The 140,810-nt window shown below is 34.9% G+C and overlaps 15 protein-coding genes, 1 long non-coding RNA gene and 1 pseudogene across 26 annotated transcripts in view; 7 read left to right on the forward strand and 10 right to left on the reverse strand.

Annotated features, from left to right (window-relative positions):
• Nucleotides 1–10,607: 10,607 nt before the first annotated feature.
• Nucleotides 10,608–19,576, forward strand: CIPK1 (CBL-interacting protein kinase 1). 2 transcript variants are annotated; one of them, XM_086428838.1, is made up of 13 exons: nucleotides 10,609–10,942; nucleotides 11,075–11,137; nucleotides 16,915–16,986; nucleotides 17,117–17,224; nucleotides 17,376–17,456; nucleotides 17,551–17,604; nucleotides 17,712–17,837; nucleotides 17,936–18,148; nucleotides 18,227–18,331; nucleotides 18,470–18,586; nucleotides 18,789–18,851; nucleotides 18,995–19,069; nucleotides 19,325–19,576. In XM_086428838.1, the coding sequence occupies exons 1-13, from the start codon at nucleotides 10,766–10,768 to the stop codon at nucleotides 19,391–19,393; spliced, it is 1,323 nt and encodes a 440-aa protein (XP_086284964.1). In that variant the 5' UTR covers nucleotides 10,609–10,765; the 3' UTR covers nucleotides 19,394–19,576. The 2 variants fall into 2 exon arrangements, with proteins under 2 accessions (XP_086284965.1, XP_086284964.1); XM_086428839.1 differs by lacking the exon at nucleotides 17,376–17,456 and having other exon boundaries at nucleotides 10,608–10,942.
• A 12,624-nt stretch (nucleotides 19,577–32,200) lies between these two features.
• Nucleotides 32,201–33,158, reverse strand: LOC147383606 (uncharacterized). The gene is made up of 2 exons (XR_015173787.1): nucleotides 32,537–33,158; nucleotides 32,201–32,448 (listed from the first exon to the last, which is right to left on the reverse strand). It is a non-coding gene; the product is annotated as an uncharacterized LOC147383606 (long non-coding RNA).
• Nucleotides 33,159–34,190: 1,032 nt separating this feature from the next.
• LOC147383607 (protein RADIALIS-like 4) lies at nucleotides 34,191–37,815 on the reverse strand. 2 transcript variants are annotated; one of them, XM_086428011.1, is made up of 4 exons: nucleotides 37,429–37,815; nucleotides 37,289–37,333; nucleotides 36,633–36,948; nucleotides 34,191–34,446 (listed from the first exon to the last, which is right to left on the reverse strand). In XM_086428011.1, the coding sequence occupies exons 3-4, from the start codon at nucleotides 36,914–36,916 to the stop codon at nucleotides 34,419–34,421; spliced, it is 312 nt and encodes a 103-aa protein (XP_086284137.1). In that variant the 5' UTR covers nucleotides 36,917–36,948; nucleotides 37,289–37,333; nucleotides 37,429–37,815; the 3' UTR covers nucleotides 34,191–34,418. The 2 variants fall into 2 exon arrangements, with proteins under 2 accessions (XP_086284137.1, XP_086284136.1); XM_086428010.1 differs by lacking the exon at nucleotides 37,289–37,333 and having other exon boundaries at nucleotides 37,429–37,811.
• Nucleotides 37,816–39,635: 1,820 nt separating this feature from the next.
• Nucleotides 39,636–45,347, reverse strand: CRSH (Ca2+-activated RelA/spot-like protein). The gene is made up of 4 exons (XM_086428009.1): nucleotides 44,905–45,347; nucleotides 41,984–42,916; nucleotides 40,410–40,694; nucleotides 39,636–40,012 (listed from the first exon to the last, which is right to left on the reverse strand). Exons 1-4 carry the CDS (start codon nucleotides 45,304–45,306, stop codon nucleotides 39,875–39,877), a joined length of 1,758 nt encoding a protein of 585 aa, XP_086284135.1. The 5' UTR covers nucleotides 45,307–45,347; the 3' UTR covers nucleotides 39,636–39,874.
• A 4,546-nt stretch (nucleotides 45,348–49,893) lies between these two features.
• RPL3P (ribosomal protein L3 plastid) lies at nucleotides 49,894–55,966 on the forward strand. The gene is made up of 5 exons (XM_086429403.1): nucleotides 49,894–50,389; nucleotides 50,718–50,927; nucleotides 52,158–52,262; nucleotides 54,152–54,265; nucleotides 55,434–55,966. The coding sequence occupies exons 1-5, from the start codon at nucleotides 50,051–50,053 to the stop codon at nucleotides 55,605–55,607; spliced, it is 942 nt and encodes a 313-aa protein (XP_086285529.1). The 5' UTR covers nucleotides 49,894–50,050; the 3' UTR covers nucleotides 55,608–55,966.
• Nucleotides 55,967–57,440: 1,474 nt separating this feature from the next.
• On the forward strand, nucleotides 57,441–60,981 carry LOC147383610 (uncharacterized). The gene is made up of 3 exons (XM_086429402.1): nucleotides 57,441–58,707; nucleotides 58,826–58,895; nucleotides 60,449–60,981. Exons 1-2 carry the CDS (start codon nucleotides 57,711–57,713, stop codon nucleotides 58,888–58,890), a joined length of 1,062 nt encoding a protein of 353 aa, XP_086285528.1. The 5' UTR covers nucleotides 57,441–57,710; the 3' UTR covers nucleotides 58,891–58,895; nucleotides 60,449–60,981.
• A 271-nt stretch (nucleotides 60,982–61,252) lies between these two features.
• LOC147383611 (Peptide chain release factor 1) lies at nucleotides 61,253–66,195 on the reverse strand. Of its 2 annotated transcripts, none has more exons than XM_086429400.1 (11): nucleotides 65,839–66,195; nucleotides 64,360–64,460; nucleotides 64,089–64,187; nucleotides 63,652–63,835; nucleotides 63,526–63,574; nucleotides 63,357–63,435; nucleotides 63,151–63,225; nucleotides 62,996–63,073; nucleotides 62,601–62,759; nucleotides 61,837–61,932; nucleotides 61,253–61,755 (listed from the first exon to the last, which is right to left on the reverse strand). In XM_086429400.1, the coding sequence occupies exons 1-11, from the start codon at nucleotides 65,999–66,001 to the stop codon at nucleotides 61,564–61,566; spliced, it is 1,275 nt and encodes a 424-aa protein (XP_086285526.1). In that variant the 5' UTR covers nucleotides 66,002–66,195; the 3' UTR covers nucleotides 61,253–61,563. The 2 variants fall into 2 exon arrangements, with proteins under 2 accessions (XP_086285526.1, XP_086285527.1); XM_086429401.1 differs by having other exon boundaries at nucleotides 64,089–64,191; nucleotides 65,839–65,879.
• A 769-nt stretch (nucleotides 66,196–66,964) lies between these two features.
• LOC147383612 (putative pectinesterase/pectinesterase inhibitor 13) lies at nucleotides 66,965–69,233 on the reverse strand. The gene is made up of 2 exons (XM_086429399.1): nucleotides 68,020–69,233; nucleotides 66,965–67,897 (listed from the first exon to the last, which is right to left on the reverse strand). Exons 1-2 carry the CDS (start codon nucleotides 69,011–69,013, stop codon nucleotides 67,203–67,205), a joined length of 1,689 nt encoding a protein of 562 aa, XP_086285525.1. The 5' UTR covers nucleotides 69,014–69,233; the 3' UTR covers nucleotides 66,965–67,202.
• A 5,211-nt stretch (nucleotides 69,234–74,444) lies between these two features.
• LOC147383613 (uncharacterized) lies at nucleotides 74,445–78,876 on the reverse strand. Its single transcript, XM_086427312.1, has 3 exons — nucleotides 78,859–78,876; nucleotides 77,050–77,185; nucleotides 74,445–76,858 (listed from the first exon to the last, which is right to left on the reverse strand). The coding sequence occupies exons 1-3, from the start codon at nucleotides 78,874–78,876 to the stop codon at nucleotides 74,793–74,795; spliced, it is 2,220 nt and encodes a 739-aa protein (XP_086283438.1). The 3' UTR covers nucleotides 74,445–74,792.
• Nucleotides 78,877–79,180: 304 nt separating this feature from the next.
• On the forward strand, nucleotides 79,181–81,992 carry LOC147383614 (pentatricopeptide repeat-containing protein At5g66520 pseudogene; annotated as a pseudogene).
• Nucleotides 81,993–83,061: 1,069 nt separating this feature from the next.
• On the forward strand, nucleotides 83,062–91,651 carry LOC147383615 (hAT dimerization domain-containing protein). 5 transcript variants are annotated; one of them, XM_086428105.1, is made up of 8 exons: nucleotides 83,062–83,344; nucleotides 85,710–85,857; nucleotides 87,874–89,291; nucleotides 89,390–90,076; nucleotides 90,167–90,250; nucleotides 90,460–90,535; nucleotides 90,661–90,977; nucleotides 91,222–91,651. In XM_086428105.1, the coding sequence occupies exons 3-8, from the start codon at nucleotides 87,924–87,926 to the stop codon at nucleotides 91,429–91,431; spliced, it is 2,742 nt and encodes a 913-aa protein (XP_086284231.1). In that variant the 5' UTR covers nucleotides 83,062–83,344; nucleotides 85,710–85,857; nucleotides 87,874–87,923; the 3' UTR covers nucleotides 91,432–91,651. The 5 variants fall into 5 exon arrangements, with proteins under 5 accessions (XP_086284231.1, XP_086284232.1, XP_086284234.1 ...); XM_086428106.1 differs by having other exon boundaries at nucleotides 85,716–85,857; XM_086428108.1 differs by lacking the exon at nucleotides 85,710–85,857.
• Nucleotides 91,652–93,204: 1,553 nt separating this feature from the next.
• On the reverse strand, nucleotides 93,205–97,354 carry LOC147383616 (Putative endonuclease or glycosyl hydrolase). Its single transcript, XM_086428110.1, has 3 exons — nucleotides 96,936–97,354; nucleotides 94,694–96,059; nucleotides 93,205–94,588 (listed from the first exon to the last, which is right to left on the reverse strand). Exons 1-3 carry the CDS (start codon nucleotides 97,213–97,215, stop codon nucleotides 94,402–94,404), a joined length of 1,833 nt encoding a protein of 610 aa, XP_086284236.1. The 5' UTR covers nucleotides 97,216–97,354; the 3' UTR covers nucleotides 93,205–94,401.
• Nucleotides 97,355–101,549: 4,195 nt separating this feature from the next.
• Nucleotides 101,550–106,154, reverse strand: LOC147383617 (pyruvate dehydrogenase (acetyl-transferring) kinase, mitochondrial-like). Its single transcript, XM_086429016.1, has 6 exons — nucleotides 105,804–106,154; nucleotides 104,321–104,579; nucleotides 103,983–104,163; nucleotides 103,574–103,721; nucleotides 103,249–103,462; nucleotides 101,550–101,810 (listed from the first exon to the last, which is right to left on the reverse strand). The coding sequence occupies exons 1-6, from the start codon at nucleotides 106,050–106,052 to the stop codon at nucleotides 101,752–101,754; spliced, it is 1,110 nt and encodes a 369-aa protein (XP_086285142.1). The 5' UTR covers nucleotides 106,053–106,154; the 3' UTR covers nucleotides 101,550–101,751.
• Nucleotides 106,155–111,908: 5,754 nt separating this feature from the next.
• Nucleotides 111,909–116,005, forward strand: LOC147383618 (nuclear envelope-associated protein 2-like). 2 transcript variants are annotated; one of them, XM_086428078.1, is made up of 5 exons: nucleotides 111,909–112,464; nucleotides 112,919–113,201; nucleotides 113,288–113,395; nucleotides 114,572–115,246; nucleotides 115,661–116,005. In XM_086428078.1, the coding sequence occupies exons 2-5, from the start codon at nucleotides 113,019–113,021 to the stop codon at nucleotides 115,835–115,837; spliced, it is 1,143 nt and encodes a 380-aa protein (XP_086284204.1). In that variant the 5' UTR covers nucleotides 111,909–112,464; nucleotides 112,919–113,018; the 3' UTR covers nucleotides 115,838–116,005. The 2 variants fall into 2 exon arrangements, with proteins under 2 accessions (XP_086284204.1, XP_086284205.1); XM_086428079.1 differs by lacking the exon at nucleotides 111,909–112,464 and having other exon boundaries at nucleotides 112,736–113,201; nucleotides 114,572–115,033; nucleotides 115,145–115,246.
• A 758-nt stretch (nucleotides 116,006–116,763) lies between these two features.
• Nucleotides 116,764–122,510, reverse strand: HASPIN (Protein kinase superfamily protein). Its single transcript, XM_086428077.1, has 15 exons — nucleotides 122,358–122,510; nucleotides 122,152–122,272; nucleotides 121,965–122,042; nucleotides 121,251–121,347; nucleotides 120,487–121,073; nucleotides 120,069–120,192; nucleotides 119,504–119,613; nucleotides 119,060–119,171; nucleotides 118,466–118,558; nucleotides 118,314–118,375; nucleotides 118,101–118,231; nucleotides 117,952–118,022; nucleotides 117,818–117,870; nucleotides 117,276–117,342; nucleotides 116,764–117,131 (listed from the first exon to the last, which is right to left on the reverse strand). Exons 1-15 carry the CDS (start codon nucleotides 122,371–122,373, stop codon nucleotides 117,006–117,008), a joined length of 1,848 nt encoding a protein of 615 aa, XP_086284203.1. The 5' UTR covers nucleotides 122,374–122,510; the 3' UTR covers nucleotides 116,764–117,005.
• Nucleotides 122,511–129,525: 7,015 nt separating this feature from the next.
• On the forward strand, nucleotides 129,526–134,798 carry LOC147383620 (putative receptor-like protein kinase At2g42960). Its single transcript, XM_086429150.1, has 8 exons — nucleotides 129,526–130,001; nucleotides 130,480–131,167; nucleotides 131,266–131,370; nucleotides 132,151–132,273; nucleotides 132,362–132,532; nucleotides 132,684–132,813; nucleotides 133,965–134,177; nucleotides 134,479–134,798. Exons 2-8 carry the CDS (start codon nucleotides 130,500–130,502, stop codon nucleotides 134,602–134,604), a joined length of 1,536 nt encoding a protein of 511 aa, XP_086285276.1. The 5' UTR covers nucleotides 129,526–130,001; nucleotides 130,480–130,499; the 3' UTR covers nucleotides 134,605–134,798.
• A 1,483-nt stretch (nucleotides 134,799–136,281) lies between these two features.
• Nucleotides 136,282–140,810, reverse strand: part of LOC147383621 (pto-interacting protein 1) — a 7,982-nt gene continuing 3,453 nt past the window's right edge. For all 3 annotated transcript variants that reach the window (XM_086429153.1, XM_086429151.1, XM_086429152.1), the window contains exons 3-8: nucleotides 140,042–140,292; nucleotides 139,823–139,949; nucleotides 139,109–139,382; nucleotides 137,875–138,007; nucleotides 137,566–137,652; nucleotides 136,282–136,679 (exon numbers count right to left, since the gene is read on the reverse strand). In XM_086429153.1, coding sequence (XP_086285279.1) covers nucleotides 136,539–136,679; nucleotides 137,566–137,652; nucleotides 137,875–138,007; nucleotides 139,109–139,382; nucleotides 139,823–139,949; nucleotides 140,042–140,292 — 1,013 coding nt within the window. In that variant the 3' untranslated portion in view covers nucleotides 136,282–136,538. The remainder of the gene's footprint in view (nucleotides 136,680–137,565; nucleotides 137,653–137,874; nucleotides 138,008–139,108; nucleotides 139,383–139,822; nucleotides 139,950–140,041; nucleotides 140,293–140,810) is intronic.

The following is a 140,810-nucleotide window of genomic DNA, read 5'->3' on the forward strand; positions in this document are numbered from 1 at the left end:
TGATGGTGGTTCAGTTACCCATCATTTGTCATGTTCATAAATTTTTGCTCATCTGTATACAATTTTTTTAGTGCTGAATTTATTGTGAATGTTAATAAAACATGTTTCACGATGAATGACAATAAGGGAAAGGAGGAATAGAAAAACTTGTTTTGGCCATTAGCGGAAGAATATTGTGTCTAGTGGTGGACTGCTATCATCCTCAAGGTTCAATTACATATGATTTTGTTTAGCAATATGATCCGTCACATTGTTTTCCATGGTTATTGTGATTTTTTGGCTAAGAAATCTCCTTGGTGGGGATTAATGTGATATGGGGTCTAACCACTTGTATGTTGGCTGTCCTAGCGAGGATGGTAGACTAATTGTCTTATTATAAGAAATGGCCAGTAAGCACAAAATCAAGACGTAAAGCACTAGCTGGAGATCAGGATACATCGATGAAATTGTTGCCCATCTGAGAGATTCCTTTGGTCAAAATCATTATAATATTATTATTACTTCGTCAATCATCAGCTCGTCTTCTTGGTAGATCCAGAAAACTTAATGGTAGATTAAAGCAAGTCCACATATGAGATGGTTGTGGTCATAACCAAATTTTCTGACAATTGGTATCCATGCTACGTGATTCTGTGGGTGTTCTTTAGCATGATTATAACAAATGGTATTAGACCCCAGGCTTCAAGCTTGGGGAGATTAGAGTCAAGATGATGACAATACCAGGTTGATAGTGAAACTTCAGAATTTTAGAGAAAACAAAGTTGTAGAATTGTCACAAGATTCAAAATGTTTAGGATGGCAGTGAAGGCTACAATACGGGAAGTTTGAGGTGGGGGACACTGATGAAGTTAACTATAGAAGAATGTAGGTACGGCAAATGATGATCAAGAGAAAAAGAATCGAGTATCTTTTCAAAAAATGGTTCTAATATATTGCTTGTTAGGACGTTGTGGTACCATCTCTGCTAATTATCACCTTGCGAGCAGTGGGATCCCACAGGCGGTACCCCTTAGCTCCATCAGCATACCCTAAGAAAATGTATTTTCTGGATTTTAGATCCAGCTTTGATGTTTCTTGGGCATTATACAAATTCGTAGTTATCTTTTCTGCTTTCATCACCACAAGTGCGTCTTTGACTATTTTCATGATCCCATTTTGAACATGGGTTTTGCACCCACTATTATCTAATAAAAGACACGAAGTATCTTGCACCTCCTAGGAATAGAACTGGTGCTTGCCAAACATCGGAATGGATCAGTTTTAGATAACTTACGGTGTCACATCATCTTTTAATTCTTCTGTTGAACTTGTCGATGCAGAAGATGCTTCTCCTTTTTGTTGTGTTTCTCTGCCACTCTTGACAATACTTCATCGGCTAGTGCTAAGTGCAGATTAGCAATAACATTGCCATCTATCTCATTCCACTTGCCGTCGTCAGTGATTTCCTCATACTTGTGTGTTTTGATACCGTAAGTAAAAAAAAAAATGAAAAAATGATGAACACCAAATTTTAACGTGGAAAAATTTCCAAAAATTGGAGTAAAAATCATGGGCAAACTGTAAAAGAATTTCATTATAACAAAAAAATTACAATTCTTTCTCTATATAAATAAGGAGAGCTCAATTGACAATACCCTCTCTTTTATAATATGAGAAAATATACTCTCTCTAATAAAGATGAGATTATAACACAAGGATATGATGATCTTTGAAGAAGAGAAGGCATGTATATATGGAGGGATAAATGCGGTTCTAATTCTTATCAAGTCGTCATATTTGACTTTTCCAATGTTTACCAAGTCGTCATATTTGACTTTTCTTTTCCGACTTCAGCAAACAAAAGTGATTTTATTATCTGACAATTTGAAATTCTGAAAATCCATACAAAGGACAATCTAGCTGATATGTTAACAAAGCCGATCAACAATGATAAGTTTAGTTGGTGTCGATCTTCTATTGGCCTAGTAGAAATGTAAGTAGTATGGAAATGACAAGTAGAAAGGATAGAAAAATTGCAAAAGTGACTTTAGGGGAGAGATTGTTAGATAATAAAGTCACTTTTGTTGACTGAAGTTGGTTAAGAAAAGTCAAATATGACGACTTTATAAGCATTGGAAAAGTCAAATATAACGATTTGATAAGCATTGAAAAAAGTCAAATATGACAATTTGATAAGAATTATAACCGTCTTCCTCCCTCTATATACACATGCCTCATCTTCTTCAAAGATCATCCCATCCTTATATTATAATCTCATATTTGTTAGAGAGAGTATATTTTCTCATATTATAAGAGAGGGTATTGTCAATTGAGCTATTCTTATTTATATAAAGAAAGAGTTGTAATTTTTTTTGTTATAGTGAAATCCTTTTACAGTTTGCCCGTATTTTTACTCCAATTTTTGGAGATTTTTTCACGTTAAATTTTGGTGCTCATCATTTTTCCATTTATTTTTTACTTCAGTTGTAATTGTGTGTCCCGTACCACAACGTCCTAACATTACTAACTGCCAAGACCTAGGGTTGACTGTCATTTAAGTGCGATTTGTCTTCTATCTCATTTGGACATTTTAGTTTTGATAGTCAGCTATGATCAAGATGAGGGTGTACTTGATGGCTATGTGGCATATATTCTCACATAGGTCATAGTCCAACAGTTGTGAAGGATGTGATGGTGGTAGGATGTCATTAGATGATGACTCCTAAGGGTTATGAAGTAGATTTGTTTACGTTCATACGAGCATATTCGACAGGTCTATTCAAACACTCGAGGATCATTGGCATTGACCGAGGTTGAAGAGGAATTTTAGTTTTCTTAGTTTCATGGTCAACGGGCTAGTTTGAGTTATAAAAATTGCTTTAGTGATCATGTGATGGAGTTACGATTATGAGCTTATTTTAAGCTAATTTGGGAACTAAAGCTTCAAGGACTTTTTGAGAAGAAAGGATGTAGAGGTGGGACTCCAAATGGAGTTTCAAAAGACATTCGAGGGAAGCTTAGACTTCGATGTTTTGCTTACACAGATAATTGGATACCCTGACGGGTGTAAGGTGATGATGACACTTCTAGCTTATTGTTCCCCTCATGATGGTTCGAACAGTATCTGATTCCCGGACAAAAAGCCTGAATTGTGGTCCGAGTTGTGGGTCCAACTTGATGTATAACACTTGTCTATGACATTTTTTGTTTTTGTTTTTGTTTTTATTTTTGGAGGGTAGGGGTGCTCATAGATTTGATCTAAGGTGGAGATTGTTGGAATTTATCTCAAATTCTTAGAAAGTTTGGACTTACTAAGTGGGTTCTGTGTTCAATAAGTTTGGTAGGAATTGTACCCACTGTGTCGCAAGGCGATGTATAGGCTTCCAGAGGTAATTCTGTGGGGGGGTCTCGGGTATTCCGATCTATTGGTATGGGATCTTCGATATAATTTATTGTAAAAGTTTTCAATTTTCAGACCTCTGTGGATTGGCCATAGTAGTAAACCACATGAATTTCTTTGTTCTTTCCCACTTCTCTTTGTATTACCATCTTTCTTTCTGGTTTCTATGTAGATTTCTGTTATCGGGGTTGAATCCAATATTGTTTTGGTAGCCAAAATGTCAACGATTTGCATGATTATCATCCTGGACCTTAGTCTCATCGTATAGACTATAGAAAAATGACCTAAATGACTAAAATGCCATTATTTTTTCTTCTTAAAACCTGTCATCTTACACTCTTACTTGACAATGATGATAATGATAATCAGATTACTTTTTTTTTATATAGGTGAGTCGATGTTAGGTGTAAAATATTTAAACCCCTTCAAATATATATTAAATTTATTAAAATATTTAGAACCTAATTTTAAAATTCGACCCAAATCTCCATCGAATTGAATCAACTCAAAAGCTTACTAATCGACTTAAATGAGTCAAAGAGAATTATATTAATTTATGAATATCTAAAACATAGTTTTTAGTAATTTATAATAAATAAAAATTATTTTTGGTCATGACAAACAATATTATATAGAATCATTTAACTCGGTCAAGTTTCTAATTGACTTTGGTGTATTTTCAAGTTGATACAAAATGTTGGTTCGCTCGAGTTTGGGACTAAGTCACTACAAAATCCAATCAAGTTGATAGCAAAGTATAGAACTTGGTTGGTCATGGTTGGTCAAGTCGAAAATTATGTTTTAAATATTTTAATAAATTACATATATGTAATATTTAAAGGTGTCTAAATATTTTAGCCCTTACATTAGTGTACCCATACCCATACATTAAAGTAAGTGGAATGATGAACCTCATCATCTTTATGCATTGTCGTCATCATGAACTATTTTGTGAAGAAAAAAATTGAATGTTTCTTTTTCAGATATATTATTTTTCATTAATCTAGAAGACTAAGGACAAGGGACTTGTCATCAATTTTAAAATTTAGGGGTATCTCAAATATTCACTAAAAGGTGGAAGGGTTGTAAACAAATGGTTTCCTAAACTAGTTCAAGACTTCAGGCAAGTGTGTTTTTGGAGAATACTTTTTAGTAGGGGTGTAACTTGGTCCGGTTCAAACTGAGAATTGAATCAAATCAATAGCTTTGGGGTGATTTGGAATAAATTACAATTCGGTTCTGGATTATGAAATGGAGAACCGATCAATTTGGTTTGGTTATTTGATTAAGTTTATATAGAACCAAACTAAATTGAGAACCGAACTCCTATGTAATAAATAAATATATATGTATATAATAATTATTATGAGTTATTTTAGGAGTTAGGACAATTAAAAGTGATTTTGCTGGATAAATTAATGATTTTTTATCGTTAAATTAGTGATTATTGTATAAAATTTTATATTTATTATTATATTTATTTTTTTCATTAAAAAATATTACTTACAATTTATAGAATATTGGAAATTCATAGTATCAAACTGGCTTTAGTATGGTTTGGGTTGGTTTGATTCCAATGGAATTTAGTTCGGTTCTAGTTCTTATTTAGTGGAACCGGCCTATGTCGGGTTGTTTCTTATTTGACCTCAAATCGAATCAAGTTGCACCCTTACTTTTTAGTATAAATTTTCAAAGTCAGACTCCAAACAAGGATGCCACACCAAATTTTATTTATAATACATCAATTAATGAAATTAAATGTGGCACACCAATAATGGTAGGCAAACTAAATAATGAATGACAAACACACCAACCAAGTATCTTTCCATCAATCTTCTTCAAAAGAAAATCCTAGAAATAGACTTTAAAAAAGAAATAAAGAAGGTGGGTTTGGTTCATAGTCCCAATAATGATTGATACCTTATAATCACTAAATAAAATTAATTTAAATTTTAAATCACTCTCTAAGCTTCAACAAATTAGAAGTGGGGACCTTGCGCTTGCAGGGTAGTGGAGTTTTTTTTGTTTTTTATTTTTACATGTGATAAACGTGGGAATCTTTTTTTTATGAGTTGTGATAATCAGAGCCCCCTCCCCCCTTTGACATACATAGAATTGTAGATCATTTGCATTGGGATACGTAGAATCATAAATTTTTTCTTACGTATCTCGAGGCAAATGATTTACGATTTTGTGATGAGGGCATATGTCAGAGAGAAGGAGGGGAGGGGAGGGGGGGAATTCTCTTCCATCACAACTATAACTATAATTTAAAGAAAGGGGTCAGGATTCCTCTACTCCAAAGAATGACTCATGAAAAAATACATCATCCCAATTCTTTAAAAGCAAAATCCAATGGTTGAGATTTACCCTTTAGATAAGTATTCTCGAGATTTATGTTATCAAGATACTCATAAATCTCAACCAGTGAATTTTGTGTTTAAAAGATTGGGATCATGTGTGTTTTTCATGAGAAGTACTTAAGAATCTAACAGATTCCAGCCCTTTAAAAAGTATCAATTATGATTATGATATGGTAGATTACGGATGCAATATCTGAAGATTTTGTTGTTATATATGGTTGAATAATTGTTAGGATATTTTTGACGCGGTCCATCCATCGATGCCCCTATTCAAAGATTTAGACAAAACTTGTGAGACAACCAAATTTTAACTTGTCGATATTGGCAACTTGATCAAATATAAAGTTAGGACAGGTGGCCAAATATCTTATTTATTGTTTGTTTGACTATACTACCCTTATCTTTATTATTAAATAAGAATAAAATAAATTACACTTCAATGGCTAGACCTATATGATTAGGCTTTTTTCCATGTAAAATTTTGTTTATATGAAACCTTACGCGTGAGGATGATGATGTAATGTATTCATGTAGCCCTCTGTAGCATCATGTGTGGTACATTAGTTTTGACTCAAAAATCTCTTATTAATAATTTTCGTAGGTGGAGTATATATTTGAATAGAGATTCTACTGGTACACCAAATTTTACTTATAAGTAAAAGTTAGTGTGCCAATAGAAACTCTATTTTTATTAGTGTTTGTAGGTGTCATCGCCTATGCTACCTAATTCATGGGTTTGTTCAGTTCGAATTCAAGTTTGTGGTTCACCATTCAAAAATGAACTTGATTCGTTGGGGTAGATGAAGTTGAAGACGATTGAAAGTTGAAGTGATGAGTATGGTACAAAAGAGATTGGAGATGGCGTATTTTGAAAGAAAAAATTCAAGTTTTCTTATTTATTAGTTGGAGATGAAGGTATTTGATCATTTTTCATCAGTTTAATGGGAAAGACCATAGTCAAAGGGGCATGCTATTGATTTGAAGGTTTAGGAAGACATCTCTAATATTATAAAATATTTGAAGGGGTTGTAAAAAAAAAAAAAAAAGATAAAGCAGTTCCTTTTTAATTCGTTGTATTCGATGAACCACGCAAGAATCGTACAGTGAATTGGTTCGATTCAAACCGATTCATAATTCAATTCTCGACCAATGAGTTAGGTAACCCTGGCCATAGTCCTCTTTGGGACTTAAGAGTTAAAAAAGTAAAGACAATAAAATTGAAGAGATTATATTGCCACACTAAAATTTACTAAGAGCACCTCAATTCATAATTAAGACACATTTTGGAGTGCTTTTTGTAAAAGTTGATGTGATAATAGCAACTCTGTAAAATTGAAGGGGTATTATTGAAAAAAAAAAAGGAAAAGATGAAAGGTCATAAAAAGTTTTAAGGGAGTGTTCTTAGAAAAGAAGAAAAAAATAGAGACAATAAAGATAAGATTATTCTTGAAAAGGGATGAAGAGAAAAGGTAATAAAATTATCTTTTAACAATCTTCTTTATTTATGAAAGAATAAAGATTGATATACATTATATCTCATCACATATCTTAAATTTGATTTAAAATTAACTAAATAGGGTAGATTAAATTTTTCTTGATTAGTTTTTGATATTGATGATGGACTCGATCAACATCATCAAGTTTTATGCTAAAGGTTTAGGTTTGCCAAACAAATCATGTTCCACTCCATCGAGAGAATAAGCAGTCTTTAAAAGCAATGGAACTCAAACGAACTTCATGGAGCTCTAATCTTCCATTTTCCTCTCATCAAAAACCTTAATTTAAGAGCATATTTGAGTTCGGAGAATCATATCTTTTGTTCGCTCTTTAGAACCATCAACTTGAGTATTGTTTATATATAGTTGGGATTATCATCAAATAAAATAATGTTGAAGTGACCTCAAGATTGGACCTCACATCGCACACCTTGACGTGAAAGTGTATGGCAACCATAGATGTTCCATGAGATACACATGGAAAAACATTATGGTTCCTATCCACTTTCACGTCAAGATGTGGGATATATGGTCCAATCTTGAGGTCACTCCTGGACCACTCAATCAAATATGATCAAATCATTTCAGTCAATTTTCTCTTAATTTATTGCATATTACTCTTAGATATATTTTCCATTTTTCACCTTTTATTTCTAATTATATTTTTCCTAATCTTTCTACTCATTCATCTCAACAAATAAATTCAAATTCAAAAGAAATTAAATATATATTAAACTTGATCTAATCTAATAGAGTCCGGATAATATGACTCCTCAGGTGGCATACTCAAATGACTCTATGACGTGGACAATTCCGAAACTGTAGATCTATCACAATGTGAAAAAAGTCAAAAGTTGACGGCCTTCGGCCGTCAAATTTCATAAAATTCGACGGACCAAGAGGTCGAATTGGCGTCAAATTTTTCATTATCAATTTTTTTTTTTTTTACTGGTCGAAACTGTCAAATTAATTAAGGATGAGAGAAATTTGACATCTCTAAGCCATCAAATCTGGGAACATCAAGAATTTCGACTGTCCTAAATCGTCAAAATTCTATTTCTAAAATTCGTAAGGCTTGGCCCGACAATTTTTTATGTCATATTTTTCAGTTTTCACGTAGTGTATATGGCTCAGGATGCACTTTTTATGGGTAAGTGCAATTATGTATTCTGAGGCGTTCATATCTACGGTACCCGATCTTGTCCACGTCATGGAGTCATTTGAGTATGCCACCTGATGAGTCAAATTATCACAACTCAATCTAAATAATGATAATCCAAACCTTTAACTTGTATTACAATCATAGAGTGTATTCAATACAAATTTTTTTATAATCAAGTATTCCAGTAGACAATAATAAATCGGGCCTGTATTTGGGTTTTACCAAATCCATAGACCATGGTCTTGTCCAATGACTAGTCTTAGGGCACATGTAATGCCTGCACATCACACACACACCCCCCAGATAAGTGAGAGTATACCCTCGTGGGTGTCCGCAGAAGAGTTAATGCTCATATCGGGTATCATTTGGAATGTATGTATATGCATATATTTCTAATGGCTTAATTTTGTTATATTATATATGTACCAAAAATCAATATCTATCGTACAATCATGTGAAAATGAATCTTAGAGAGAGGAAATCTAGTAGTTAGCCAACTTTAGATAGTACAGGATCCGCTATTAGGTTAGGATATCCTATATCGTGTCACCAATGATTATGGATTTTTCTACCCTCAAAACGTCAGCATTTGCATGCAATCACGTTGGAGGGTAGAAATCCTCTAACCACACCTCAAACGTTAGCAACTATGACTCTCATCGACAAGTCATTAAATTAGGAAGATTTTTCTTCTTTTACAAATCCTCAAAATTAGTTTTATTTACGAAGTCTATCCTTCCCACTCTTCTAACTTTAGCCCTTGTGTTCAAAATCAAACCCTATCTCGCATTTTCTCTCCTTATCCTAAGAGATCTCAAAATTAATATTATTTACAAATATTACGCCTCCTCTTAATCTTATGGATGCGGTACGAGTGTCAATGGGTCAATTTCAATTCGATTCCTAAGGAGCTTTGAACCATAATCATTATATTTAGTTCGATTTCGATTCTGAGTTCAATTCTAAAATAAATGAAATTGAAATCACCAAAAATCATAAATACCTATCGAGTTCAAATCTTTTTTATTTATTCTCAGTCCAATTCTAAAATAAATGGAATCGAAATCACATAAAATCACAAATACCTGTCGATTTCGATTCTCAAGAATCAAATGAGAAAAAAAATATTTCAAATCATTATAAAAAATTCCTTTAAAAAAAAATATTATCAACAAAATTATTAACTTACTTATAATTTGTTATACTAAAGATACAAATTAATAATTTTTTTCAAAAAGAAAAATTTATCTTAATTAAAAGTAATAAATTTTTAGAAGAGTAACTCATTTTAAGCCCCAATCAATAATTTATAAAAAAAGTTGAAGAATTTTATATAACATCTATTTATTTTGAAATAAAAATATATCTTAACTCATCTATAATTTGAAAAGAAATGAATAGAATAAATCGATTTCGGATACTCGTGGATAGCTATTGGATAGAACTTAATGACTTTAATTTCTATAGGTTCGATTTCATTTTAGATCCAATTCTAATCGGTTTCAATAAAAAAGGAGTCGGAATCGATTTCAGTAAATGGGTGCCCATTAATACTTCTAACTATAAGATTTGGTCATGTTTGTAGATAATGATAATTTTGAGGTCAATTATGATAGAAGAGAAAATAAGAATTTTTGTTTTTTTTGTATGAGAGAGAGTGAGAAGGGTAGACTTTGTAAATAAAACTAATTTTGATGATTTTTACAAGGAGAGAAATCTCTGTGATTTAATGGTGACTTGTAAAAAGTCCTAGCTGGCATCGGTTGTGGAATTGGAGGTGGAAAAAAGAACATGAGTAATGCTAGAGTGACGCCTCACGCCACTTCGTTAGACAAGAGGCGTGCACTCCACCATAGATACTACGCTCAACAAGATGCTGACGTGGCAGGATATCTATAATGAGATTTTTTTATACCTGCCACGTCAGTGACGTGAGCAATCGGTTCAGAAATTTACTCTTAAAAGACAATTTACACACGTTTTAAAATAAATAAAAAAGAAATATATTCCATCTCAACTATACACGCATATGTTAAACGTGGTTTGAGACTTTGATTTATAAATAAATATTGTATTTTTGTGCCACGTATATTTAAAAAACCTGGTAACCTAGCCAGCCGGTTACTCTTTAGGAAAATTATGAGGCCACACGTCACAATCTCATTATTGATGGATAATAAAACATAAAAAGGCAACCTAACTACGTTGTATGCTAGAGAGCACTCGAGGGACAGCGAAGAAAACGAAGACGAAGATCAAACCTCACTTCTTCACCCAACTCACCCAACTCTTCTCTTCTCTTCTCTTTTTCACCATTTTAATTCCAGAGAGAGAGAGAGAGAGAGAGAGAGATATTTAAATTTTAATGGTGAGAGAGGTAGAGAAGAAAGGAGTGCGAGTCGATAAGTACGAATTCCAAAGGACTCTTGGCGAGGGTAATTTCGGAAAGGTAAAATTAGCTAAGAATATAGAATCAGGTCAAGCGTTTGCAGTTAAGATATTGGACAAGAAAAGAATTCTAGATCTCAAAATCACTGATCAGGTCTCTCTCTCTTTCTTTCTTTCTCTTTTCAATCTTATGTATATAATCCTTTTAGTTTCTCGTAATTTTTATACGACTTTTAATGGATGGATTTGTTGATGTTTATGTTAATTTTAATGGACATGGAAGCAGATAAAGAGAGAAATCAGGATTTTGAAGCTCTTAAAGCATCCTAATGTGGTCAGATTACATGAAGTAAGTAAAGTCTCAGAATTACAAACTTTTTTTTTCTTCTATAATTTAAAGATCTTTATTAGTTTTTTTTTCCTAATTACGAACTTTTCTATTATTATTAATTGTAGATTAAGTAAAGTATAATTCTTTATCTTTTCTATTTTAATTTGGTTGATCTTCTGTAACTTTAAAACAGTTAGGGTTTTCAGACTAGTGTGTTTCGCGAGCCTGATATGTTTAATAATGGTTCTTTTGGAAAGATTCTATTGGCACACCAATTTTTTTTACTTGTAAGACACCAATTGGTGTGCTATAAGTAAAAAAATTAGGTGTGTTAATAGAAGCTCTCTCCTTTTATATCTATCTCCCTTGTTAATTGGAAAAACTTCACTTACGTCCCTGAAAGAAGTCGTGTCTAAAAAAATAAAAAATAAAAAATCATTTAGTAGAAATATCAAAGGTTTTTAAAAAAGATCGAAAAAAAATGAATTGAGATGAGTTCGAATAAGTTAGAAGTAAGTTTTATCCCCAGATTCCCTCATTTTCATGGGTTTTTGGTAGAGATTGAAAATGAGGATATTTTGGCCATTTTTTTAATAATTTTCTAAATTATACAAAGGTTGAGGGACCTCTCAAATATTCTCGAAAACATGGGGACGTATGCTAAGACACACAACAAAATGTTAATAACCAACATAGAAATCTAATACTTGTAAATTTAGGGAGACAGATTTTTTTTTTTTTTTTTTTCAATTAAGAAGGATGGTATTTCATAAAAGAAAGAGAAATTTTTCAAAACGTGATCAACTTTTGACGAAATTCCGATTCCAGCTCACTGTTCATTTTAATTCCAAATCATGAAATGCAAGATTGCAAGTTTTTCGAGTGAGGATCTCACATGTCAGGTTCGCTATTTTTGAGTGACATTGTCACTTTAGGAAAAAATTATCAACAAGATTGTCACTTTAAACCTTTTTAGATCATCACTTGAAAAACTTGCGAGCACTTCATGTATTGAGAATTAAAATGGTTATTTACCTTAGAAGAAAAAAAAATACACACACATCATTAGGTTAACATACCATAATTTCCACCTACAAACACCTCCTAATCTCTCTCTCTCTTAAAAAAAATCAGCTCAATCCGAAACTTCTAACCCATATTGAAATAATGATGATTTTTACTTATGCAAAAAAAAAAAAAAAAAATATATATATATATATATATATATATATTATATATATAGGGTCCCGTTCAGCAACAAACATTTTGACAAACACTTTGGCAAAACATTTTTCAAAACTTGGGTTAGAGGTTTTAGAATGGGCTGATTTTTGGTGAGGATGATCTCTACGGCGAGGAGATCATCCTCACCAAAAACCAGCTCATTCCAAAACTTCTAACTCCATCAAAAATGGTTTACAAAAAATGGACGGTCCACGATTTTTCAACTTGTAAACTGGGGCTAGAAGTTTTGAAATGGGCAGATTTTTGGTGATGATGATCTCCTCGCCGTAGAGATCATCCTCACCAAAAATCAGCCCATTCCAAGACCTCTAACCCATGTTTTGAAAAATGTTTTGCCAAAATGTTTGTCAAAATGTTTGTTGTTGAACATTTCCCATATATATATATATAATATATATATATATATATATATATATATATATAGAACAGCATTCCTAAGACTCATATTGGGACTTACATTGCGACACACCGTTTTGTCTTATATGGGAAAAAATATTTGGAGTGGGCTGATTTTTTGTGAGGATGATCTCTATGGTGAGGAGATCATCCTTGCCAAAAATCAGCTCATTATGAAACTTCTAGACCGTCCAATTTTTGTTGAAAAATTATAGACCGTCCAATTTTTGTAAATCAATTTTGATGGGGTTAGAAGTTTTGGAATGGGATGATTTTTTGCCAGGATGATCCCCTCATCACAGAGATCATCCTCACAAAAAATCAGCTCATTCCAAACATTTTTGCCCATATAAGACAAAACGGTGTGTCGCAATGTGAGTCTCAATATGAGTCTTAGGAACGTGACCCATATATATATATATATATATATATATATATATGGGTCCCGTTCGCCACCCTTAGTTTTACCACACACTTTAACAACGCGTTTTGTCTTACATGGGTTAGAAGTTTCGGAATGAGCTGATTTTTGGTGAGGATGATCTCTATGGTGAGGAGATCATCCTCACCAAAAATCAGCTCATTCCAAAACTTCTAACCCCATCAAAATTGATTTACAAAAAATGGACGGTCCATGATTTTTCAACGTGTAAACATGGGGCTAAACATTTCGGAATGAGCTGATTTTTGGGGAGGATGATCTTCTAATCATAGAGATCATCCTCACCAAAAATCAGCTCATTCCAAAACTTCTAACCCATGTAGGACAAAAAACGTTTGTTAAAGTGTGTGGTAAAACTTAGGGTGCTGAACATTTCCCTATATATATATATATATATATATATATATATATATGGCATGGGGACTAGGCTAATTTCTTAGTAACTTAAGGGGTGTTTGACTTATAAAGTTATGAAAATTGTAGGATTACAATCTAAACCTCCTTTAGTTTTGTTTGGACCAATTTGCATTTATTAAAGATAAATGTGTGCCACTTATTTTCTTAAAGTAATAAGATCCACAAAAGCCAGAGCTCGCTAATAAGACATTGGATGAGACCATGTATGAACAACATCAACGGCCAAGATGGCCGGGGAGTATCGTATAGCTCTAGAAAACCTTCATTAGTGCATGATAAATAATTCTGTTCTTATCATTGTAGGGGCCCACAATGTCAACAAAAAATTAAAGTAAACAAACCAATCACTTGTTTTTTGGTTTTGCTTTAAAGGCAAGAAGGGCCCACTTGATGGATGTCAAACTAAACTTACCCAATCACATGAAAGCAAATTTTCCACAATATCTGTGTATAAGAATTATTGTCCTCAATCCTATAATTGATCCTAGTTTTCAGATTTTTTTTTATTAATTATCTTTGAAATTTCACTCCAATCAGTAAAAACATTGACAATAAATAAATAAAAAAATCGTTACTTTTGTTCATTATATTTATATAGTTTTCTGAAAAATCATGATTGTATCAATTTTTTTTTTATCTGAATCAAATTTTGATATTGTAAATCTTTCGAAGATCTTGCATACACTTTTATTCATAGTGGCTACATGTTGATTATGATCTGTTATAGTGTCACAGTTCACCCAACCATAATTTCGCATGTTAATTAGAATGTACATCACTACTGTTCCAAGCAATGGACCCAAAGTATCAATTAACAGGATAATTTCGTAAAGATTACGGCTAATATGTATTGGACTTTGGAGACAAGGATTTACTTTTAGGATCCTAAAGTCGAGGATTTCGATTTCTTAGAAAGTGGCTATCCTCCTCAGATGATAATTTTCATGTACCCACAATATGATTAGTGAAATATATTTGGGAGTGTTGCACAATAATTGTGATCATCTGATATAAATTGATGTGGGTGGTCACTGTCTCTGATAAGGATTAGCTGTTTTATTAGTGGGAATTGTTGCAATTGATTTATAATACTTCAAAATAATGTATCTGGTTGATTGATTTCCCACATTGTTGGTTGTAGACCTATAATTAGATGAAACACTTGGATCCCACACCATTATATTCCTACTTAAGATTGATGGTATATGATAGGATCAACTTTACTAGAGGATGATATTCACTTTATTAATTAGGATTTGATGGATTGATAATCAAGAGCATTGAAAACGTCAACTAGCTTAATCGGTAAACGCTTGATGTACAACAAGTTGTAGAAGAATTCAATTCATGAAATGTTTGAATTTTCCAAAGTTCAAACGGAACGCCTAGGCCCACGGATCCAGATGAACGACGGATTTACAATATCCATTGATGTGTTAAAACTTAAATCAGTTTAATACTACTTTACCTTTTTGTTCTTTTAATCAATCAACAACAATAAATTGAAGAAGTTAGGAAATATTTAACTTCCCATAATTGAAGAGAAAAAATATAAAATGATTAAGATAAAAAAACATGACTTTTAGTAATCTCTTCTCAGATCTGAAACTAATGAAAGCGGAAGAAATATGCAAGAGCTAAAGTGAAAAAGACTTAAGATTTCTCCTCTGCGATTTAAATCTATTAAAAAAATCTCCCCAAACAAGATAAAGAAAAGCTCAAAATAGTCATAAAAAAAATTCCCAGATATAAATAACCCAAGAGTAGAACAAACTCAAGAAAGAAGGAAAAAAGTAGTCCATCGGAAAAATCACTCAAGAATATAAGAAGAAAAAACTAAAATGCGAGAAATAAACATTTTTTTTTGTTCCTTGAGATTGGTGTAACAAACACATACACATACTTGTTTATATATATATATATATATATATATATATATATATATATATATATGGGGGGCGTTCAATGGCCAACTTTTTAGCAAACTTTTTGGCAAAACATTTTTCAAAACATGAGTTAGAGGTTTTGGAATGGGCTGATTTTTGGTGAGGATGATCTCTACGGTGAGGAGATCATCATCACCAAAAATCAGCCCATTCCAAAACTTCTAACCCCATCAAAAACAGTTTACAAAAAATGGACGGTCCACAATTTTTCAGCTGGTAAACATGGGTTAGAAGTTTTGGAATGGGCTGATTTTTGGTGAGGATGATCTACTCACCGTAGAGATCATCCTCACCAAAAATCAGCCCATTCCAAAACCTCTAACCCATGTTTTGAAAAATGTTTTGCCAAAAAGTTTGCTAAAAAGTTTGCCCTTGAACGCTACCCTATATATATATATATATGGGTCCCGTTCGGCACCCAATATTTTTTCCAACAATTTGCCTAACATGTTTTGTCCTACATGGGTTAGAAGTTTTGATTCCAAAACTTCTAACCCCATGTTTACAAGTTGAAAAATTATGGACTGTCCATTTTTAGTAAATCATTTGTGATGGGGTTAGAAGTTTTGGAATGAACTGATTTTTGGTGAGGATAATCTCCTCATTATAGAGATTATTCTCACAAAAAATCAGCCCATTCCAAAACTTCTAACCCATGTACGACAAAAATGATTGGGCAAATAGTTGGGTAAATGGTTGGGTGCTGAACATTTCATATATATATATATATATATATATATATATATATATATAATATATATATATATATATATATATATCGAGAGAGAGAGAGAGAGAGAGAGGAGAGAGAGAGAGAGAGAGAGAGAGAGAGAGAGCATTATTAAAAATGGGTTGCAATAGGTATGGATTTTAAAACGTATAAAAAAAAAGGTATTTTTTAAAGGTTGTGGAGTGTTGGTTCAAATCTCATTGAACCCACCTTCACGCTGATTACTATCCACCCTTCTTGCCTAGTCAAAAATGGAAAAAATAAATAAAAATTAAAAAACCACTCCATTATGAACATACAAACTGGAAAAGAGCGCGAGAGATCATAAAAAATGACTTAGATTGAGGTAGTGAGAGAAATAATAAAAGACAGTGTTTGGAGAAAAAAAAAATGAATGGTTGAACATTATTTGTTCAGCTGGCCACAAATTCTGTGGACAAGGCTGTGATGCTTACTTGAAAAAAAAAATGCAAAGAGTTGAATGTGTACTTGCATGATTCGATGTCTTCTTTCTTTCCTTCCTTTTTCTTTCAATTCCTAGATTTGATGTTTTGCTACTATGTTAATATGTGCCAATAAATCACCCTTACATTGCTTTGGTTGGCTACTGAATTTACAGATCTTAGCCAGCAAAACCAAGATTTACATGGTCCTTGAATATGTTCCCGGTGGCGAATTATTCAACAGAATTGTAAGCAGCGCCATCTCTATTTCCTTACATTTTTAATCATGTTTTATTGGTATAATATGTAATTAGACTGTTATTGTTTCAATTTTTGTATCTAATTAATAACCAAGAAATATGGAAATATCATGTATAGACGTCAATGGGGAGGTTTTCAGAAGCTAAAGGCCGGAAGCTCTTCCAACAGTTGATCGATGCTGTGAGCTACTGCCACGACAAAGGTGTATATCACAGAGATCTGAAGGTAATTTGAGTGGCATTTTTAGTTATACAACATATAATGTAGTTGAATTAAGAAATTGTTGGAAACAACAGCTTCACTTGGAAAAAGATACAGAAAAAGGAATACAACCATGTTGATTAATCCTTATCATCCTTCCACATACATACGGCAGCTAGAGAACATTCTCGTAGACACGACTGGAAAAATTAAGATATCAGATTTTGGCCTCAGTGCTTCACCTCAACATTTTCGGGTAAAGCAGATCAAAGCATCCCTTAATCTCATAAATATGGCTTTAACTTGTATACGAAATCCAATATATTGTTTATTTGTTTCCGAAATTTCAGGATGATGGGTTACTGCATACAACCTGTGGAAGTCCAAGCTATGTTGCCCCAGAGGTTGCCATGAACTTAATTTTCAATAACTCTAATGTTTCTTTTTTTTTTTTTAATTATCAAATATGTGTGATTTTGGCTGATTTGTGATCCTGTGACCATCTTTGTAGGTTATTTCAAATAGAGGGTATGACGGCTCAACATCCGATCTCTGGTCATGTGGCGTAATCTTGTATGTTGTTCTTGTTGGACATCTCCCTTTCGATGATCGAAACCTCGCTGTTCTCTATCATAAAGTATGAAAATTGATCCCTGTGTTGTCTACACTGATGGCCTTATATACCAAACATTATTTGCCCCAATTGCTATTTTTTCTTACTCTATGATGATTTAGATATTAAAGGGAGATCTTCATATACCCAAATGGCTTTCCCCCGGTACTCAAAATATGATAAGGAGGATTCTTGATCCCAATCTCAGTACCAGAATAACAATGGCCGAGATCAAAGAAGATGAATGGTTCAAGCAAGATTATATTCCTGCGAATCCCGAAGATGAAGAAGAAGACATTTTCATGGATGACGGTGCCTTCTCGATACAACCTAAGGTATGACTTGGTTACCCTTCTTGGGCACGCTTCTATGGTTCTCTATGAAACTAGAAGTAATCCATTTCTGTGTCATAGCCAGCCGAATCCGAGAAACATACAGATTCACCCAAACTAATCAATGCCTTTGAGTTAATTGGAATGTCATCGTTCCTTGATCTTTCGGGATTCTTTGAAAAAGAGGTGAGAGCTTCAACACCTAGTCTTGCTTTGTTCTTTTATATCCTTCTCTCCATTTGAGTTCCTTTTCATTGGTGATAGCTCATGTATATGGTTATGATGGTATCTCATGAAGCTTTTCAAAAATATGAGTAATTACAGGATGCTTCCGAGAGGAAGATTAGATTCACATCCAATCATTCACCAGAAGAACTAATCGAGAAGATTGAGAATATTGTCACAGAGATGGGATTCGAAGTCCATAAAAGAAATGGAAAGGTTGGTTTATAGTAAGCACAAAATGAGACATCCCAATGTTGTGTAAATGTCTTGTGTTTTGTGCGATTTTTGTCCTCTGTTGTTTCGTTTTTTTCACACCAAACAGAGTCACACGGCTCATTTCTTGCACAAAACACTTTATATGTGCGCAAAGTAGTGCATTTATAGCTAAATTTCGATTTTTTGTGTGTCGATTATGCAGTTGAAGGTGATGCAACAACACAAGGGTCAGAAAGGACTTGGTAGCCTTTCGGTCACTGCAAAGGTAAGTAATTTGAAATTTGGAAAATCATGTTTTTGGGGAAGTACATGCGGTTTCACGACCTTTTTACAGCACTCACACTTTAATAACATCAGAATAACTGATGTTGACAATACTAAGATTATTATCTTTTGAAATTCTCACAGATGTTCGTGATAAGTCCATCTCTGTATGTTGTGGAATTAAGAAAATCAAATGGAGATTCTTCATTATATAGACAGGTGTTTCTCCTGAATGTTTTTTCTTTAATAGGAATTGGCAATACTTCTAGTAAAATTAATCTCAAGTGGGCAGGTGACCTTGCTGTGTTTAGTCCGACACTGGACACTCATTGCCTCGTCTCTCTCCTTATAAACTGTTGGGCCTCTCCACTCATTGTCATTTGGTTTTGAGTTGGACCTCAAAATTTATCATTATATAAGTACATCTATGGCTTTGGCTCAATCCTAACTTGTAAAACTATATGGTGGATGCAGTTGTGTACAAAGCTATCAAATGATCTTGGGATCTGCCAAAGCCAACAGCTTTTGATCTCACATGTTTGAAATCCGGAGTTTGTTTGTATAAATGCCTTACTCAAAAAATGGGATGGGCAACAAGAATCTTATTTCACCATTCAATAACTATATTTAGAGCAATATATTATGTCAAGGAACGTGTGTTAATGTATTTCTTACTACCTTCAAGATGCGAGGACGAACTTATCAATGGATCTATTATCTTTCCCATGAACTTGTATTGGTTTCGGCATCCCCGCCCATTTACAAAATATGGGTTTTGAGCCCAAACAATTAACAGGAAAAGAATGCCCAACTTCACCTAAATTGTTAGGTAACCAAATATTAGTAATAGTTGTCTAGAACCTTTTTAGCAAGTCGGAATACGACAAAAATTCAAGTTTTATTCGATTTTGGATTGGAAAAATCCGTTCTAAAATTTTACCAAAAATTTGATAAATGAAAAATATATGACATATGCTAGCGCGCACATATGTTTTTCAACTGGTTAAGAGCAATCTTTATCAGTCGAGTAAAGACCGAGTGAAAATTTTCGAGTCAGAAAATCATTAGTGTATATCGAAACCTAATCAATCTACTCATGATAAATACCCCACCAATTGGACATTATGAAAACATCTCTAAGGGCCCTACCACTATTAGTTAGTTATCGTCACGAAAAGGAATTCCTCAATGGTTGAGAGTAGTACTAGTAGTACATGAACATGTAGTACATATATTATTTTGACCTTTTTAATTGACGATATATGATCTCTGTAGATATGTAATGTTCAACATCACGAAGTACAGTATCTGAATCAGACACGTGGTTGACGTCTAGCTTGCTAGGGTGGGGTAGGTAGGGTGGGCCCCATATTACCAGGAAATTAGTGAATGTTTTTAAAAGTACAGAGATTTGCCTGGCAGACCTAACTCTTTCCTTTTTATTTAAAAAAAGCTCCCTTCTCTAACGGAATCTTACTTTATGAAGTTTTTATACACCAAACCTGACTTTATCAAGTTTGTTACCAATTAAACCTTGAAGTGAGATCCACGTCATATAATTCATATTTATACGACTAATTTATTATTTAACATACGTTAGATTGGATTCTATACGTATCAATTTGTGGCATTTTAAAAATATGATCTGATGCCACATAGTTATTACTTATAAAAGACAAAATTCTAATAACTTAAAAAAAAAAAATTAATTTTCACTATTTTATTTTAATTTTTAATTTGAGAGTTCAGTAGTCATCTAGTTTCAACACCTACAATCAAGGTTAAAAAGCTTTTTTTTTTTTTTTTTTTTGAATTCAAATTTTTCCATGAAATCTAAAAGTCAATTGTGGATTGATAATTTGATAATCCATGTGGGTCAAATGACCCTTAGTAATATTTGAAATCAAGTTAGGTTTGTTCAAGTAAGAAACTTGACAAAATAAGAAAGTTTTTGAAATAAATTACAGCAAATAGGAGTGCCTAGTAAATATTTCTTAAAACTTATAGAAATATGATCTGATGTCACATAGTTATAATTATAACTTATAAAAGATAAAATTCTAAGAACTTAAAGAAAAAAAAATTTCACTGTTTTATTTTTATTTTTTATTTGAAAGTTCACTAGCCATCTAGTTTCAACACCTACGATCAAGGTCAAAAGGTTTTTTTTTTTCTTTCGAATTCAAGTTTTTTCATGAAATCTAGAAGTTTGTGTTGTTGGATTGATAATTTGATAATCCATATGGGTCCAATGACCCTCAGTAATATTTGAAATCAAGTTAGGTTTGTTCAAGTAAGAAATTTGACAAAGTAAGGGAGTTTTTGTAATAAAATTGAAACAGATAGGAGTGACTGGTAAATATCTCTTAAAACTTAAAAGTAATTTAAATAGATATTAATTAAGAGGTCAAAGGAGGGAGTAGGGTCAGTACAACGTACACTAAGATGGGTAGTACAGAGTTAAAAAAGAATCTAATTGTTATCTAATAGTAGTACTTGCACGTGTGTACTACACACACTTCTCTTCTCTCCAAGAATTTATCCACCAAACCACACCAGCACATCCCTTCTCTCCAAGACTCTCTATCCACCAAACCACACCAGCACACATGTATATATATATATACGTAATCCAGGCAACATGAACAAAACATCTTGTAATTGGTGTGGAAGCTGTGACCGATACAGAAACCGACACGAGCCGGATAAAATTAAAGATTTCATGCGAAACGAAACGAAACGAAACGGTAAGATATGGGGAGTGGTGAAATAGCCCAGACAGGGATAAGGTAGAGCATGGAATGATCCAACCAACACTAACTCGCTGTTGTTGCTCTTCCCCTGCACTGCCTCTTCCCTGGCTCTCTCTCTCTCTCTCTCTCTCTCTCTCTCTCTCTCTCTCAACCGTTGATTATTTGATTATTTATTTTGAGATCTATATATCTAATCTCTAATGTGGGTCCATCAAATGGTGGTGGGCCATGGTCCATTAACAAATGCTTTTGGTTTTGTTAAAGTGTAGCAGGTGTACAGAGGCTCACTAACAACCCACATTGTTATTCTGATATTGTTGATTGTTGATGGTTGAAGAGAATGATTAGTCAGAGAATCCTTGGATCTCTGGATCAATCTTCGGTGGTGATTGGTGTAGCAAGAAATGGGTCGTGTAGGTTCAGGTCCGGGTAGGATATTGGTTTAGATATGACTGTTTGTAACTGTTCTCCTCATATCCGATTGGGATCCATATTGTAACAACCGAATCTGACCCATACTTCATCTTGTATGATCCATATTCCATGGCAAATTAAGGTGCCTTTTGACCCCAGTAATTTGATGCAGTTACTTAATTAAACCCATCTTGATCCAACTCGGTTCACATTCTCTTGCTCCATATTTAAACCATTTTATGTAAAGATCCATTTTAAGGATCCAAACCAACAATACATGAATCTGGATGGGATAAAAAGTTGAAAAATCTGTCCATCTTTTGGTCCATTAATTTGTTTTGAAATACAACCTTAACATTGAAATCTTCAAATAAAATTCAATTCAAATTGATAAATAGGATGAAAATGACTTTAGGCAATATTTATGTATTATTATTTATTTATTTTGATAATCGGGTATCCCTGTATACACGGGAGCAGTCCTGTATCTGGGCTTTGCCCAATCCATAGACCATAGTCTTGTTGTCCTCATTGTTGCAAAAGTCAAGAAGAAAATAAGCACACAATGCAAAATAAAGAAGAAAACACGATTTACGAAATTCACTCTTTTCTGGGCTATGTCCTCGGAGGAGATCAATCTTCTTCACTATTTATATCAAGTAAAGGTTACAAAGGAAAATCCCTTCTCCACCTCTTCTCACTCAAATATATCTCCTTTCTCAACAAGAAAACCCTAGGTCAAAGTTATTGGACGAAAGCGACAGGGTTTGTGTTTCCTCTGTGGTGGTGCTTGTAATTAATCATTCACAAAAGATGATCGATCGATCTCACAAATTTGAGAAAAAAATTGAGTGAAAGAGGTTGAAATGAGAAGTCAAGTACCAAACTAGGGCTTGGAGAAGTTGAGGTTTCTGTGGCTAATGATATTAGAAGAAACGATGATGAGTTAGGGTTTTTGGAGGAGACAAAGTGATTAAAGTAAATCTTGTAGAGAGAAAATGGTAGAAAGAGAGAATCACGCAAAAATTTTGACACCAAAAATTTAGCTCGTTTAGATTTGGATTGTCTGACATTTTTCCAAACAAATGCCCTTGTTGATTTGTTTTATGCAACGATTTTCAAACAACACCCCTGTTGTTTTAGAATTTGGGGCGTTTTTAAAATGATTATTTCTTGTAGTGGGTGTAGCAAGTCCTCAATATTCCATTTCTAAGGCATTCCGATCCCAACCGATCGACCATCGCCTAGAGAAAACTCATTTGCAAGGAATCCATACTATATGAATCATTAAGTGGGGTTAAAGAATTGGAATTGAATCCCATGACTTTAAAACATGACTCAAAGGTACCTATGGATTGATCAAGATGCTTGTCGATTGTTTCTTTCTTTATGTAATTTTTTCATCGTTAATTTGAACTTCTCAAAGCTATGAGATTGATATTAGTATATATGGGGCTTGGGCCAATACTCGACTACTTTTTTTTTTTTTAGAGTATTCGGGGATTTAGGCAGACCCCCTGACTAGAATATATAGATAAGGGAAAAAAATTACACTCTCACATAGGGTGTCCTAGAGGTATCATCCCTTTCAATGGAATTCATCTCAAACGGAAGATCAAAAGCGAAAATGTTTCTAGTGTCGTGAGTAGTTAACAATGAAGAAGTTTGTCCGCAAGCCTATTTGCTTCTTTAAAAGTAAATTTGAAGTGAATGTTACCATACGTAGAGCATAGGGCCCAAATTTGGTTAGTTAAGGGCTCGACTACTTTCATTGTCTTTGATCACATTAATTTTTGCTCACCAAGATTGTGAGCACATTAAACTTATTAAATTTTTTGGCATGGAAGTATTTTCAACATGATGAATTATGGAAATTTAGAAAATTAATCATTTTTCTTTTCCAGAAATTTCTATTATTTGAAAATTCCCAAACAATAGAAAATTCTTGTATAAAAATTTATAAGCTTCCACTTTTAAATCCTTATGGAAAAAAATCATTGTTAACTATCATGATTGATTTGATTTTGGAATTTAACTTATTCTACTTGATAGGTTTATTTCAAATTAAATAAAAACGATAAATCTATAAGATGACAATAAGATCCACGATAACTTGTGAAGTTGAATATTGGACAATTAACACTACATGAAAACTGGAAAAATCGACAAAAAAATTTGACAGGCCAAGGCCCATGAATATTAGAAACTGAATTTTAACGGTCTAGGACCGTCAAAATTCTTGATGTTCCTAGATTTGACGGCTCAGAGCTGTTGAATTTCTCTCATCCTTCATTAATTTGATAGTTTCGCCCGTAAAAAGAAAATTGACAATGAAAAATTCAACGTCAATTTGACCTATTGGTCCGTCAAATTTTATGAAATTTGACGGCCTAAGACCTTCAAATTTGGGCCTTTTTCACATTGTGTAAGAAATGCCAAGAATGGGGATGTTAGCAATATATATGTAGGGGCAACTTTTGGACTAAGTAGCAATCTAGACAAATTTTGTAGATAGAAGACATCCTGTAGGCACTAATTGGCACTATCATTTCAAGCAACCCCAATTTTGGGGGGATAGGGTTTCTTGATGACGAATTTATTCAGGCTTTTATTTGTAGGCTAGGGAGTATACCCATCTTTGGTAAGACAAATCTCCTTGGATTAAGCCGTGCGCACCATCCCATCCTGTCACATGTTATGATACTTAAGTAGTCACATTTCTATGGAGAAGCATATAGAGACTCGAAATCATAACCTGGGGAGCACATCTAATCACTTCTTACCATTTCACCTAAACCCCAATGGGTAATTTATTCAGGCTTTTATTTCATTAGAAGCTAAAATCATTAATTACTCAATCCAACCTCTTGACAAATTTATAAGTAAACTAGAAAGTGGTGCCATTTTATCACTCTTCTAGTTTAAGTTTATTAAATTACAGAAAGGGTTAGAGAAATATATGAATTCATATGTAATATTTGATTATTTGCAATATTTATTTCATACACACCTATGAGATTGTTTCGGAACAATTATCTTTGATTTAGGATGTGATCGTCGTGGGATAGCACATCATTAATTCTAGCCCCCGTCACAGAACTGTAGAACATTTGCCTTAAGATATGCAGAACCATAAATCTTTTTTTGTGTATCTCGAGGCAAATGATCTACAATTGTGTGTGTGGGGGGGGGGGGGGTTGTCAGAGTATCACGATTCTTAATTCTAATATATTTATTTTGTTCTTCTCAACATATCACCATCAAAACCTAATCACAAACATTTGGGGTTAGTTAAACAAATCATGCTTCTTCATTCTATTATCTTCAGAGTCATGTCTTATGTTATTGAAAGTATGTTCGTATCTATTTTCATTATCCATTGTTGTTCTATTGTTGAATTGAGAAAAAAATGATAAAGGTTATTTTAATTTTTATTTTTTAAAAAAATCATATATAGATGACAAGATCAATATAAAATGGTGGTGATGGATGCATTCCATCAAATTGATAAATATTATCATCATCACATTGTTATTCTATTATTTTCTTTCTTCTTAAAAGGTATAATCTTCATTCAAATAAATAAATAAATAGTCGATCCCAAAAATTAAAATTGAAAGATAATTACAAAATTCGCCTCTCTTCACTACAAAGGTTTTATAGAGTGTACTGATCCCAATACGACCATGTAGTACAACGCCTCATCTATAAAATGTGTAGTACAATGATCTACCGCGTGCTACGACAATATAATGAGGCATATTTTTGCCGAACTTGACCATGATCTTTTAAGAGAGACTAATTAAAACTGACCAAAATATCCTTCAATCATTTGTCAAAAATCTTTAAAAAGGAAAATTACTTGTCCTGGTGGAGGGATTTCTTTCCAATTAGTCCCTAAGTTTTAAAACTTCTCTTAATAGTCCATTTAGTCAAACTTTTCTTTCTAATCAGTTCTTGAACCCACTCCTCACATTTCGTCCTAAAAATTTGGAATTTTAACATTTCAATCAAATTTTTGAGACATCATTCCGATGGAAAGGATATGAGAAGGAAGAAGAAGTCAATTTCGAAGATTTTTTCAAATATTTTGAAGATCTGTAAAAACTTAGGAGTTTTTTCAAATTCTTTACTTCGTTTTTAGATGAAAACTGATCAAGATGGTTCTTTTAGTTTGCAATTTCATCCATACAAGTTCTTAAGACCTTTTCATGTATTTTAGTCTTAAAAAAAACTTGAAAAACAAAAACGCGTGAGTTTTACCAACATTGAACTCTCCACTTTTATTGTCGAGTTCAACATTTTTTTTTAAATTATCGAATTCAACAATATAAAAAAATGTCGACCTTGACGATAAAAAGTCGTGAGCTTGACAATAAATAAGAAGTGGCGAATTCCAATAAATAAAATGTGGTGAGGTCGACAATAAATTTGAAATCTTAACATTGTTATTTAGTTTTGTTATGAATCATCGCAATAAATTAAAAAAATTAAATATAAATGTTCCAAATTAGAAATGTATCATTTTCATTCATCATTCATGATTTTAAAAAATCGATAAAATTGATTGCAAACGTCGTTGAAAAACCTAAGCATGTGGAGAAGATGAGAAAATGAGCTAATTTGGGTATTTCAAGAACATTATAACAAATGTTTTAAAAATCAGATTGATAATCAAAACAAAATTTTACTTAATTAGTCAAAACCCAATCTAATTGAGGTTCAATTTGATTGGATGGAAAAAAAAATGATGTTGGAGGGTGTTATTAAATTTTTTTGAGGTTAAAAGGGTAAAAGATGAAAAATAATAAAGTGGGTTAAAAAAATATAGTAAAGTTGGAGGGGGTGAAGGGCATCCTCTTTTGATTTAAGGGCTAAAAGTGAAAAAATTAAAATTGGAGAGATATTATTGAAAAAATATAAGATTTATGGATAAAAGATGAAAACCAATCAACTGGGTTAAAAAAAGATAATATAGTAAAATAAGAGGAAATGAAGAATAAATAAAATAAAGTAGGTCCCATAAAATTGCAGCTTGGTAAAATGTTTGTCTCATATAAAATTGTAGCAGATGAGACGCTTATCCCTACAAAACTATAGTAAAGTGGGTCATACAGTTGTGTTTTATTATATAGATATACTAGAGAATGTTTGTGTCGTAGAGTTCGACTGTGTTTACAGCACAAACATCCTATTTGGGTGTTAAGGGGTGAAAGTCAAAAAAAAAAAAAAATTAGAGGTATATTATTAAAAAAAAATTAAGGTTAAGAGGTGAAAAATGAAAAATAATAATGTTAAAGAGAGTGAAGAGAAAAGATAAAAAAAAAAAAGTGTAGTATAGATAGATGAGACATTTGTCAAACCACAAAACTATAATAACTCAGGTGCGTTTTATAATATGGGTTTTGTTAACATGTGCCATAAGACACACATTAAAGTGCAATAAATACATCAGAGGAATTGAATTTTGTATTGAAAATATCCCTTTTTTTTATTATTATATCAAAATACCTCGAGATACATATTCCCAAGGTGTATTTATTGCACAAGAATGAATACTATGATTCGCATTTCGAACAGGCATAAATACAGCATCTATAGGATAACTTCCATTTTGAGTGTTATTTGGTGTTTTCATACGATATCCACGATTCCTCTCGATTTGTAATCCAATACACAAATCAATTGGTTCTGTCAGGCTAGCTATCTGTTGGGTAGTATCAACGATTTCCACAGAAGACGGTGAGATGATGTCTTGCGCAGTTACGTATCCAGGACCCCTGACGCAAATATATGCGTCGCGAGTTCCATACAGATTACTTCTCAATACAATTTCTTTCAAATTCATTAAAATTTCATGTACTGATTCTTCAATACCTACTATGGTAGAATATTCATGTGGTATTTTTTCAGATTTTGCACGTGTGATACATGTTCCTTCTATTTCGCCAAGTAAAGCCCGTCGCATCGCGATGCCTATCGCTTATTGTCTGCTCTTGATTCAACATCTGCCCTTGGGCACACGTTAACAAACCCCATTTTAGGTCACTCTAGACGGAAATATGACTTTTTCAAGATTTCTCAAATTCAAAACTTGAGAAGAAGTTTGCTTTAGAAAAAAAAAGAACCACGGACTGTTAAATTACAAAAACCGGTTTAATGAACCTGGTCAAAATTTCTAAAAATCCGGTTGGACCGTGGGTCAGGTTTTTAAAACAGTGGTCAGTACAACGTACGCTAAGATGGGCAGTACAAAGTTAAAAAAGAATCCGACGGTTATCCATTAGTAGTACTTGCACGTGTGTACTACACACCCACCCTTGACCACCGCACCACACATGTATATATACGTAACCAGGCTACATGCACAAAATATCTTGTAATTGGTGCGGAAGGTGTGACCGATACAGAAACCGACACGAGCCGGATAAAATTGAAGATTTCATCCGAAACGAAACGAAACGGTAAGATATGGGGAGTGGTGAAATGGCCTAGACAGGGATAAGGTAGAGCATGGAATGGTCCAACCAACACTAACTCACTGTTGTTGCTCTTCCCATGCACTGCCTCTTCCCTGGCTCTCTCTCTCAACCGTTGATTATTTGATTATTTGTTTTGAGATCTATATATCTAATCTCTTATGTGGGCCCATCAAATGGTGGTGGGCCATGGTCCATTAACATATTCTCTTGGTTTTGTTAAAGTGTAACAGGTGTATAGTACAGAGGTCACTCACCTCACCCACATTTTTATTCTAACATTGCTGATTGTTGAAGAGAAGGGTTAGTCAGGCAATCCAATGATCCAGATTGATGAACGTGTCAAGGATCTCTAGATTAATATTCGGTGCTCAGTAGTCATTACAGCAAGAAATGGTTCGGGTCAGATCTGACTGTTTGTATATCCGCTTTTGATCCATATTGTAACAGCCGAATCTGACCCATGCTTCATGGAAAGTTGCCTGTTAAGTATATGGTTTGGATCGTATCCAATGCATAAATACCGACCCAAGTAATTTGATGCAGTGATCCAATTAACTATCCAAACCATTTTATGTATAGAAACATTATTTTAAGGATCCAAAACTAGAGCATATAAATCTGTCCATCTTTTGACCCATTAATTTGTTTTGGAATACAATCTCCATATTGAAATCTTCAAATAAAATTCAAGTCAAATTGATAAGTAGGAATGAAAATGACTTTAGATGCAATATTTATGTATAATGAGGCACCATCATGGTTTTAAAACTCGGTTTCACTTCTCATCTCGTCCATACCCGATACCGAGTTGTCTTGGACGAGTCATCTCATCTGGTTCGATAACGAGACAATGATTTTAGACCATTTAAAAAATCTTGAAAAATCTGATTTGATTTCGTCTTGATTTAGAGGAGAAAGATGAAGTTTTTTTTTTACCACACCCCTTTGTTCTCTAGTTAACTTGGTTGAGAAGGAGAAAAAATCGATTTGTGGGTGAAAATGATAGAGTTTGGAGATGAAAACTGATATAGAGATTTTCGATATCTTGTCCGAGACATATAGTTCATCTCGTGAGATTTCAAAAAACATGTCCGTCCGTCTTGTTTTTGGTCGATACCGAGACGACTTGGGCAATACATCTAAGTCTCGGATGAGTTTTGAAACCATATGCACCATGTGGCATTGGTTTGGTCATACATTTATCATGGCATGTTGCCAAGTAGTAAGCACGCCTAGGCATTTAAGACTTGGACACAAGTTGGGCCACTACAATTGATCACTCCCAGTTTTTGTTGTTGATTATAATATCGTCATACCCGATGAACTTCATATCTCAAATGAATGTCATCGTCCTCTCATGTCATTTGTTTTATCAATGCCACGTTCATTTGAATGCCAATGTTTCGCTCCGGTGTCCATTGAAAAAATAAAAAATGAGAGCAAGATCATCTCAGCTTTACTCGTTGTGAGGTGCAACAACTCGTCAAGATTTATTTCTAAGTGACCGATCGACCATCACCTAGAGCAAATTAACTCATTTGCAAGGAACCCATACCAAATGAATCCTCAAGTGGGGTGAAACATTCAGATTTGAATCCTATATATAATTCTAAAATGCGACTAGCTCAGTCTACTTTTTAGTTCTTTATGCAAATTTTTCTTCCTTTGTATTTCTCAAAGCTATGTGATTGATCCAGTACCATCCAATTCATATTAGAATATATGGGGCTTGAGCCAGATTTGGACTACTTTCATCGTCTTTGATTGTATTTTTGCTCACCTTGATTTTGAGTACATTAAACTCATTAACACTAAATTTTGGCATGGAAGAATTTTCAACATGATACATTATGGAAATTTAGAAAATTGATCATTTTCTTTTTCTAGAAATTTCTATTATTTTGGAAATTCCCAACCAATAGAAAATTCTTGTATGGAAAATTTTATAAGCTTCAACTTTTAAATCTTTATGAAGAAAAATAAAATGATCACTGTTAACTATCATCTTGATTACTTGATAGGTTTATATGTCCCAATTAAATAAAGTTGATAAATCTATAAGATGACAATAAGATGGATGATAACTTACGAAGTTGAATATTGGACAATCAAGAAATGACAAGAAAGAGGATGTTAGCAGTATATATGTAGGGGCAGGTTCTGGACTAAGTAGCAATCTCTACAAACATTGTAGATAGAAGCCATCTTGTTGGCACCATCTCTTGCAATATAGAATGGGTACAAGGACAATGTGCACTTATTCTCAAAATACAATCATAGAATATGTGGATCCCATATAGGCCTATTCATTTGTTACGCAAGAAAGAAGATCGTCGACTACACATCAACTCCATTGTTTTCTTGTACCATTCCTAAGAAACAAACTTTCGTGTTGATTTCATTTTACGGTACATTGTAAATAAATTTTCAAACGCATTATTGCTTTTGTTGTAAAAAAAATGACAAATCGTGTACCTTCATTTGCATGTAAAGATAAGATTAAAAACATTGAGCTTAATGAAAGATAAACTTGGAAAAATTAAATTAAAAATGAACGCATTTGTAAAGATGTTCATAAGAAATAAACTAAGAAAAAGTCAATTGAGATGGTCTGAACATATAAAATGAAGAGTGTTAAAGTGATAACAACTCAGGTCTAAAAGAAAGTGCAACCTAAATATTCAAATAAATGTAAGAAAGAAAAAAATTGACATTTATTGAGATAATAAAAAACAAATCTAAAGATTTTATGATCAATAAAATAAATTATTTTAAATTTAATTGAGTGGAAGAACAAAATTGGCTATGCCAAACCCCATTTTTTGGGATTAGGGTTTCATGATGATGAATTTATTCAAACTTATATGTCATTGGAAACCAAAATCTTTAATTAATTGATCCAACTTCTTGACAAACTTATAAGTAAATTAGAATGTGGTGGGTATTCTATTACTCTTCAATTCTATGTTAATTAGAATTAGGGAAAGGGCTAGAGAAATGTATAAATTATTAAATTCATATGTAATATTTGAATCTTTACGGTATTTATTTCATACACCTCCCTATCGGGTTGATTTGGGAGCGGATCCTCTGTAGCACTCTTTGACGGTTAAGAAAGTGCCACGTCACCCACAAATTTACATTTCACCGTTGAAAAATGTTAGATTTTTTTTTTTGTCAAATTATTTACATTCGTCCTTAAATTGGGGAAAAAGATAGAAGTGTCGAATTGTCTAAACTGTTCCAAGGGTTTTTCTAATATCCAACCACATTGGTTGACATCTAGATGAGAAAAAAATAAGGGTGTAACAAAATAATCAAAATGGAATATAATATATGTTTTTGGTAATTTAGTATTCTAATTTACTTACGTCTTTTTCTTTGGGATCCACAAGTAAAAAAGATCTATGGTTATATACACCATCACATCAACCATGTAAGTTTTACCACATCATTTTATCATTAGTCTAAACATTATCATCATCACATTGTTATTCTATTACTTTCTTCTGTCGTGATCAATGCACGTGTAAAATCATACACGGTTGACATGGCAGGGTATAGAATCATAGATCTTTTTCTTCGAGATACAAAAGGAAAAAAGATTTGGGATTCTGTGCCCTTGCCACATCAGCCAAGTATAGATTGCATATGATTTACCGTGTATATTCATCATTGTTTCTTCTTAAAATGTATCATCCTTGTTCCAAAAAAAAATTCAATAAATAAAAATAAAAATGAAAGATAAATTACAAAATTCTCTTATAAAGGTTTTATTCCCAAATATTCAAACATAATGGAAATCTATAGTACAATCATGATTCTCTACAAAGGTTTTATACCCAAATAATTTTTTGAAAATTTTAAATCATCCCAATCTCTCAAACTCCTCCTTGTCTTCCTCTGTCTGGGGCAACGTAATATGGTGAAGCTGAAGCACTGTATCATACTAATTAACAAAAACCAAGGCCAGTAACGGTTACATAACATCAATTTTGCTGATAGAGATAGAGAGAGAGAGAGAGAGTTTTTCTTACCTTACTACCTCTCCAATGTTTGTAGCCAACAAACCCAGAGAAAGGCTAGACTTTGGCGTTGGTGTTGGACACAAGACTCTTTTATCTTCCCATATTAAGAGTGGTCCCCACTTCTGAATTTCAATACAGACCGTCCACTTGTCCAACTACGTGGACCATGGTAAAAGTGGGGCCATGATGATTCATCCCATAGATGGTCCACCTATTGAACGGCTTGGATGGAAAGATTCAAAAGTATTGTGTCCGTCACCGACGCAAAAGACTTTCCCCTTACTACCTTACCTATTGAACCCTATTTGATCTCTTATATTTGTAATTTGATATTTATAGATGATATAGAAGATCAAGAGGGGGTGTACTGTCCCCAATACAACCATGTAGTACAACCCCTCATCTATAAAATGTGTAGTACAACAACAACAACCTACTACCATGTACTGCAACAATATAATACGGCATATCTTATTATCTTTACCTCCCTTGACCATGATCTTTTAAGAGAGACTAATAAAAACTGACCAAAATATCCTTACTTCAATCACTTGTTAAAAACCTTGAACCTTGGACTTTCATCACAATTTCAATGATTTAGGGTGTCAACCAAGGACACCTCTTTCACTTAATATCCCCTTCATAGTTTCAAGTATCTTGATATCGTTCTCAAACGATGCAAATAATTAATAATATATGTGAGCCATCTCGAATGTTGTCTCGTTAAACAACATAGATGACTCAAACAATAATTTAAAATTCTCGTTTAAGTCAACAAAATTCAATTGAGTCAACTGGGATTTTGTATTTTTTTTATTAAAATAATTATTTTTTTTATAAGTAAATATTTATTATCTAAATAAAAATATGATATTACGACTAATCATCTTCTAGTATACCTTATTCTATATATATAAAAAATCATAAATATTTATATATAAATATAAATTAATAAATAATTATAAACTGAGTTAAGTGGTTTATCTCATCCAAACGAAACGACTCATAATAATAATAATAATAATTAGTTAAATATTAAAATATCTAACCCTCTTTAGGTAATTTTTCCTAAATCAAATCAAATTAGCTTCCAGTCCAAATCACGTTGTCAGTTTGGCCCCAATGCAAAAGACACTACTTTAGCCATAAGAGAACCCTTAATGAAGTAGTTAGATCTCAATCAATTATGTTGTACTACACATATATCATCTGTCGATGTCACAGCTTCTAAAATAATACCACGTTTAATGCATGCACCGGTAGATTGTTATTTTTATTTTTGATTTTATTTTTTTAATGTGCGTCGTGGGTCCCCTTCGGATGAGACTAATCCCAAAGTCACATGCAACACCCCCTTCGGAAAGTCCGACATGCAACTAGTTGAGTCGAGGGTCAAATGGACCCAGGAGGATTGCGCTAAGTACTTCATTGCCTCGTGGGGTTTCGAATACTTGACCTACTCTTCGTGGTAGATGTATGTACTGTCACCATCTGATCACGAAATGTGCAGTAATGGAGTAGCTAATATACAGAAGTTAGATTGCTACCCTTGGATCATAAATTAGTCTCCTCGATCAATCAGTCGGATGAAGCTGTAGTTTCGTGAAGGCTATGTTTGATCATTTGATACAAACCATCTGATTTATGAGGCCTACCAATCAAATTGGTTAACTTTAATATGATCACTAGGACTTGTAAAGTTCAAAATGCAGAAGCTCCAAACCCTTTGAAGCTGCTTTACATCCATGAAAATCATCTATAAATGTTTATAGTGAAGAAAACGTATCGATTTTCTCGATAATGTACTAAATAAATAAATAAATAAAACCTGTACATTATTCTTATTTATGATCAGCATTGCAGACACAAGCACTTTTTCCCCTAACGACGATCAATTTATGTTGAGCTGAACAAGCATCCTGCATGCATGAAGAGTTCAAAGAATAGATCAAAATTACAAAATAACGGAAGAATTTCAATCAGTTATCGCTTTCTGAAAGCAACTTAATAGATTGTTTCATCATTTTATGAGGATTTGGTTTTACATTTTGAAGGGTAATGTTGCTTGTCCTACTAAGTCACTAATATCTACATTACTTGTATCTATTGAGGCTCATCTCGACATATTCGTGGTTAATCTTATGGTGGGGACTTCTTCATTTCGAAAGTACTTCAGTCTTTGTTGGTTTGAGCACTTTGTTTAGAGCCAAGGGTGAAAATGTTTCATAGTGGTTACATGGATTCAAATGTGAAGTAATGTTAACCAACCAACTACTCCAAAAGACCGATTTGATGGGGAAGCCGCAACTATGAATATAAGAGGGTGACAGGTCAAACTGGGGTGCAATATGTGAGCACATGACACCCGGGAGTGGAGGTGGATAATACAAAACTCAACATATCTGTCACACTCAAAGGATGGTAGCCTAATAATATCAAGTTATCATTTAGTAAACTTCAGTCACAATAAAATATTTGAGACTACTTGTAAGTTTTAACCACCAATTCAAGTGTTGCCTTAATTTCTGCTATCCCATCTCATCAAAACATGGAAGCTGATGCACACAAAAAATAAGCTATTTAGCCTTTATTATACAGAGGTCGAGCCAATGGAATGTCTCCTTTGGGCTGAGACTTGGTTAACAAGAGCAGTGTGCCTGAAGAACACCAGTGTCGAGTAAGTACCTCTTACCGTAGATTTTTTTTCTTCTTCAAATAAAATTGCTAAATCTGAAATAAACTTATTCTCCTATATCCTTCATTTTTTGTTTAGGGTTTTTTGTCGAGTTGCAAGTGTTTATGAGTTGTTTTCTATATCTGAGTAAAGGGTTCTATTTGGGGATAAACCATATCTTTTCCATACAAAAAGGAATCCATTTTGATAACAACGAATTAATTGTACTGTTCACTTTGGAGACATTTGATCAATTGGAATACGGAATATAGTCATGAAATATTGAAGTAAAACCTGTTAATACGTTTAATTTATTTTCTAAGAGCTCTTATGGCAACAGAAACATGTACCACAAACGAGCTTGAGACCCAAGGAACAATAAAATGGGGAGGAATTTGTCTGGCATATACTCATATTAAGAAAATAAAGGTGCACAGAATCACCAAACCTAAGAGAATTACAGAATATAGAGAGCGAGAAATATAGAGAAATTCAATTGAGATGGGTTTGTTCATGTGAAACGTTACAGCCCCAATTAGAAGAAAATTGCAAGCTGAAAGTTCTAAAAAAAATAGAAAAAGACCAAGAAGAATGTGGATAGAGGTAGTGAGTGTTGAGTGTGGTGTTATCCGCCTCCGCTCATGAGTGTCATGTGCTCATGTATCGTGCCCCAGTTCGACCCATTACCCTCTTATATTCATAGTTACGCCTTCCCCATCAGATCAGTCTTTTGGGGTAAATGGTTTGTCAACATGGTATCAGAACACTAGATTCGTATAGGTCACGGGTTCGAGTGGGTGAAGGGGAGTGTTGTGTTATCCGCCTCTGCTTTCGGGTGTCACGTACTCACGTATCGTGCCCCAATTCAACCCATGACCCTCTTATATTCATATTTGCGCATTCCCAATCAGATTGGTCTTTTGGGGTAAATGGTTTGTCAACAGTAAGAACAAATATGAACACAGTTGAATTAACATAAGACGGGCTTTAGAAAGAATAGAACGGAGGGAACAGGATTTGTTCAGCCAACCCTACTTTTCTAGGAAAAGGCTTTGATGATGATCATGATATAGGAAGATAAATAGAAAACCAAGTAGGAAGAAAATTACATTAGAGACAAAACAGAGTAATACAAATAAATGTACAAAGGAGAGGATAAATATTAATGGAAAATAATTCCACCATCACAGATATTGAACCAAAATCAATTGAACTTCATTGGCACTTTTGACAATAAAATCATCAGGACTAGAGTAGAATACCAATTGAGACAATAAATTAAAAACATATGATGGCCTAATTGCATCAAAATCCAATAAGAAAATTGACTAAATCCACAATCACAAAGAGAACTAAACAAATTAACAAAATAAACACATAGAACATCATTGAAAATCAAATTATTTGCAAGATTTATGGAAAGTGACGTACTTCTGATCTTCGTCGGTCCAAAACACTGACTGGGTGCAATCAACCGGTAGACACCGCTGAGCTTCTCCAATTCTATGATCAAGTTTACCCGATTCGATAGATTGCAAATCCTCCAAAAGTACCCCATAGTGTTTCTTCACCTCCTCTGCACTTTTTCCACCAACCATGGATGCAACCACTTCCCACCGATCTGGGTTGTCTTCATCGACAACAGCCAATGCTAATTCAAACAACTTGTTCTCTTCCCAACTCCAACCGGAAAACAAGTTCGAAAATTCATCCATTTCGCTGCTCCGGTCTCGATTCCCTAATTCTCCTAGTATATAAAAAATTAAAAAAAGACCCAATACTCACATTCTAGTATTCATCGACGAAGAATTATTTCAGAATCTTCTTAGAGACCTTATTAATTTTCTATACCGAATTAGGCTTGTGTGCTTGGTCAGATTTCAGTAACAAATAAATAATAAATTCTTTCTAGAAAAACTTTTTTTTTTTAAATTTCCTTTTCACTAACTACCACCCCTCACTCCTTACTATAAGTCTACACAATAAGAAAACAAGATGAAAGATACCATGAAATAAAAAAATCAGATAAGAATTCACCCTTTAGGCCATAAGAAAAATAAATAACAAAAAACAAACATACCCAATACCTCATTCATCATTACTTCCAAGACCCAGAATCTCATTTTCCATTTCTTGCAAAGATTCCAAATTTCTTAGATCCAAAACTACAACATGACAAAAAAAAATGCAAGACAAGCATGATTTACAGAATAATGGAAGAACTCACCTGAAAATTTCCTCAAACCCACCAAACTTTCATTCTGTCTTGCAAAGAGGGAAAGAGAGAGAGAGAGAGAGTTGGGCGGTTCTACCAGCTTTTTTAATGGTTTCAAGAAATAAAAAATGGGTCGTTTTCAAAGACTTTTAAATTAAATGGGTAGAAAGACTTTGCTGTAAAAGAATGGCATGTTGTGAGACAGAGAGTAAGAGAGAGAGAAGATTGGGGAAAAAATGTTCTCTTTCTCAATTTTCCATAATTGGATTTGTCATGAAGTGAAAGAAGTTATCTTTCCACCAGTTTTTTTCTAAGATCCTACAGGTCAGGTAGCTTTGTTAGATAGGTTTATCTGTCCCCTTCAATCCGGACAGTTTTGGTCCCAGTGGATTTGCACCAGATCCTTGGGCTTTGCTTATAGCCTTATATATTGTGTGAAGAAATATATATGTATAAATTTTTGAAAAAAAAAAAAAAAAAACAAGAGAGAGAGCTGCTATTGCCACACCAACTTCTACTAATGCCATGCCAATTCTTATGCGAATCACCAAAGAATTGCAAACAGTAAGTGTGGCAATAGTAACTCTTAAATCTAAAACAGCTAAGAATTGAACACAGTTGGTGTAGCGTTAGTAAAAGTTGGTGTGACAATAGTAGCTAAAAAAACAATGAGTGAAATAACAGTTGTTATGAAATGAAAGTAATAGATTACCTTATTTTTATGACTGATATACCCCTTAACATTTTTTCTAATTGCCTTGATTATTGGGGTAGAACTCTTGAAAGAGTCAAAAGATGCAACCTTTTTCTACAACACATATCAGGTCCTCAACAAAATACTAGTCTAGTCACCTCCCTAGTAGGATTGGCTGAAATTAGGGCCTTTCCTTTCTTTAAGGATTTTATTGTTTATCTTATTAGGATTTAAGATACCCTTAGTTATGATTGCTGTTCTCTATGTTTATTACTTGTGGGGCTCTAAGATAAGGGATTTCTCCCTTATCTCAAAGAGTGGGAGTCCACAAACCTAATAGGATATTAAAGGAAGCAAGTTTCAAAAACTAAGAGTGATTCAAATTTTTTTTTTTTTTTTATTTGGGGGAAGGTAGTAGTAGTAGTAGTAGTTGAAGTGATAACTTCTAGAACTACCATGTAGACTTGTAGGGAAGGATTTCAAAAACTAAGAGTGATTCAAATTAATTTTTATTTTTATTTGGGGGAGGTAGTTGGAGTGATGACTTCAAGGACTACCATGTAGACTTGTAGAAGGGAGATAAGTTGTCTATCTTTTCTTTTGGGTCCATTAAGGCCTAAGCATTTTTATTTTTCTTCTAAATTTTATAGCCAAGTTTAAGCTTCAATCTTCAATATACATTTTTTTTTTACAGTCATGCTAGAGTGACTTCAAGATTATACCTCATATCGTACATCTTGACGTGAAAGTGGATAGGAATCATATATGCTTTTTCACTCGTATCTCGATGAAAGCATCTATGATTCTCATAAACTTTCACATCAGGATGTGCAATGTGAGGTACAAACTTGAGGTCACTTCAGCATTATTCATTTTTTTTTTATAATGACAGTTAATTTTGGGAGTTGCTCAACTTCTTATATTGTCTTTTTAGTGCAATTGGGCAATAATATAGTCAGGAGCTTCGGGGGAGAATATCCCATGAAGCAACTTGTCCATATTCAACCCTATAACCAATTTAAAAGGATTTTAGATTGGCAAGTTGGAAGAATCTCTTATTTTTTATTTCTATAAATTGATACCAAGCTATTGTTGATTCAATAAGTTTAAGAGTACTGTTGAATTTCATCACATAGATTAGAACATTTTTTGTAATTAAAATAATGTGGTATCTTAGATCAACCGGCGATACCAAGGTGACATCCATTGCCCACACATATTAGGTGACATTTTAGTTTTGGCTTCACCTTCGATACATCCCAGTAAAATGTGACGACAAAGGGGCATCAGCATCCTTCATGACTTGGAGACGATTTCTTTGTAAAGTACAGTTCTAATGAATTACATCCCGATTCCACCTGATGAATTTATCTTCTTGAGCTAATTGGATCCCTCAGGAGCCGAAATGGTAGAGTGGAAATCCTTTATGCTTGTAAGAGTCATACCATGTCTTTTTTCTTTATGGTAAGTAAATTAGTATCGAACCTGATCCAAAACCTTGACCATAAGACTGGCTCAGCCAAAAAATCAGAACAAACACATACACATACGATATATTGTTGAACTGTACAACTTACATGACTTATGTGTCATCGTCTGATGACAAACAAATTTTTGCTAAGTCCCTCAACTCAGCTCGAGATTTATCATACGGGAGATTTAACTAGATTCTGTACAAAAAGTAATTTACATGGCAACAAGGGTAATCTTGTATATCCATTTAAAGTGCGTACATACCGCTATTACCTTTAATCAGACACCAAACTATCTTAGAGCAAGCCTGTCACCGAGCTCTTTATGGTATACTTGGATCAATCCACTGCTGTCGGTCATTTGAAGTTTCTCACCCAACATTGTCCTGTATTCATTGTCCCTGTCCTCCAAATTACGCATTAATTCAACCTATAGAAATACAAAGAAACGTCATATTCCGAGTTTTTAATGATAGATAATGCAGTAGCCCCAGGGTTGCTATAGTATGTCAAGTCAAGGTTTGCTACCTTACAAGTGGTGTGGATGCACACTCAAGGCCACATATAATTGGTGGAACACCTCTTGTACTGAGTGACCCGACATGGGCCACAATATACATTTGAGGTTATGTACATTGTTTTTATCCAATGTATGACTAGAATGATGGGATTTCTACATCAGCCAAAAGACAAACTTGCGGAACGAGTCTGACCCCATTACACTGAATAATGGAACTATCCCAATTAGTTGGCAAGGTAAGATGGGGAATTATTTTCATTGTAAAGTTCCAAGATTATTTTCGTGGTAAAAAAATACTGAACGTTACCTGTTTTTGAAATAAATCAAATTCATCAGAGCTCAAAGAACCATCGCTGTTTGCATCGAGGAGCTGCATCATCTCCTGGGCATCCTCTCCTTCGGCTCCAAGCTCTTCCATCACTTCCATAAGCTCCTCGACGCTAATCCTTCCATCACCGTTCTTATCAAGAAGGCGGAATACTCGATCTCTCTGATCAATCTCGAGACCTTTATGACACGTAGAAGGGAGATCTCGAAGACGCAATGCTACGAATTCAGCTGCAGCCATCATAATCGCCTTGAGCCGTTTTGCCTGAGAATCAACAGATAATGAGAATCTATAGACATTTCCTTAAACTAGCATCTAAATCAAGAAGTGTTACAAAAGAAAAAGTGGACTACTGACTACGAGTTACGCGGCCTGCTTATTGGAGCAGTGACAGATTAACAAGGAAAAGTGGGGCACATGATCATCGAATAAGCATCCCCTTAAAATAAGAGAGCTGCTATTGGTACCCCAACTTTTACTTATTGCACCCAATTTCTTAAATTATTTATCAAATCGCAATTAAGGATTAAAACATACCATTCAAACATTACAAAGGTTTAGCTCAAATTAATGTCTCAACATAACAAAACATTATAACACTTGTTCAAACAATTTCAGTAGTTGTTGACAATTATAAATACGCTCATAAAATCTTAAACCCAAAAAATAAAAATCTAGAAAAAAGATATATATATATATATATATATGGGGACGGTTCAGCAGCCCTAAAGTTTGCCAAGTTTGGTGCCAACATTTTTCAAAATATGGGTTAGAAGCTTTGGAATGAGCTGATTTTTTTTGAGGATGATCTCTATGATGAGGAGATCATCCTCACCAAAATCAGCCTATTCCAAAATTTTTAACCCCATCAAAAGTGATTTACAAAAATTGGACGGTCCACGATTCGTCACTTGTAAACTAGGGTTAGAAGTTTCAAAATGAGCTGATTATTTGTGAGGATGATCTCTTCACCATAGAGATCATCCTCACAAAAAATCAGCCTATTCCAAAACTTCTAACCCCATCAAAAGTGTTACAAAAAATGTTTGGCACAAAACTTGGCAAACTTTAGGGCTGCCGAACCGCTCCCTATATATATATATATATATATATATATATATATAGAGAGAGAGAGAGAGAGAGAGAGAGAGAGAGAGATTCTATTGGCACCCAACTTTTATTTATTTTTAATTGGAGTGTAATAAGTAAAAGTTGGGGTGCCAATAGAAGCTCTCTAAAATAATTACCCAACTGAGAACTAAAAGGAAAAGATTAATCTGAAAGCCTTGAAAGAAGTGATAGGACCATTCATGGTTAAACCGAAAGGGGGTTTTCCACTTGCCCCCAAAACTCAATTGCCAAGGTTTCATTAAGTCGTAAATTATACGAGACTTGAGCAAACATATCAACCTTTACCAACAGAATTTCAAAATATTATTTGGCCAGGCCATATTATCTCTAGGCATTAAAAAAGATGACACCAGCGGTACATGGCAAGTCACACGAAAAGTAACAAAAACAAGATTCAACCGCATAATGGAGTGAGAACTCACCTCCTCCGGATCTGTAAGGCCCCCCTTATAGAAAGAATGGGATGCAGTTCCACCAGAGGCCAGCATGTCCATTTCGGTGGTACGTATTTGTATTTCCATTAGTGGTCTAGCCCTGTCATTATTGCTAACATCAACTGCCATATGTAGGCTCTTGTATCCATTCGCTTTGGGTCTGGCAATATAGTCTTTTGTCCGGTGCGGTATTTCTCTCCATAATGATTGGATCACTTCATGCGTCCTGTAACATGCTTTCTCACCAATCTCCAACACATTATCTCCGGATATAGGATTCAAGACGACCCGCAAAGCTAAGACATCATTTACTTCTTCCAGTTTGCGGCCATCCTTCAAAAGTTTCTTCATGGTGCTGAAACGACTTTTATAACGACCTTTTACTGAGATGTTATCTACCATGTCCCCTAATTCAGGATCTGTTTTCAAGGATTGAAGCAATTCCTCCTTGTAGATATCTATTAGAGGCTTACTTCCTGTTTCATGGCTTCTCAACCAAGTATCTACATAAAGGTAGGAATACGGAAACAAGTATCGGAAAGAGAGGTCCTCCAACTCCAGCGATAAGGTGCCAGAGCCAACAGCACGAGCCAGGGGAGCATATATCTTCATAACCTCAAGTGACAGCATTTGTTGTTGGTATCTGGGAAGGTAATCAAGATGTCTCATTGTATCAAGTTTAAGAGCAAGTTCTAGTGTTAGAGCTCTAATGTCGTAGTAAGTCAGGCAGTACTTTCTTAAAGCAGCAGCACCATCATCATCCAAAAGTTCTGCTTTTGAAGGAATTTCCTTAACCCGGAAACTTTCATGCAATAGATGAACAGTACCAGGGCCAATCTGATTTTTTATTTCATGAATGGAAATTGCACCAGCCTCCAGAACTTCTCTCAGCATGCCAGCTGAAATAACTTCTGCATCCATCTGTGAAGAACATTGCGGTAAGTCAATACCATCATCAAAGTCTTATGGTAAATGGTTTAAAAAAATGATCACATTTTGGTTTGCAGTTTCTCACTCATTGGAGCACTTTATTTTCTTCCTAAAAAATATTTTGGGGCAATTAGTAAGACAAATGTCCTTAAGCTGTTAAATGCTTTTTAGGGACTTTTAAAGAAAATCCAAGGTACTAAGAATTTGCTAACATCCAGGTCTTGGATGCTCGGTTGCCCCTCCACAAACTGCAAAAATTTTGCCAACTGTTTAGTCTCACCAAATCAACAGAAAATCATTGCAATTTTTTTCCTTTCCCCACCAATTCCCTCAATGAATGTGCAAAAAAAATTCCCGTTAAAAAAATCACTAAAAAAACACACGAAACTGGTAAAATTTTCCCCAATTTGCAAGCATACCACGCAGTGCAAGAGCATAGTTTAACTTTTGTCATTAAAAAAACTATTTCAAATCTTAAAAAGCAACAAAAACAAAAAACTGGAATAGATAAATAGAGAGGGAGCATCTACAAAGATTGCTTGCCCTATTAAACTTTTCTAGAGACAACTTGTTATTATATGAACTGAAGTCCCACACAAAAGCATTCCTGCTATGGAGGAAGAGATTCAAGCCCTCAAAAAGAATATAACTTGGTTACAATTTCATTACGTAAGAGTTAAGACTAAACAGACCAAACAGAAGCCTTGCCCACTCTTATCTGGGACAAAAATAATATAAAAAAATCACAGGGATAAGCTGGACTGTTAAATGAGTAGCAAGAGGGAGGGGAGATGAATTGGTCACATCGCTTGCTGCACCAACAGTAGGGATCAAACTGAAGAGTCCTGATCCAAGTACGGTCCTTGCATTTAGAAGTGAAAAAGTATGTAGTGTACTAACTCCAGCAGTCAGTGTTACAATTTTATGTATGACAAGATCAAGACCCATGACATCAGATGTCGACTATATGGTAAAACCAAAACAAGATGTAGGAAAAGTCTAGAGACAGCAAACTAACACCATTAAAGTTTTTATAAAGAGATTCATGGTCGAACCTGAAACTACTACTACAAGAATTAGCAATTCAGGGTATGCAAACCCAAATCGATGGTACAAGAAAGTTCCATAATTTGGTTTTTCATTTAAAAAATCATGCAAATATTTTAAAAAAAATCCATATTTAAAAGAATTTTTTAACATTTTGTGAATAGTATCTGTATAATGCACATATTCTAAACATATAGGAGTTAGGTTCCGTTGACTCAAGAAATTACACAAGATCTTGATCATGTGAACACAAAATCTAACAGTTGAAAGTTATCCTCGAGATAAATATCATTGTATCAGGATATGTATTGTTGAGATACACACAAAATCCAACAGTTAGATTTTGTGTTCACACGGTCAAGATCTTGTGTCATTTCTTAAGTCAACGGAACCCAACCCAATATATAATACATCATGTCCAAAAGTAAATGAGTTTTACCAAAACTTTCAAAGGTTTCGGGTGCTTAATACGATTTATAAAAATTAAGGAAAAAATGTGTATAATTCATGAACTTACTAACTGGACTGCCAAACAATAACACCTCAACAATATGCAATCCTATATCTATAGATATTCAAGAAGTTCAAGTTAAGGCCAGCATGAAAGCTGAAACTTTTTCAATTTGTAATCCTCTTTGATAAGGTTGAAAATACTCAGATGTATTATATATTTAGTATATGTGCACTATACAGATATGATTCACAAACTGTTCAAAAATTATATTTTTAAATATAGAAAAACAATTTATTTTTAAAACTTGCAGGATATTTTAAATTTGTAAACTTGTTTTTCATAAATCAAATTTAACAACTTTGTGGATAAAATCAGATCAAGTGTTAGGTCATTGTGAATCGATTTATTGGCCTCTGAATCCATTAACCTGATTCTACTAAACAAAGAAGAGAAATTAAACTAAATTGCAACCAAATACCTGAAGATCAGCGAGAACTAGAGCGATTGATAACGCCTTGGAGAGTGGAGAACGTCCATCGGGAGAGAAAGGCAAGGCCTGCAAGATTGGGATGGAGAGCTTCAGACACTTAAAGAGAAGACGAGACGAACTGGTCGAGAGAACATTCATCCTCTCCGTTAACTCGTTAAATGCCCCCACCAATTCAACCACCATTTTCCCTCCTGGTTGTTCAAGCTTCGTTGGAGTTTTCGCAGTCACACCAAGTCTTGAAATAGACAATCTGACTCCACTAATTGGCTTCCAGCGGAGATTTATCCGGAAAATTAGATTTGAAGGGAAATTTGGTTGTAGATTATGAGCTCTCGAAACCCTAGTTTTGGAAATCGGTTGCAGTAGGAAGCCATGGCCGTAGAGCTCCATACGAGTGTGTATGTGTGTCTGTGTGTGTGTGTGTGTGTGTGTGTTTTCTACTACAGACGAGTGTGTTCCGTTGGTTACTAAAATTCCACGTAAGCAACCTCAATATGAACGTGGTTTTCTAACTTGCGCCGGGGGTGTAACTGCGCCCGACACACAGCCAGGCCCACGCATAGTCACAAAGTCGGATTGCGGGTTTAAATGCGTTTTTTTTTTTTTTTAAATGAAAAAAAATTGAAGAATAAAATCGTGTTTTTTGTCGCAAATGAAAAGGTCGCATTTTTTAATCGTTTTAATCTTCAAAGATGCAACACGCATTTTTTTTTTTTCCTTCAAAAAAATCATCATTTTGTGTTACTATGGGCTCACACATCAAAACATTAACAAGCGTTATAGTTCAAATTATAGAACCCCATTCTCCATTCGGCTTATGCATTATCAAAATTAGATAAAGAAAATTGATTTTCAAAATCTAAAATCTCTTGTTTTTAAAAATTGATTTGAAAAAAAAATCACTCAATTACATATCTAAAAATTGAAAATGAGAGTAAAAATATTTGTCCTAGAGATTCAAGACAATATATCTTTTAGAAATAAAATCAAAGATCTCTTCTTCTTTTTTTTTTGAAGAAATTAAAAAAAATAAAAAGATATTTGAATCATTTTCTATTAGTTTTCCAGTGATTTTAGTTTAAGGGGCATGTTAGACTTATAATTCAAAAGATGTGGTCTAACAACTGTTTTTTATTCTCCATATTTTTCATTTTTTTATTATGAAAAAATCAGGTTGATAATCTGAATCAAACTGTACATCAGATTCTAGATTTCAGACATGAGCGTTCGACATTTTTAGTCCTTTAAAACGTTATTGGGGATCGAATTATTATTTTGTAACTCGCCTAATAATTACTTGCCACCCAACTAAAAATTATAAAATGATAGAGATAAAAAAATATATATATAAAATAAAATAAAAAAGAAATTGATTGAATTCCAAATCATCTTCCCACTTTTAGCATTTAGGGAAAATTTTAAATGAAAGAACATTTTTATGATATTAAAACAAAGATCAAAATTCATACATAACTAGCATTTGTTCGTGCCTATGGTGTAAGCATTATCTCTAGGGTTAAGGGGGGAGGGGGGGTAAAAAAAAAAGTTAAAGGGAGATTATTAAAAAATCTTTGGGTTAATAGGGTAAAAAGTTGGGGAGAGATTATTAAAAACGAGAGTGAAGGAGTATGAGCATCCTCTTTGGGGTTAGAAAGGTAAAAGAGAAAAGATAATAAAGTTAAAGAAGTATTATTGAAAATGGGGGGAAAGAGATAGTAAACTTGGAGGGGGGGGGAGATAATATTATTGAAAATAAGAGGGGGGGAAGAGAGAAAAATAATAAAATTTGAAGGGTGTAGATGAAAGGATCAATATAGTTCAATGGGCATTTATCCCCCATAAGAGAGTTCTACCGTTGTGTTTTATTATATAGATTACCAATATATACAAAGAAGTTGTTTTCTAAAAACGCTTCCAAACACTCATCGATTCAATTCCATAAAAGTTCTTCCACCGGAATTGGAAGAGTGACCAATAACAGCATTTCCAGAGAATGCATTACATCTCAAACGAGTTCAACGACAAACAAGTTTCCAATTCACAATGGTGGATTGAATACAAACTAGACTGTTTTGAATAATTTAATTTGGTTTGAGCTAAATTTACATACAATTACAAATCCATTAACACCCTAGCTGAGTGTGGACGCAAAAGAGTTGTTCAAATACACGAAACATCTAAAAAACTCAATTTGGCAACATTCTTTTGGGCTTAATGTACCATTAAGTGATCCTTTAATGGGCCCATAAACCAAAATCAGTTGAATTAGTGATACTTGCAATTATTTTAGGGTGTGTTTGGTTGTGCATGGGAAAATGGTGGAAAATTCATTTTTCATGTGTTTTATTGATTTTTCCATGGAAAATAGATTTACACCCTCAAATCAAAATCCTAATTATCATCACCCTCTTCTTATTCCCCACGACTGTCGCTATTGTTGTCACTATTGCCACTGTTGACCTCTCTCTCTCTCTCTCTCTTCTTCTTCTTCTTCTTCTTTATTTCTTCTTCTTCTATTCATTCTCTATCCCTCTCACCTCCCCATCTACCTCTTTGATATTTTTTCAAATGCAATCAAACACCAAATTGACATTCTCTTGACTCTCTAGAGTATTGAACATGTTCTTGTCAGTTGTTGCAACCACAATCCATAGTGCATGATATTGAAAAATGTTGGAATATGATGCTAGAAACCAATCAAGTTTATCTTCCTACATGTAGTCCCATTGAGTGATGGGTCAAACATTAATAGGCTCAAAAGAATGTCCCCGTGCTGGTGTATTAAATTTGGATCTTCCAATTATGAAGGAAACGTTTTTCAAGGAAAATATACTTAAATGATGAGAATTAAATATGACTGACATGGAAAGATACTCCAAAGTATTCCTTAAGGAAAGACATGTCCCCATGAGTTTAACTTTGAAGTAGGTATCCCGCATCAAAATTTCGGTGGAACCCTCTTCCAAACACTCACCTTTCTTTTCCATATCTAACATGAGAGGTGTAGAAGACATTTTAGGAATGAAGTTAAGCATTTTGCTGAGATTTTAAAGGTCATTGAAAAGGATATTCAAGCTAGATTTTTCAATATCTAAGAAACAAGTTGAGGATTCCCAGTTATCAAGAAGAAGCTTCTATTAACTTGGGAATCCTCAACTTGTTTCCCAGATATCGAAAAATCTAACTTGAATATCCTTTTCAATGACCTTTAAAATCTCAGCAAAATGCTTAACTTCATTCCTAAAATGTCTTCTACATTTATCAACATTAATAGAAGCCTCCTCTTGATAACAAGTTGGGCAGGTTGCCGTTGAATATACCTAACTTCATTTTAATCAATAAATTAATTTTATATCTTAAAAAAAAATACATCAAAAACAAAATTACTAGTAAATAAAATCACATACAACCTCTAAATCCAATATTGAGATTATATTTAGATAAATTATACTTAATCAAAGCCCACATTAATAATATCAAATTGTCCACAAGCCATAAGAGTAAGATGGAATAAAAAAAAAAAAAGTTAACAAAAACATTTATTTGTATATTAGTATATAGGCATCGGGTTCGGCTTGAGTTGAGTTGTTCGATCCCTCAACCTGAGCACAACCCAAATTGTGGTCAAGTCAAGATATTCTAAGCCAAGCTCAACTCGTTTTCTACATAACTCGGCTCAGACTTGCAATCGATCGATTTGAATTCAGGCTAGCTTGCCCAGGTTGCGACCTCAATAAGAGAAGATTGAGGTCAATGGGTGTGTCATCAATTTGAAAACATGGGGTATCTCAAATATTCATCAAAACGCGGAGGGGCACCCAAATAATTAAACTTGACTTGAGGGCTTGAGGCGTATTTGTGGACCACTTGAATTTACAACTAAACCATCATCATTTTGTAAAAGGACTTCTCTACTCATTTCTCCAAGTCCGCATTTGCTGTTAAGGGAAATCTGTGCTAAGCTATTAACTAAATCTGATAGTGCCACGTGGATCTAGAGATCCGTGAATATGAATAACTTACTAGTACTAGTATTTACTGTGATACTCACAAGTCTGACGTGGGATCCATAGATGTGTTTTCTCATGATATGAATAAAAACCATCTACGGTTATGTATGCATCTCCACGTTAGAATTGTGAGAATCACAGTTAATCCTGTGTCACCCAGCACGACTCTTTGTTTTTGGAAAATACTAGAATGACACTGGGTATTTATTGCGATTCTCACAAGTCCGGCGTGGGATGTGCACATAACCATAGATGTGTTTTCTCGCGATACGAGTAAAAACCATCTATGGTTATGTATGCATCTCCATGTCATAATTGTGAGAATCACAGTAAATCCTGTGTCACCCTAGCACAACTCTTTGTTTTTGGAAAATACTAGAATGACACAGGGTATTTACTGCAATTCTCACAAGTCTAACGTGGGATGTGCACATAACTATAGATGTGTTTTCTCGTGATACGAGTAAAAACAATCTACGATTATGTATGCATCTCCAAGTCAAAATTGTGAGAATCACAGTAAATCTTGTGTCACCCCAGCACAACTCTTTGTTTTTGAAAAATACTAGAATGACACAGGGTATTTATTTTGATTCTCACAAGTCTAATGTGGGATGTGTACATAACCATAGATATGTTTTCTCGTGATACGAGTAAAAATCATCTACGGTTATGTACGCATCTCCACGTCAGAATTGTGAGAATGATAGTAAATCCTGTGTCACCCCAGCACGACTCTTTGTTTTTTTTTTTTTAGAGGGGAGAGAAGAACATTTAAAATAGAAAATGGGCTTCAAAGTGGGTTGGGTAAAATGGGTTGAGCTGAATGGTTATAATAACAGATTAGTCGAGGGACTTAAATATTATTAAGTTATTCGTATCTCTAGATCCACTTGGCACTATCAGATTTAGTTAACAGCTTAGCACGGATTTCCCCAAACAGCAAATGCGGACTCCATTTCTTCTAAAACCCTACGCGGAAACCCTCTCCTTGGCCTCTCTCTCTCTCTAACTTTCCCTCTTCATGAAGCTCGCTATCTTACACATCTGCGCATTTTAACAAACACCACAATGCCATTAAAACCTCCATCGCTACAGCATCTCTAAACCTCCAAATACTAACTATGTCGTCGACATCAAGAGGCCTCACTTCTTGTCTCAGATTTCTCTCAATCGGTTCAAGAACAACAACTACACTAAACCAGTTTAGGAGATTCGGTTCCGAGTCTCTCATCATTGAAGAAGATTCTGAGATCAATGGTGATGGACCAAAGATCATCGAAGCCAAGACAAGAGTGATGACACCCAATTCGAAGAGGACTGGAGCAATCGCTCTTAAATGTGGGATGACTGCTCTTTGGGACAAATGGGGAGCTAGGGTTCCAATCACTGTTCTTTGGCTGGATGATAACATAGTCTCTCAGGTTAAAACGATTGAGAAAGAAGGAATCACAGCCCTACAGGTGCGTTTAAGGACTTATACATCTGATCCAATCATTGGCTTTTTCTGTTTCAATTGGAATCTCAAATGTGTGTTTCAGTTATTGTGTTAAATTTGAAGTTTTACAAGTAATTTTTGTTGGATTTTTCTATTTCGTTTGGAATTTCAAATGGGTATTTCAGTTTTTGTGTTAAAATTGTAGTTTTACAAGTAAAATTTTGTTGGATTTTTCTATTTTGATTGGAATTTCAAATGGGTATTTCAGTTCTTGTGTTAATTTTGTAGTTTCACAAGTACTTTTTTTCTTTTTTTGGATTTTTGAGAGGTGTTTCGGTTATGGTGTTAGTTAGGTTGGGTGTGGGCAGAAAAAGGAGAAACATTTAACGAAACCTGAAGTGGGTCATTTTAGAGCTCAAGGTGTTCCTATGAAGAGGAAATTGAGGGAGTTTCCTGTGACCGAGGACGCACTTCTTCCTGTTGGTACTCCCATTAATGTCCGTCATTTCGTTCCAGGCCAATACGTTGATGTTACAGGAATCACTCGGGGGAAAGGTTTTCAGGTAAACTAATTTCCTAGAGTCTTGTCCCTATTCTTACTATTATTAATGTTGCTAGTTATAGGATTGGTGCTTGATTTTATTTGTGACATTACATGATTATCTTACATAGTTCAATATAAGTGCATCCAAAAGCAACCACTTGGGATCTTAATAAATTAGGATTGAATGTTGGAATATAGATTCTCACATGTTGAGGCATTATCTTGTCAATTTCAGTAAATTATACATACTGTAAGCCAACCATTTGTGAGTGAGTACTTGGAATGATTAGCTTTTCTAATGACCTATCCCCTTTTGGGAATGTAATGGAATGAATTGGTTCAGTTTGCTGTCTACTATTATCAGACACTATGTTTGCAAGGTATCGAGTTAGACATCCTGGACTTGTGGCTACAGGTATTGAGATTGCCTAGTAATTGTGTTGTCCAATTCATAAAATATAGGGATCATGGTTTAAAGACTTGGGTGATCCCCTATCTTGAAATTCTCTTGGCTTGGGGAAAAAAATGCCATTGTGACTCTTAATCGGCCTTGGCATGCTTTTAACTTTCACTATCTCATTTTGCGGTCTGATGCAGCCTTAACTCAGTCTGACCCACACTCAAATCATCCTTTTTGTCTCAACTTTATTTGGATTTGATTCAGGTCTGGATCAGCCTAGGCAACTCAGTCTTTGTACCAAACAACCTATCGAAAATAAATAAAAAAATCTTGGTACTAAACAATCTAGACTTTGGGTCTGAGACTTAAAACTATGTCTAATGTCTTGCCAATGAGCGAAAAGCCTTTGTTGAGTTGAGCACAAGTTGAACTATCATTTTGGTCTATGGAATATGAACCAAGGAGGAAATATCAGTACTGTAAAAAGTTGTACCCACTGATATTTTTTTGGTAAGTATTTTGCCCATGGTAATAGATGTATCAGTTTTTGTGTCAAAACTATTTGGAATTTAATTGTTATTCTGTTATGCTCTTTAAAGTGTTTTCGTATGGGAGTGGTCTTTGACCTTTTCCAGGCCTTAAAAATTTAGTTAGGAACTGTTTCAAGTCACTTCAAGGATGGTGTGAATTCATAAATTAGGGCTTGAGTTTTGATTGCATGGAGGTTTGAAATTGGTGGAAGATTATATTGTATAAAATGATATTCATATTTTGGAAGCAAGAGGTTTGTTTCCTGGATGCAACTGTGGGTTTCCTTTTTTCTCAAATAATTTTTTTCTGTGTTAACAGGGTGGGATGAAAAGATGGGGATTTGATGGAATGCCCGCGTCTCATGGTGCATCAAAATCTCATCGAAGTATTGGTTCTACTGGTCAGAGGGATGCCCCTGGGAAGGTATGTGTTACTTCAAGTAGATAGGTAAAACATTTGCATATGGGTCTTGCATTTATTTCAGTGGAAAGTAAGTGGCATCTGATGTTTCATCAATTCCTTTAGAACATCTTTTTGTCCAAGAAAAGTTCACTGCTTTGTATTATTTGCATGATTCTTTGAGAAGCTCACAGGACTTCAGTTTTTGGTAATAAAGTTAAAGACTATAAACTACGGATGATAACTTTGGGAAACTGGTTTATGCAATGAAGTATGGACACATTTATTATTATTTTTTGATGGTTGGAATACACACACACGTGCATGTACATTATTAGATGTCAAAAGCTTGAAATATAATTTCCGTGCCAAACCACCCCCCTTATTTATGGATTCCGCATATGAATTTTTGGTCAAGACCAAGGCCAAGGCCTTGGATGAGGATAAACCCAAGATGATCAATAATTTATTTGATAAAATATTTAATTAGATGATTGGAATTCCTTCTTGTAAGAAATACAGAGAGAAATATAACTGTGTCTTAGCTCAGTAAAGTAGAAAAGAAAGAAAGTGATAGATTGATGTGGGTTTTTGGATAATCCCAAAGTTCTGGGATAATGCTTTGATGATGATGTTCAGGTTTTGATGTACTCTATTGTTTTCATCACTTGAATCATGTGGTTTTTGGCTTGTATATTCAGTTTTCTGTCAACTAAATTATTCTTTGAAGGGATTGTAGAAGAAAATATTTTTTTCCACTAGAGAAACAAGATGTGTTATGAGCTTGTAACAAAGTGGGGTTGTGTGTGTAGAATTGAGGTGTAATCTGTTTTTGCTTTTCTGTTGCTTTGTAGTTGCTCTTTGGGTTTTTTTTTTTTTTTTTTTCTTTTTTTGTGCATGGTCATCTTGACTGTGCTTCTTAATAAAGATCTTTAACTTAACAAAAAAAAATTCCGCTATTTTTTTTGTTTTCATCTGAAGAAATTCTTCGCAATATTGTGCAAATATTATTTAACAACCAGAAACCAGTAGACATGAATGGGATATGACACTGCAACTAATTATGATGTGTTTGGGGCTGGTGCAGTTGGGTGTGGTTGTGAGAGGCTGTGTGTATGCGCATATTCACTCTGACTATTATTGTATTGTTAGAGCTTACTCAAGATTCTCTCTAGTGTTTTCTGGCTGACTTGTATTTTTCTAGTAGTTAAAGGAATATATATATATATATATATATATATATGAACATACATAGTAGGAATATAAAAAAGGTTGCCATATCTCACCAATAATGTTGACTTTTGAGTCCACCTCTTTATTCAATTTTTTCACTTTCTATAATGATGAATTTTGTTAAAAACTAATTGTATAAGATTATGATATCCCACATAGAATTTCTTGGAGGATTTCTAAATCATCTATGCTGGAGTTCTTCCTTTATTTGAGGTGTTGGTTTGCATTTACTTTTGGGTCTATAACAATGGTTGCTGTTCTGAAGCTTGCAGAAGTAGACTTGCTCTTATAGTAACTCATAATAAATTGGTTGAATAGAACACTTGACTTGGACTCTGGGACATTGAAATGGAAGAAATCCATCCTTGGTATCAACATGAACTGACCAAGTTGGAACCCATCATTTTATGAGTTTCACCTAGGAAATTGTCTAGGCTAAAATGAATTGATCAAGTGACCCAAATGTCCATCTATCACAATTTTTTTTTTTTTTCGGGTTTAGGGAAATCTGGCAATTGGTTCAAAAGAGATACGGTGTTTAGGATTGTTTTATTCACACTTAAACTCATTCTTAGAGGCATTTTTAGTAATCTAATGTCCTGTGTGCTTCACATATGCCATGTAGTGATGATGGGCACCTATTAATGTGGTACTACGATCTGTATTGTTTGTTTAAACAGGTATTCAAAGGTAAGAAAATGCCTGGGCGCATGGGAGGGAAGCAAGCCACAGTTAAAAATGTATGGGTCTACAAAATAGACCCAGTGAGGAACTTAATGTGGGTGAGAGGCCAGGTATGTCTATTTCAATACTTTGATGAATACACGTTTAGACCACTATTCAATGGGTCCCACGATGCTATCTCCGTGTAAAAACCCTCATTGTTTGCTGAGCCTTACCCTTGTGTAGACGCATGTTTTGGACAGCAATTAATATGAGCAGTCCTGAAAGATATCTATAGATCAATGGTAGGATCACATTATAGGGACAATATCTTGCTCCCGGAGATCTCATAGGCTGAACTTTTAATTAATGATCCCAGTACTCTATACATGCCATCTGCATGGCAGGAGTTAGCTAGCACCTTTTCTTCCATTCCTGATTCCTGCATCGAGTATTCTTACTAGGTCTTTCCTATAAGAAGTAGAAAACATATGCCATATTAATAAGATGGGCAGCTCTGCACCATCTGCCATATAACCCATCCTAGAATGTCGAGTCCTCATGACTCTTAATTGATAAGTTCAGATACAGAAAAAATCCCACCATAAAGGTCAAGTATTATTTGGTTTTGTCAATAGAAAAATGGCAAAAATGAAAAAACAAAACCGTTGAAGTGTATGTCTCTATTGTAAATTTTATGTTATAATTTTTTAGAACAGTTTTTTAATTTTTTTATTTATCACAATAGTTTGGAGTAATTCATGTGTGTTATGCATGCGACTAATATACAAATCATTTGGCCAAGTCCATATATATTTGGATCATTTCGAATCTTTGAATTGGATTGTTTTATTGTGTTGTATCAAAATATTGAAAATTCCCATAAATGTGCAAATCATTCACGACTTTGTCTACCAGGCTAGTGACAATAGAGTCCCATAAATGTGCAAAATTTGAAGGAACCCTCCTCGTAACATGACACATGGCATTTTGAATTTATTTTACGTCCCTACATTCTGCCAAATTTGAAATACCTCCTTGGAAATGCCACATGTAATCCATGGAGAAGGTTCCTTCAAAATTTTGAAGTGGGCTGCCTGCTTCAAAATTTTGAAGTGGGCTGCCCGCTTCAAAGTTTTTGCCATGACAATATGTGCATAACTTCTTTGCATATTTAAGTCGTAAGGAAAAAAAGATTAAGGCTAGTTTACAAATCATCATATTATTCATATAATCTCTCTAATACTTTTCCCGGATTATTCTAATTCCTTTGGTACCTTTATCCTTTTATATTTACAGGTTCCGGGTGCTGAAGGAAACTTTGTGTTTATAAGGGATGCTTTTTACAAGAAACCCGATATTTCACTACTTCCTTTCCCAACCTATTTTACTCCATCAGAGGAGGAAACATCAGAACTAGAACCTTTGGTTGCTGATCTCGGCGAAATAGATCCATTCATGGCGGCAGATTAATCATCCAGTAAGTGCAAAATCCATACCAAAGTCGGTCGGTCTTTCATTTTTCTGCAGGACCGGCCGTTTTGCAATCTGATTCTTGGATTATAGACTGAATAGTGGGTTTTTTGTGATCTAAAAACTGGCTGAGGGGGTGAACTAGTACTATTCTTCCATTATACATGGCTAGGATGGTGCAGAGAGGCCGATTTTTGTAACTCTATTTGGTGTTCACTTGAGTTATGGTTTTAGAAACAAGTTAGCGAAATTTTCTGCAGGAGTTTTCCTTTAAATAAATATTTTTATTCATGTTGCCAACCCCTGTAATTGGGATTAAGTTTAGTTGATGGTGATTTGAATTTTGTCCCATCTTTTTTTATTTCAGCACTTGAATCTGTCTTTTTTTCTTGTTGTAGAATTACACGGATTTTTTTTTTTGTTCTTGATTTCCTTTGATCGTCAAAATTAGTGGTGTTGATGGATTGGTTTGGATCGTAATTGGAATCTATTTGCCAAGGAGATATATTAGATCGAGATCAGTCTTGTTGATTGGAATATTAGTTTGGCTCCATAGTTGAGAAATCTAAAAGAAGAATTTTTCCTTGAAATAAATGATAATAAATAATGGCAATGTGAATGTTTTCTTGGATCTTAGTCTGTGATGGTAAAGGAGTTGTTGGGCAATTGTGATTGATTGCAATGAAGTAATACAATAATTTTGTTTACTTGAAAGTTTTGAAAGGATGGTTTGTGCCTGTCTTTTGAATTATAATCTCAATTTGCAATTTCATAAGAAAATATTTTCAAAATTAAATATTAATATTTAGATATTTTTATTAGTTATATTTAAATTTCAAAATTCTAATTTCATTTTTGAAAACCCCAACCCAACCTTTACTAATATCTTTGGGTTAACAACTAGATGGATGGGTCAATGCTCAAAGCATATGAATTAAAAGAGTCGTGATAATATGACGCCCCCCTCTGACACATGCCCTAACAATAAAATTATAGATCATTTGTCTCGGGATACATAAGAAATTTTTTTATAGTTATGTGTACCTCGAGGCAAATGATCTATGGTTTTATGATAGGGTTGTAGGGGAGTGTTGTTAGAGGGGGTGTTAAAAAATCATTACACATTAAAAAAAGAGTCGTGATAATCTAATGCCCCCCTCTAACATAAGCTCCTATCACAGAACAATAGATCATTTGCCTTGGGATACACAAGAAAAAAATTTATAATTCTATGTATCTCAAGACAAATGATCTATAGTTCTGTGATTGGGGGAGTATGTCAAAGGGAGGTGTCAAAAAATCATTATTCTTAAAAAAATTCTGTTTGGGTGAGAGATGCAAATTGATATGTAATTTTAAACGATTATTATGTTAGTCGATATCATCATCATTCACAATCAGTGATGGATGATAGTAAGTGTTATTGTATTTGGGATAAAAATATAATAAGACGAACCTACTTACAAAAGAGGTTGACGATGAATTAATTCACGATATATTTGTTTGGGTATTTGAGTTTGAGATTTTGCACAATGTGTTAAATTAGACATACGATTCATATGTTTTATCTTCTTATCGTAAGTACATTATCAAAAAATTTCCACATCCTAGGTTAAAACCCCATTATTTATCACTAACCACTGACTAAGGGTGAAAACTGTGGTATTTCGATAATTTTATAGTAGTCTCTCATAGTATACTATAGTCAAAGGTTACTTCATCAGTTTTAAAACTCAAGAGGGCATCCCAAATATTCAGGAAAACTCAGAGGGGTTTATCTAAAATCACTCTGAAATTGAAAGCACGTGTAAACCAAACATGCCACCTCTCTCTCTCTCTCTTTCAAAATCGTGGCGAGCCAAGCCAAGCCAACTGGAAGAACTTCTTCACTCTCACAGAATCTAATCATCGATTGAGACGGAAGTCGAACTTTCCCCTAAACCCTAGAATCATGCGTTTGAGATCCTTATAATCTTCCCCGTAGACCCTTTTTTGCTCAAATTCGGATTCTTCAAGAATCCAAAAAACCCTAATTTCTAACGTTTTTCTAGGGTTTTTAGGGTTACAGATCAAGAGATAAGAGATTCCTTCAATGCTGCTGCAATGAAGCGAAACGTACCTTCGGAGTGCAATGGTTGCAACTTAGAAGAGCGATGGCTTCTACACAACGTACGTCATCGAGGAACCTATCATCGTCTCTGCACTTCGTGCGTCTTGAAATTCCATTCTGGGTTATTTTGCCCTAATTGTTTCGAGGTTTATGAGGGTTCTTCACTTCCTGTAAATCGCGTTCTTTGTTTGAGATGTCCATCGGTTTCTCACTTAGATTGTGTTAGTAAGGATGTCGCATCTACTTACGTTTGCCCTTGTTGTTTAAACCCTAATTTTGTGTTTTTTGATTCTGGCGCCTCGAATAAGAAGAGTGGAGATGGTGAATTGGTTGCAGATGGAAATCAAGGTGCCATTGATGCAAAGGTGGCGAAGGTTCTCTTTGCTGCTGCTCAGATTGCTTCGAATTCGATGAGTAAAGCTTCGGCGGTTGCTAGGGTTGAGGCAGAAAAGAGGGCAAAAGAAGCTGCTTTGGCAAGGAAGAGAGCAAAAGAAGCTTTGGAACAAGTTTCTTCTCTTGTGTCGAAAGAGAAGAAAGGGAAGGAAACAGAGGTAATTGGACGAGTTTCGAATTCTGCTTCTGTCATGGCAGCACAGAAACAGTTTCAAAATCAATTTGTTGGGGTTGATTTGAGAGAGAAAGAGGAGAGAGTAGTTGGATTCCAGGCACCGAGTGCCTTACAAGGATCAGTTAAGAATGGTGTGCCCATTGGAGATATGGATAGATTGAAAGGGTCTGCAACTCCTGTTATAGGGTCTCAACAACTTAAAAATGCTTCCATGGTGAATGAAAAGGGCAAGTCTAGCAATTTAACTCATCTTCACAAAAATGGTCTACAAGGGGAGGAGAAAAATGGGTTGTCTTTGGTTACTCCGGCTTCAACAATACTGCAGCATTCTCAAAATAGTCATGGTGGTGATGAAAGTGGAGGAAATTCGAAAGCTTTTGTAGAATCTGCGATGGATCCTCTTATAACCCATTTAAATCAAGGTGGGGCAGCTTAATTATTTTATTCTTTTATGTTTTATGTTGGTGTTAATCTTTGTAATTAAAGTATCAAAAGTTGTAATTTTTTTTTTTTTTAACTTATCAAATTTGGGAACTACAGGTGAATTGGTCTCCAAAACTAATGAAGGAGTTTTAGTCACGGGATCATCGAATATAGTGAACTAGCTTATGTAAGTTGTGTTTACTAGATCAAGTTGAATTTTCGTGTTGAATTCCATTTTATACTTAACTTCACCTAAGTTGTCTAGTGAACTTTGAGAATTTGTTGCTCATGTGATGTAACTATTCTGTGAATTTCTTACTTTACGCACAATTGTATATTTTTTATAGATATAAAAATTTATTAAAACAAAGGAAAAGGGAACAAAGGAGGTGACGAGACCTACATAATACAATAGAAAAGTAAAAGAACAAAAAGAAAACAACAGGAATAGCAAAGACCCACAATCCTACAAGCTTTCCTTGTTAGCTCCTACCTACACTTTGTTTGGATTGATAGAAGTGGAGAGAAGAGAAACCCCTTAAGAGAAGAGGAGAAGAGAAGATAAACTCAATTTCTCTCCACCATGTTTGGATTGACAGGAGAGAAATTGGGACAACTTTGGAATTTTAAAATATCTTAAAAGAGATCTAGGGGGGAAGAATTGGAGTTATAAAATATTTTAGAAGGGTTTCTCTTCATTTCGCTCCTCTTCTCTCCACTTTTGGAGAGAGAAAACTCTACCCTTTTTTCTCTTCTCTTCTCTTCTCTCCATTTCTCTCAATCCAAACACAGCATGCATAAGCTCTTCAAAAAATGAACCCTTAAACAGAAGATTTGTACCAATAAAAAATAAGGCCTAACCAAGTTAAATTTTCTATTGACTTAAGTTTCATCGTTATTAAATTGTGCATCTCTTCTCTAGGCCATGGCCATCTATTGGATCTTTTTGTATCCAATGACCATCCGATTTTATACTGAGCTAAATTATGCAATTGCATTGGAGGGCATGCATGTATTTTATATGAATCTTGATCGAGGACATTTTTTAAAATATTCTTTTGTATTATTATACTGCTAATTTCGTGTGGTTAATTTCCTGATATGTATATTCGGAATTTGGCTTTGCTGGAAATGATTAGTTTCTCAATTAGCTGTATATTTCTGTTATGTAATAATGCATGAAGCGGCTTTTGTTGAAACATCATTCCTATAATTACATTATCTTAATAAAGGTTTTTTTTTTTTTACCCTTCATTCAAAGTCAATGAAAGAATTATTGTTAAATTGTCTTGGATGGCTGTTATGTATATTTTGCATGCATGTATTTTATATGAATCTTGATCGAGGACATTTTTTAAAATATTCTTTTGTATTATTATACTGCTAATTTCGTGTGGTTAATTTCCTGATATGTATATTCGGAATTTGGCTTTGCTGGAAATGATTAGTTTCTCAATTAGCTGTATATTTCTGTTATGTAATAATGCATGAAGCGGCTTTTGTTGAAACATCATTCCTATAATTACATTATCTTAATAAAGGTTTTTTTTTTTTTACCCTTCATTCAAAGTCAATGAAAGAATTATTGTTAAATTGTCTTGGATGGCTGTTATGTATATTTTGTATCTACATTTTCTCTTATTAAAACTTTCTTCAATTGATAATGGAAAAAAAAGTAAAACTATGACAGAATAGCTGGAAAGCCCCTTATAGATATCTCTTTTGATTTGATTTTTGTAGGATTAATGGCTCTTGTGAGTTCTGACAAGTAGAAAGAAAGAATACTTGTCAGGATGGAGTCCAAGTGCTGTTGTCATATACTTTTGCTGCAGAGATGGCATCTATGTGTGCGGTGTTTTTGGAGATGGAAGATCCTCTACTGCTATCCATACCAGGAAATATCCGTCATATGGGCGTTCGGCCGAGACAGAAAGCATCCCTTGAAAGGCAGTGGTGGGGATAGGCGGAGGAAGAAGCTTATGCTGGGGTGGGTGTAGCCAAGGGAGGTAGTTCTAAGCACAAGTCCATGATGGTTTTGTATCAAATATGCTTCTTAAGGAGCCCTCTTAAATCCAAGAAATGTTTGGGCTAGACTTTGTACACACTATCGGTGCTGGATCATATCAAAACTCGTAACTGTGGGTATAAAAGATAGGTTATCAGAAGGTTTAGATCCTGTCACTATAGTATCCGATGGTGCAAAACTAAGATCAAAACTAAGATCGACTTCTTTTATCAATGGTACGCATTATTGTATGAATCTGATTCAAAAATGGGCAAAACTGCAAAATGCTTTAATGAGCCTTTGCTGCATAGCTTAGATGGGGTCATCTTTTGTAGTTTCATCCCTTTTTTTTGTGTTCACAAATATCTATTGACTTGCCTTGATCATGATGGGTTGTCTGATTGAAACAAATGGTAATCAATAATATTTCGACGAACTAATGATTTGAGATGCTGATGAGTCATCGTAATTACAAGGCAAAAGGACAGTAGAAACCCCAAGAGCATTTAGGAATTGATAGAATTCCACAACCCTACACATTTTCAAAGAATCAGTAGCTATTAATTATTAGGGGAAAAAATGTGATTAGCATAGGAACTGCTACACTGATCTGCAATAGCAGATAAGAAACTATTCATAAAAACTGCTAAGAACACAAGTAGATATATAAGGTGATCTCTGGAACTTATTACTGTCCCTAAATGCGATATTTTGCTGAAATGAAAATGAGGGGTCGACTTTATAGGTTCTTCGTTGCTACATGGAACCAAATCATCTTCAGCGGTAATATAAGGAATCTGCTATCAACTAGGTAGAAAGCACACAGCAGTGTGAATTGCTGATTCTGTTGCTAATCAGAGCTGAAAGACGCAATTGCATCCATCTCCTGCTGTAAAAGAAGAGCCTCAACAAAGACATCCAAGCTCTCTCCTTGCAACACATCACTAATAGAGTGATGAGTGATGCCAACACGGTGATCAGTCACACGTCCTTGAGGAAAATTGTATGTCCGTATTCGTTCTGATCTGTCCCCACTTCCAATCTGTTCAAGATTTCCAAACTTGGAATCATTCTAACAAAAAAAAAACCTAAATTATCACTGCTGGAGGAAATTGCAGCATACCTGCTCCATTCTAAGCTTTGATCGGCTTGTCCGAATTCTTGATCTTTCCATTTCATATAACTTTGCACATAGCACTTTGAGTGCTTTGGCTTTGTTCTGTTAATTCCCAAAAATACAAATGAGGGAGAGTGAAACAGGAAAAGGAGAAATGATATAATTAATACAGAATATGGATAACAAACATAATATGGAATTATAAACATGAACTTCAATGCATGTGGTGTTAAGAGAGGTTCTATTAAGCTCAATCTATGAACATTTTTCTTGATTGACCAAGATTCAGCTCCATATAAAGCATAGGTGTTATTACTGCCATCTTATGAAATTTCCTGTTCATTTGATTGGGATGCGAAAGTCACAAAGCACTACAGACTACAGAGTCCTGATCGTAATACTCTACAAACGGCAAAAGAAAAAGTGAAAAAAGAACACTGAAACAATGGAATTCATTAGGGCAGGTTTCTAGAAATAAGGTCATAAAGATCTAGTAGGTTGATTCTATACATCCAAAGAACACTTTTCCATTTGATGTTGTTAGTCTATATTCAGGAAAATTTTCATTATGCTATAAATTCTTTAGACCATAATAAAATCACATCTGCATTTTTCTTTAATCTATAACAGATATGCATCCAAGTTTCAGCGACAATTGACGCAAAAAAATAAAAAAATAAAAAAAAATGCTATAAACACTTCTTGCCTCAAAGCTAAAGGACTACATGTTAAGAAGATGGCAAGGGCTGTATGGGTTAAAAATCCATTACCATATGTTGTGATCGCTCGTCTTGTATGGCTACCATAATCCCTGTTGGAATATGAATTATCCTAACAGCACTATTTGTTGTGTTTGCATGCTGACCACCAGATCCACCAGATCTGTATGTATCTATTCTTAAATCCTCATTCCGCAACTGCACATCTACCTGTAAAAGTCCACGAGGAAACGAATCAAACAGTCACCTTATCAAAAAACTTCTATTTTTATCTTTTGATAAGTACCTTATCAACAAACTTTATCCTATTATACTTGACATGAGTACACTAACTGCACCACTCAACCCCACCCCACCAAAAGACAAAATTCTGTCCTTCGTCATTCCTCTTCAAAAAGGATTGTGGAGTACTCTTTCACATTATACACAAAAGAAATTCGACATACCTCATCAGCCTGAGGGAGGATAGCAACGGACACAGCACTGGTGTGCACTCGTCCAGACTTCTCTGTCACGGGAACTCGCTGCCAGTACAAATAAGCATTTTAGTCATATTTAATTTCCATTTTTAACTAAACAAGAAAGAAGTAAATTATAGCACCTGCACTCTGTGAATTCCCCTCTCAAATTTAAGCATCCCATATGCACCCACTCCAGAAATAGCTCCACTAGCTTCCTGAAATAGAGACCAAAAGTCACAGTTTATTGCAAGAGAAACTCAAACTGAATGAGGTGGCCACACAAACACGACTATACAAACATATACATGAAGCTATAGTTAACTGTTGGATAAGGGATAGGATATACCTTGTAGCCTTTAAAATCAGACTCCGTTATATCTACAACTTCGAACTTCCAACCACTCTTTTGTGAGTACCTTTCATACCTAATATAAATCAACAAGACCGCCACTTCAATTCAGTGATTGATAACTAAAATGCATAACTAGAAACTGTGAACAAGTGCAGTAACATACATTTTGAATATATCCATTGCAAACAAAGACGCCTCTTCACCTCCAGTCCCTGCCTCATATTGTAGTTAATAAGATTGCCTAAAACTTAAAAAGTACCTGAGAAACTCTATGTTAAGTAACTATTACCTGCTCTCACCTCCAAAATGCAGTCTCTTTCATCAGCATCGTCTTTGGGAAGCAATGACTTAAGGAGGAGATTTTGCAGTCTTTTCTCCTCCTCCATGGCTTCACCTAACTCCTCGACTGCCATGTCACGCATGTCTTTATCTTCAGGACATTCAGCCATCAATGATTTCAAACTATCAATGTCCTACCAAATAGAAACATAGAGTCTCATGCCCACACTAAATGCCAAAAACAGTAGCAACCCAAAGTTTAGGTTGTAAAGATTTGAGTAGAAAATCATTACAAGAATGAAAAAACAGTTTTTTCCCCAATAAGTAAGCAGACTTGAATACTTATCAATATGAATCAATGAAAACTAATATAAACTATTCTTACATTAAGGAGAAATGCACATAAAGATAAAGAAATGTCCTTAAAATACTTAACAGTCTGAGCACCTTTTGTTTGGCTCTCAACTCATTTATAAGGTCCATAGAATTAATGAGTTTCCGGAGCTCCTTATTAACCCTTGAATACTCCGCTGGCGATGCTTCGGGCTGTCTTCAGTTAACACCAAATACAAAAAAAACATACACGCCACTCAATTAGCAAGTCCAAGTGTCCAATGGATAAATAAACAAGGTGAACATATATCTCATATGTACACAATTAAAATTTCAAAACTATAAGAGATAATTTTGAAAACACGCAAAGAGGTGTACTAATTACCCGGTTTATCAAATTTTGAAGATAAGCACTTCGATGCTCAATTGCTGAAAGTCTTTGTTCCATGATCTTGATGAGGTCAGTAGATAATTGAGGAAGCACTTCTGCCATTTTATGATTAATTGAGGATTATGACACCAGACATGGAATTAATACTAATTAAGTGCAAAATTTTAATTAGCCAAACCAAACCAAACCCAAGTCTCAATAGTCCATTAGACACTCATCCATGGTTTTAAAACTCGGTATTTGGTCTCGTCTCGTCTCGTCGAGTCGTCTCGTTCAACATTAAAACAATGGTTTTTAACCATTTAAAAAATCTGAAAAATTCTGAAAAATTCAGGAAAAATTCAGAATTGATTCCTATTAAAAAAATGAACCCCTCAAAAAATATAAAATTAAAAAAAAATTATAATATACCTATCAATCAAATTCAAGGTAATTAAATAAGGGTCCCGTTCAATGGCTAACTTTTTGGCAAAACATTTTTCAAAACATGAGTTAGAAGATTTGGAATGGGCTGATTTTTGGTGAAGATGATCTCTACGGTGAGGAGATTATCATCACCAAAAATCAGCCCAATCCAAAACTTCTAACCCCATAAAAAATAGTTTACAAAAAATGGACGGTCCACGATTTTTCAACTTGTAAACATGGGTTAGAAGTTTTGGAATGGGCTGATTTTTTGTGAGGATGATCTCCTCACCATAGAGATCATCCTCACCAAAAATCAGCCCATTCCAAAATTTCTAACTCATGTTTTGAAAAATGTTTTGCCAAAAAGTTAGTCATTGAATGCTACCCATTAAATAAAACACATGTTTCCTAGAGATTAGTATAAATTTCTAATGAAATTTTCATCAAAAAACTTCTAAAGAAAAAATAAAACAAATTATCAAAAATACATTTAAGTATTTATCACAAGAAAGTAATAATATCACTCAATAGCTATTACTTGTAAAAATAAAATAGAAATTTTCATTTTTAACTTTTTTTTCACAAAACTCGGTTGTCTCGGTTAACTCGGACGAGATTTTGAAAATCTCGTCCGATACAACTCGTTTGTCTCGCGAGTTAATGTAAAATCTGTAATATCTCGGATATCTCGTTTGTCTCGGACGAGTTTTGCGAAAATATCGTCCGAGACGACTCGCATAACTCACGAGACGCGTTCGTCTCATAATTCATTGTGAGTTGGTCTCGTTCACCGCTGATACCGAGTTAACTCGGGCGATACGTCTCGGTCTCGGACGAGTTTTAAAACCATGCACTCATCCATACTTCGTTTCAACTAATTTGGAAATTCTCACACCAAACTACAATTTATTTAATTTTTTTTTTGTGCAGAAATTATTTTAATAGGTCAAAGATCATCTCCAAATATGATATTTCTATCAAAATTACAGTTTCAGAGATATTTGATTACATATTAAATCAAAAAAGAAAATAACTCAATAAGATTAGAAACATAAACAAACATACCAGTCGAGTAAGAGCGAAGAGGAAGAGTGGCGAGAGAGGGTATCAGCATAGAAGAACGAAGGCAGAATCTTGGGCTCTGCAAATGCGAAGGAAATGGATTGCGAGGATCGAAACATTTGAGCTCACGAACTAGATTTCTCCATAAAAACCCTAAAGTTCTCATTTTTATTCTTCGAAGGATCTATGTTAATGGGGGCAGACTAAACTGCGCATGAGTGCACACTGCACAGTGAAGACCTAGTATTGCTGGGAGAGAGGAGAGAGGGGTGTCTGTGTTTTCTTCTTGAACCAGCGATATGGCGTAGTTTTAGGTTTAGAAACTTGGGACAAGTCTATTGTGCGCGGAGCGCATTCACGTGGTTGAGTATAACATGCGCCGAGTGTATAGTAAGCATCTCTTATTTTGATACATTTTTTGGGAACTGCTGTTGGCAACCCAACTTTTACTTATTACACATCAATTTAGGGTTAACTCAACGAACATTACGAAGGTTTTAGGTTGGCTCGAATTATGATCTCAACATTACAAAACATTATAACATCCCTTCAAACAATTTCAGTAGTTATTTACAATTATGATTAAACTCATGTACAATCCTAAACCCAAAAAAGAGAACTTCTATTGGCACCCCAACTTTTACTTAGTTTCAATAATTGACCTATTTTCTTTATTTTTAAGAGTCGAGATCCAATACGATGTCCCGTTCCTATACATAGGAAATGCGTCTATGTGACACATTTGGATTGGAGTCATACACATTGAGTTGAACTGCGTGCATGGTTGGTTAGGAGCCCAAAGTTATTTAAATTCCAATTGAAGTGTGCCACGTAGACACTTATCCTATTTTATAGGAAACGGGACACCAAATTGGATCTCAAGTTTATTTTTAATTGGGTCAAGTAAAAGTTGGGGTGCCAATAGAAGCTCTAAAAAATAAATATGACAAAGAGTCGTGATAAGATAATGCCTCCCCCATCACACAACCGTAGATCATTTGCGTCGAGATACACCAGAAAATATTTATGGTTCCATGTATCCCAAGGCAAATGATCTACGATTTTGTGGGGGGCGTCAAGAAAATCTTTATAGTGGATTGAATTGTCATCATAATGCAACAAATTTCCATTTAAATCAAATCACAATAGTATATAACAAAGTTGGTGTGGGGAACTATAATATACATAAGACTTGTCATCCTTCCAATTTTCTCCTAAAGAAGACATCAATTTCTCTTCACCACGTTTTTTTTTTCTTGGTGAAAACTTCTTCTTCATCAAGTTATTCAAAATTTCTCTACTAAAGTAGAAGAAAAGTCAGAAAAACCCAATCTTCTACTGTGTGTTCTCGGCAAAATAACATGTATCTAGCGTCTCAATCCGAGGAGGAAAGGTGCTCCAGTGTATCTCAACCAAAGGTTTCCTTGGATGAATGGTCCTGCAGTGAACTGAAGAGCCTCTCTTCTGTTAATCACTTTGAAACCCTTCCATCTGACCCTCTTATCAGTATTAGCTCCCGGACCTCGGTTGCCATACTCAGCGTAGTACAATGTGTCAAGTGCAAAGTCACCGGCCCATGCCATCCACCCCTTTGGTTGGATGAAATCACCCAATGTCGATTCCATAATAATTGTCCTTGCGTATTCCTTCCATGGGCGGCCCAAGTATGTCGGGAGGTCGAACCTGAAGGGGAACAGTTTCTGCTCTGGGACTATTCGGCAGTTATGGATTACTAGACCTGTAGTTTCACGTTTATCGGATCTACCATGAGCAGTGACAGTGTTTTGTTGGTTGTCCATAGGTTTCCTAACGATAATTAGAGAGTTTTGGATCACGGTGGCAGAGTCACCAAAGATGAAGTCGATAGTGCCAGAGATGACACAATTGCGGTAGAATTGACGATGAGTTTGCACATATAATGTGTCTTGGTACCCATCCATTCTACAGTTGAAGAAGGCAGACATGTCGGATTGCACGCGGAGAGCCACTGCTTGGTGCCCCTCCGGACCGGCTGTGTTTCTAAATCCCATTGACTTGGCTATAAATCCGTTCCCAACAGCCGCTGCAAAGAATGTTACAATGCTGAGATTAGCAAATCTAAAAAAGAAAACTTTTGTTACTAAATTTACCATTATAAGCTTTATCCCAATTATATGTGTTGCAATAGATGCATATGTAACTCACAGAACGAAGCAGTCTTAAAGGTTGATACACCATCACGGTTGTTCTTGCTTCCTGTCACAATCGTCTTCCTTGGCCCATCTCCATACATGAACACATTAATTTGGTCCTTTGTAACTGTTATGTACTCATCGTAGATCCCGGCCTTCACATAGATTACATATCTTCCTTTAAGGTTCACTGGGTATGCTGCTAGAGCTGCAGCAATAGTATTGAATTGGCCACTGCCATCCTTAGCCACAATTGCATTAGGCCTCACGAGACCATTGTCATGGATTGCCAAAAGCTTTCGGTCTGTAGCCGAAAACCAAGATGGGTACTCATGTTCGTCAACCTCGGTATCTAAAAGTCGCCTAGAGTTGGGATTCAACGATATTGGTATACCGAAGGTGTTAAGGATCTCAGTGATCTCAGTGATAATAGCAAGGGCATTGCTCGTTAGCTGACTCGCATTCAAGATTCCATTTTGCATTGCAGACTTCAATTCAGGTTGGTCAATGCCATCAATGCACGTTTGTTGGTACGATATGACAGCACTCAACCAGTTTTTAAGCTCGTCGGCACGATCATTTATAGTATGCATATCGCTGTCCCCAACAGCTGTGAACGAAGCTTGAAGTTCATCGACGGCATATTGTAACAATTCTTTGCAATCCTCAATTGCCATCTTATGGGTGGAGTTGTTAGCTGACTTCCCAATTTCCCCCGACTTTTCAAATGCTTTTTTCACCTCCTCTATTGTGACCTCGATCGCAGCCCTTACGAGATCCTTCGGGGTAACACTGCCATTAACAATAGAGCCAAGACTATTCATACATGCTTCCTTATAATCAGTAGGAGCACAAATGGTTTGAATAGCCTTCATTCCTGTTGATATGCGGGTCTCATCACTCACGTTGGTGGAATGGTTGGAACGAATTACATTAACTACCACTCCAATGGCGACACCGACAACAAGGATGAATGAGACACCAGCGGCGATAACTGCCTTACCCATCACTTGGTTAATTGGCCTAAACTATCGAAGGTTTAGATAATTGGGCATAGCCCAAGAACGATACACACTCACTTCCCCGCCACAAGAAAGGGAATGTTAATTCGAGGCCGGAACCAAGAAGAACATCATCAAAGTAAAGAATTCCTTCTTTGTGTTTTGTTTAGAACCCAAGTTCGAAGGTGAAGAAGTTGTTGTGGGGTTAGTTTTATAGGGTTGGGGATCCCTTATTAGGATAACTAGCTATTTTATATGAAAAAAATGGACATTAAACATAGAGTGGTTAAACAGTCATTGAGGTCCGACTTTGTGGCAGAGGAGAGGTTGGGAGCTAATTAAGGGAAGGAAAACAGTTAAAAACAGTTAAAATAGTTAAAACGGTTGGTAGTTGTGATTTTGTGGGCTTGATGTTCTTGTTATTGTACACCATAGACCCTTTTAACATTTTTCCAAATTAATTTCGCATCATGTACATATAAATTAGAGAGCTGCTATTAGCACCTCAACTTTTACTTATTATACCCTAATTTCTTAAATTATTTATCACCCAAATTGACACCAGCTTTTACTTATTCACAACCATTCATTTATTCTTTTTTATTTTAATTGGGGTGTAACAAGTAAAAGTTGGGGGGTGCCAATAGCAGCTCTCTAAATTTATCAGAAAACTTGGTAAAAAAGTAAATTTTATAGCTAAAATAATGGCATTGATGTTTTTGCTAGGTGACTAGTTTTTAGAAAATGTAATAAAAGATTTAGTTAAAGAGGCAAATAGGTATGTAGAAATAACTATATTACTTTCAAAAACACTTTCCTTAGTAGGATTTCGAATCTTCCTAATCTTTTAAGAAAAAAATAATTTTACCTATTTTCATGTAAAAAAAATATTTTTTTTCTGGAAAGATTTAAAGAGATAGAATCTGGTTGAAGAGTAGGTTCTAAGAAGAAAATTAAGAGTGTTTTTACACTTTAAAAATAAGGGTATATATAGGTCCTTTTATTTGTTAGAGAGGTAAGGGGTGCATTTCGTTGGTTATAAAATATATGGACAAATCAAATATTCATAAAAAAATAAAAAAACATGGAGGGGTATGAATATAAATTTAAAACAAAGTCGACACCCTTGTTAGCAATCTCTCATTTAATTCTTGACAAATTCACAAATTTTTCGTTTTATTCAATGAAAGTATTATTTTCCGGATTATTGAATTATTATGAATAATTCATGGATTTTAAATTTGAAAGTAAAAAAATTTGTTTATTACGAATTTTATGATTTTTACGAATTTTTATAGAACTCTGTGAAAAAAAATGCTACTATAACTTGTTGTATGTTGCAAAATGTAAAATTGTGAACTTGTAAGTTGTGACGTGTAGCACAAGTTGACTTTAAAGCGGCCATGCTTCAAAATTTTGGAGGAATCCACATTTTTACATGACAAATATCTCTCTAATTTCATTGAAAAAAATTAAAAATTCATGAATTTTTCAAGAATTAAACCGGGGATTGCTAACAAGGGTATCAAAAACTCCAAAAGGTGAGCTGTCACGAGCCTTTGGTTAGATTTGAGATCTTACGAAGTTAGGGCCTGTTTGGATTGACTTTTCTAATGCTTCTGACTCTTGCGGAGAGTCAGAAGCACTTTAGTTTTCAAAGATATTATAAGATAATCTGACTCTAATTAATTAAGTCGTGATAAATGCACGGGGTCTTAGTACGCAATTGACGTGGTAAGGACACAAAATCATAGATCATTTTCATCGGGATACACAAGAAAAAGATGTGCAATTCTATGCCCTTGCCACATCAGCCACGTACCCAACCACATACATTATCATTATTCATATTAGAATGAGTCCGCCTAACCTTACTAAGTTGGTAAGGCTTTGAGTACCATTGAGTCTTCCAATCTATATATATATATGGGTCCCGTTCGGCACCCTAAGTTTTACCACACACTTTAACAAACGCGTTTTGTCCTACATGGATTAGAAGTTTCGAAATGAGCTGATTTTTGGTGAGGATGATCTTTATGGTGAGGAGATCATCCTCACCAAAAATCAGCTCATTCCAAAACTTCTAACCCCATCAAAAATGATTTACAAAAAATGGACGGTCCACAAATTTTAAACGTTTAAACATGGGGCTAAACATTTCGGAATGAGCTGATTTTTGGGGAGGATGATCTTCTAATCATAGAGATCATCCTCACCAAAAATCAGCCCATTCCAAAATTTCTAACCCATGTAGGACAAAAAACGTTTGTTAAAGTGTGTGGTAAAACTTAGGGTGCTGAACATTTCCCTATATATATATAGGGTCCCGTTCAGCACCCTAAGTTTTACCACACACTTTAACAAACGTGTTTTGTCTTACATGGGTTAGAAGTTTTGGAATGGGCTGATTTTTGGGGAGGATGATCTTCTAATCATAGAGATCATCCTCACCAAAAATCAGCCCATTCCAAAACTTATAACCCATGTAGGACAAAAAACGTTTGTTAAAATGTGTGGTAAAACTTAGGGTGCTGAACATTTCCCATATATATATATATATATATATATATATGGGTCCCGTTCGCTGCCTCATACTTTACTCTACGGTTTGGCAAACGTACTAAAACCGTTGGATTAGATGCGATCGCACGATTGAGATTGAATCTAGATGCGATCTGCGTTTAAGTTATATATATATTTAAATAATTAATTAAACCCTATTAGGGTTAAGGAAACAAAACCAAACTTATATATGGTGAACTCAAAGTCACAGCCAAAGCGGCGGAGGCAATTAGCTTTGAAGAATTCCCACTCCAATGATGAAGGAAGAATTTCACTATTGTGCGATATGCATGGAAGTAGTTTTATCAAACAAGAGATTCATCAACAAAAATAAATGTTTTCACTCTTTTTGCTTGGAATGTATAGCTAAATACATTAAAGTAAATGTTGAAGATAACACATATAGGATTATGTGCCCTAGTTTTTACTGTGACAAGCTTTTGGACCCCATATCATGTCGCTCCATCATCCCACCAAGAGTTTTCGAAAGATGGTGTGACGTGTTGTGCGATTCTGTTGTTTCCTTCGACAATAGAGTCTCCTATTGCCCTTATTTGGATTGCTCGGCACCAATCTTGAACGAGTGTCGGGAAAGAAATATCACAAGATCACAGTGTCCCAATTGCAAGAAATTGTTTTGTTTTCGGTGTAAGGTTCCTTGGCACATGGGCTATCTATGCAACGATCATCAGATCAACATCAACACCACCACCACAGGTAAAAACGACCTTCTCTTCCACCGTCTGATCGAGAAAAACAAGTGGACCAGATGTCCTACGTGCAACCATGCGGTGGAGCGCATTAGTGGTTGTTCAACAGTGAGATGTAGGTGTAGGACCTCGTTTTGTTATGATTGTGGAAAAAAGACGTTGATCGGTCACTTTTTCTTGTCCAAGGGGATGGCGCATGGCATATTAGACATTGCTATTACCATGTTATTTATATGTCTTATTCTTATATTCAATTACTATATAAACGTACTTAATTATTAAGAATGTTACACCAATCTGGAGGAAGAAAGAAAACTTATTTTTTTTTCGAAAAGGCATTAATTATTATGAATTGTTTGCTATATGTTTAATTAAAGATTGAGGGTAAAAAAAAAAATTTCACATATATATATATTTGACATCATGGCCTAATCATTTAATCCTCGGTTTCTACACATTTTGAATATCCTTGTTTCTTTTTTACTAATGATAATTTGACGCCCCTCGTATGCCCCATAACTTGGCAGTTACAAAACTATAAATCTTTTTCTTGTGTATCCCAAAGCAAAGGATCTATGATTCTGTGATGGGGACATACGGGGAGTGTCTGAAAAAAGAGCGTCAGATTATCATGACTCTTTCTTTTTTGGGCAGGCCAGCTAATTGTACAATCGAAATTTGTGGTGGTTAGTTATTTGATCAAACTCACATCAATCTTTGATCTCCATAAGCTTGAAGGATGATATTAAAGCATTAATATGATCCAAACAGAATTTAGAGTTCAAAGGGACTACTTTTGATGACTTTGTATTTAGATGGAATTTTGTTTGTAATCATTTATGCTCTTGTTTTTTTTTGTGTTGCTTTTTTTTTGTGTAGTTCTTTTCGAGGCTTTCTCGGCCTCTTGTAATCTTTTACCCCTTTTTTCAATATATTATACTTATCAAAAAAAAAAAAATAAGGCCTACTTATAATAGGCAAGTACTAGCAAGATCGAGTTGTTAGATTTACTCACTCATTAAAAACAGGCTTACCAATAATAATAAAAAAGTGTACTTAGTATGTATATCTTGATACGTAGATCATTTGGAGATCATCATAAAGATTAGGTTTGAAATAGGATTTGATTTGATAAGATTTTATTAGATGAAATTAGCAATATCTAATTTGATATAAATATTATTCTTGCATTCTCTTCTCTATATAAATCTTATGTAATTATCAGCTAAGAGAATCAATTCAATTTCAAATTTCAAATATAAACAAAGATATCAATATGTCATATTTATATACAATATTTGATGGGGGTGGATCATGGGACATAAGTAAAAAACAATGGTTTTTCAAAATATAGGTTAGAAGTTTCGGATTGAGCTGATTTTTTGTGAGGATGATCTCTATTATGACAAGATCATTCTCACAAAAAATCAGCCCAATCTGAAACTTCTAAATCCATCAAAAGTGATTTACAAATTATTGGGAAGCTAACGGAGAACATGAGAGGGTATTGGGAGTGGGAGGAAGTGAGGACCGATCCAAGGAAGAAACACAATATACTAAGCTAGGGAAAGTTATGAATGGGGGGCCTCAAGCATGACAAGACAACCGAATTTCTTCCTCAAATCTTTGTAGGAACAGATGGTCTGTAATTCCAATTAGTAAAAGAAAAAAAAGTCATGCTGGGATGACACATCTGACATGGTGGCAAGCACATAACCGTAGATGCCTTTACGTGAGATACGAGTAAAAAACATCTACGGTTATGTGCATGCCACCACGTCAGATGTGTCCCCCCCTGTGCCACTCCAGCATTAGTACAAAAAAAAAAAAAAAAGGTTTTCCAACCAGGGAAACTGTTGAAAGATATAGTGTTCCAGCTTCCAGAAGAACCGTAAAAGATATGTCAACTCAGGAAAACATGCCTTGAGCTATCTTCACATAGACATAAAATATACATTTCCAATGCTTCACATCACAGTTTTAAACAGTAGAACAATATAAAAGAGAAAGAGTCGTGCTGGAGTGGCCTCAGCGGGGGACACCTTGACGTGGTGGTGCGCACATGTCCATAGATGTGTTTTACTCGTATCTCGGAGAAAATGCATCTATGGGCACTGAGGTCACTCCAGCATTAATCAAAGAGAAATTAACAATGAGATATATGATCGACAAGTAATGATACAGTGAAACTTTATTGTTTAACCAATTTAAGAATTTTACACAAGAATAAAATATTGGAGAATTTCAAGGACATCCAAATGTCTTGCAGATTACAAGCTGGTGGGATACAGGAAGCCCAATATAGGCACATAAGTTAGGTGTTCAAAGCAGTTTTGACACTTCATGGAGCTGAAAACCTGGGAACAAACCTGCGACCTCACAATTGTAACATAGAGTACGAGCTCGACCATCAACTACTATGTTTCAATAAATATTACATGTTATCGGTACATATTCAACCATTTTCAGTAATTTTGTCAGTGTCAAGAGTACAATGATCATCGTTACGTTTCCTAGAAGCTCTCAGCCAATATGTTGCTAACTTTATCCTGCACAACAGAATATTCTGATGCCTCTCTTACTCCACCGGCTTCTTCCCCACCAATTCTCCCAATCAACAAACTATGTGTAACAACGTCTGGGACCCGACCCTTTTCCAACATATGGTCCAAGAATTTAATGGCATTATGTTTATGACCCTCCTTCAAGAGGCCGTTGATGACCATGTTGTACATAGCAAAACTAAAAACCCCATCTTTAGAAGCAAGTTTATCCATTGTGCGCACAACCACATGCAACTCTGAATGGCATGCCAAACAAGACAGCAGTCTATCTAGTGTTTCTGAACTGGGAACCAAACCATTGCCAACCATCCGATCTAACAATTGAGCACAATCCTTTGTCCTGTTCTCTATGCACATGCTATCTATCAGAATGCAATATGTTTCTTCATCTAAAGTAGAACCCTCCACCAACATTTGTGAAAGTAGCACCAAGACATCCTTTGCCCTTCCTGACTCACACAACCTAAGCATAATAGTATTATACGAGAAAGGAGTGCAAGAAGTGCCGGTATGATAAGCCAAAGAGCGTAGCTTGATCGCTTCATCCACCTTTCCGGTTAAACATATTCCCTTGACCAGCATATCAAACAAGGAAGACCCGATAGAGCATCCATTGCCAGACATATAACGAAACACTTCAGTACCCTCTTTAATCTTTTTCACACTGCCAAGGCCTTCAATTAGCTTGGTGTAAGAGCTGGAATCCAAAACCCAATTTCTGATACGAACCTGATGAAATAGCTCTAGAGCATCTTCATACTTGCCCACTCCACAATGGCCAAAGATTAGAGCAGAATAAGTGGCACAATCAGGGATATATGAGGAGACGACCATTTTATTCAGAACTTCATGGGCTTTCCTAATTTCCCCCTTCTCACAAAGTCCTCTAATAAGAATACTCCAAGAAACACTATTGGCTACATTCCTCTCAACCATCTTCTCAAGAAAATCATTTGCTTCGCAGAATCTGTCAGCACTACAGTAACCTTCAAGCAAGGCATTGTGAGAGAAAATCTCAAAAAAAGAGTTCTCCTCCAAGAAGTCTCGGGCTTTGCTAAATTTTCCTAATTTACAAAATCCATTCACAATATCCACATTCACATCAACTGCAGGAGTTAAACCATTTTCTATCATCTCTTCGAAAAGCTTCACTGCATCATCCACCTGTTGATTGTCACACAAACACTGGACCAAAACCCCATATATTAACGAATCGGGAAAAAGCCCAGAATCCCTCATCATTGTCAACAATCTCATGCTCACATCTGCCTTTTTGGCTTTACAAAACAGAGGTATAACACTCTTAAAAAAACTCCAATCAGGCTTACAATCGAGCTCAAACATCTCACCTAAAACCATTATGGATTCATCCACTCGGTTACTATTACAAAGAGCACCTATGATTATCTCGAAAGTCCTACTATTAGGACTGCACCCTTTCTTGTTCATTCTTCTGAATTGGACTAAAGCACATTCAATTTGATCATTTTCACATAAAGTCTCTATTAAATAATTTATGGTTTCGACATTGGGTATGATTCCTGCCTTCACTATTTCCTTATAAGCGAATAAGATAGACTGAAAATCTCTCTTCTCCTCCACAAGAGTGCCCAATAAAACATTACAGGTACGAATTGATGGCCTGCATTTACCCAAGTTCATAATCTCGAGGACCCGCAAAGCTTCTGTGAGCCTACGATTTCTAACGAAAGAATCGATTAATACAGAGAAAGCTTCTTCAACATAAGGGCATTTCTCCCTTACCATCTCATTACAATAAAGCTCCATCTCCCGAACATTTCCAGTCAAACCTAGTTTCAATATCACCCGAGAATACGTATCAGCCGTGTGACTAAATCGTTTTTGGACAGAAGCCCATTGGAATATCTTGAGTGATGTGTTCAGGTCATGTGTAGAATCCAAAATCCGAACTAAGTTATCAGGGTCCAACTTGTTCTTCAAAGATTGAATTTTGGCTTCAAATTCAGTGAAATTTGTTGGGTTTTGATCGGTTTCTGGTAGAATTTGATTGTGGGCAGCACATGAAATTGAAGAAATATATGAATTTAGAAATACCCATCTTGAAATTTGCTTGGAAATAATCAAAGGTGAAAGCTTTAACGCCATTGAAGGGGTTCTTCAACAATAACATTTTTCCATCACACAAAATATAGAAGAAAAGAATCGAGGGAGAGAGATATCTGACCTCGTTCAGTAATAATGAGATTTGGTTGAACGATTTGGAGAAGAAATTGAGTCTCTCCAACTCTTATACAGAAACAGAGAGGAGAGTAATGGTAGCAAGCAGCCGCTTGAAGGCGTTGAACATGTTCAACTCGAGACTAGAAAGAAGTCTTTGAAGGTTCGCCTTCTAGCATGGCTTTAAAACTCGGTTTGTATACCGAGTTGGATCGGACGATTCAATGGTTTTAGACCATTTAAAAAATCTGAAAATCCTCTTTGATTTCGTCTTGATTTAGAGGAGGATGAAAAACTTTTACCGAACTTTTTTTTTCTCTGGTTCTCTTGGTTGACAAGAGGAGAAAAAATCAATTTGGGGGTAAAAATGATAGGATTTAGAGATGAAAAATGATATATCTCGTTCTTCTCAAATATCTTGTATGAGTTTTTCAATATCTCCTTCGAGATGTATCGCTTGTCTCACGAGATTCTGTAAAACCCGAAAAACATATCCGTTTGTGTCGTTGGTTGAAATCAAGATGACTTAGACGATACATCTCGATCTCGGATGAATTTTGAAACCTTGACTTCTAGTCTTCTACCCATGGTTTTAAAATCAGGTATCTCGTCCAACTCATCTAGTCTCGAAGGAGTCAAATTTAAATCATCTTAATATGATTTTTTAAATATATATTTAAATCACTAAAAATTAATTACTTTATATCAAAAATAACAAAACCAGTTGACCTGATTGAGTTTTCATTAATTTGGTTGATATATATTCAAAATCCAAATCAAGTCATATTGAATCTTGAACAAGTTGTAATCAAAATGACTCACTTGAATCAGTCATAGAGGAGTTTAAAACCATACTTCTATCTTGCTTATCTCCAAGGGGGTGTACGCATGGTTTTTAAACTCGTTTTGACATCTCGTCTCATCCGTGAACGAGATCGAGTCGTTTCGAATGAGTTTTCTGATATGTTTGAGATGTCTCATTCAACAATGAGAAAAATGGGTTTTAAATCTCGTTTGATATATTTACTTGTTTACCCATCTCGTTTCTAGGCAATATCGAGAAGACTCGAGTGATACGTCTCGGACAAGTTTTAAAACCATGATTGTACATGGACAAGTTTGGGTCAAGCCATGCTAACTTTACCCTCACACAAAGGACTAACTTAATAGTACATTTTTAGATAGAAAACAAAGAGCATTTCATCTACCTTCCCGCCTTAATTTGTTATTGTTTCAAGTGTCTCACATTTTAATTTTAGATAATTTTTTTCGTTTAGTGAGCTTATTTTTATTGAGATCAATAATTCGATGTTGATAGGAATTAAACCTAGGTCTATGGTATCATCATCCCCGTAGACTTTATCATCTAAGCTAATTGGTGCTGTGGTTTTTTTTTTTTTTTACCAATAATTTATTATTAGATACTAGAAAAATAATGTGAAAGTTTGTTGTGGTATTGAGACTTTGGATTGTTGTCTAATCCAAATCAAAATTATTGAATTCCAATCTAAAGTGTTTGACATCTAGATGTCATTGACACAAAGGGAAAGAGTGATTCTAATGAGCTATTTTTTACTATACAAATTACTAACTAACTTATAATGCCAAAAATGATGATAATTTAAAAATAGATGAGTGAAAAGATTAAGAAAAATAAAATTATAAATGAAAGTATTTAAAAAAGAGCCTTGCTACTTTAGTGTTATTTTAAGTTACTTAAACATTTATTTTTCACTTGCTACTTTAGTGTTATTTTAAGTTACTTTAACATTTTTTTTCTCAAGAAAAATATAATAGTATCTCCAATAGACCATACCTTGTTCAAATCCTCCATTTAACGCTTAGAAAATAATCTAAGATAAAGACACTAAGATGGTTTCAACATGTTCAACTATGGCTAATTAAAGAGTGGAGATGGAAATACTGAAAGAACTTAAATAGATATATAAAAGAGTCATGATAATCTGACACGTTTTTTTCAGATGCCCCCATCACAGAATTGTATATCATTTGCCTCGAAATACATAAGAAAAAGATTTATGATTTTGTAACTGCCAAGTCAAGGATGTATGGGGGGCGTCTAAAAAAAAGAGCGTCAGATTATCATTAGTCTATATTAGAAGTACATACGAACTTGCTATCAACGAAAGAAAACTTGACTTTGGTCATAGTGGAAGTAAGGAATAGAATTCGTGGGCCGACCCCAAATCTTGGACTAAGGCCTTGTTTATGTTGTTGTGATTTGTAAGCCAGATGCCATCCTCGGCCCACATGTGTAAGCCATAATACTTACCAGATAAGATAACGTTAAGAAATTTACACACCCCTACAGACGATGGCCTCTCTTGTGCTTCTACAAGCCTCTCCCTCTTTACTAAGCTTACCCAAGGTCCAACGTCCTACTTTTCATGGCTTCGAGTCTTGTTCAACCATGGACGAGCTCAAGCAATTTCATTCCAAATTCATTCGTCTCGGCCTTTCAGCCGACAACGATGCCATGGGTCGAGTCATTAAATTCTGTGCAACCGCTGAATCCGGAGATTTAAATTATGCTATCGATGTGTTTGATAAAATTCCCCAACCAGATGCTTTCATTTACAACACTATCATTAGAGGTTACTTACAATCCCAATTGACAAAAAATTGCATTCTCTTATATACCCAAATGTTAGAAGAATCCGTGACACCTAACAATTTCACCTTCCCACCAATAGTTAAAGCTTGTTGCATTGATAATGCCATTGAAGAAGGAAAACAAATCCATGCCCATGTTTTGAAATTTGGTTTCGAGGAGGATAAGTTTTCTCTGAACAATTTGATCCACATGTACGTGAATTTTCGGTATTTGGACGAAGCACGACGAGTCTTTAATAAGATGCCTCAACGAGATGTGGTCTCTTGGACCACCTTGATTACCGGGTATTCTCGATGGGGATCTGTTGATGATGCTTATAAAATTTTTGAGTCAATGCCAGAGAGGAACTCTGTATCGTGGAATGCAATGATTGCAGCTTACGTTCAATGCAACCTTTTCCACGAGGCATTTGCTTTGTTTGAAAGAATGCGGTTGGAGAAAGTGGAATTGGATAAGTTTGTTGCAGCAAGTATGTTGTCGGCTTGTACGGCTTGGGAGCAAAAGAACAAGGGGAGTGGATACATGGGTATATAGAGAAGAGTGGGATTGAATTGGACTCAAAACTTGCGACAACGATCATTGACATGTACTGCAAATGTGGTTGCTTGGAGAAGGCATTTGAAGTCTTCAATGGGTTGTCCCACAAAGGGATTTCTTCGTGGAATTGCATGATTGGAGGCTTAGCAATGCATGGGCAAGGAGAGGCTGCCATTGAGCTTTTCCAAAAGATGGAGAGAGAGATGGTAGCCCCAGACGATATCACATTTGTGAATATTCTTAGTGCATGTGCCCATGCGGGATTGGTCGAAGAGGGGTGGCATTACTTTTATTATATGAAAGAAGTTCATGGTATTGAGCCCAAGAGGGAGCATTTTGGGTGCATGGTTGATTTGCTAGGTAGATCTGGATTCCTAAAGGAAGCAAGAAAGCTTATAGATGAGATGCCTATGAGTCCGGACGCAGGTGTCTTGGGTGCCCTTCTTGGAGCTTGTAAGATCCATGGAGAAGTGGAATTGGGAGAGCAAATAGGAAGACAAGTTATTGAGTTAGAGCCTCATAATAGTGGGCGCTATGTTTTATTGGCTAACTTATATGCTAGTGTTGGTAGATGGGATGATGTTGCTAATGTGAGGAAATTAATGAACGATCGAGGAGTGAAGAAGGCCCCCGGGTTTTCGATGATTGAAATGGATGGTGTTGTTAGTGAGTTCATTGCTGGAGGCAGGGCTCATCCTCAGGCTAAAGAGATATATGCCAAGGTAGATGAGATGTTGGAACGAATCAGATCCGTAGGCTATGTGCCTGACACTGATGGAGTATTGCACGATGTTGAGGAGGACAAGGAGAACCCATTGTTCTACCATAGTGAGAAGCTTGCCATTGCCTTTGGGTTGTTGAAAACTGAAAGTGGGGCAACAATCCGAATCGCAAAGAATTTGAGAGTTTGTAGAGACTGTCACGAAGCAAGTAAGCTCATTTCAAAGGTGTTTGATCGTGAAATAATTGTAAGGGACAGGAATCGGTTTCATCATTTCAGGAATGGGGAGTGTTCATGTAAGGATTATTGGTGACCGTCGGTCGTGATGTATTACAAAGCCTTGATCCTAACCATTTGTTATGAGCTTTTATGTCAAATTTCTGAAGGTAAAGAATGGTACTGGATCAAGGGATGAAAGGGGAAGGCAAAGGTCAAACTTATCCATAGCTGGATCAGACAATTGGTAATGACTTCAAGTGACTTTTAAGGAGAAAAAAATACCAAGCATGAAGTGAGTGGAATTGAAAATCGAGAAACATTCCACAACAATAAGTTGGCTCTATACATTTATGTTTCATGTTGGCAAAAGAAAAAAAGAGTATTAGAGCATATTTTCAATAAATGCATATTTTCTACTCTGGCACCCTATTGATATGTTGTACAAGACACCGTTTGTTGAAGAGTCGTGATAAATCAACGTGCTAAAGATACGCGGTTTGCACACGGATGACGTGGCAAGGGTATAGAATCATTGATCTTTTCTTCAGGATACATGATGAAAAAGATCTACAGTTCTCTGTCCTTGCCATGTCATTCGTGTACTGACCGTGTATTTTTTAGCCTGTCGATTTATCATTAGCCTTTCTTGAAGTGAAGTTACAAGCAACTAATCAAATAATTGGCAATGGCATTCCTATAAATGGAGGGTCTCGTCTCGTGTGCATGCTAGGGTTTTGGTGAACTTAAATAGTTTCAGAAGGGTCGAAAAAGCTCAAGAATGTTCTTAAAATTAAATTACTCTAAAAACACATGTGAAAGAATCTAGAGAGTTCATGCATGTTATGACTTGTATATAATCTTGTATACCATGTAAAAAATCCAAACTAGGGTTGTTCAATAAAGTCCAAACTAAATTAATCATCATCTTCATAATCTATGATTTTTTTTTAAATGACGTCAACAATATGAATCTTATTTCGTCATTTAGATTCATAAAACTAAATTTGACACAAATTATACATGATAAACCAACCCGATAAAGCCTTCCCCATCTAGAAATGAGGGTGTTTGGTTGCATGTTTCAACTAATATGTCACGAATTTAAACTTGGATCAAATTGTAAGGATATTATTCTAAGAGTTGTGCTGGAGTGACAATAAAAACGACATCAATTCACACATTGATGTCGTGGAGGTGCACACAGAACGATAGATGCTTTTCGCTCGTATCTCCGTGAAAAAACATATGTGACTCTATACACACATCCACTTTGTGGAGGTGCACACAAAACCATATATTCCTTTCACTCATCTCGATGAAAATATCTCTGACTCTGTACACACATGACACATACACTTCGTGGAGGTGCGCACAAAACTATAGATGCTTTTCACTTCTATCTCAATGAAAAAGTGTCTATGACTCCACACACACATCCTCTTCAACATTTTCCTTAGACTAATGACAAATCAACACAATAAAACATACGCAGCTAACATGACAAGGGCACAAAACAATTGATCTTTTTCCAGTGCATCCCGAAGAAAAAGATTTATAATTCAGTACACTTGCCAAGTCAATCGTGTACAGACCAAGTATGTTTTGCCGCATCGATATATCACGTCTCTTTTCCTTATTCTAAATTTGAATAACCTTTTCCCAGACAACTTGAAACTCGTTACCAAACAGCTTCCTAAAAACTCCTTTCCTAGTAGACCGAGTCAATACAATAAAGTAACGTACACAAATTAACTAATTTTTTTTTTTTTTAAATGGGTTCAATTAAGTCATCTACTTATCCACATTCAATGTAAGCGATTTTTTTACTTTAGTCAAACAAACAGTTTACAGCTATTTTTTATTTCTTTTTTTAATTTAATTTAATTTATAAGGAGAAACCCTAAAATACTTTGAGGGCGCACGATACGCGTACACCTGTCCTCCCCACTCAAATAATAACTCACGAGCCGACGAGCCGACTCACGATTCGTATGCGAAGAGAGAAGCGTTTCTTCTCCGAGAGATCTCTTGCTGCGCACAGCGCACAGCGCTCTCTGTAAGAAAAATCCAAACTTTTATATTTTTTTATTGTCAAAAAGATCATGGAAATGTTGGGAGGACTCGAAGAAATTTGATGAGGCAAGGAAAATTCTAGGGTTTCCACCGAATTCTCATCCGATTCCATCTCAGGTACTAACAAATCAAAATTAAATGGATTTTTCTCTAATTTCACCACTATTGTTCTCATTATTGAATAAATTTTTGAGATTTGACTGTTTTGTATACTTCTGCTACTATATTTTGATGATAATTTGACGAAAATTCAGACTTTTCTTGGTTCAATTTACATTGAGATCATAATAGGATCAGAAAGTCAATTCTTTTGGATTGTTATTGTTAGGGATTTTAGTTTTTTATAGTAATTCTGGTTTGGGTTTTGGATAATTACGGCTAGGGTTTCTAGTTCGTTAGGTTCTATGGTCTGATGTTTATCTATTTTAAATTGGTTGGAGTCCTTAGTTGAATTAGTTGACTGTTTATATTGCAATCATGAGGTCCCAGGCTCAATACTAGCTTACCCACCATAGGGGGGAAAGAAGGGAAAATTTCTCAGAGTTTGTGGGATAGAAAGGAAAAAAAAGGGTGTTTGATGATGGAAAATACTGGCTCAAAATTTGATTGTTTACTGCAATTTTTATGCCTAAAAAGTTGATTGTTTACTGCAAAATAGCTGTTTGATTCGCCGGGTTGGGCCTCCTAAGGCTTGAAGCACTGCTGAGGCATGTGCTGATAGAGTTAATTCAGGTTTATAATTTTTATTTTATTTTTTATTTTTTTGGTAAAAAGTTAGGTTTAGGCTTTTAATTAATATATATCTTAGTAAAGTAGCTTTTTTCTATAACTATTACAACATATATCTGTAATATGTACAGAATTTCAGTTTTAGGTTGAAGGCATAGTCTTGTATTACTTATCTCAAAAAAAAGGTAAAAGAAAAAAATAAGGAAGAAGAGGAAAAAAGGCATCCGCTTGTGTCATTTTTTTGGGTAGTTAGAGATTTACACAAGAAACATGATTGAAAGAAATTGATTAATATACCATAATTGGGAATCATGTTGCCATCTGGGTTAAGGTGTAGATGATGATGACTTGGAACAGGATTATGCATGGAACCTGTCAAAGCATGCTATCGGACCATGCGAATTGAGTATCGCACCACAAAACACTCAATTTAAAATTCCTTAATTTCATGAAAATGAATTCCGTGGTTAAGATGCACTGTGAAAATGTCATCTTTCCATATTTGGTTTCCTCCTTTAGTTAACAAAAGAGGCTGAAGATTGCTTCGACACTGATATTGGCAGTCTTGACTCATATCTAATATCTTTATTCCTGTTGGAAAGCCCTCTGATTGATTGCCTTAATGTATGTCAGCAGCATGGCCATTTGTTTTTCTTGACATAATCAAATTGGATTAAAAGGATAACTGTATTCCACATATCCTTGGTTCCTTGTAATTGTTTCATGCGGCTCTCTTCTTTCGTATTATTTGTGAAATGAGTTTTGGGATCGTCATGTATATTTTTTCCTCGATGCTTGCATAATATGTACTGGGATCTTCATTTTTTCTCTCTCTACCCATTCTACATTCCTTAGTAATCAAGCGTTTTCTGTATCTTTGCTTGTTTATACTAACTCTATTTCCCAGAACATGAAAAAAAATTTGCTGAGTAAGTTTAAATTGGTAACCTTTTGGAGCCCAGAAAAAATAGTTTCTTTAGTACTGTACATATTTATGTTAATATTATTTCATTTAACACCAAGGTTGCATTGAATTGGGACTCTCAGGTATTCTTGAGTGTTGGGACAGATGATTTCCCTCCAAATGGGCCTTGACCTTGTAATTGGCCAAATCTCATTACATAATTGTATTTAAGTGTATTCTTCTTATAATCCTTGTTCTCTCTTGATATGTAATGCAGTTTGTTACCGAAATTGAAGGGATATAGTGGGGTTATTTCCATAGTATCCATCACATTGAAAAGGATGTCTGTCTAATGCTTGCAGAAGGAAGATTATTAAGTTAAGAAATGTCTGTTTATACTTTGGAATGTATAAATTTCACTGCAGAAATCAGATTATTAGCAACTTCTGAAAACTGAGACTTGTTGTCTCATCAGTTTTCTTCTGAGACACTGGAAACATTGTGAACAAGAAGTCTGCTCGCTGAATCGGCTTAATTCTTTTTTAGATGGCACCAGAATCTGGATTTGTTTGTTAGGAGCTGAACTAACTTAGTTGACATCACTAAGTTTTCAAACATTGGAATAATGACACTTAGACGTCTAGCTTTCTTCTGTGTTCTTCTTTGGCATGATCACTTGAATGTTAATGAATGCTTTAACCTGGCTACTTTAACAACCCGGCCACTTTATCATGTAATTCTGACTAGTTCAACTAACCTGAGATGGTTAATCTTATTTTCTTAAGTTATTTACTATATTTCAGTTTCTTTAAGTCCATTTTCTGTCTCTCAATAAACCAATTTTACAAGGTATAGGAAACGGTTCAGTTCTGCTTGAGGGATTCGTTTGGTGGTTTTGAGGAAGCAATTGTGGTCCAACTTGGTGCTTTGGACTTTGAACAGAGGGGCAGCAGGAACTTCACCGTCAGAAAGGATTTTCTCCAGATCAAACAGCAAAGTACGCTTGTCCTTAGATTTCTGTGTCGTTTCTCTGATTTATGTTGGCTTTTACTTTTGAAATTAGTTTTTGAAGGTTTCATATATGTTCTCAATATTTTGTTGAGATTCCATGGTCCAGTTTCATGTCAAAAGTAGTATCTCTATATATAGATAGATAGATAGATAGATAGATAGATATGGGGAATGCTAATGTCCTAGACCTCTATATATAAATATAGATAAATAGATAGATATGGGGAATGCTAATGTCCTAAACCTCATGGGGACGTTAGCATTCTCACCACTTTCACTTTCTAATAATACCCCTGGCCATTTTGTCTTTTAGTGAAAAAGACAAGGGTATGTTGGTTTTTTACATAATAAGTGGTTGTCTTTTATATAATAATGCTAAGAGCATTTTAGTCTTTGGATTTAAATGTCTTGTTTGGAGTAAATGCTTTGGCAGCATATAATAATTATTATGTAATAAAAATATATTTTATTATTATTATTGTTGTTGTTGTTGTTAGGAGTAAATGCTTTTGTAGTTAAGGGTGTAATAAATATATTTATTATGTAAAAGTCCAACATACCCTTGTCTTTTTCACTAAAAGACAAAATGGACAAGGGTATTATTGGAAAGTGAATGTGGCGGAGAATATTAACGTTTCCAAGAGATCTTGGACGTTAGCGTACCCTACATATAAATATCGCTAACGTTTCATACAATGTTTAGAAGCATTGGATCACAATACATCCAACGGTGGAGAACGTGTTAAACACGTGTCTCTGTTTTAGAAATATACACTTCTCTCTTCAATCGGATACCAAACGCATTTGTATCTTCTTCTTCGTTTATGTCAACAAACCAAAACCCTAATCCCCACTCTCATCAACGTCTTTTAGAAAATTACGCTTCTCTCTTCGATCAGATACCAAACACATTTGTATCTTCTTCATTTATGTTAATAAACTAAAACCCTAACCCACTCTCCCTTCAACGACGCAAATACTCCGGCAACGGCAACACAAGCTCACTCTTGCATCAATTGATCGTGCTTTTCAACCAAATGACCAAATGGTTCTACAAATCTCGATTTTGGCTTAGAGAAGGTGGTGCTAGCAAGTGAAATTCTTTGAGTTATGATCTACTGGGATTTTGGGAGGCTTATGGGGACTAGAACTGAACTTCGAAATCTCTGGAGAAGGACAGCTCATGCATGTGGAAATTTGCACTTCTGACTTGAGATTATTATCCAAATCTGAGAATCTCACATTCATATCCTTCGAAGAAAAGTTGGAAGTCGAATCCCTGCTCACCTTCTTCTTCTCCAAAGCTGTTTCATCTTCACCTGAAATCAATAAAACTACTTCACCTCCATCCGTTTCTGTATTATCTTTCATCTCTACTTCGCATGCAAGTTTTTTTTTTTCCTTTAGCGTTCATCAAAACCCTAGATCTTAAAACACCCAAAATCTACTCTTTTTAAAGTCTCTCATGCCAAACAGATTATTCTGATATTAAATGATCCGAATCGTTAGATCTTCATTGATCTAACGGTAGAGATTGTTGGCAATAGTTTTGTTATTGGTGTTTTGATCCCGATATGTGTGTGTGCGTGTGCGGGCATGCATGTGTGTGTGTGACGAAACAAATAAATAAAGTTAGTGTTAGCACTATGAAAAATATTTTCCATAGATTTCTGTGTTGTTTATCTGATTTATGTTGCTTTCTATGTCTGATATTATTTTTGAAGGTTTCATATATGTTTAATTTTGTTGGAGATTATATAGACTAGTGTCATATTAAAATTTTAAAAAAAAATCTGGCAAGAAAAAAAAAAAGAGTTAGAATTAGCAATAAGAAAATGTTTTTCTTTTTCATTGTTGACTTTTAGTTTTTGTATGCTATGTTGTTAGTGGATCATTAAAGGATTTCTGACAAACATGACAATTATGAAAATACAAGAACCAATATCTTTAATGATTAAATCCTTTTATTTCTTATAACTGTTTTACTTTTCCAACTATGCAGCAACCGAATCAAAAGAGGGTAGAAGCTGCCACTGCTACATTCCTTGCTGAATGATTGAAGGGATGGCCCGTCTTCGCTCAGCAGGATTCGTTGACCCTGGATGGGAGCATGGGATTGCCCAAGATGGGAGGAAAAAGAAGGTGAAATGCAATTATTGTGGGAAAGTGGTTAGTGGTGGAATATACAGATTAAAGCAACATTTAGCTAGAATTTCAGGGGAAGTTACATATTGCAAGAAAGCTCCCGAGGAAGTTTGCCAAAAAATGAAAGAAATTCTGGAAGGATCTAGCCTGAAAATGAAAGAAATCTTGGAAGGATCACGGCCTACTAAGAAACAAAGGCAATCTGAAGATGTAGGAGACCAGTTATATTTGGATTTACAGCCTAATGATGACGATGAACTAGAAGATTCCGTTGGCTATAAATACAAAGGTAAACAGGTGATTGGTGATAAGAACATGGTTATAAGTTTGGCGCCTCTTCGATCGCTAGGTTATGTGGACCCCGGATGGGAACACGGTGTTGCTCAAGATGATAGGAAGAAAAAGGTAAAATGCAATTATTGTGAAAAGATAGTCAGTGGAGGAATAAACAGGTTTAAACAGCATTTAGCAAGGATCCCTGGCGAAGTTGCATCTTGTAAAAACGTTCCCGAGGAAGTTTATCTTAAAATAAAGGAGAACATGAAATGGCATCGTACCGGCAGGAGGAATCGGCAACCTGAAGTTAAAGAGATGGAAGCTTTCTATATGTACTCGGATAATGAGTATGGAGATGAACAAGAGGAAGATCTTGTACATGGTCAAAGTAGAGAAAAGTCGGTGACTGGTTATGATAGTTTGAGCCAAGAAATAGGAAAGAGAATTAAGGGGTCCCCTATTAGTGCTACTGAACTGCAATTGAAACGATCAAAATTAGATTATGTTGTTCCAAGGACATCAAAGAATAATACACTGCTACCTTACAAGCAAGTAAAAGCAAAGGCAGGATCTGATAAAAAATCTCGCGAGGTGATCAATGCAATCTGCAAATTCTTTTATCACGCAGCAATTCCTTCAAATGCAGCTAGTTCCCCATACTTCCATAAGATGTTGGAGTTGGTTGGTCAATATGGTCAAGGTTTGAAAGGCCCTCCTAGCCAACTCATCTATGGCCAATTTCTCATGGATGAAGTTGCTTCCATTAAAGACTATCTTGTTGAATTTAAAGCTTCTTGGGCTAGTACTGGTTGTTCTATTTTGTCAGATAGTTGGAAAGACACGCAGGGTAGGACATTAATCAATTTTTTGGTGTCTTGCCCACGTGGGGTATACTTTGTATCCTCAGTCGATGTGACAGACATAGTTGATGACGCAGCAAATCTTTTTCAGTTGTTGGACAAAGTGGTGGAAGATATGGGTGAGGAAAATGTGGTGCAGGTACTCAATTCCTTTCATTTTATTTTTGAAGTATTGGCCTGTCATTTCAACTTATTCAACATTGTTAAAAATTTATAATTCCTTGACTTGTATTGTAGGTGATAACAGAGAATACTGCCAGTTATAAGGCTGCTGGGAAGTTGTTGGAGGAGAAGAGGAGGAATTTATTTTGGACACCATGTGCAGCCTATTGTATCGATCGAATACTTGAAGATTTTGTGAATATCAAATGTGTTGGCGAGTGCATGGACAAAGGAAAAAAAGTTACAAGGTTCATTTATAACCACTTGTGGTTGTTAAATCTTATGAAAGAAGATTTTACAGAGGGGAAGGAAATTCTCAAGCCTTCTGTTACAAGGTTTGCCACTAGTTTTGTTAATTTACAGAGCTTAGTGGATCATAGGGGTGGTCTCAAAAGAATGTTCCAATCAAATAAATGGCTTTTGTCCCAATTCTCCAAATTGGAAGAAGGCAAGGAAGTGGAGAAAATTGTCCTAAATTCTATCTTTTGGAAGAAGATGCAATATGTAAGAAAATCTGTGGACCCAATCTTACTAGTTCTTCAAAAGGTGGATAGTAATGAAGGCTTGTCAATGCCATCCATTTATCATGATATGTGTAGTGCAAAACTTGCAATCAAAAGCATTCATGGTGATGATATGCGGAAATATGGACCATTCTGGAATGTGATAGATGACCACTGGAATTCATTGTTTCATCATCCTCTATACATGGCTGCTTACTTCCTCAACCCATCCTACCGTTATCGTGCTGATTTCCAAGCGGTATGAAAAATAATGGTGCAACTATTTTTTTGCTCATTTAACTTCTTTTCTCTCCCAAATCTGAATTTTGTATGTACTACTTGATTGTAGCTTCCCGAGGTTATGCGTGGACTAAATGAATGTATTGTCCGACTAGAACCAGATAATGGAAGGAGGATTTCAGCATCCATGCAGGTATTAATTATTTTAGTCTGTGTCCCCTTTTAATAAATCATTGTTCCGATTAAAAAATAATAATAATGGCATCCTGAGGTTATCCATGCACAGGTTATCATATAAATGAGTATGTTCATGGAAATGACTTTGAACCTCTCAATTGGTTCCCCTTTATTTTATTTTGTAAATTTTTTAGGGTCCCCAACAGTTGTGATGTTGCTTTTCAGATTTCTGATTTTACTTCTGCAAAAGCTGATTTTGGAACCGAGTTGGCTATAAGTACGAGAACAGAGCTTGACCCAGGTGATAATATTAGAATGCTAAGCAACCAGATATTCACCAATTGTATTCATGCATATAATTGTTTAGACATTCTATATGCATGGTTATAGTAAATTTGTATTGCTTCTTGTTTTTTTTCTTATTAGCCGCGTGGTGGCAACAACATGGAATAAATTGCTTAGAGCTACAACGGATAGCCATTCGCATATTAAGCCAGACATGCTCATCTTTCGGATGTGAGCATTATTGGAGCACGTATGACCAGATCCATGGCAAAAGGCATAATCGATTAGCTCAGAAAACATTGAATGACCTTATCTATGTTCACTATAACTTGCGTCTTAGGGAGCGTCAACTAAGAAGAAATCCCGATGACTCAATCTCCCTTGACAGCTTTCTCCTAGAAAGCCTACTAGATGACTGGGTAGTGGAGACAGAGAACCAAACCCTGCAGGAAGATGAGGTACTTTCTAAGCTAGCATCCCTTTTTCTGCACGTTATTTTAGAGAGCTTCTGTTGCAACACTTTTGCTAATGCCACCCCAAGATGTGTGCTAATTCTCGTGTGATTTACATATCAATTGGTGTGTCATTAGCAAAAGTTGGTGTGGCAATAGAATCTCTCTGATTTTATTGCTTGAGCATGAATTTATGTTGGACTTACTTTGGTAGTTAACTTAATCAAAACCCCTAATCTTTCGGCCGTAGGAGATCCTTTATAATGAAATGGAACAAGTTGAGGCAGATGAAAATGATGTGACTGTGAATGAAGATGCAAACGCTGAGGACAAGAAGGGGTTCTTGGAGATGTTGAAATTGGCTGATGTTGAACCATTGGACGTTCCTCCTGCTACTGCGGTTGCTGCTACAGACGACGACGATGATGATCTTGATTTTCTTGATGATTTTACTGATTAGTTGATTTGTGTTGCTCTTCTTACAGAGATGTAGTAGTTTACTTGAAGATCGTTTTTGCAATTACCTGATATTGATAATAATAAAAAAAATTGGTGCTTTCAAGTCGCCAGAGAGCAATTCTGATTGTATAATTTATCAATTCGAAGGTAATTATTGAATCCAAATGACTAGAGTTATATGCCTGGTAGTTGTAATGTGACAATTTTATTATTATTTGTTCCGTTTGATGTTCCCTGGCATGCCCCACTGTAGGTGAAGCAAAAGCTGATGAGTTTTATAGCAGCTCATGGTGGAAGAGAACAAGAGATGATTTACGTTCATATTTACCAATTTTTCCTCAAATTTTTTGAACTAAAACCTCACTGAAACCGTTTGTCCCAGCTAATATGTTATATTCAACTAACATCTGCTCACAGACTATTTTTTTATTAGCAGCTTATGCACAAACCGGGCACGGGTGTTCCAAGGGTAAGTGAAATTGGTTGACAGGTTGCAACGTGCCGTCGTCGTCATGGATTCCAGTCCAGTTTACCCATAAAAAAAAAAAGGGTTGCATGGAGGGTAGAAGCAGCCATGCAAGGGTAGAACATTGATTTCTTAATATTTACATTAGATAGTTGCAATGTTCTTTCTCTGATCGTATTAGAGGTAAAAGGATGCATATCCTTCTCGCAATCCTTTACTTGGTCTAATTCAAGATTGCCAGGTGCAGTAATGTGGGGGTTTGCATATGATGGGTTGAGGAATAGGCGAAACTTACTTTTGCTACTCAATGTAATAGTATTTCATTGATACCAAGGTTAACAAGACCTACTACATTGATTTCATAGACAGTGATATCGTATTATTTTTAATTAATAATTTTTTTCAGTGATTTTTAGCCTTGGATTTTAAAAGTTCGAATCTACAAGAAAACTCTTATTTAAGGATTACTTAACAAATTTTTGTTTAGTTTATCAATTATTTTAAATACGCAATACATAATAGAGGCCAAATTAAGTCCAAAATTTCATATAAACTATGGACATTTTGACTTGTTAGGAACTCTTATTTATTAATATCAATTGAATTTGTTTTCTTTTGGGAATTTCTACTCCAACTTCTTTTGTAGATTTAAGGATTTAATCCTAAAAGAAGAAGATTTCTTCTCTAGCTTTCTTGTAGATATAAGGATTTACTCCTGATTCAAATATGCTGTCATTTAACAGAAATTGTTGAAACCCAACAATTTCTTGGAAATTGTCTTCTAATGGGGCTACCACCAAATCAATACTTCCCAAAACATTCATGAGATTGATAAAAATGGGTTTTATTTTATTTTTTTAACTTAAAATACATGAATTATTCCAAAGAATAATACTTTCATTGAAGAAAAAAAAAATCGTAAATTTTTAATGAATAAAACAGCAGATTGCTAGCAAGGGGCCCAACTAATTGTGTTTGAATTCAACTCCCCCGAGGGTCTGCTCTCCATTCTTGGTCAAGTCAATTATTATTTTCCCCAATGATGGCTCTACTGGCTCTTTAGTCCTCCTCCAACTACTCCACTAGTAATCAGACTTATTGTAGCCAATGATATAGTGTTGGATAATAATTAAATAAGTCCCAAGACACCTACTTCCATGCCCCCCTTAGATTTCTCTTCTAATCCCAGCATTTTGCCTATATATTTCCAAATAAATAACATTTCATGAAAAAAAATGCTGCAAATACTTGTAAAACAACATCTGCAGTGCTAGAGAGCATCATAATTGTTGTACTGGACTGGGGTGGTTGTTCAAGCTAAAGAGATATATTGCATTTAAGATTTAAGCAATAAAAGAAATAACAATAGTGTAAAACCGAATAGTACAAATTTTGCAATCTAATTGCTATAAGAAACAAGATTCAACCATCATGGGAATTCAAGAACAGCAATGTCTACAATACAAACAAAAAAAAAAACCCCTTCGAATTCACTGAGCTTTAAGATTGCATTATTGTTTGGCATACCTTCATGGATTTGCATCGATTGCAACTTACATGAAGATATTATACAGGGTTCCTGAAGTCCATGTCTCCAGCAATACGCTGCATCATGTACTATGGCAGGAAGTCAAGTCCCCATCCATCAAATAGCATTGTAACATGATGATAGATAGCGGTCTGAATAGATTGATTGGCTTCGGAAACTTGCTGATTCTTCGCTGCTTTCCTTTTCTCTGTTATATAGTCTCTATTTCTTCGTCCAGAAGATAAGACTTAAATCATATGTTGAAGAAATGGCCAAGATCAAACTAATCTCCATAAGAAATTTAATGGCTCGGCTTGATAGAACTTCCAGTGGTGCTTCTCCATGAGCCTTAAAAGATAACAAGTTTACTGGATATCCTGCTCAATAGGATACAACATATAAAACTAGTCCATTGTGACCAACTCAAACGAAGGCTCTATTTCCAAACACAGAGAGAGAGAGTATTGAGCTTTCCTTAATTATGTACTTCTGAAATATAGGTCAAGCTACAGGCTTGACCCAATTATGAAGGCCAGAAAGATCTAATGGATGACTTGGTATACAACCTTCATAACCTTTGCATAAGAACATGAGGGTCCAAACCGATACCTATAACGGCACCTTTAAGTCTGAGAAATGTGATTTTGTGTGATTTGATTTTGCTCCTTCCAGGTAGTACTCCAGTAATCAACATTTTCCCACTAACATCCACGAAGAACTTCACCAACAATCAAAAAATAAAAAAATAAAAAGTCGCATACCTTTTGCTTGTTGCTCCATCAAAAAGCATACTTTTTTTTCCATGATTCTTACCTAACTCTATCTATACTTCCAAAAGAGACCATCCTTCGTCTTGCATTCCCTTACTTTAACCTCCATTTTTCATTTTTTTTTTTTTTTTTTTTGCCCCTTTTTGTTGTGTATTTCAATTGTCCCAAGGTCCCTTTTCCTCTACCATAACTAGCCTTGAAGAAAATTCAAGTACCGGTTTTGGTATTTGCATCTGCATTATACTCGGTAAGGGTAATGGTAATTGGCTGCCAACCCGAGGCGTGGGGTATGATCCATTTCTTGAAGGTGACTACCATATTCAAAATCTTAAGTATATCACCCAAAACAAGATCTTTCAAGCATGAGTTCTTTAAAATAGTAGCTGCTTCATACCTGTTTAAGTAGACAAGAAATAAATAACACAACTTTCCAGTTAAAAAATTTGTTCCGAGAAGCCAAATTAAAATTAACCCAAAGAACCAGACAAAAAGGCTTTACCTGCATTGAGAACCCATCACAGCAGATCGCCCACCTGGGGAGGTTAAAAACTTAAGAATTTTGTCCCATATTGCTTTAGAGTACTGCTTAGGGTTACCACCCATAGGGTTCTCACACTTCCAAAGTTGTTCATTCTTACCAACATAAAATTGCAATGAACCAACACTGTGCTTCACTACCATCTGTTGCTCAATAGCACTGTCCAAAGCCTTCCTAACATCAGTACTTCGGTGCTTAGGATCTCCGTATCGAATACAATCAGATATGTTTGCTTCAGTTGGGGTCATTTTATCATTTTTCAAGGTGTTCAAGGCAAGTAAGATAACCCCAATAAGGCCTTGGACGTATTCAGAAGGTTTTGGGCAACCTGGAGTCCCCCAGACACTACTATTGGGAATGGGGTTAGTACCCATTGCAGGGGAAGATTGAACAGGGAACTCTGGACCACGAGGAAGATATCTACTGTTTTGAGTATCATGGTAAAATGGTTGGGTGTTTGGTGCAGAATGTACATTTTGCGGGGCATTCAGGTTTGAAGGATTTTGGGATTCCATACTAGAGTTGGGTGGTCTTGGATCTCCTCCGTATCGTTGTTGAAAACTCGAAGTATAGTGAATATTGTTGGGATGTTCAGAAATATTCACATTACTGATATCAGGAATGTTCGTATAAGGACCGGAGGTAGACACTTGATGGGAACTGTGGGTATGAGAATTTGGCTGAAAATTATTGCTCTGTGGAAAATTAGGTCGCATATGAACGTTGTTCGGCCTTGATGGTCGGGCATATTGATGTTGGTAATTTCCAGGGAAGTTATTTCCATTGTTCCATGAAGGATCGGGCTGGGGTGAAGTGAAATTGTGAATAGGACCACTTGGAGGTGTTTTGGGCTTGTTAGCACCAAAGAATTCGTGGGGAGCTTTCGCTTGTACGTATCCAGATTGATGAGCACTTCCATTGCTATGAAGTTCATGGATCCCAACTGGTACGCTTGAGGATTTTGATATGTTGGGTTGATTATGGGTTTTCCGAGTATGTTTCCCTTTATATTTATTATCAACACCCTCATCACTGGATACACTGCTATTACTACTAAATGGTGGTGGTGATTCACCATTTGTCAAAGGGGGTCCTCCGGCTAGAAGACTCGTCCAAAGCCATACACTCTTTGCTGCGGCAAGAAGTGGTGCAGATGCATTTTGTGGTTGTGCTAGAAGTATATTATATCTCCTCATGCGCAATTGATGAAGAGCGTTGGAGAAGTCACGATCACCGGAAATTAACAAATAATTTCCTGGGGCAGGATTGTCAACCGCCCAGAACAACATATCTACAAGAATCTTCTTATCACTGGCATCTTTAACACCTATATCATATCAAACAAATCCAGATGACTTGAATCAAATACTTCTTCGTTTTTATTGGTAAAGTAAAGTAAGTTAATTATTAAAGAAGAGAATTTTAAATTTTAAAGAAAGATAAAGAGAGATCTACAAAAATCAGAACAGCAACCCTAGAATTATACCTTCACAAAGAAAGACATCAATCCAAATACCTCTCTTTTCACTCAGTAACATAATTTAATGAAATAAGAGAAATGAAAAGTGGAAAAGCAACATAGATCTACAAAATTAGAACAGAAACGCTGTGGATTTAACTTCACAAAGAAAGGAATCAAAATTTGATAATTTCTCCCCCAAAATAGAGATTGACAAAACCAGTACAGAAATGCTGGAAATTGAGCTTCACAAAGAAAGGAATCAAAATTGAGAATTTCTACAAAACAAAAAATAAAGATCGGAAAAATAAAAACAGAAACACTAGAAATCGAACTTCACAGATAAAGCAATCAAAACTCATAATTTTCTCAAAAAATAAAGAGAGAGAGATCTACAAAATTAGAACATAAATATTAGAAATCGAACTTCTCAAAGAAATAGATCAAATCTGAGAAGTTTCTCCAAAACAAGAAAAACACAAAAGAGAGAGATCTACAAAATCAGGCCAAACAAAAAAACTAGAAATAGATCAAAATTGAGAATTTTCCCCCAAAAAAAATCCAAGCATCAACTAAAACAATAAATATTATGCTCGATTTACAAGTTACAATCAATCATCTTCAACAAAACCTAACAGAAACCCTAGAATTCGATTTTTGGAGCGAATCAAAGGCAGCGCCGACACACAAAAAATATCAAAATTAGGGTTTCTTCTCAATCAAAGAAAGATTTAATTTTTATACCTGCAGGGACATGATTCAGTGTGATACCGGTGCTCGAAAGAGCGTGCTGTACAGAAGAAGTGATCCGATTAGTGTCTCCATAAGCAGAGATTGAGACCGGCCCACAGTAGTTCATTTTGGTGAGGGCAGAGCTTATGTTTTGAGCTATGGCGTGAGGATCGCATCCTTTGGGCACGTGGCAGTTCTCTATATCCCACCATACAGATGTCTTCGCCTCGATGTACTGTGGTTCTGCTCCTCCGTCCACCATCGTTGTTCCAGTTCCACCGCCACCACCCATAGAGGGAGAGAGAGAGAGACAGACAGATTAGGCTCACAACTCACAACAGTCTTGTTAACGCGTACGATAGTATACAAACCCTAGCTATCTTCACATCTGGTTATTAAGGGTTATGGAATTTAGAGACGGAGTTATAATGGGACGAAGATTTAGTAGGTTTTTCTATCGTGCGCTTTTAATTTTTTATTTGACGGATTTGCCCTAAGGAATGTTTTAATTTACGTATTTGTTCTTCTTTTTCTTTGAATTATTCCTTGCGTTGGTCTCATGGGTTTTCGTCCTTTACGATGACCGAGATGGACTTTTGATCTGTGTTAAGTCATGTGTGGCCGAAAGACGCGGAGATAACTAAGCTTTTTCTTCTTAATTGACGAAAATAACCTTTGTAGATCTCTAAATTACATCGCATCTTAGAACGTACGAAATCCTATCGGCACCCCAACTTTAACTATTTACATCCCAATTAAAATAAAGAAAGAGCCCTGCTGGATTTATTTGCTATTTTTTCACATTTTTGATGTATGTTGTTCATATAATCGTAGATGTATTTCTTTGAGATACGAGTAAAAAATATCTACGGTTATGTATGCACCTTCATGTCAAAAATCCAAAAATCGCAATAAATCTAATGTCACCTAAGCATTAGTGATAAAAAAAATAAGTCAATGATTGAGAATAAGTACAAACTAGACTGCCAATAAAAATTCTCTTTTTTTTTTTTCTTTTTTTTATATGAATCTAATCATAATTCTAAAAAACTATTAAATTATTTTAATAAGTGTGAAAATGTTGAATAATAATTTTAAGCCGCCCCCCTCTGACATATCCTAACATGTGCTAGAGTCACAAATCTGTTTCATTGGATACATAACTATACATAATTATGGGGATGTGCAATTGTGTATTCTGATGAAAACGAACAATAATTCTAGCTCATGCCACTTTAGAGAGCGTACAGAACTGTATGTCAGAAAATCTTGACTTTATAATATTTTATAATGTTGAGATCATAATTTGAGCCAAACCTCTGTAATATTTAAAGAATGTGTTTTAATCTTTAATTAGAGTGTAACAAATAAAAGCTGAGCGCCAATAGCAGGTCACTAAGTTAAGGGTCCAACAAATATTCAACTTTGATGATCTAAATAAATCACTTTTGAATTATTATATGTACATATATGGCTATATGTGGGGGGATAGGAGTGGTGTAGTTAGGGTGTCTCTGAAGCATGGTATCAATTAGTTACGTGAGAAGTGGGTAGTCCTCCCACAAACATAAAGAATTGGTTGTTTAAGTGGGTAGGATTAGAATAATAAAGATGAGATTTGTTCCTTATTTAGTAGGAATTAATTTAAGAAGAGAGTTATTATTGCCACACCAACTTTTACTAATACCATGCCAATTCCTATTGGATTTTGAAAAAAATTTATCATTTCAAATTGATCTTGGAGGTTTGATATATGCTGTCAAGATCTAATAGAAACCATTTTCGATAAATCAATTGTAATAAATTTAAATGTAAATGTGTGGGATTTAAATTTTGGTGGGGTGTATTAAAAATATTTTATTTTATCCAAATGTTATAAACAAATTATATGGGATCAGATTTGGATTCAAATATTATGATCTAAAATTTAATGCATAAGAATATAACCACGATTTACAATGGACTTAGTAGAATTTATATAGAAAATGAAGAGCAATAAATTCTAAATAAGGAAACCTTATCTAATGTAATCTCATTCAAATCTATCCGATCGTTTTCTATTAATATTGTAAGATTAGATGATACAGAGTTAAAAATTTCTTAGAACATGAGATTTTATTTTATTTCCGAAGATGATAAATTACGATTTTGAGATTTATTTTTATAAGTGAAATATTTTTTTACTGTTTATACGAAATTAAGATTTAAGATAGAATAGTAAATATTTTTTCCCTTTTTAATGAAAATGTTTTAATTTTGAAAAAGGTAATTTATCAAAAATAATTTTGTACATAAATACTCATTCTTGTCATTCATAGGCAAACGTTCATGCCACAAGCAATAACTTTTAATAAAGGGTAAATTCTCAAATAATTACAAAAGTTTTCGTTATTTTCGAAATATTGTTAATGTCGACAATTTGATAATATTTTGTCAATATTATGTGGAAGTTGTGTCGAGTGTAAGCACATGTAACACTTTCAGTATTTTTGACAACTTCAGTAATTATTTGAGAATTTACCTTTTAATAAAACAAATAGAATCTCTATATTCGACCAAAATTAGAGTTGATTGTATCTCAATTCCAGATAAACATTTATATCTTCATTATCGAAATCAATAAAAATCAAAATTGTTCTTGACCAAATCAAGGATTTTATTCTAGCAAATTCAATCAATAATCATTTTTCGTGGCCAAAAGTGTTGCACTCGAAATGTTTTTTTTTTTGTGTGTGTCTGTGTGGCCACAAATGTGCAATCCATCTCAATTAACTTTTCCTTAATCTCCCCATCTTATCGATAATACAATTAATACAAAAAAATAATCATTTTAGAATATTTTTTGACGCCTTATGCCTCAATATGGCATTACTGGAATTGCATTCCATATACTTAGCCGAACTCACTTTTTTTTCTTTTTCCCTTCTTATCATAGGTATCCCCATCCTTCAGTTGAGACTAATCCCATGGTCACACGCTCCACCCCCTCGGAAAGTCCCAATTGGTTGAGTCAAATCGAACCCTGAAGGGTGGTCTCAAGGAATTCATGAGTGCTTCCTGGGGTTTCGAACATGTCAAATGTGCTCAATTTAGATTGGAATGGACGGACGCAATTAAATGGGTTTTTTCCCATTATGCCCTCCATAATTGATATTGAAATGGTCATTCTATGGGGTTCTATACAAGTACAACTAGAGAAAATCCTACACTAAAAGACACGGCTAACTACCAAAGAACAATATTCATCTTTACTCAAGAGTCCATTTGAGATTCATAGAGGATTGATTGTTGGGGTCAAATAATTTTCTACGTTAGAACGGGTCAATATGTGGGTGGGCCAACTTTAGTTTTGCCCCGTTTATAACGTTTTGGAATTGACCCGATTGAGAAAATTTCCTGGAAAATGCATACTTTTACCAGCATTGGTTGAATCTAAAGAATATAGATTAAAAAAAATTAATGGAGTGCCCTGACTTTTCCTCCTATGTTGATTTCATAGGTAAATGCTAAGAGTCACGTGGCATACTTTGATTGGAGAAGAAATACATTGGGCTGCGTGAATGGTTTAGTTAGGAGTCCGAGGTAACTTACACTCCAATTAAAACATGCCAAGTAGGCATTGGAACGGTCCTTTAAAACTCCAAATATAAAGACTTGGGCAATCGAATCAAACTCCAACCAACCTTTATTTTGAAGAAAATACTTTTAAATCACTATTCATTGTTTCATATTTGAAGTGGAAAGAGAATATTTAAAGTTCCACCTTTTATTACTAGTTACTTTTTTCAATAAATCTTATTGTCTCATTTTTTTTTATAAATGTCAATTTTAGCCTTCTATTTTTATGTAACATGAATTAAATGACACCTTTGTCCCTTAGAAGTTTTGAAGTATTTTTATTTAATATTTTAAAAATCAAATCAAATCAATTAATCGATCAAGTTCGATGGAAATTTGTTACAAATTATGTTTGTTTGTGAACCACCCATTGGTTGGAACAAGTGTTATAAGTACAAAATGTTGAGATTATAATTTGAGACAAACCTTTGTAATGTTTGGAGTGTGTGTTAATTCTTAATTGGGGTGTGATAAGTAATTTAAGAAAATGGGGGTGTCAATTGCAATTCTCTTTTTTATTTATTTTTCTCTTAATTGGAGTATAATAAGTAAAAATTGAAGTGCCAATAACATCACTCTTTTTATTTTACATTTTTTTAATTTTAAAGTATTTGAATAGTGTTTTAAAATAATAAATAGTGATTTGAAGGTGGAACCCATTAGCCTTTATTTTAGATGCCAATTTGATGGACTTGCTCCAAAGGGATGGCACAGGACATGCATTTCACGTTGTGCTGACTTGGAGGTGTGCAAAGAACCCGAGATGCTTTCACTTGTATTCTATGCACACCTCCACGTCAGCACAGTGTGAAACACAATGTCCTGCACAGTCACTCAAGTATGATTCATTTTCATAAGATGTTGAACAACCCTATCAATTCAACGATACCTCAGTTTCATCTGCAAGCACAAATAACAATGCTCACGAACATGACCCTATGCGCAAACCAGGAATTACAAAAAAAATAAAAATAAAAAATTAATTGCTGGCATGCATGTGTAAATCCATTTGAAGAAAAATGAAAGTTTCCATTTAAATTGATCGAGTATCATCGTGTACTCGGTAAAAAGATCCCCAACTTAGACATAATTTACAAGAATCAGATATGAGATATCCATGGCTTCCTTTAAAATGTCAATATGAACCTTACAATTTTATATTGCCTAACAGTAAGAATAAGATCTCCCATGTGTGCTCATGGGTGTAGAATCATGGAAGGGGTTCTTCCGAATCTCCCAAACGAGACAAATGAAGGTAAGCATCGGTCCCTGTTTAAAAAAAAATCAGAATTACAAACACCTCATTACATTAATAGGAAACAAAGGAAATTAGAGAAGATATTCTAAGTAGCAATGAGGAAATGACAGTCCAATCAAAATATAAATGTATGTCTAATGTATATTTATCTAGAAAATTTCCAATATAAATAATACTATATGCTGATTTCGGCCTTACAGGGGCCATAGGTTGCATACATGGCCCACGACTCATAAATCAGCAGATAGCCTTCCATATGACCCTAAACCTCTGGATTTAGTTTTCCTGACCATGACGAAACTGTCTTTAGTCCCACATTGGACACTCATTGCCTTGTGTCTCTCCTTATAAGCTTCTGGGCCATTCCACTCCTTGCCAATTGGTTTTGAGTTGGACCCCCAAACTTATCATGGTATCAAAGCGGGCATTTCTCTCATCCACGTCACCCAGTTCATATCTCCACATGCTTTGGCCTAGTCTGGCCCACACGTGCAGGGGCGTGTTGAGCTTAGTCCTACATCGGACACTCCTTGCCTTGTCTCTCTCCTTATAAGCTCATGGGCCTCTCCACTCATTGCCAATGGATTTTGAGTTGAACCCCCAAACTCATCAGAAACAATCCTCCCACCACCACCAATTGCTTGAATATCTACAAACCGAGCATTTTTTTTATGGGTTGGGATCAGGAGAAAACGTAATTTTGACAACCTTTGCCTTATATGGGTTTCGAGTTTCAAAATGGGCTGATTTTTTGCAAAGATGATCTCTATGGTGAGGAGCTCATCTTCATCCATTTCTACCATTAATTTGTAAATTAACTTCGATGGGGTTAGAAATTTCAGAATGGGCTGGTTTTTTACAAGGATGTTCTCTTCACCTAATTCCAAAACTTCTAACCCATATAAGACAAAGGTTGTCAAAATAAGGTTGTCTCGTGATCTCAACCCTTTTATTTTATTGAGTTATAGAGTGAGTGAATGTGTTCTTGTGATGTCACACAAAGCACCTAAAGATCTCGTTTATACAATAACATTGGAAAGTGTAGACAATGATAGTGATCTATGCAGAAGAAATGTTAATAGATCCGCCAAATTCCACAACTGCCACATTTAAATTTTGAGTATCCAGATTATCCAAACAAGACTACTATCTGGCTTTCAATATCTGTTTAGTGTTGTAGAAAATGGTAACAAGAAACGGCAAAGGACCAATATCATACCACACAAGGACTTCTCAAGGATAGACAAAATATAAAAAGAACTATTCTTATACACCAAACCATAAAGAAAATACTTTGCATCAAACTACAGCTAATCAAGCATGAAAACCCAAACCCATAGTAATAAATCTCATTCATATGGTACATGTTCATAGGGTAGCCTATTGGAAAGCATAATGTTTTGGATTTAATTCAAGAGTGATGAAAGAGGAGGAAGAAGTTGGACTCACCATAACCTTCCATGGAGATAATTTGTAGATCACCTCCAAAATATCGAGCATAGAGGCGGCTTATTGGAAGCCCATATCCGTATCCAGCCATCGTCACCCCATCAGCTGATCCAATATTCGAGTTTTCATCCAATGGGTTTCTTGCTGTACTATAGAGATAAGTAAATATCTTTGGAAGACCACTTCTTGCTATCCCTCCCCCCTCATCTGAGATCTATAAAGCAAAAAATATAGAAAAAAGAAACCAATTTGTCAACCATAAATGCAACAAATCCTCAGGGACACAAGAAATTCCACCACTCGAATAAAATTATAAAGTGCATACCTTTATTGTAACGTCCTCTATCCCATCGGCAACTATAATTCTAACGGGAGGTGCAACTTCGTCTGAGTCCATAAACCGCTCTTGGACAGCACGTAAAGAGTTCTTCACCAACTCAAAGACCATGAGATGCAAGTGTGTTGGAACGTACCTGTCATGGAAGGCAAACAAGAATAGCATATAACGAAACTGAAGAAAAATATTTTTTCACATATTGAGAATTAACTTGAATTGAAACTTCTATTATGAAGGAACAAAGCATTGAAATTCATTACTAAACAGAAACCTACATTTATATCATCTATTTACGGATTTATCACTTCAAGAACCAAAATAAGGGTGCAAAACGTGGGAAAGGATAGATTTGAATAAACTCAACCATATTGGGTCAAAAAAAAAAAAAAAACCTTACGGGAATGTGAAACTGGGATCACCATAGATATTAATATCAGGTGAGCTTCCATATTCTCGTAAGCAAACAGAACGGGCATCCTCACTGGCATTTCGAGCAACCTCCATGGGAGACATTTTAGTGTGTATGTAACCTACGCAATCAGGTTGTGGATTGGGATCGTGCAACACTACATGCTGCCCTGAATTTCACCCAATTGACAAGGTTTGGTCAGTGGAACTGATTTTAAAAATATGTTCAAAAAACTTCCCTGAGAACATAATTAACCCCAATTAGTGAAAATTTTAAGTAAAGATAGGGAAAAAAAACAAATGGGTGGGGGTGGGGTGGGGATTAACCGATAAGCATCCGAATCCCAATTCTCGACATGTAAAAACGATCAAGAAACCGGTGAATCTCGTCTAGACTCTCTGGAACTATCTTTGGACCCATGTCTTTCTTCAGCTGCTGAACACCTAAAGCCATCATAGGGACCACATTGTTGTGTCTCAGTTTGATCTTCTTAATCATTTCTGTGAAAACCAACTCATCACTTGTATTCTTGATCTCAGGGAAGGATCTAAGATCACGAAAAGAATCCAAATACCAGTCCTGGACCTGAGAATAAATTAAATGAATTACAATCCAAATCCTATAAATCTACCCACCACCAAATTCAGAATTGTGTACATACCTTCAACAATATCGACCAATATACAAAGCAAAATTCAAAATTCCTTAGTGTGTGTCCTAACAGCCTTGAAAGCATAAGAGAGGTTATGGTGATCTCGCATGCATGTTGGAAGCCCAATGCTTTCTTGTGGTATTGGGCTCCAACCTCAAAAAATCCAAACTGTGTGCTGGCGACACGCATCCTGCGCAAAACACACACATGCGCGCATGCCGAGCTTCGGTTTATGTTTGTATTTGTATTTTAATTACCTTGATTTAAAAAGCATTGGTGTCTCTTCAGTTCCTTCTTTGTTTATGTCTTTTCTGAACCAGTGTTATAGAGAGACACGAACTTGGGGTTCGGTAATTGTTTGGACAGCCACTTCTCTTTTATTTAATTTTGTCAATTTGTCGTCTCAAGTACTATAGATTTTTCACTAAATTTACTCGATCAATTGACATTCTATTTTATTATTATATTGCTTGTGAGAGCACTCAATTATGTCAAGGTTTGTTGTAATGTTCCAATAGGAGTACCCCTTTAGAGCGTGGGTGGTTGTATCCATGAGAGCCAACGCCCACACATCTATGGTACTGTAGCAGGGGAAAATCTTCGCTTTGCAAGCTGTACATATAAATAACTATTTATTTCACTCTATCTCCATTACATTCAATCCGAAATCTAAAAGTTCTCTTAATCTTCTTCACTCAATTTTCCTTAGTAATCAGTATTGATTTTCTAACACTCAAAAACTCACATGTCTCATGCAGATTAATGCAGAATCAATAACAAAAAAAGAAAACTCAAAGAATCAAAACCCATTTACACAGTTAGCTCAAAAACACAAATCTACATAAAGAAGAACAACAAAAAAACACCCTAAAAACCAAAACCCAAATATAGAATTCACACAAAACAACAAAAAAAACTAAAACCCATTTACACAATTAGCTCAAAAACACAAATCTACATAAAGAAGAACAACAAAAAAACACCCTAAAAACCAAAACCCAAATGCAGAATTCACACAAAACACCATAAAAACTAAAACCCATTTACACAATTAGCTCAAAAACACAAATCTACATAAAGAAGAACAACAAAGAACACCCTAAAAAACAAAACCCAAATGCAGAATTCACACATAACGCCATAAAAAGACAAAATACCTTCAAAACAGCCGGTTGTTCAGACAATCCAAAAGGAAAACTCTCAAGCTCAATAACCCTTCTTGCAAGCCTTATAGGGAGCTCTTTGTGAAGGAACTTAGCAGCAATTAGCAAGTTTTTATCAGTGCGTCTCGACCCAAACTCCATCATGTGCTTTAAGCTCACTCCTGTCCGTTTCATACAACCCCATCTCTGCAACTCATCAACTAAAGCTTTAGAGAACACATCTGATAACTTCTTAGCCGCCATGGATGAACAGAGAAGCTTAGTGGAAGAAATTTAAGACCAAACATTCATTCAAACAGGGATCAAACAACTTAGGTTACTTGTAACTATTTTTAACTCTCTCTAACCCAAACGTTTTGAGTGTTCAGACTTTGGCGCGTAATAGTAGCTGTTGATGTCTGAGGTGATGACACGTGTAATTTCACAACTGTTCGCACGTGCTATAGTGGTCGGTTATTTCGGATTGGTAGCCCAAGCAGGTAGGGTCGTTGTTGAAAATGGGCCTTGCTTGTCAGCTTTTCTCGGGTCAAATGTAAGAAAACGGTCTCGAATTTGAACGACTTGGATCTGGCTCTTATTCGATCTAAATATTTGGATTAAATCCGATCCGATTATAATTGGATTCGTTTCGGATATAGGTGTACATCACATGTTTAAATAAGAATATAATATAATTTATATGCATGATCGAACCACAGCTAATTTCATAGGTTATAAAAGGTCAAAGCCTTGTTGGATTGGATCCTTGTCATAATCCAAATCCTTTTCTTGTTTATTTATTTTTTATTAATAAACTTGTTTCAATGGAAAGTAACTCAATAATGATTGTGTCCTGTGGAATTTGCACAGGCATTAAGGTTTTTCAGGTCATAGGGTCCAAATCCTTATTTGAAGTCTATAGGTTTTCGTACGCGCGTGGGCTTACTCATGTCTCTCTCTCATATCCATTTAAGTGATAAGAAATATTTCATATAAGAGTAAAAATAATTTCTTCTACATTTTCGATGTGGAACTAAACAAAATTCATCACATTACATATCAATTCTTATATACAATTAAGGATTCTATAAAATCGATTTTTCATGCACTAATTAAAGATTTCTTGCAATTAAATATATAATTTATTTTATTCGTCCCAATATTTTTTCATCAAATTTTCCAACAATATGCGTCCCGTGATCTGCAACCATTCTTTTAAGTTTCCTTTCATGGTGGTGGTAGTGAGTGTTTGAAAATGAATTAATTCAGAATGATTCATGACTAAATTATTCATGTTTGTTCTACAAATGTAGTGTACAACTCCTGAAAATGAATTTTGAGATATAGTTCTTCTACCTTTTCTCATGTTTCTTTAAATGTATCAGTACACCATATTAAATACATTTATAACTTTAGCTGACCTTTTATTAGTTATTAATTTTGATGTTTTATATCTTATTATGGAAACACTCATTAAGATTTTGCTTGGCTTGAGTGAAAGATTGAACTCTCTTTCATTACTTGACACATGCAAGTAAATTGCATTGTCTAGTTTTCTCAAGTTCTCATGTTTCTACTCATTTAAAATTTGTTTTGTGGGTTCAAAACCCTATATCTAATTAAAAACAATCAAAGAAATACAAAGAGATTATAAGACTTTACATGATTCAACCTCGAGGGAGTGGTTCAATAGCAATTTTGGATTGATTAAGCGGTGAGAGTCTGTAGGTTTTGAGTTCGATACCCAATATGAGTAGTAGAAACATGAGAACTTGAGGAAATTGGGGGAGTTAAACATGCCTGGGGGAGGGACCCATATGCCTTGACTCCAAATCTGGCTCTTCTGATCCCCCTAGTCGGATGTAAGTTTTAACACCTCCATCATAAAAAATAAAATAAAATAAATTTACATGATTCAGTTAAACCTACATCCACTGATAAAAGTCGAGAGAGTTTCATACTTTGAGAATGACTAAAATCTTGATTAATATAATCGTGGGTTTCCAAATCCTACAACCAATTTTCTCAAACAAAGTACTTTATTTTCTCTTTTGTTTGGGTATTTGATGAAATGTACCCAAAATACCATATTATCCCCGAATTCTCCCCCTTTTATCTCAAAATTACCCATCCTACCACCTATATCTCATACGACCATACCTTGTACCATAACAAGCCAATCATCTAAAGTCCATAGCTAGAAATCTGTAATGCTTTGATTGTGGGATTGGATAAGCAATATAAAAAAGTTATTATATTTTTTTAATTCACCTAATGTAGGGTGACCTGCTTTTGTGCTAATGACATTGCTTGTATCCCAAAAACAAAACATTAGCCACTTTATATTAAATGGGGCTTTAAATCCCCCCACATGATGATCAGTTCTTTAATAATCTTCGTTATATGCGGGCTTAGAGCAGTGCCAGAATCTGTTAAATTATTAATTCATTGTCGATACAAGTCCAAAAAACTTGTATCGTTCTCAAAAACGCATGAATTACACATTTTGATCTACTCTCGAGTCTTGATTGAACAAATGTGTCAATAAATATGATCAAAATGTTGAAACCATTATGTACCATTTGGGATATTAAGGAGTGTTTGAAATTATTATGTGGGAAACACTTGGAATAGACAACCAACCAAAACAAATTATGATTATGGAACAATATCAATATACGAAGTTTATTTATATCTTGCATATCAAATAGAATTTAATTCCATCTTGATTCGATCTCATTGTTAGTGGATTGGATCTGAATTTTATCGGGTTGGTCCTGGATCAACTTTGTTTGGATCAAATCCATTGAGATGGATCAATTCGAGGGGTAGAATATGGGCGGATTTTATCTGATCCTAAGTGATCCGAATTTATCAACTTTGGACCCTTGGAATAGATCCAAATAAAATTATCGGTTTGATGTCCCTTTACTCGAGTCGGATCCATCCCGATATCTGCCTATATCCGAATGAGATATTACTTTGAAAATTATAGTTTTATGTTTTTGAAAATATATTTTTCAAGTACTTTAATATAATATGAGTTATTGTGTAAAAAAAAATAATAAAATGATAAAATTGAATAGTATACTAATTAGAAAATAAATATAGTGAAAAAATGTTGAACGACTCGGATTTTTATTTTTTATTTTTTATAATCGGGTATCCCTTTAGACAACGGACTATGCTCATATCTAGGCTTTGCCCAATCCATAAACCATGATCTTGTCCAAGGATTAGTCTCGGGGCATGTGCACCAGGTAAGTAAGGGTGCGCCTACGCAAGTGTCCGTAGGAATTAATGCTCATACTAGATATCAAACTCACAACCTATAAACATTAACTGCTTATTAATCCAAATTTCCATTGAACTATACAAAATTATTCGATTTGAATTAAGTAATTCAATCAGGTCAAATCCAAAATAAGAGAAAGTAAAATGATTTAAATATGATTTTAACTGATGGGATTCGACTTAGATTCAAATCCGGATATAAATTTCATGAATATACTTAGATCATTAAACCCTAGTTTTAGAAGGTAATAATGGTCATTTGAATAGATTAGATGTTAGGAAAAGGTGAAGCGTTGGTTGCGGAGGAGACCCAAGAAAGAACGAGAAACTTGGGGAATTAGAAAAGACCTGCCCTTAGGCTCGCATTTTGTCTGTCTCTATCGGTCTTTTAGCGATTCCTTTCTTCTTCAACGTGGGAATGCAAGAAAGGAGACTCACTTCGTGCGTGGATTCCGCATCTAGTCAAAAGGTTGTCTTTTCTACGTCACTTTATTATTCCCATTCATCTCTAAACTTCTATTAGTTTAATAAATAAAGAATTCCATTTTTTTATTCTATCACACATTAATTATATAATTACATAAACGTGTTAGGTATAAGCAATAAATTTAGTTTGATAATCAAGATATACCTAAATTAACCCTAAGGAATTGGCTGATTGGCAATTTTAGATTGATAAACGGTTACTGCCTGTAAGTCATGATTTCGATATCTAATACGAGCATTAATTCCTTAGGGGTCACCTGCGAGGACGCACTCCCACTTATTCGATGCGTGTGATGTGCAGGCATTGCACATGCCCCATGACTAGTCCTTGGACAAGATCATGGTCTATTGATTGGGCAAAGCTCAAATATGGGTTTGGTCCGTTGTCTAGAGGGATACCTGATTATCAAAAAAAAAAATATGCCCAAATTGTACACATTTTTTTTAATCATATGCTTAAATCATATATTTAAAGAAAAATAATATTTTTCACATATTCGTTTATTCATAACTATATGATAATATATTGATCTGGGTCATATTGAATAATCAAATCCGAGATCCAAACCCTATAGTTTCATTCTAGTTTGATTTGGTTATGAAAGTTCACATCCCTAAGTTCGACTTTTGGAGTTGTAATCATAGTTGTAAAACTTGTTAAATTGACTAAAAACTTGGCTAAGTTGATTATATTTGTGAGTATTGCAAGGTGACTTGTCTCTAAAACTCATTTGAACCGACTTTCAGGTCAAGTTAGCAAGTTGAATCAGAAACTTATTTGAATTATGAAGTAATGTCCAAATTTTCAATGGGAAACAAAAGATAAATTTTACTATTAGTTTAGAATATTGAACACTATTTTAAATATTTAATAGATTTAAGTAAAAAAATTCTTTAACTTGCACCAATCAACTTGTAAATCTTGATTCAAGTCAAATTTTATATTTATGATTGTAAATTGTAATAGCCTCGTCCTAGGGCTAATTAGCTTGGTAGGATGTTACAGAAATAGTTCCTCATTCGTAGTGACCATGCGGCACTCTAGTTGTTCCTCTCCATTTAAATCAAGTCAATCTTACCTAAAATGCATGCCAACAGTTCCCTCGATCTAAAGGCATTGGCATGTTCTTACAAGATAAAGATACCACTTATGTTAACTCGTGAAGATTTTACACTCAACAAACCTATTTGAAATTAAATGCATCACTCATGGGCTTAACTCAACCTCACAAAGCTCATGACGTCACATCGTTGGACCTAATTTTTTTTTCCTCTTTACTATTGTTCTAGTTTTCTTCAATAAAATCACACCTCCTTCTATACTTCTATGAATATCCTATATTGAAATATTCATCTCTTACAATCTCATTTCCTTTTTTTCTTATCTAAAATCTTTCCAACGATAATTATTTTATTTAAATCGCATAATCCTTTTTTGTATGTTTTTGGGAGAGATCATGACAAATCTAATCTCATAAGCCACCGATTCCGACAAATTATAAAAAAGGATGAGATACGACAATAATAGATTTTATAGATAGGCGATGATCACCAAAAATTACGATTGAATTTTGGACGATCTAATAACATATCAATTGATGAGATCAAGAGCACTCATTCAAAGAAATCAATTGCATACTCTTTCTTCAAAAGACTATGCGATTGTAGGAAAATGTAAGAAATGCATCATATTATGATGCACGAGATACATTGTATCATTATCGATGTATCTCATAATAAAAGGAAGGTTGAGGTGATAATTAATAATAAAATATTTAGTAATATTTATTAAGATATTTTAAATTAAAAATTATAGATAATTAGTATATCTATATTAGATTAATTTCTAATATCTTGATTGATATAATCTCTATAATTATTCTAATAAGATTCATGTAATATTCATCCAAGAATTTCTCAATAAAATTCAAATTTCTATAATTAAAATGAGAAATCCTAGGTTACTTGAGAAACTTATAAGACCACACAACAACCCATCCCAAAGCTAAATGTAGTTGAGATGGCCAATGGGTTTGTTGTCCATCATTAAGGAGTTGGTCCACCACCATAAAGTTTCATGCCCCCACCCCACTCATTGTAAATTTGGACCATTTATGTCCATTCATTATCATCCTTACGAAATACAAAGACGACTATGAGGGGCAAATATGGTAATAATATGGAACGGAGGGGCAATGGGGGTCAAATGGACGCTAAGCTTCAATCTCAGAAATTGACGGCCCCATAGATGGCCACGTCTACGTCTGATTCAATTTCACTTGAAATTTAGATTTGCCGCGCAGTGGTCAAACCTTGTCCGAACCTCAGCTTCGAAGAATTCGAACCACCTCTCTATAACACCTCTCGTTTCCGAACCTGTATCGTCTCTCTTAGCGTCACCATCACTTCTGTAATACCTCGCTTGAAAACTTGAGATCTTCTCCAGTGGTGCCCTAACTATTTTTAGGTTATTAGGTTCTCGAGTGAGGAGGTTCTCCAAGGAAGTCGAAGAGTTTAAGCGTCTTTCAGGTTTGAAACAATCGAAGACGAGAAATTTATATTTTCTTCAAACTTCAAATCGGGATTTGATTTGTTAAGGAATAAAGAAATGAAGTTGAAGATCGCAGTTTGATTCCTGTAAATTTGTCGATTTTTCAGTATTTTGTGGTGTTTGGGTTCGATCTGTGACGCAGAGCAAGTGTTTTGGCAGCTATTTTCGTCCATTACTCGAATTGTTCCCTATTTCGATTGAGATTTACGAACTACAGAGACGTTTTCACAGCTAAATCGGAGAATAATAGTGAAGAAGCGGAAGAGCCTGGTTTGAATCTCACAGACGTGAAAGAGAAGTCCTGTGGTTACCAATCTTGGAGATCCGAGTAGAAAGATTTGAGTGGTAAAAAATGGATTTTTTTTTTTTTCGATAGTGAGTTCTAAAATTTCCTCTTTTTTTCTCTCTCTGTTTTAATCCGTTTTTTAACAGTAAGAAACACTTTTCTGGTGATATTTGGTATTTCTGCTAGAAAAATACAAAAATGGACATGTGGCTCTGATTCTTTAAAAAAAAAACATATTTTTTTTACTAGTGCCTGTCAAGTGTCACCCAACAAGAAAATTAAAAATTTGTCTCTATCATTCATCTTTTGGGCCCCTGTTTATTAGTTAGAAATCGAGAGACGTTTTTGCTAATTTCCTGAAAAAAATTGTTTTTTCTTGGACATGATTTCAGTATGAAAATGAAAAATAAAACAGATTATCTAATCTGTTTTGATGTTTAATTAGTTCAGAACTTTGTTTTATTTATAAAAAAAAAATCAAAATAAATGCGAGGGATGGTTTCTGACATGCAGATAAGGAGAGCTTTGAATGCATTCTAGTGGATTCCTAAGGGTGAGGACGAAATTGCAGAAGAGTCTTGTTTATTGAATCGGGGATTTCTTTAAGTTATTGATGTCAATCTCGGGAAATTCATCATCTTCTGTGCAAGAATTGGATCCTTTGTTAAAGGATCTAAGTGAAAAGAAGCAAAATTTCAGGCGAAACGTTGTTTCATTGGCGGCTGAGCTGAAGGATGTTCGTAGTCGACTTTCTTCGCAAGAACAATTATTTGCACGAGAAACCCTAACGAGACAGGTACCCGATTGCGACCTTTGTTCGTGAGCTTGTGTTGTCCATTTGGAGATGTTGATTTTGAATTAAGAGGTTTAGGGATTTTGTAGGTAGTGGAGACGCGAGCAAGGAGCATGGAGGAGGAGATAATGGGATTGCAGAAAAGCTTGGACGAGAGGAGTGAGCAGTTACAGTCCTCGGCAACTAATGCCGAACAGGTGAGTTTAATTACAGTTTTCTTGATTTGGAATTTTGTACTTGATAAGATCTTGTATAATTTGACCAATTTACTGAAGCTTTGGCCCTTTGTGATTTTGCTTGTGTTTGATCTAGATTAGTAAAGTTGGCCCTTCACCTCTTAGTTTTAGGTCATTGGTTCTGGTTTTGAACCCCACAAAGCAGTCTTCCAGTGTCGTAGGTTTTGGCTTTTATTACTTGTAATTTATGTGCAAGGACTTATTATTGGGGTCTAGGATGAAAATTGCCAGAGCTTTCTTTTTAGCCCCATCCCCCCTCTCTTTTTTGTGATTTTCTATGTACTTTTATTTGCACAGTAATACATGATTCAACTGAAATGAAAAACATGAAAAAACATAAAAAATTGCAAATCAATCCGGTTGCCAATTTCTGTATGGATTTGTCTAGTATTTTCTCTTTCAGATATAGAAACACTAGAAATTCACAATCTAAACAATTTATGAAGATATGTTAATGGTAATCAGGGTGTATTTGTTCAAACATAGCTCAAACTTCTTTGTTTCAGGTGTTCATGTAAGCTGTTTTTCAATTAACATAAGTATTTATATGCAATTTGTTGTTTTCTAGGCAATTATATTCTTGTATCCAATTTTATTTTTTTACAAGCGGCTCCGTTTTCATCAACTTGGATGCCTTTGATGATGATAGATCTATAATTTTGGTATAATCATTGAAGTAGTAAACCATTGGCCAACCACAGATGATTTTCCAAGATTTACTCAAGCAGACTTAATTTCAAATGTACTTTACAATTTAGATGTCTTCACTCAAACCTTAGCTAATAAAGAGTCTTAATATTGGCTAATGAGTGCATTCTCAGTGATGCTTTTAAGGTTTGGTAATACTTGTCCTTCAGGAATTTCTCCACATCAAAGTCTACCCTTCCATTCCAAATTTTTTTCTTTCAGAATCTTGCTTGCCAATTCTTTAATTAACAAAGAAATAGCTCAATAATTTCATGTTCTGAAATGCTGAATTGGTGAACAATTTTTGTCATACGGATGGTAGGGTTTATTTATTTTTCTTTTTCAGATTACTTGGCCCATGATTCAGAAGTTGAAGTATTGTAAGTTGTCGCTTTTTATCGTACTATAAATTCTTTTCCATGCCGATGACATTGTTTTGTCGAACACCAGTACCTCAAGGAGTTGGATGATGTAAGATTAAAGCTTTCAGCAACTGAAGCTACTGCAAATGAAAATGCCGCTTCAGCTCAATCAGCTCAGCTTCAATGTTTGGTTTTGTTGAAGGAATTAGATATGAAGAACAGTTCACTAAAAGAGCACGAGGATCGTGTTAATAGGCTAGAAGAGCAATTAGATCTTCTACAAAGGGATCTTCAAGCAAGGGAATCTTCTCAGAACCAACTAAAGGATGAAGTTCAAAGAATCGAGTTGGAGATTATGCAAGCAGTTGCCAAAGCTGGATCTAGCAAGGACTGTGAACTGCGGAAAATCTTAGAGGAGGTTTCTCCCAAGAACATCGAGAAGATCAATAAGCATTTGAGTGTGAAGGATATTGAGATAGCCAAACTTAGGGATGAAATCAGGATTATGTCTGCACATTGGAAATTACAAACAAAAGAGTTAGAATCACAGGTATGTCTGTGTTCAGTGTACTCTGTACAATTTTCGCCTTTTATTTTATTTTATTGGATTACTATGGAGCTGTTTGTTTTGGTGAGCTTATTATACCTGTTCATGGAACAGTTAGAGAAACATCGGAGAGCTGATCAGGAGCTAAAGAAGCGGGTATTAAAGTTGGAGTTCTGTCTTCAGGAAGCTCGCTCACAGACAAGGAAGCTGCAAAGGGTATCAAATTTATTCTTTCTCAATTTTATACCTTTTAGCTGAATTTGAGCTAGATGTTCACTGCCCATTATTCATGTTGCAATTGAATGATAAACTTGGATTCATGTCCATTTGTAATCCGACTTATATTTTTTTATATATCCTAGACAATATGATAGATTAGATGGTTAAACTCATTATCAGGGTTGTCAATTTTTAACCAATAATTTGACAGATGGAATGTCAAGGTCATTTTAGGTTTTGTTTTTCCCCATAAATGGGTAGATTGGACTTACGGAATGCTGAGTCCAACCTTTTGTGCCTGTGAGATGTGCCATTGATTGCCCTTATACCAACCCATCCTTAAATATCCCATATGCATGTCTTACTTAGTTCCTTAAGATTGTTGTTTTTATATTTTTTTTTCAATGGCAGATGGGAGAAAGAAGGGACAAAGCTCTAAAAGAATTAAGAGATCAGTTGGCCACAAAGAAACAGGGATGTGGAGGTGTTGGTGGTGATCCCGACAAGCAGAACTTCTGGGAAAGCTCTGGCTTCAAGTTCATGGTTTCCATGTCTATGTTGATCCTGGTGGTATTTTCCAAACGGTAAATTTATCCGATTTATTCAACTATTAGTGTAAAGAAGATTACAAATACAACCTTGTTTAATTAGACGAGAGAAGGTTGGTTTAATGTTTCATGTTTCATGTTTTATACAGAATTCTGTATTAGATAGTAGTTAATGTATATCAGCAGGAACATGTTTTTGCTTTTCTTACATTTTTCACACCTTCCAATTCCCAACAGGCATAGCTGATGTATTGGCAAGTTTCTTTACTGTTATGGCTCCTTTTTTTTTTTTTTTTAATTAAAAAGGGGAAATTACTAAAAAAAGGGTTAAATATTTTAATATTTACAAAAACGAATAAAGTTGCTGGACAGTCTAGGTTGTGAGTTCGAAACTGAGGATCATTTCTTGATTAAAATGCCACACGTGTTGTGTGGGTCAGTGCATGTGGTCATGGATTAGTCCTATCGGTATGACTGGGAAACCTGGGTTGGGCCTGACTTATGGACTGTCCTGATGGACTGGGTCCTGATCCTCTACCAACGGGGACTCTTTCAAAAAAAAATATATTATAAAAAATAAAAAAGAAACACTGGACAGTTAAGTGAGTTACTAAAATGCTGATTGTCCAATGACTTAATTTGTTTATGAATAATTTTGATAAAAAAATGAAATTTTTTTATAAATATTAAAATATTTAACCCATTTTTAATAAATTTCCTAACAAAAAAGGGGTCTCACATCTCCAATTTGGACTTTTTATTATTTGTTAACTTGCATTGATCTTGGACCTTGTGATTCTTGATTAAAAAGCTACTGGGCCTGCTTCATCGTCAATCTCTTCAAATTATATAAAATAAAATTATTAATTATGATTGACGAGGTTTTAAAACCAATGGTCGTGCAATTTGTTGAAAAACCTACAAAACACCTATTGGGACTTATAAAATAATTAATTATCAGGGAATTTGTTGTAAAATTTCTTTCAACAAGAAACAGTTAACAACAAACCAAGGAACTGGTTTTTCATCAAAGCTTAAAATTACAAATTGTAATTTTCAAGGAAACTCTTGTATTATATGTACACTGAATGTATTTTATTGAATAAGTTACGCCATTCGGAGAAATAAAAATCTCATCGTGCACAGCATCTAAGCGTATGTGTACAAAGTATAGGAAGGAAGATCAGTGATGATGTCAGTTGGTGCCTTCACATGGCATGATCGATGAATAAATCACTGAAGAAAGGATCAGATATTGCTTCTTTGGCTGAACCGAAGGTTGTGAGCCGTTTCTTTAGCGAACGCAGATCTCTCTCATTTTTCGAAGTTCGCTTCTGTAGTAACCACATAATTAGTCAGTAACAAGATTCCTTTTATTTTCATCCCAATAATTGTAAGGCAAACAAAATTGAATAGTACACAATTTTTTTTTTTATCAACTTCGATGGAAAAGATAAGTGGCATTGATCTGAACTCACAAATGATTTCTTCAACAGCAAAATATCCACCAGGTATTGCAACCATAACACATTTGTCTTTGGGAAACTGTTTGATCATGAGAATAGAAAGATTCAGAACCCATAAAATCTCACGTGTGACAGAACATAACATACTGTCCCAGATAACGTTATCTTGGAGATAAAATTCTGATTCCTATACGATGTGGTGGAATCGGAATCTTATCTCCAAGATAATGCACTTGAAGATTTACGTTGTCCACCCCCCAACGAAGTTGTAGGAAGCTCAAGTATTTTAGTACTAGTTTATATTTTACTAAGTTAATTTTACGTTATTTGTGAATTTAAAATTCTAGTTTCCTATTCTAAGCAAAGGTATCTTGGTTTAAGTTTTAGGAGTCTGTAAACATGACTGGAACACATAATATCAAGGAGTGGAGAATTTGGCTTTAGTCAACTTGTAGAATCCAGAGAGATTCTAGAGATTTTCTTAATGTGGTGGTGCTTCCCTTTCCTCTTATGAATTTAATAAAAACAGTGGAACAAGGAGTCAACAATCATACCTTCCATCCCAGCATTCTTCGGTTACCTCTTTCATTCTTCGATAAGTATCTGACTGCAACAGAATGTTAAATGTCTGTCAGATGGAATCAAAAAAATTATAATTCAACATCTTTTTCATCTTCCTTTTCCTTACCTGTTTATCCCCTTTAGGACCCTCAAACAGTTCTGGATCAGAAGAGAGATCGAGAAAGAGTATAGCTTCACCTGTGCAAAAAACATCAAGGCGTGTGTTCTGAATCTTTCATCCTGCAAACTTATCATGTGGTATCGATAGATTTTTACCCGTGTTGATTCTGGAAAGAGTAAAATCAATTATTGATACCGAAAGTCCAAATGATTGGGCCAAAATTTTCCTTCCATCAAGAGTGAAGAGTACTGTTGCAATCTCCTTTCGAGTTAAAAGGATATTGCCCCTGTAGAATCATTCCTAGATCAGGATGGAATATTAAGTTACAAACCGTTATAACTAGATAGTTTTAAGGGTTGCATCTATACCAGTGAAGATCTCTGTGTTCAAATTCATAAGCGGTTTCTGCCACAGCTAGGGCAGCTGTAACCTGCAATTTGGAATAGAAGATAAACTAAGCTAGAGATTGAGGATTGGATTAGAAAAAGTGACTGAAATGAGGAAAGGAAGGTACAGTCACCTGAACCAATAAACTCCGTGCTTCGTCAAAATTTAAGAGCACAAAGCTTTCAAGGTCCATGCCACCATGTTCAAGGACAAACACGACATAGCACTGAAGGCAATTTCATCAAATATTTAAGTAAAATCAGGAATATATTCAACTTGTTACATGTTAAATGGCTGAAATAACGGATAATCTAGTCCATGATTTAACTGGTTGAACACTCCTGGTGGATTTGCCATTTAAATATATTTATGTAAATCCCATACTTGTGCATTTACGAGCTCATGGATTCAGTTTTGATTATTAAGATAGAATTGAATGGAGGATAAGGATTTGTGTTGCCAACCCAAATATTTGGAATAAGGCTCTAAAGATAGTGTGAATGATAGGATATGATGAGAACTGTGGTTATTCTAGTGATCATATTAATGAGTTCTGAAAAAAATATTGGGCAAGTTCTTCAGACAAGTTTTTGAGCTCTATGTTCCAGATATTCTAGTGACATAACAGAGAAGCACCTATCTGACTCAGACAAGAGAAATTGATCATTCTCCTTCATATGTTCCTAGTCAAAGTTCAAGTCATATAAACTACATTAGGAAAAAGAACCTGTTTGTCTGGAAATTCCCTTGGGTGGTCATTTTCCGAGCCACGTTTTGCATCCCAATCTTCCCATGCTCTGATCAGGGCAACATCATAGGGTCCTTGGCACACTCGTAAACTACATACAAAAGCATGATATTTTTAGGAGTCAATATTAAATAACTTGCAAACCATTTTATTTTCCTGCTCTGATGGTTCTGATACATGGAAGTTAAGAGTGATGCAGAAGCAACCAAAAATCTCATCACTTATAGCACATTTAAACATAATAATTTGCGACATCCACCGTGTTACAACACATGAAATCATTGAATTTGGTGATTCTCAACCTACCACATCCAGCCTCTTATTTTTACAAAGGGGTACAATCGTCAACTATCATTGTTGAATCACATGAAGATAAGTATTTGCAGAGCGATAAAACTTGGAGAGTGATAGGCTTTAACATACTCTATTGTTTCTATGAAGGTTGTGCACATGTTGTCGACAGGGCCTTCATGTCCTCTTAAATAGTTAAGAGTCCGGGAAAGTAAGACCTCCTCAAGTAATTCTGCTGATCTCTGGAGTAAAGGAACAAGCAAAGTCAAGGAATTAGACAAAGCTCATTAGACTACTAATAATAGTTTCAAATTATCTCCATTGTTTATGAAATGATCCAGATAACAAGAGTTAAAAACTTCAATTTTTTGCAGGATATTGGATGACCCACAAGAAACTAACATTTTTTATTTACTCAGATTTTCACAAGATTTTATACTATATTTTTTTTTTGAAAAGTATAATATATTGCAACGAAGAGAACAAAATACAAGAAGGCCGAGGAATTTTATACTATATTTAATGACTGAAGTAATTAATTATCTAATTTCAAGTATCTATAAGTGTGTCTCCAACATCAATGTGTTTTTACTTGTTCTTGAGTTATCTCAATCAATAAGAAAAAACAAAAATTTATAGCTCAAGAGATTTTCACCTGCCAAAAACCCCAGAAAGGAAATATGACTAGATTACATACCTTTTGAACTTCTCCATTCACTCGTAAATCCCCATCAATTGGAACTATTTTGCAAACAGTAGAACCAGCCTTGAAGGCTTCTCCATAAGTTCCTTCACCAACCTTAACTATACTCCCTGGTTCACTGTTTACAGGATTTTTGAAATTTTCATGAGATCAATGACAAAAGGCCCACATTGAAAATCAACTCTCTTAGATAGGGCCACAAAAAGAAAAATGAAATAATTGGAAACAGTAATAACTAATTTTGTGCCATTAATAACTAATTTTCATATGTACCATAACACAAGGGAAATTATACTAGAAAGAGACAGCTCCAGCAAAAATCATTTTACTGAAACAATTTTAGGTATACAATGATATAAATGGTCAATTTAACATTTCTCCAGATAATAGTAATAGGGTGAAGAAAACTGACCAATATTGGGAAAACAATTCCAGTAGCGTCAATGGAGATGACTGCTTGCAAACTCTTAGCAATGTTGAAAATGGATCTCCTTGATCACCATCCACTGACACAGGCTTTGGTGACAGGGAGAGTCTCCTAATTGCTTCTGATAGATCCACATGACCCTCTTCCCCCATAGTTAAGTCTTCTATATTGCTCGTTTGTGAACATTCAGGCCTTTCAACTAAATCATCATCGACTATACTCAAACTAACTTGGTTTTGTGCAGAAGATACTGTTCGAGAAGCCCTTTTGGGGGTCCTCTTGTTTAAAGATACAGAAGCGACATTGAAACTAGAATCCATGGGCACTACAGGAGTCTCCAATATATTGGACAGTGAGCTTGAAGGCCCACAGCTGTAATTTAGTTCCTTGGAGGCTAACCATTTCCCTAATCTTGTAGAGAAGTATGGTAAAACGAATCGATCATTTTGGATGCCCATGGCCCATGTACCAGAGTTCTTGGGCGAGGGGCTCTCCTCCAACAACTCAAAGGAGTCGACCTCTTGGAAGTATGCCTGCTCCTTTTCAAAGTTTGGTGGATGCACAATCTTTCTCTGAAAACACCAGAAAGGTAAGAATTTAGGCACAAATCAGAGCAAACTGATCTAAATAATTTCAACACCTTAAATACTATAACAAACCAATCAAAAACCTGGACCCATCCTACATCAATTTCGGTAGTAAAACTAATCTTCACACCAGAAAGACCTAAATAGTAAAGGGAGACATACATTGGGGAGAGGATGTTTGGGTTTCTTTTTGGCTTCCTTTTGTTGTAGTTGACGTCGACAATCCACACCTGCAGAAATGGCTATACTTTCCCTCCCTCTGTTGAGCATAAGTGAATTTTCAAATCTATGCATGTGATTCCTTCATTACTACCATAATTGCAAACACACAACACTTGATCCACAATCAAATAAAGCAAATCAAACATTTAGTCTTATTCAACAAATCAAATAGAGTGTAGGTTTACAAGCAAGATATAGGAGATGAAAATGAGGATTAAAACATGACATAGATTACACAATCTAATACCATTATAGAATCTAGGCTACGAGGGACGTAGATCTTGTATGTTAAAGTAGAAAAGGTACTTCATTTATCAACAAATGAGTGAATTATTGACTGATAAAAACCAAATCTCCATGGTTTCTCCTACATGACCAACATAGTCCACCGTGAAAATTGTAGTAATAGATTCACCCAATAGGGAAAACCAACTCAGCATCTACTTCTCTGATTTTAGGTCTCAATGTTGTTAACTAGTTAGTTAAGCTATTAGGGTAAAAAAATGCGTGACATTGATGGGTAAAAGAAACAACTTTTTCCCCAATTTGATTTCAACATTGTTTTGCGGAAGGAACGAAGTGAAAATCACAATGCGGTTGCATTGCAAATGTTTTCAGCTAATTGAGATGGAAATAGAAAGAATTAGGGCAAACCTGGTAGAAAGCGATCGGTTCCAACTAATTCTCTTGTTAGCTGCCAAACTCAACCGATTCTCTATGTCGGGTAAGCTTCTGAAAAGGGGACGGATTTGAAGAACAAAAAAGAGAAATAAAATTGACCCAAATCAAATTAGATCCATAATAAAAGAAAAAACTGAGAAAATATGAATTCTCAATCTACATTTGTGAATCTTTGTCGTTGTTTCTGGCTCTTCTTCTATAAATTACGGCCACTTCTGGATGTAGTTGTTCTTCTTCAGGAGAAGCGATTTCTGACCAGAAATCAACGACGCCATTGTTTCCTGAAATTAGCTTCAAATAAGAAAGAATTAGAATAGATTAAAGATGATAGATGCAGAGAAAAATATTTTTTAGGGTTTCTCTTACTTCTTTGGGAACCCATAAGAGAGAGACGCTGTGTACAATGACAGAGGGCCGTTAGATATGACTGACGGCACACCGTGGTTTATAGAGATTTTGAATTCGATTAGGCGGGAAAATTCAGAGGTGTACTTTACTGTCGTTACGGGGGTGTTAACTTTTTTATATCACCTCCTCATAAAAAAACATTTTACTGGGTATATCCAAAATCGTTGTACTATTTACATTTAACCCCATTAAGTTGAAAACTTCTCCCTGAAATCAACTTTTATCATGTGACGTGGCCCCTCAGTAGGGCCTGTTTGGATACCAGGAGCAGAATTACTGTTCCAAAGAATAGGAGCAGAACTACTCTGTGGAGGAGTTGGAAAATTAATTCTGTGCAAAAAGGGCGTTTGACAATCAACTCTGTGAAGTACTGGTAGAAGTACTTTTGTGCTGGACGTCTATTTGGGAACCATACTGACTTCTCATGACTTCTAGAAAAAAAACAGAATACCCTTATATTATACCAGTTACTGTTTTTTGTTTTTTAGTGTCATAATATGCCTTCAAACTATACTGTTTTGACATTTTAATTATAAATATTAATATAATATAATATTTTTAAATATTAAATATTAATATAATATGTTTAAATCCATTATACTCAAAATTTAAAAAAAAAAAATTGACAGACTGTCTTTTAGTGTCATAATATGCCTTCAAACTATACTGTTTTTGACATTTTAACTATAAATATTAATATAATAAATATTTTAAATTAAAATTAAAAAAATGTCTTGAAGACTTTACATAAATTAAAAAAAAATTGACAAACTGTCTTTTAGTGTCATAATATGCCTTAAAATATATTGTTTTTGACATTTTAACTATAAATATTAATATAATATAATATATTAAATATTAATATAATATAATATAATATTTTTAAATATTAAATATTAAATATAATGTGTTTAAATCCATTATACTCAAAATAAAAAAATAAAAAATTAACTATTAATAAATGTTTCTTTCATTTGATTTAAGGGCAAATGAATTATGAATAATTTCATAGAAAATTAATAAAGTTAAGGGTATTTTGGTAAAACGAACCATTAGATTTTGACTTCTCGCAAGATGAGTTTTGTGAAATAGGTTTTCTCGACTTCTTCACAAAGAGTAATTTCTTACTCTTGTGCGGAGTAACTCTTCAAAGGAGTTGTTCATCCAAACGCATCTAAACGACTTCTAACTCCTCGCAAGAATCAGAAGTAGCCAATGGAATCCTATCCAAACGCCTATTATGTTTCCACCTCATTTTTTGTCGTACTCTGTCACATATTTTCATAGAAATTCTTCAAAACATGATCAACTTTTGATGACATTCCGATTTTGCCTTAATGTTCATTTTAAATTTTAAAAAAATAAAATAAAATAAATAAAGAGTGAGATGACAAGTTTTTCAAAGTGACAATCTCGCTAGTTATAAGTTGACTATCCGACGAAGATCATCACTATATAAATCAGCAAGATTATTGCTTTGAAAAAAAAAAATACCATTCATCTTGCTACTTTACATCCACTTTGAAAAATCTGCGATCTCTCTCTTTATGTTTTGGGAGCTAAAATTTTTGAGGTAGAATATCATGACTCATTCAGGTTTGATTTCGATCGTGATTTTAAAATTCGTCTGTGATTGGATGTGACCCGTTCGATATTTTGAAAATCTTGGCCAAGTTTCCATAAATTCGTTTGATTCAAATATATTTCATTTGTATGTAATAAAATAATTAATTTTGTAGTAATTTAAATGTTTGCAATCTATATGTGTATGTATCAATTCAAGGTTAGGGACTCCGGGTCAATGCCACAACATAAAAAGTGCCATGTTGGACTTCAATCGAGTACGACCGACCCAACCCAAACTATCTTATAGCCAAGTATCCAATTGTTTTTTAAGAATCGTGATAATTTGACAGTCCCACATGGCAAACTCAATCGACTACCCTGACGTGACAGTTTGGAACCATATATGCGTGCTCCTTGGGAGGCATAGTTGCACTTTCTCATAAAAAGTATATCTCAAGAGAATTGTCTATCTCAAAGAGTGTAGATCTACGGTTTTGAACCTGTCACGTCAGGTAGTCGATTGAGTATGCCACGTGGGATAGTCAGATTATCACGACTCTTTTTTTTATCCAGTGAAATAGGTCATCAAATATTTATTTATTTTTTGACATCATCATCGACAAAGTGTGACTCTAAAATGTGGCTTTTAACGTGTTTTTTTTTTGCTAACTGAGTGTTGGACCAGCTTGTGCACACCACGACTAATCTCGGGGAGGATTACTACAACAACCCACCGCCATGGTCCACTAGTTTCTTTTAACGTGTTTTGATATATGAATACCTCCAAAGAAAATAAATCCTAACGAAAGGTGAGATGTATGTATCTCATTAAGAAATCAAATCTTTGACTTTCCTTCTAAATCTTCCATTACCACATAAAAGGGGGGACATTATGGCTTTTGCTAATGTTGACTACATTGAGTTTTGATTCCCAAATCAAATCTAACAAGACTATGATCTTATTGTTCATGAGTCTCAATCCATCGATGGTGAAGATTCATTTCTTTGATGGGTCTTAATTTTAGGCTACAATGGGTTCTAATCCATCATGTGCACCACGTGTATCGAATATTACATAACCGACGACACATCGAGAAGTCTAACAGATAAGCTCGTTAAACATCGATTGGCTAAATGAATCTTATTCGTCCATTCAATTCTATATGTATCGTTCCATTCGATCTTTTAGGTCCCTACCCTTCAAATCAAAACCTAACCCTTGTACCTAATTTCTCATAAAAGTCGATCAGATTATCTGATTCAGCTCAATCTAAACTCGATACGTTACTTTTCCAAGCATGATTGCACTAAACAAGTAATGTCGAATTTGTCAATCTTAATCAACTTTTTATGTCCCATTAGTCTCGATAAGGAAATTTTGATTAGACATACTAACTTCTTTGAATTATGTATAAGATAATATGATTGTAACTTCTGTGGTGATGGTTAGGGGTACATGAGCATGCATTGTGACACAAATGTTTTTGGTCCTAAACTTTAAGCCTTACCAAGAAACATCAGCCTAAGAGGAAGAATGAAATAGGAAGGTTACTTTGCTTAGCTTTCAACATTCAAGATTCCAAATCATGATTAAAATAGATGATTAACTATAGATTAATAAAATAATGGAAGCAAATCCCTACATGAGGAGCATATAATCCAGTTTGGTTTAATTTCTGTTGGCCTTTGAATCTCTCTGATTGATATACTGCTACTAATTAATCCCCTAATCTTATTTTATTTAAAACCTAGGATCCATTTTCATTTGGAAAAATTACTTTAAGGACACTCGTAGAGGGACTTCTTTCTAAATAATCATTAAGTTTTTGGCTCTAGCTTATCAGGACATTTAGTAAACTTTTCCTTTCTAAATGGTCCCTAGACCTCATCTCACTTGTATAAGGTTTTTGAAATATCCAAACTACCATTTTCTCATCTTCTTCACATAGTTAGGTTTTCTAACGATGATTGCGATCATTTTTGACAATCTTTGATTATGATTGACGAATGGATAATAATATTCTTTTAATTTTGAACATCTAGATTTTTATTTTTTTTATTTTTATGATTTATGAAAAGAAAATTGAAGAACAAAGTTAAGAATCGAATTTTTTGTTATGATTACATCATAACTTGTGATTTGCAACCATAATTGATGCATTTTTTAGTATTTCAAGGAGATTAACCAAGTATCGAAATTGGAAAAAAAATCTATTATTGACAGTAATTAATAAAAAGTGGTGAACTTGATGCTATAATGCAAATCAAAATTTTCATTTTTTTTTTCTTCAATTTTTTCAATTTTGATACTTAGTTAATCTTCTTGAAATACCCAAAAATGCATCAATTATGATTGCAAATCAAAAGTTATAATGTATTCATGAAAAAAATTTGAATCTCAACTTTGTTCTTCAATTTTATTTTTATAAATCATTAGGCAAAAAATAATAATAAAAAATCTAGATGTTCAAAATTAAGAGAATATCATTCTCTATTTGTCATTCATAATCAAAGATCGTCGAAAATAATCGCAATCGTCGTTGAAAAATCTAATTATGTGAAGAAGGTGAGAAAATGGTAGTTTGGGTATTTCAAACACCTTATTCAGGTGAGATGGGGTTCGGGGACCATTTAGAAAGGAAAAGTTCATTAAATGTTCTGATAAGTTACAATCGAAAACTTAGGGATTACTTCGAAAGAAGTCCCTCTGTGAGGTCCTTTAAGTAATTTTCCCTTTTCATTTTACCTCTTAAAACATAGGGTACAGGGTTTCTTGCAGGGAGGAGGAGACATGGAAAGACACTAGTTGTATAATTTTGGATTATTTGATTGTTAGGCTGGTTGTTAGTTTAACCCATAGTTTTAAATTCAATATTTAGGTATATAATGTCTTAGTTGACCTTGGTTGGTTAAGGTTTTTTTCTTTATTAGCCCATAGGACTAAGGTTATATTGTTTCATATTGACCCAATAAAATAAAATAAAACATCATCATAGATATATGTTCTTAAACCATGGGACTAGAGAACTATGGTAATGGACTAGGGCTAATCCTAGCCAAATATATTCCTACAAGAATCGAGATGTTGACACCACCATTTTAATTTTAACATAAATTACTTATTTGAGTTGAAGATGTTATTTTCCTGTAGTTTTGTGCAATTAGGGTGTGATCGTGATTGAGGTTTTTTTCAAACCCTTTCAGATAAGTTAGCCACACTAGCATGAATGGATCATCATGTTGAATTTGAATTAACTCAAGATGAAGTAAGTCCCTACGACAACATTTTTCTCGAAAAACGAACAAAAATCTAGAGTTATTAAATTATATGAAACTTATATCATTATCAAGATGGCTTAGGGAGTTGAGTTGTTTAATCATGTTTATTTTTATTTTTATTAGGTAACCATGTTAGATGCAACTAAGTCTACAATGTTAGACTAGTGTGACTAGAGATTTAGGCCACAAGAATACTTGGTACTCCCACAAATATAAGTACCATTTGCAATAATATTCCAATTTTCCTTAAACAAAGGCCATTTTATAGGAGAAACTATAGAGTAACCCCCTTAAATGAAAAAAATTACACACAAAACATAACAAATAAAATTTAAAAAAATGTTTAAATATTTGTCACTAAATATGTAAAATAAAATCCACCAACTTGAAATATTTATCCCCTCTGATTTTCCCACACAAGCTTCCAAGAAAATAACTTACCCCATCTTCGATGCTGTTCTCTTACGGTTAACCTTACTCCCAAAATGAAAATTCAACATATCTTTTATATTTTCATGTGCAATCAATCATTAGATATTCATTTCTTTGGTTACTATTTTTGTTTTTTTTTTCTGTTTTTGAGGAATTTATTTTCTCTTGGAAATGTTTTGTCGGCAATCATACAAAGCAATTATTAGAGTAACAAGGGTACATTTTTAATATCTTTCTATATAATACAATGTTGATAGCTTCGACGTTGTACATTTTTCTTCAACAACATTTTAACAAGGCACTGTGTTGCAACTTCACCTACTATTTATCGATTATTACAGAATTGAGATCACTTTCAAGTATAGAATAATTCAATCTTTTTATTTTATCTAGAATTGTTCCATTTCTAAAATATAACATATTAGTAACCCATATGTGTCTGTACATGGCACATGATGCATTAAATTGTAGCAATTTAATGTGTTGCCTTTAATTCTTATTCTTAGGTTTGGTATCTTATTGTTTTCATCATGGAAAATACTAATCAAATGTACGGTGGATGGACGGACGGACGGACGTGTGAGGATAAAATATGTATGAATCTCTAGGAAATTTGTGTGTTTTCTACTAATTTGTTTGAGGTTAGAAAAGTCCTATGATTATATAGGTCAACAACAAAGCCTTATTGGATTGAATCAAACCCAAAATCCGACCTGTTTTGATGTGACAAATTTGGGTCTAGATTTATGATTTGGATTTCGATAAGGATCCAATCCGACACCTTATAGGATTTAATTTGGATCGACCATATCCCACTTCGATAAAGACCCTATAAGATAAAATGGTAAAAAGTATATATTTTATACTATATATTTGTTTAAATATATGAAGTTTATTATAATTTTGTACATAAAATTAAATTTAGTCTGATCTGTACCCGATCCAATCATTATTGGGTCGGATTTGGATCTTAACTTTGAGATCCAACAATATTCAGTCCGCTAAGAGGCCGATATGACATGAAACAGTTTTGGATCCAATCCTTATCGAATTGTTACCAAATTGACCCTGATCCAATCCAGACCCAACACATCGATAGCCTTACTTTTGTGGGTGTTGATTGTCAATGGATTACTTTCAACCTTATCCCCATTTAAAAGAAGAAATCTAGAAAATCGCTTAATGACTTTATGTTATACACATTGGTTTAGTTTAAACGGATTCAAATATTAATCTAATGTTTGTGGGAATCTAATAGAACTTAAAACATAAATAATTTTTGGACAATAATACCTTTAAGTAACTAATTACTAAAATGTTGCTAAAAAATTTATCCATCTTCTCATTGTTGATCTAAAATTTTGAATTTCGATTTTGAAGTCTGAAATCTAAAATAAAACAAACGAAAATAAAACTTTTAAATTTTAAAGGAGGATCACCTCCATTCAAACTTCAGAAGTGTTGACAAACACACATTAAGATTCTTTTTTCATTGATCATTCAGTCGATTAGTATCAGATTACACACCCACTTACCCCAAGTTCACACAGAAATGAAGTAAACCAATCCTCCTAATATGCAGGGAAATTGCCATTTTTGTAAATGTGGGTATGTTTGGAATTCATTGTGATCCGATCTGTTTATTTGACAATCCAACTCATTGTTAGAATAACATAATTTAATCACAGTGATCCTCATCTCTATTTTAATTGGACATTGATGTTTGACCAACAAAAAGATCAAAACTTAAAGAATTAAAAACAACATTTAGTATTAAAAAAAATAAAATTTTGGATAACAATCAGTTATCTTTAACAATCCTATTTAAAGAAATGAAGAAAAACCCAAAGGGACCTTCCATTTTCGTGCTTCTCTTTTACTGTTTGTAAGGCATCTCTTCATCACTACTATTAATAACTCCAACTCTTTTTATCATCCCACCACCCCAACTTCCACTCTGATTTCCATACCTCTGAACTCTCTGAAATTCCTTTCTGCCAAAGGAGAAGATCATTATTATTGTCATATAAAGTTCTAGTCAGGAAGAGTTAGGTGTGTTGTCAGAAAGTTCCATCTGAGCTAGATTCAGATACCCATTTGGCCAAAAGAGAAAACCCAGAAAGGAAATCCAGCTCAACTAACTGCTTGTGTAGGTGTTTCTGTGTTCTTGAGAATGGGATCGATCTGGGTGTGTTGAGTTGGGTTTGGGTTTCTTTGATCAGAGATCTAGGATTAAAATTTGGGAATTTGAGTGAAGAGGAGGGTTTTGAGAAGGGGATTTCAGAGGTGTAGTCTGTGGTGTCTGCTTCTATAAATTCTACAAAGGTATGATAAAGATACTAATCAAGAAATCTCTGTTTTTTTTCTCTATCACATGATATTGGAAAGAATTTTATTGCTTGTGAGATAGATATCAAAGAAACATAATATCTTTGTGATTGTTACTTTGTGTCACTTATTTGTTCCTAGCTAGAAATAGTCTTGTTTATTTTGGTTTGAAGTGGAATTTGAGAGAGATTTGGATTTTTTTTTTTGGTTTGGGTCTGTTTTATTCTCGTTTTGTATCTCTATCTTTCCATCCTTCTCTATATAGGAAGTCATACTTTGTGTCAAATAATAAGAAAATGATCCAATGAGTTTGAGTTAGTTCAGATCGTTGGTAGATGGTAAGATGGGAAGAATTGAGAAATAGAATGAGAATGTCAGGAAAAAATTCAAAAATTGAAGCACAAATTATATATTAAATACAAGTTATTGTCTACTTAGAATTACATTCTCAAGTTTTATTTTTTCTGTTTTGTAGGCTTCTTGACATCAGAAGAAATGGCAACAGATCTTAATGTCGAACTATCCAAGAAAACAGCAATTTTTGGTCTCAAAGTTTGGGTTTTGATTGGTATTGTTGTTGGTCTATTTATTGTAATTATTCTCTCTATCCTATCGTTGTGCCTAATTTCACGAAGAAAATCAAGAAAGGCTACCGATAAGCTCCCCTTTAGTCAAATACCAACCGTTTCGAAAGAAATCAAAGAGGTTCGGGTGGAACAAGTATCGAGCCACGAATTTGTTCCTCGAGAAGGGATTCTCCTCACTATTCATGACCAATCCAGCGATAAGGAGTCAGATAGAGTTCTGGTCCATTTGGGTATCGGCAAAGGGAACAATATTGATAATAGTAGTCAATCTGGTTCATTTCATCATGTAGAGAAAGATGGTGTTAGGTCTCAATCAGGGGAAGAAGGGAGCTCTGGGACCGTTACCATTTACAGGCCGTCTTCTTCTCATCCCATTACTGCTCCTTCCCCTTTAACGGGCTTGCCTGAATTCTCTCACCTTGGTTGGGGCCATTGGTTCACGTTGCGGGACTTAGAGCTTGCAACCAACCGGTTTTCAAAGGAAAATGTTATTGGGGAAGGTGGATATGGAGTTGTTTACCATGGCCAACTCATCAATGGGACTCCAGTAGCAGTCAAGAAACTTCTCAACAATCTGTAAGTTTATAAAAGGATCCTGTTTTTTGTAACCTTATTGTAATTGCTCTTTCTCTGTCTATTGTTAGTTTATAAAATTGTATTTGCTGTGTTTTTAGAGGCCAAGCAGAAAAGGAATTTAGAGTGGAAGTTGAGGCCATTGGCCATGTGCGTCACAAAAATTTAGTTCGACTTCTGGGCTACTGTGTTGAAGGTACTCACCGGTATGTCTTCTGGGTCCTTGTTTCATCTATATAAACTTATCAACAATAATAAATGAAAATTCTTCTACGATTGTTTATCAATTTTCTAACTTACATAAAATACTTACTTATATAAAATTTGGTCTAATTTACAAAATTTGTAGGGAATGATTCATCGAAAAAAGATGTAGGGAATATTGTAGCTTACTCTAATCATACTTTTATCACTAGAAGCATGATATTATTATTATTTCTGTGTTGTTAGAAAAAAAAAAAAACAGGAAATAAATAAAATACTAAAATAATGAATAACAAAGAACTACCGATTGGACTCAATTATTGATTTGAACAGAGCAAGGCTGTATTGAATACAATAGCCTTAAAACAGATTTCGCCCCTGCGATATGCTAGCAGTCTCTGGATGTCTGTCTCCCAGGATACAACGCTCCACACGTGTACAAGGCAGCACTCCAAGTGTACACATACAATCGAACTTGTACTCTGGGATAAATCCCACATTAATCCTACAATTATCCATTCTATGGCCCATAAGATGCATTCATAATTGGGAACAAAATGCATATCCATGAATCTATTTTGCAGACTATAATTTTTTTTTTTTTTAAATTTGTTTATTGATTTTTTTCATAGCTTAGCCTTAACTCAATGGGTGCATGAGAATGCAATCTCTTTCTATCCATGATTAATTGCCCAATAGCTAAAATAACACATCTTGAAGGGTTTGTTAATCGGTCTAAATTGTAGGATTTGGATTTACCATTTATTTTAAAAAATGTTCAGGGTGCTGGTTTATGAGTATGTCAACAATGGGAATTTAGAGCAGTGGCTTCATGGAGCTATGTGCCACCATGGGTATCTTACGTGGGAGGCCCGCATGAAGATTCTCCTTGGCACAGCTAAGGCGTATGTTCATTAATTCAATTCTGAATTTGTGATTTCTTATCTCTTGTTAGATTATATTTCTCTTATAAACGTGAGACATATGTTGCAGGCTTGCATACTTGCACGAGGCCATAGAGCCAAAAGTGGTGCACCGAGACATCAAATCCAGCAATATATTGGTTGATGATAACTTCAATGCTAAGGTATCTGATTTTGGTCTGGCCAAGTTACTGGGTGCTGGAAAAAGCTATATCACGACTCGAGTTATGGGGACCTTCGGGTAATTATTATTTCCAAACTAAATCAGCCTGCTATTTATTTAATTCATGCTTCTATTCCTCTCTTTTTCTTTTATTATTTTTTATCCTTTATTGATAAAAGCCGACTGTAGTGGACTAATAATCTTTTGTTTTTTATAATAATTTCGGCAGATATGTTGCTCCAGAATATGCAAATTCGGGACTTTTGAATGAAAAGAGTGACATATATAGCTTTGGGGTTGTTCTCTTGGAAGCAATCACTGGAAGGGATCCCGTGGACTATGGACGCCCCGCCAATGAGGTATACAAGACTTATATTCTTCTAAAATGAGCACATATTAGATATTGCAAAGCTATTTTTTTTTTCTTCCTAGGTAGAGTTCTGGGAATTGTCTGTTATCGAACATTAATCCATTGATGCGTCCATCATTAGGTTTTACCGTTTGGAAAGACCACTCTAGTACAATCCCTACAAGTTAATAGATGTGAAATCTTATGCGATTATCTGTCTTTTTTTTCCACCTAGTCTATATATAGGACCTAATTTGTGCCAATCTTTTTTTCTATGGACCATTGTTTATCAATTTTCTAACTATACACCAAGGACACAACAATTTTATAATTTTTTTTTTGTCTGACACATACTGGTACATGCACACACCACGACATCCATTTTTTCATGTTAGGATCACCCTTTATTTTAGTAATTCTATAAAAATGTTTTTTCGAAAGAAGGTTGCTATAATCCATCCTCCATACACCAATGACTAGTCCATCAGGATGTTATACACATCCATTATTAGATCTTAGAAGTCTACTTTTATTACATTATGGTGTATAGAAATATATAATTATACATGTGTATGGGTGAGTAGGCATTTTGGCCTTCTCAAAGCTGCATTGGCAGAAACCTCTTACCACACCAACATGTGTTTCCACACCTTTGTTACATAGTTTTTAATCATCCCACATCTTTGGATGGCGTCCCTCTATTTTTGAAGATATTTGTGACCTTTATGGTCAGTTTGATTTGTTTTTCTTGTATTTGCTTCATCTTTAATCCTGATTGTTTTTCATGTAATTATCCATCCAAGACTCACAGTTTAAAAAAAAAAAAAAAAAACTCTTCTGAATCTGAGAATGTAATTATTGTTGCCAAGGAGATATGCTGGGGAAGTTAAAAAATTCGAGTGAATACCTGAGGAACTGATTTGGTCAAGTGAACTCAAATCAATACTTGATTCGAGTTGGTGGGCAACTTAGCCTTTTAGAAAACCAAAGAAATGAGGAGGTGTTACCGACTCTGAATCTTACCTTCATTTGAAGTGAGGTGTTACATGTTTTAAGGGTTCGGAAATTTTCAAAGGACTTGGCAATGTCTGGTCCTCTGGTGTGTGGTGTGTTTTTTATTTTTTTCCAGTCTTGTTGAAGCTGATTTGGATGTTTCTGCAGGTAAATATGGTTGATTGGCTGAAAATGATGGTTGGCAGTAGGCGCTCAGAAGAAGTGGTGGACCCAAACATTGAGACGAGGCCATCGACGAGAGCACTCAAACGAGCCCTTTTAACTGCTTTGAGGTGTGTTGATCCAGACTCAGAGAAGAGACCAAAGATGGGTCAAATTGTTCGCATGCTTGAATCGGAGGAATATCCCATACCCCGAGAGGTTTGGATTCTGATCATCTCCTAAAACATCAAACAGAATCATATTTCATGATACCATAATTGTAAAAATATCAAACGGAAATTTCGAAACCCTCGACTGTTTAAGAACCACCTGAGTTGGCCCCTTTCATATTGAAACACAAATCATTTTTTTGCCAAAAGACAACTCTTTAGGATTCCTTTATTGCAGATTGTCAAAAACCCCATTGATCCTTCACTGAACTTTTCGAATTTTTACAAATGAAGGGGATAACTTTTCACGATACCATGCAGTTTGAATGAAATTCTTTTAAATTTCTCAGGATCGAAGACATCGAAGGAATCGAGCTGGGAGCATGGAGATTGAGACTCAGAGAGACAATTCTGACACGGACAAAAGTGACAATCCGGATTCAAAGTTGGATAGTAGAAGAAACCACCGGACGTAATCTGAGCAGCATATATGCCATTGTAATTTATTTATTTTTGCATTCTTTTGACCTTCTGCATCCTCATGTCTCCTTGTCTATGACATAATTAAGGCAGCGGGGAGTGCTTGGGGGAGGCTTTGTGGTATGGGGGGTTTTCTTGTTTCTTGTAGATGTGTATGGAAATGGTGTTCTTAAGAAGAATTATTCTTATTGATGGTGTGTACAGTTTTTCAATTTTCTTTTTTTTGTCAAATTTCGCAAGGTCGGTTTGATGAAATGGTCTCTTTATTGATATTTTGGAGTACCTATCGTACACGGGTTCGACTCAAGTTGTTCATCAGGAAGGTGCTTCATGCCTCAACATTTAGTTTCAACCATTTTACTTCCTCGTGTGACCCTTATTAGAAAAAGGCTTTTGTAGTCTTTCTCTTTGTCTGTCTACGTCTAGCAGTCGTTATGTAAAATACAGTGCGGGTTCCATAGCTGTGGCCTATACCTTTCAATGTGTAATCCCATCAAATGTCCTGTTGATGATGCACCCTCAGACTCAAGACTCACTGTGTTGGTCCATCAAACAACTACCAGCCGTGGACTATGTAGCCAAAGGAGTCAGAATTTTCGAGAATGCGTGGTTGGTTGCATTGACGTCATAATTTTATCTTGGTCCCCTTAACTCACTCAGCCTAATGTTACGATGATCTTGAGGATCGATCCTTACGTCAGATTGGACAGTCAACGCAAGAAGATGCACAAAGAGGTTGATACCCACCTATGTTTTGAAATTGATGACATGCCTCCCTTGACCTCAGTCGTGTTAATATAATAATAGAAAAAAGAATCAAATCCCTTTGATTTTTCTTCTTCAAACAAATCTCCAAGTTCTTAAAACTCCATGATATTTAAAAAAAAAAATCTACTCGCACTTATTTTCAAATCATTGGTTTCAATATAACAATAATCCTTTGGTGAAAACCTTAGATTTTTCTACTAACATTCTATTGTTTTCTACTTCCCCCAAAACCCTTATTCATTTTTCTTCCCAAAATCAATCATCTTCAAACTCAATTTACCTCTACGGTAAACTAACTTTAATCTATTCAACGTCTTCAGTGCATCATTATTTTCTACCTTGTCTTGTACCCCTTATGAAAACCCGTATTTTTCTATTAAAAGATTCCATCATTTTACCTTTCATGAGGTCTGAAGGCTATAGTAAGAATTTAAAGGTGAGGATGAAAGTTATGAATGATATCCAAAGTGACTGGGTTTCTGCTAGCAGTTGAAGACAAGGACATTAGGGTAATTTTTCATTAGTCTATTAAGAAGACTTAGGTCAAGAGAGGCATGTCAGTTTCAAAACAAAGGGGTTATCTCTAACATTCATCCATCCAATACAAATAATAATATGAACTTGCTTATTTGAAGAAGATATTTTAGGAAAGATGTTAAAAGAAGATGACGTGCTCATCTTCATAACTGCACACACCGCTACTCAGCCATCAATTCTAAAGGGCAAATCTTCATCTTGGCCTCTCATAATGCAACTTCGGAGGAAGAGATACTATCACAGTTAAAATTTTAGAGAAGCAAAGCTCCCTATCAAGTATCCGAGTCTCCCTCTACTGCAAGCTATTTGATTGTTATCTGATTTTGGAGGAAAAAAAAAAGAAAAAAAGAAAGATCTGGGGGCGCTGGTTCAAGAAATTAAAACCTGACATGTCTCATTTTTTTTTCTTCAAATAAGTGAGCTAACTCATATTTAAGCAGAGAAAGAAAAGCTCAACATGAGCCCAATTCGATGAAAACTTCAACTCTCATCTGCTTATGCACATAATATGAAAAAAGAATATAACCGGTGAGTTTTTAAATAATTGAAGTGTGAAAAGATGGCGGCACGCATCCCTATAAACACCCTGTTGTTATAAATCAACCTGCAAAGAGGCCGAGAGGATTCAAAAGCTTGGGGTTTCACCAGGACCAGGGGGTCCTCCAGAACGAGCATTTGACAGAGGTTGGAGAGCTTTGACGACGATGCTCATGTTTGGCCGAAAATCAGCTTCATATTGGACACAGAGAGCAGCTACAGCAGCCATCTATTTCCAGGGTAGAGAAACATCAGGATACAAAAAATCACCAAGAACATATTTAGAGATATTCTATTGCCACGCTAACTCTTACTAACACCAACCCAATTCATATGTAAATCATCAAAGAATTAGCACACATCTTGGAGTGGCATTAGTAAAAGTTGGTGTGGCAATAGAAGCTTCCTAAATATTTATTGTTATGCATTACAGATCAAATCCAAGTACCTTAATAAACTGGGCATATGCATGAGAGATCGATTAAAAAAAACGTTGAAACAACAATAATACAAGGTTTGTTTCAGAATGGAACCATCATTTCTCAAGTCTTAAGCTGAATGGCATGTAATTTGGGTGAATACATTAAAATGGTAGTAGAAAACGGATTCTACAGGTTTGATCACAAGTGATCCCCTCATGATATTTTTTAGGGCCGTTCTATTTGCACCCACCATTTTTTCTCAGGCACCCACTCCCCTATGTAGACTCCACCCAAAAATGTGTTATAAATGGGTGCAAGTAGCTCTCTCCCCCCCCCCAAAACCCTTTTTTTTTTAATGGGCCCCTCATGATTTGTTCAGAAATGGTTTATTATGAATCCAACAACTCAGTGCTCGACTGGGCATGCTTCTCAACATGTGATTGATTCTTTTAATTTGTTTTCTAAGAGAGTCTAAAGGCACAACATGAAACAATTTAGCAATCTTAGAAGACACCACAAACTCAGTGATTGACTGCATGCTTCAGTTCTCAACATGTGATTGGTCCTTTTAATTTATTTTTTAAGAGTCTAAAGGCATAACATAATAACAATTTAGCATTCTTAGAAGACACCAATTATAAGTTAGCAGATGGAAGAAGAAATGATGAAAACAACTTAAAGCACAATTATCACCTTTGCAACAGCCTTGGGAGGGTAGTCTCCTCCTAGTCTTTGGTCAACACACTGCCTCACCTTATCTTCACTGAGTCTTGGTGTTGCCTAATATGGTAAAAATATATTCAGGAATCAGCTCAAGTGTAAGGGGAAAATGAAACGGACTGAAGGTATGCAAACTCCTCTTTCTCTGTGTTCTACGATTAAAAAAAATACTATTGGAGCTGATATCAACAACCATATCAGTGTCCATGCATTTTATTTATTTATTTTTTTTAAATTCTATAGGATTTACATGTTTCACTAATGGACATTTGAAAATTTTACCCATGTGACAAGACTCTGCTGCCCCCTTGGTAATGTATGATCAACAGGTTTACGGCCAGTCAAGAGCTCCAACAGGACAACACCAAAGCTGTAAACATCACTTTTTGAACTCAGCTGTCCAGTCATTGCATATCTGTCATTCACAATCAGGATGACCTCGGTTATCATGGCAGTAATGAAGGTGCAAAGATATCTAGGTATCTAACAATGCACTCCACTCAGAAAATATACAAAGAATTTACTAAATCTAAGCTCTTAAGTGCAATGCATTATATATTTTGCCGAGGATTTATCAGGCACCAGTGAGGAATACCATAAGGATGAACTATCAAACCACATTACCGCACACATGGTTCACATGCGACCCATCGTGCAATGGGTTCAATTTATAACAGATCCAATCAGTGATCCTAACCCTGATCATTTAATATATTCTGGACCATACACCATACATATATTATATATATTATATATATATAGGGAAATGTTCAGCACAAACATTTGACGAACATTTTGGCAAACATTTCAAAACATGGTTAAGGTTTAATAGGTTGATTTTGGTGAGATATCTTTACGATGAGGAGATCATCATCCCAAAAAATCAGCCCATTCCAAAACTTCTAACCCCATCAAAAATGATTTACAAAAAATGGACGGTCCACGATTTTTCAACTTGTAAACTGGGGCTAGAAGTTTTGGAATGGGCTGATTTTTGGTGAGGATGATCTCCTCACCGTAGAGATCACCTCACCAAAAATCAGCCCATTCTAAAACCTCTAACCTATGTTTTGAAAAATGTTTTGCCAAAATGTTTGTCAAAATGTTTGTTAACGGGACCTATATATATATATATATATATATATGGGTCAGGATCCCGGGACACAGTTTTGATACAACATTTTCATTTTAACAGATCCAATGGCATCCCGCTGTATTGTAAAAAAGCATTGAAAAAATGGATGGCATATGATCATGTTGTCAAGAATGTTGTATAAAATCTGTGTCCTCCAATCCTGACCCATATGTATTATATACAACACGATGTATTGGATAGGTAGGTTCATCTGGTTGGGCCAATTTGGTCTAGGGAGATTTCATAGGTGAAAACTGTTGCCGCATACCATGTGTCGCTATGCAAATGACACACTACCCTTATGATCTACCCAACAAACACCTTGGTTCACATAAAAACAAGATGATAAACATTAACATAGAGAATCCAGAAAAAGCTTACTCTGGGGCATGATAACCAAAGGTTCCAAGAACACGAGTGGAATGAAGACGTGCTGCCATGTCAGGAGCTTGATTTGACAAGTCAAAATCAGCAATCTTAGCAATGTCATCATCAAAAAGTAGAACATTGCTGGACTTAATGTCACGATGGATAACGTGGGGCTGTGCCTTTTCATGTAAGTATTCAAGTCCTTTTGCAGCACCCACAGCAATTTTAACTCGTTGTGCCCATGATAGAACTGGACCTGGTTGTGCTCCTTTGACACCTTTCCGCCCTACATCAACAAATCATGCATAATCATAGTTGCATTATTAAGGAATGGAAGACATTTGCCATTAAAAAATTAGCCATCTCAACTTCAGATGATGGGCTAATGACACTAGAGAACATGGACATTTGAAATGTATTTCCTCCTTTACAATCAATACAAACTTTTATGAGTTCCCATCGCTCACATATGATTAAGCTTGAGCAGACAAGTCGGGGATTGGAGAAAATTGAAGAAAGTAAATAAGTCATTCATGAAGCTGAATCATGTCACATCAGTTATCATGGAATGCTTCAGTCATGAACTACCTTAAGAACTCAAAATGTGAAAACCTGGTAACCCTTTCTTCATAAAGGTATATATTGTTATGGATCATACATGAAGTCATTTTGCAAAACTACAATACTAAAGTAGACACACACCCGTAGGTATGTGGTACTACATACCATGAAGAATATCATGAAGAGATCCCATAGTTGCAAACTCGTAAGCAAGGACACGAAGATTTCCGTCCACACTGTAACCAACAAGTTCAACAACATGTTCATGTTTCAGCCTTGATACCATGGAAACCTGTAAAGTCACACATTAATTGATGAAAAAATTTGAATTAAGAAGCATATACTGAAGTTGCAAGCAATGTAATGTATGCATAGAAACCTAACCTGGGCTTGAAATTCTTGGTCTGGTTGCTTACTGGCATCTAACTTTTTGATGGCTGTAGCCTGCCCACTTTTCAGAACCCCATAATAAACTCTCCCATACGAACCCTCTCCAATTAAAGCCTTTGTCCCAAAGTTATCTGTCACTTCTTTCAGTTCATCTACTGAGATGGCAGGGACTGCAATAGGCTGGACGTTTACAGTCTGAGGAACCTTAGTGGCTGGATCTGTGGAATGATACCCTCCATTATTGCCTGCATGATGGACTTGGCTCAGTTTCATACAAAAAATCAGATGCTAGAAGTAAACAAGCACAAGGGAAAGCATATAAACAGTTATACAAGACACTAATGGTTACCACTCAAAGGGGGAAAGAACAATGGATTGGTTCTTCCTATCTTTTTTTGATCTGTTGGAGGTTGGAGTTTGAATATATTCTCTTCCAAAGAGATTTCTCTGGGCTATCCTTCCTTCGGCTATTGCTTGGGGTCTTTGAAGAGCGCAACAACGGTATTTCATAGCAGGAGAGCCGTTCCACACAGTGACTCTAGAGATTATTGGGCTCCTGTTCCTTTGGTCTAAGATGAACAAAGCGTTTGAGGGAGTGCGCTTTCAGACTTCTTATTTAATTGGGATACATCTGACACCTAGTGTCAATCCTTGTATTGTTTCTTTTTTTTTCTTTTTTTTCTTTTTTTTGTTTTGCTTTTTATTCTCGCGTGTTGTTTGGGGGCTACCTCAGCTCCCCCTTTGTTCATTTTTATAATCTTAT

This window comes from Akebia trifoliata, chromosome 16 (assembly GCF_017979445.1).
Source record: "Akebia trifoliata isolate Shusen 1 chromosome 16, ASM1797944v1, whole genome shotgun sequence".
NCBI lineage: Eukaryota > Viridiplantae > Streptophyta > Magnoliopsida > Ranunculales > Lardizabalaceae > Akebia > Akebia trifoliata.

Excerpts from the sequence above, each read along its gene's own strand:
- LOC147383612 (XM_086429399.1), bottom strand. The coding sequence starts at position 69,013 with ATGGGTAAGGCAGTTATCGCCGCTGGTGTCTCATTCATCCTTGTTGTC. Across the intron at positions 67,898-68,019 it reads CTTTAAGACTGCTTCGTTCT|CGGCTGTTGGGAACGGATTT; the intron begins GTGAGTTACATA and ends CATTCTTTGCAG.
- LOC147383610 (XM_086429402.1), top strand. The coding sequence starts at position 57,711 with ATGAAGCGAAACGTACCTTCGGAGTGCAATGGTTGCAACTTAGAAGAG. Across the intron at positions 58,708-58,825 it reads TATAACCCATTTAAATCAAG|GTGAATTGGTCTCCAAAACT; the intron begins GTGGGGCAGCTT and ends TGGGAACTACAG.
- LOC147383616 (XM_086428110.1), bottom strand. The coding sequence starts at position 97,215 with ATGGGTGGTGGCGGTGGAACTGGAACAACGATGGTGGACGGAGGAGCA. Across the intron at positions 96,060-96,935 it reads ACTGAATCATGTCCCTGCAG|GTGTTAAAGATGCCAGTGAT; the intron begins GTATAAAAATTA and ends GATATGATATAG. Across the intron at positions 94,589-94,693 it reads GTGATGGGTTCTCAATGCAG|GTATGAAGCAGCTACTATTT; the intron begins GTAAAGCCTTTT and ends CTACTTAAACAG.
- LOC147383620 (XM_086429150.1), top strand. The coding sequence starts at position 130,500 with ATGGCAACAGATCTTAATGTCGAACTATCCAAGAAAACAGCAATTTTT. Across the intron at positions 132,274-132,361 it reads CTCCTTGGCACAGCTAAGGC|GCTTGCATACTTGCACGAGG; the intron begins GTATGTTCATTA and ends CATATGTTGCAG. Across the intron at positions 132,533-132,683 it reads CGAGTTATGGGGACCTTCGG|ATATGTTGCTCCAGAATATG; the intron begins GTAATTATTATT and ends TAATTTCGGCAG.
- RPL3P (XM_086429403.1), top strand. The coding sequence starts at position 50,051 with ATGTCGTCGACATCAAGAGGCCTCACTTCTTGTCTCAGATTTCTCTCA. Across the intron at positions 52,263-54,151 it reads AGAGGGATGCCCCTGGGAAG|GTATTCAAAGGTAAGAAAAT; the intron begins GTATGTGTTACT and ends TTGTTTAAACAG. Across the intron at positions 54,266-55,433 it reads TAATGTGGGTGAGAGGCCAG|GTTCCGGGTGCTGAAGGAAA; the intron begins GTATGTCTATTT and ends TTATATTTACAG.
- LOC147383613 (XM_086427312.1), bottom strand. Across the intron at positions 76,859-77,049 it reads TCTCATTATTACTGAACGAG|AAACCGATCAAAACCCAACA; the intron begins GTCAGATATCTC and ends AAATTCTACCAG.
- LOC147383617 (XM_086429016.1), bottom strand. The coding sequence starts at position 106,052 with ATGGCGGCTAAGAAGTTATCAGATGTGTTCTCTAAAGCTTTAGTTGAT. Across the intron at positions 104,580-105,803 it reads AACAACCGGCTGTTTTGAAG|GTCCAGGACTGGTATTTGGA; the intron begins GTATTTTGTCTT and ends ATTTATTCTCAG. Across the intron at positions 103,722-103,982 it reads GATCCCAGTTTCACATTCCC|GTACGTTCCAACACACTTGC; the intron begins GTAAGGTTTTTT and ends CTTCCATGACAG.
- LOC147383611 (XM_086429400.1), bottom strand. The coding sequence starts at position 66,001 with ATGAGAACTTTAGGGTTTTTATGGAGAAATCTAGTTCGTGAGCTCAAA. Across the intron at positions 63,575-63,651 it reads CATTTTGGAGGTGAGAGCAG|GGACTGGAGGTGAAGAGGCG; the intron begins GTAATAGTTACT and ends AATATGAGGCAG. Across the intron at positions 63,226-63,356 it reads CTGATTTTAAAGGCTACAAG|GAAGCTAGTGGAGCTATTTC; the intron begins GTATATCCTATC and ends TCTCTATTTCAG.
- CRSH (XM_086428009.1), bottom strand. The coding sequence starts at position 45,306 with ATGGAGCTCTACGGCCATGGCTTCCTACTGCAACCGATTTCCAAAACT. Across the intron at positions 42,917-44,904 it reads TAGTTCTCGCTGATCTTCAG|ATGGATGCAGAAGTTATTTC; the intron begins GTATTTGGTTGC and ends TGTTCTTCACAG. Across the intron at positions 40,695-41,983 it reads GCCTTACAGATCCGGAGGAG|GCAAAACGGCTCAAGGCGAT; the intron begins GTGAGTTCTCAC and ends GTTGATTCTCAG.
- LOC147383618 (XM_086428078.1), top strand. The coding sequence starts at position 113,019 with ATGTCAATCTCGGGAAATTCATCATCTTCTGTGCAAGAATTGGATCCT. Across the intron at positions 113,396-114,571 it reads CGGCAACTAATGCCGAACAG|TACCTCAAGGAGTTGGATGA; the intron begins GTGAGTTTAATT and ends GTCGAACACCAG. Across the intron at positions 115,247-115,660 it reads AGACAAGGAAGCTGCAAAGG|ATGGGAGAAAGAAGGGACAA; the intron begins GTATCAAATTTA and ends TTTCAATGGCAG.
- LOC147383607 (XM_086428011.1), bottom strand. The coding sequence starts at position 36,916 with ATGGATGAATTTTCGAACTTGTTTTCCGGTTGGAGTTGGGAAGAGAAC. Across the intron at positions 34,447-36,632 it reads TGGACCGACGAAGATCAGAA|GATGCTTGTTCAGCTCAACA; the intron begins GTACGTCACTTT and ends TCATGCATGCAG.
- LOC147383615 (XM_086428105.1), top strand. The coding sequence starts at position 87,924 with ATGATTGAAGGGATGGCCCGTCTTCGCTCAGCAGGATTCGTTGACCCT. Across the intron at positions 90,077-90,166 it reads ATCGTGCTGATTTCCAAGCG|CTTCCCGAGGTTATGCGTGG; the intron begins GTATGAAAAATA and ends ACTTGATTGTAG. Across the intron at positions 90,978-91,221 it reads AAACCCTGCAGGAAGATGAG|GAGATCCTTTATAATGAAAT; the intron begins GTACTTTCTAAG and ends TTTCGGCCGTAG.
- CIPK1 (XM_086428838.1), top strand. The coding sequence starts at position 10,766 with ATGGTGAGAGAGGTAGAGAAGAAAGGAGTGCGAGTCGATAAGTACGAA. Across the intron at positions 16,987-17,116 it reads GCGAATTATTCAACAGAATT|ACGTCAATGGGGAGGTTTTC; the intron begins GTAAGCAGCGCC and ends TATCATGTATAG. Across the intron at positions 18,852-18,994 it reads GCCTTTCGGTCACTGCAAAG|ATGTTCGTGATAAGTCCATC; the intron begins GTAAGTAATTTG and ends AAATTCTCACAG.
- HASPIN (XM_086428077.1), bottom strand. Across the intron at positions 120,193-120,486 it reads GAATTGTTTTCCCAATATTG|TGAACCAGGGAGTATAGTTA; the intron begins GTCAGTTTTCTT and ends TCCTGTAAACAG. Across the intron at positions 117,132-117,275 it reads TGCTGTTGAAGAAATCATTT|AAGCGAACTTCGAAAAATGA; the intron begins GTGAGTTCAGAT and ends TGGTTACTACAG.